Source organism: Gymnogyps californianus, chromosome 2 (genome assembly GCF_018139145.2).
Source record: "Gymnogyps californianus isolate 813 chromosome 2, ASM1813914v2, whole genome shotgun sequence".
NCBI classification, from domain to species: Eukaryota; Metazoa; Chordata; class Aves; order Accipitriformes; family Cathartidae; genus Gymnogyps; species Gymnogyps californianus.
In genome coordinates, this window is record NC_059472.1 from 120974229 (window position 1) to 121097690 (window position 123462).

At 42.5% G+C, this 123462-nt stretch overlaps 1 protein-coding gene across 1 annotated transcript; it reads left to right on the top strand.

The window, feature by feature from the left end:
* The first annotated feature begins 54169 nt into the window (after positions 1-54169).
* ZNRF2 (zinc and ring finger 2) lies at positions 54170-110690 on the top strand. Its single transcript, XM_050892337.1, has 5 exons — positions 54170-54741; positions 86932-87027; positions 107572-107677; positions 108430-108507; positions 109704-110690. The coding sequence occupies exons 1-4, from the start codon at positions 54267-54269 to the stop codon at positions 108485-108487; spliced, it is 735 nt and encodes a 244-aa protein (XP_050748294.1). The 5' UTR covers positions 54170-54266; the 3' UTR covers positions 108488-108507; positions 109704-110690.
* Positions 110691-123462: the final 12772 nt, after the last annotated feature.

A 123462-nucleotide genomic window follows, 5' to 3' on the forward strand; every position in this document is an offset into this window, starting at 1 on the left:
GCACAGATGTAGGCTAAAGGGTGCTGAGGAGATGACGAGTGGTGAGTCCTACTCTGCATGTGCTAGCAATCCAGGGGTCAGACCCTGAACCAAGACCCTAATTCCTGCTGCCAGCCCCTGGAAACGCTCAGCCTTGCAGCAAGCAGCCCCGGTGGGGAGACCCAAAACCAGCGCTGCATTTGCCTGCAGGACACTGTCAGCATGTGCATTACATTTCTCAGTAATGAGAAAATGAGTTACCTTGAGTGGATGTGAGCTTGCATTCGCCCTACATACTGGTCACCCTCTCCCCAGCTACAGCTGCAGGCTAAATAACTGGGAGTGCAGTTGGCAAAATATGCTTCTTTCTCCCCAGTTTTTCTCCTGGTCAGCGTGCCCAGGACTGTGGCTGCCCTTTTCCCTATTGTTTAGCTGGCCACCCTCCAAGCACGGCTCTCCATTTTCCTCTGCATCCTTAAAGACCATAAGCTCAGCTCCAGCAAAGGCATTTGATGAGAACTGAGACTTGCAGACTTCATTCAGGAGGACATGTACTGGAAATGCAGTGATTCACACAGAAAATCAGTGCCAGTTTTTAATCCCGTCACGCTAAGTTAGGAAATGTTCATATTGGCTCTTCTTGAAGTTTTTTTTTTATTATTCTATTACTTCTTGTTTGCTGTATTTCTTTTTGTTTCTGCAAAACCTTTATCAGGGAAGGCTTTGAACTGCCTGTGAGTCATGTAGCAGCAATGGGGAGTGGCAGTGCAGAGCTGTGGGAGCGGAGCATGTGAGTTTGTGCCCCACTTACGTCTCATGACAAAGGCTGCTGGTGGGTCACCCAGCTATCGATGGACTTCCTGGCTGCAGTGCCTAGAGTGGTCAACCACGATGCTGGTCACGTCTCTCCTCTATGTGCCGCTGGCTACAGAAAGTGTATGCCTTAACCTTGATAAATTCAGCTCTGGTTCTGAGCCTTCTTGAGCCTTCTGAAGTCAGTGTAGTGGACTGCAACAAAATTATTTATACAAAGCCTAAATTACAAAGCACAGAGCCATGGACCCTTTCTCAGCCCTGTGAAATGTCTAAGCCTGAGGGCAAGACAGTTTTATGGATGCAACAAGCCATGAGCTGAAGATGTAAAGAAGTGGGATAATTAATGAAATGCTTGCTGAGGCCTCTCAAACTGTGCGGCAGGACTTCCTTCCTCCTAGTCTCAGCGCATGACTGTGTGTTTTTCCAGCTCTGCGGGATAGCAGGAGGCACCTTTCTGGGAACCACCACAGCAAGGGTCTTGCTAAATTCCTTTAGGCTTTGTCAATGTGCAGTTTCTTTGTCACGTCATGCAAAAAAGGGAGGGAGGGCACTACCTGCAAAACCGGTAATGTGATTGCTAACCGGGCTTCATCAGTGCTCCCTCAACCCTCCCAAGCACACACGAGCAGTTAATTAGATAACTGGCCTCATGCAGCATCCCTTGTAAAAGACAGACTGCAGCGCAGCAGCAGATCAGCAAAGGTGCGTACCACCAGCCCCGAGAACCTGCTTTCATGCATCAGCACACAAAAGAGCTCAAGAGGGAAACTAGGGATAGACTTACCATCTCTGGGGTCTTCAGAAACACGTAAGAAGTGGTGGAGATGGATAGTATCTCAGAACTGGGGTGGGGGGTGTTTTTGGAGGGAAAAAAGCGCCATCTTTGTTACTGTGGAAACCAAGCAATGAACAGCAGCTTGTTACTTCTCTTGCTTCACAGGGGGGATGCTGGCACAGTCAGCCCCAGAGGAACAGCAGCATCGACCTCAGACCAGCAGGCTGCAGCTCAAGACAAAGGGAAAGAGCCAAGGAGGAGGCGTCTGGGAGGTCACAGACCCCACCTCAAGGTGGGCTGTGGTTCAGGAGTTGGTGGCATACCTGAGACAAGGAAAGGGAATGGTAAAGAGGAGATACAAGAGGACTGAGACCAGGAAGAGGGCATCATAGCAAGGGACTGGTGGAGAAGGGCATCAGTTTGATCTGCGACGGGACTGGAGAAGACCTTGTGACAGCTAAGTGCAGCCTGACTTGGCCAGAGCAGGCAACAGAAATGGATGTGGAGATGTAGCAGCATCTGATGGAAAAACATGCAGGCAAACATGGCTGTAGCAAGTGCCTCTGAGTGGCAATCACTGCACCTCTTCTTCCTCCTCACCATCCCCCAGCGAGGTGCTCTGTGCCTGGTCCTGAACCAGCCATCATGGGCTCCGGGAGCTGCAGCCCACCCCTGACCCCCTCCTCTGTTACTCAGCTTCTTCCACCTTTGCAAAAAGAGCATTGGCAGGACCCAAAATCCTTGTGACTAAGCGCCAGCCTGCTGTCACAGTGCTCCACAGCCAGCCAGCCAGCACACCGAACAGAAAGGTGCTGTTTGCTGCTGTGTGAGGCACTTCTGCAGCTCTGTGGATGAAGTCCCCCATACCCTTGGCACAGCTTGTCACCACATCCGTTTGCACGGTTCACAAACTTGTATGTGTTATCACACTGTTGGTGCTTTCACCACCAACTGTTCTTTCAGAACAATAAAAATCACGTTTTCCTTCCTAATAGAGTTTCTTTCCTCCCTCTGGCCCTGCGGCAGGGTTGTTTGTACAATATACGGCAAGCCTTGCCCATAGACAAGGGACCTGCCCAGGCCTGCAGGTCCCTGTGCTCACGGGGGCCTGAGAATTAATGGGACGACGATGCTGAGAGTTAATACAACCAAAGCAAAGTGACCAAATGCTGCCATGCAGTCACCTGCAGTGGCCTGACACGTGCTGTTGTATTGGACATTTAGACACGCAAGCAAATTACACAGAAGACATGAATAACATGTTTCTGACTACTACCACTGAAGCCAGCATGTCCAATGGGCAGCTCACAAGGTCTTGCAGGTCCCTGAACCTCTCTTCTCCTTTGCCTTTGTAGCTGCTACTCGGCAGAGTAAAACTTCCAGTCAGTGCCCGTCACCTACCCTCCATTTCTCAAAATGCATGCACCACTCTTATCTGACAGTGGTACTTAAATAGTGTCAATCTGCCATCCCAATATCCCATAAAATGATTCGTTAGCCATGATAACAGAGGAGAAGAACTTCCAAGGAGAAGGGGAAGACTGCTGATATCACCAACGTCCCTATTAGCTATGCTGGCAAACGAGCTTTTTACATTAAAGAAAACAGATGAGAATTCCTGAAAAATTTCAAGCAGCCTGAATGTCTCCAGATCGAGCTCATTTTGCCTTGTTAAACTTACACTAGAGTAGAATGAAAAAATTGCTGTTTCTATAGGTGACCACTGAGGGACAGTGTGGAGTGCAGCTAAGAGGAATGGGGATGCCCTGTGGTGCTCCCATGCAGTCCTAACCATCAGTAACCACTACTGCTGATGACCGGTGAGTCTTACAACACGTGGTAGCAGCAGAGTACACAACCATTACTCACCTATCCAGCAGCCAGCCTGCACAGATGAAGTTGGCCGGCGCTGGCCATTTGTAGCTGGACCTGTGGGTTTCATGGCAGTGGTGGCCACATGCTTCTGAATGGACAACCACGCTCTCAATTACGTGCTCTACTGTCACCTCCATTGTCAACCCCCAAGAACTGATCACAGTTCACAGCCTCCCTGACAAACAGCACAGCCCCTCCTAGCTAAGGTGGGCATTTGTCCATGAAGTGTCCTTTGAAAGGTCTTCCGTCCTCTGTCCTCTTCCCCTCTCTCAGCTGCAGTTGCTGCTACTGCTACAGCAAGCTGTAGCCAACACAGGCTGGCAGAGCAGGCATGTGGCTCACCAAGTGTCCTGGTTTCGGCTGGGACAGAGTTAACTTTCTTTTTAGTAGCTGGTACAGTGCTGTGTTTTGGATCTAGTGTGAGAATGATGTTGAGAACACTCTGATGTTTTAGTTGTTGCTAAGTAGCGCTTATCTTAAGCCAAGGACTTTTCAGTTTCCCATGCTCTGCCAGCAAGCAGGTGTGCAAGAAGCTGGGAGGGAGCAGAGCCGGGGCAGCTGACCCCAACTAGCCAAAGGGCTATTCCATACCATGGAACATCATGCCCAGTATATAAACAGGGGGGAGTTGGCCGGGAGGGGTGGATCGCGGCTCGGGAACTAACTGGGCATTGGTCAGCGGGTGGTGAGGAATTGCATTGTGCATCACTGGTTTTTTTCCTCCCCCCCCCCTTCCTTTTTTTGTTATATTCCTTTTCATTACTATTATTATTATTATATTTCATTATTACTATTGTTAGTATTATATTTTACTTTAGTTATTAAACTGTTCTTATCTCAGCCCACGAGTTTTACTTTTTTTTTCCCTTTCCTTCTCCTCACCCCACTGGGAGGGGGAGGGGGAAGCGGCTGCGTGGTGCTGAGTTGCTGACTGGGCTTAAACCACGACACCAAGCCACAGCCAGCCAGAAGAGCAGGTCAAACACATCAGCAGGACCCACTGCCTGCAACCAGCGAGCAGCAACGGTGCATGTGGAGCTGTCTTGGCCACAGCAATACATCAGGACTTTGCAAAGTCCCTGGCAGTCCTTGAGAAACAGGAGAACATGGGAAGCCAAACAGAGCCTGCAGAGTTTGACCTGCCAGATGTGCAATGTGGACGCTCCTGGCTATTTTCTCTTTCATATCCTATTGGTACCATATGAGAGACTCCATGTGAACTAGGCCTGACTCACCCGTGGAAGAAAACCCTACATGGGGAGGAAACAACTTGATCCAGTGACTGGTTCTATGTGGAAGCAGCAAAAACCTGGTTTAGTTTCCCTCCTCTGCTGTGACTGTTTGCATCCCTTCAAAGCCACGTGATGTATTCTTGCATTCGTGCCATGGGGGTTACCTCATAAATGCAAGTGACTTCTTTATTTCTTAAAGTAAAAAAATACATATTTGGTGGCAAGTGCAAGGAGTGGAAGTATCCCAGGTCCGCAGGTGGGCTGTTACTGGGGACATGCACTGGGTTTGCATCCCTGGGAATACGCTGGGCAGGACATGCTTAGTTCCTCTGCAGTGGCTCTGACCCCCTGGCAAGTTAGTACTCAGGGTATTAAGTAGTGACACTGGGTTTGTTTACTGATAGACTTGCTAAGATGTGAAATCTGTGTGAAAAGACAGCACATGGTTAAAGCTGATTTTACTGACATAGCTCAGCAGTTACAAGAGCCTCATAAAAGAGCAAAATCCCAGCCTCCTCTTCAGCTTGATGAGTAAATCTGAGAGTTGATTTTCATCCAGCTCCTGCTCTTTTTGTCCATCTAACCAACTGCTTTACAGCTGCATAAAGAACTCCTAAAGATGTTCTGACGAAGCCTTTTCCTTCTGTCTTCAGGATTTGCTGGGTCATGGAGTCCCCTGTCATGCTGCCCTGGCATGTGTACGTGACTGCCAGAGGTGCCTTGGAGGGCAGATGACAGGGATGCACCTTGAATGACCTGGCTCTGATCCAGGAGGACTAGACAGCCTGCCTCAGAGCCTGGGCAAAGGCTCGGCTGAGAAGCCACATGCTGACCAAACCCTGCTGGAGCCAGCAGCTGGGCAAGCCGCTGTGGAGGCAGAGCTCACCCACAGCTCTGTGAGCCGGTGTCACTGCGCGGAGGTGGCACAGACATGCACTGTGTGCCAAGGCAGACACCCCAGCATGACTCCATATCCTCTGGCTTGCCTGCTCCCTGCTATGCCACTGTAGGAATTTTTTGCCCCAGCCCTGCCCTAATCACTCATTCCTGGCCGCCGGCCATGGCTTGCTGCTCCCGGTGCCTCTGGTACAACTATCTGCAGAACTGCACTGTGACATGAGCTGGGTTAAAAACCAACGAGAGCAACCAGGTTTCTGGTTTCTTCTGAAGGGCTGTTTTAAACTTCAGTCATGTTAGCAGCTCATTTACAGTTGCTTCAACTTGGGGAGCAGGGGACACAACAGCACAAGGGGACAGGATGGGTGGGAATGTCTTCGGTTGGTTTTGCTGCCAAAGCTGGCAAAGCAACATCCCTACATCTCAGCCTTGCTAGAAGCTCTCTCTGCTCTTCCTGAGCTCCCATCACTTTGCTGGCAGATTCTACATTGCTTGAAGGAGTTGCATTTCCCTTTAGGGAGTAAATGGTTCACATAGTTTGGCATTTCTTCTGTCATGGCATATGTGGGACTACCATTAACATTAACAGGAATGACACATCCATCCAGCAGAGAATAATCTGCTTAATGGCTAAATAGGAAAGCTGTGTACGTTAAATTGCAGGCAGCTAGTCAGCTTCGTGATGTAGTTTTCCCTTTGATAAAATCAAGACTCATTTCAAAAGAGGAAATCAATTTTCCCTCTTTTTATTCAGTGGGTGCCATAAATACAAACCCGTCCCTTGACAACCCATAGAGGTCTCCGCTGTAAGTGATGTATTTATAGGAGCAGACGTGCCATAGATGCCTTAATGTAACACCTGCTTCTGGTTTTGTTGGACTGATGGCTTCTGAAGTGACAGATAGCCTGGGACAACACTTGTCTCAGCTCACACTCTGTGCCAACCCATGAACAGCTTTTACAGGCTGAACTTAAGCATTCGAAGTTTCTCTGCTGGAAAGCAGGAGAGCAAGGTGATTTGAAAGATGGGTGAAAAAATGCAGGTGGATGATAGATACTTGATTTGTAGACGTATAAGTTACCACCAAGTATTTGGCTATTCTCAAGAAGAGAGTAAAATCTGGGTGCATTTCATCAGAAAATTCAGATCAGTTGTACTTAAGCCCATGATATTCTTTCAATAATTAAAGTTCTGGCTACAAATTTGCATAAATAAGGGTAGAAGTTCTGTTATGCATTTTAATAAATGAAATGGAAATACAGCTAGAGAAAATGGGAACTAGGGAAAAGAGTCACTGGGGATCCAACAGCAGCGAGGCTTGGGACTATCATTTCAACTGCTGCCTTCTCTGTTACACGTTCAGCTCTTCAGTAGATGTATAGCAGTTGCTGTTTTTCAGTATTTAGAGTTGTTGTGGTTTAATGCCAGCCGGCAACTAAGCACCACACAGCCGCTCGCTCACTCCCCCCGGTGGGATGGGGGAGAGAATCGGAAGAGTAAAAGTGAGAAAACTCATGGGTTGAGATAAAGACAGTTTAATAGGTAAAGCAAAAGCCGCACACACAAGCAAAGCAAAAGAAGGAATTCATTCACGACTTCTCATCAGCAGGCAGGTGTTCAGCCATCTCCAGGAAAGCAGGGCTCCATCACACATAACGGTTACTTAGGAAGACAAACGCCATCACTCCCAGTGTCTCACCCTTCCTTCTTCTTCCCCAGCTTTTTATGCTGAGCATGACATCATATGGTCTGGAATATCCCTTTGGTCAGCTGGGGTCAGCTGTCCCAGCTGTGTCCCCTCCCAACTTCTTGTGCACCCCCAGCCTACTCGCTGGTGGGGTGGGGTGAGAAGCAGGAAAGGCCTTGACTCTGTGTAAGCACTGCTCAGCAATAACTAAAACATCCCTGTATTATCAACACCGTTTTCAGCACAAATCCAAAACATAGCCCCATACTAGCTACTGTGAAGAAAACGAACTCTGTCCCAGCCAAAACCAGCACAAGAGTGCATTGCACACTTGTGCACAACCAGCACAACCACTGCACTGCCAAAACAGATTTTAAAGAGTGTGTGCTGTCCTGGTTTTGGCTGGGACAGAGTTAATTTTCTTCCTAGTAGCTGGTATAGTGTTATGTTTTGGATTTAGTATGAGAATGATGTTGATAACACACTGATGTTTTTAGTTGTTGCTAAGTAGTGTTTATACTAAGTCAAGGATTTTTCAGCTTCTCATGCCCAGCCAGCAAGAAGGCTGGAGGGGCACAAGATGTCTGAGTTAGAATAACCCCCTCAGCTCCAGCAGCTCCTCTGGAGCCAGGGGACAAGTCTGAGGTGGAGGGGAGCAACCCACCCACAAACCTGGGGGGGGGCTCAGGCTTCTCCCCAAGAGGAGCAGCTCACCTCTGGTTAACTGGAAACGTACCAGGCTCATACTAAAGCGCGGGCAAACCTCAAGCCAAAGGAGTACCATCCCTGATACTTTGTTTAAACAACAGTTTCCCGTATAAGCCATGTATGCTACAGCTGTATATCCTACAGACCGATAATTAACAGCTTGTTGATTATGTCTGGGGTGGATAATAAATACATTGTGTCCTGTCTTCCCCTCTCCCCATCCCAAATAAGGAGGTACTGTGAGCACCTTTCAGGGCTGCCACTGGCTCCTAACATGCGCTCTTCCCAGCACAGATTACACCAAAAGGGCATAAAAAACCACCGCGAGCGAGTACCTTAGTCCTCTCTCTGGCCCCTTGCCTCCATCTGTCTTTGCAGCTTCTGACCTCCCATGGGGAAAGGAGCTGCAGCATAACTTCGTCCCTCTTTCCCCCCATGCTGGGCACTCCTGGGGGAGCGAGGAGGGAAGCCGGAGCCAGGGTGGTCCCATCAGGCCCCCCCTCAGCTGCCGCAGCTGCAGCCCTTCACCTTGCAGGGGCAAAGCTGCTGGAAGCCGCGGTGCAAACCCAGGGGAACAGAGAAATTGGTGCCTTGCAACAATGTGTATTAATACACAACCTGGTTTCTTCGGTGTTTTCCTGAAAACATAATCTCAAACGCTACCGCTTCTATCATCACTTTTGAAATCAAATATTTCTCCTGGAAAGCACTTTTCTGCCCAGCATCAGGACAAAAAAGCTCACCCACAAAGCAGAGGCTCTTTAGAGCTTCAAATTATGAGTAGTGGCTGTTCTTAACACAAGTAACAGGCAGCATTCATAAAAACCTTAGCATGGGAACAGGGTTGAGCTGAGGACATGAATATTCTGCTGCTTAAAGAGTACTAGCCTGGCACAGGCTCATCCTGGCTTCTGCAGCTGCCCAATACAATTTGAAGAGATGAAGAAGGAAGATCCAATGAAGAAGGAATGGGGTTTTGGCTGGTGGACGCACTGGATCCAGGAGAGCTTCACAGATACTGCTCCTTGTTCCCAGAGGAGAAGGAGCTCAGTGCTGCAGATGGCTTTGGGCAGTTTGCAATTGCAAGGGATCATATTTTATTTTTCACTTGTGGCCAAGTCAGCTGCTGTATTAAAAAATGACCACAGGCAAAATCAGTGCTGGACACAGCCACGATATGGGGAGGAGAAACCATGCAGTAGTACATCTGCTCCCCTGGCACACAGCCCAGTACTTTAACCAGCAGTGTTGGGGAAGAGGAGTGGAGGGGAGAAAGAGCTACAGCCTCCAGAGGCTTTCCCGTTCTGGTGGCGAGTCTTTCTTGGGCAAAAACTTCCCATGTCGGGTGGGACACACTAACTCAAGATGTATGATTAAATGGTTTCCTGAATAGGGGTGATCTCAAGCATATATTTATAGGCTTTTGTCCTGATCTCTTACCTGGGACCCATGAAAGAGCAGGGTATAAGATGCTCGAGGGACCGTGTGGGGGGACGCAGTTACCAGGCTTGCCAGCCGGTGCAGGCATACAGGGAGATAGCCAAGTGGGGCTGTGCGGTCAGTCTGGGAGCTTCCCCAGGGATGCCCTGGGGTTGGCAGCCAGCGCAGCAGGACCCTACTCTTCTTCTGAGTAACAACCTTTCTTTGCCATGGGGAAGCAGATCCCACTGTGCTGCCTCATCCCCCTCGCCCTACCAGCTGCTGGACACTGTAGCAAGGGGAATCCCAAAGGCAAGGACTTTGGATCAGAAACCTCCTGACCCCCACCAGCCCCTTGCTAGAGCTGTGCAAGCTCTCACACATGCTGGCAGTCCCCAGGGGACATTAATTGTAGGATGGATTGGGGTCTTGCAGTGTAAGTGCGCAGGGAACTATTTCTTTGTCTGGATTTCTCTGCTGCCGCCACAGAGGGGTACTGATCTCTGCCTGGGAGCTCTGTGTGCAGTCACTGTGTCAATATTTAATCATGGTAATTAGTAACAGGCTGGGTGGCTCAGGAATTTACAGCTCAGCATTTACCTCGTTCACCTCACCCATCTTTTGGGCACATAAGGGATATGTCTACAGCAGAGAGAAGTAAAGGCTCGTGTAAGAGTAGCTGCCCCATTTTTTTTGTAAACATTTTATTTATAGACTTTCACAAATGCATCTTCCTTTTGCTCTGGTGGCACATGACGCTGTAAACCTAGGAACAGAGGAACTGCATTCCAGGTCAAAACAAATTATTTTTGTACCTAACCCATGGGGCAGCTGCCCTTTGCTACCAGTGTTTTAAGGCTTTTAAATACCACGGACTGGTGGCAGTGCAGAAAGCAGCCTCTTTCCTCTGAAAACTGGAGTAAGGCAAGACCCTGCATGCCTCACGTAGCTCTATCCCCACACTACAGCAGAGCAGAAAATGCATCCAGTTATGTCAATCAATGCCCTGTACCTCTCCCAAAGGCATCAGCTACTAGGAGTGGGTCCTCTCTGTTTTAAGGCGTGAGGCTCAACCAGCAGACTGGGGCTAGCTGCTTCCGAAATCTTTAGGAATTTCTGTTCAGGAGAGTTATTAATTAATCCCTCCTTGGGGACATCTTAAATCAGATCCAAGGCTGCCTGCTTTGAAGCGGCTTTCCAACACGGCAGAAGGACTCTCACTTGTGGTGTACATGAGCTAGGGCTCCAGAGTATACCAATTCTTCAGCTCTGAAAGTTCAAGTTAATAGGTAGAGTAAAACGAAAGCCAAATGCAAAGAGTTGCAAGGGGAATGGGCAATACAATGGCAGATAAAACTTACTTAACATTGATAAATGTTTCTGGGACTCTTTTTCCTGCAAAAGAGAAAGTGCAGAGAGGGATACTAAAGGTCTGTAAAGTCACGAGTGATGTGAAAGTGGAGAATGGGAAAAAGGTTTTCACTTTCTCCTCCGATACAGAAGGTAAGGGCCATTAAATGACACTAGCAGGAGGCAGGTTCAAATAAGTGAAAGATGTTTCTTCACCCAAAATGTACTCAAGTGGTGGAATATGTTACTTAACACAGGAGGATGTGGATGCCCAAAGTTTAGCTCAACTAGGCAAATTTGTAGAAGAACAGATTTAGGGGGGGACCAGAAATGGCTGTAGTGCCCCCCCATTCTCTTCTTAGCCCATTCTCTTTTTAGTGGCAAAGGAGAAGCTTGCACGTAGCCATCAGAACAGGAGCTGCATCGAGTCCTGAACTGGAGAGACCTGTTATCCAGGGAAGCAAAATTCGCTGTTCACATAAAAAAACAGTGACGGATTCACAACATACCTCTCCATCACATACTGAAGCCTCTGTTGTCAGCAATTACTGCACAACAGAAGATAGTTACTGGGTCAATGTCCCTCCCTCATCCATCCTCACCCTGTCCCATATCTCCAGCAGGGCACTGATTGCACCACATCAGGTGTCTAGGATATATGAGTGTTTGATAGGAGATAAAGGTTTGAGTTGGACACACCACTCGCCAGTCTCAGCCTTCTCCAGAAATATGGATCAGTGTGCAAAGTACTAATAACAGTGCTCCGAGACACATGGTAAACCGGGCTCCTGCTTTTTTAGAGTGCAAATACTACAAAATACTGCAAATACAGAGCGATCAGCCTCTCTCCTGCCCCTGCCCGAAGGTGCTGGCCCGTGGGACCACAGACTGGAAGAAGGTCTATGGCACTGTGGTGTAGCAAAGGGGACAGCAAGGCAGGGACTATCCCCCAGGGCCCGGTGCGAAGGGAACCAGCTACTTGGCTCTCTCCCCTTGCACATCTGTACTGAGCTGTCTTCTCTGTGACACCTGGTGAGATCCACCTACCACCATAACACCGGCCTGCCTGGTGTCTCGCACCATGCAGAAGATACTCAAGATATCATTATCACCTTTCTCTAATGCCTGCGCGCACGTGCTAGAGCGTATGCGTTAACTACAGTCATGTAAATACCTATGTATGTATTTTTATATAGATATCAATAACTATTTTGGCTCTGCTATTTTCCAAGGAGATGAGGATTTGGAAAGGCCTTTTTTTTCCCAGAGGATGCAATTAGGTAGTCTACCTATTTTAATAAGGGCTGTACGCTGCTCTGCCAGCGATCAGTGAGAACGACTGCCACAACAGCTGAGCGGTGCAGCCGGCAAGCATTTGGCTTAATCATTTTTTGACAGGGCCTGGTCTCTGTGGAACATTCATAAATAATTAACCCTGCTGGGGGCGCGGGAGCCGGCTGGCTCATCGCTGCAGACCCGCAACAAAACAGACAACAAAACCCCAATCAAATCCCGAATCTTTTCTGATTAGTGGTGTGAAGCTTCCTACTAAACCGAGCTCAGAACAGAGCTTCTTGTTCATGCTGCAGAGGAGAGGGTACAGCATTAGCATCCCTGGGGGCTCATCAGTGACAAGGAGAGGGAGGGGGAAATATCTGGAGCCCCGATGAGCGCGGATGGCAGGAGGTGAGTGAATAGGGAGCTTCACTCAGAGTGTGACAGCTGCAAGGCTCCACGTCCGCTCCGCTCCCAACAGCAGTGCCTCCTGGAGCTTTTGTTTCTCTGCAGCCAAGATGACAGCCTTGTGCGTCTTTTCACCGGGGTAGGCCTTCCTTCCAGACGTGGATGCTGTGCACATGGGATCGAGCATTGTCAGAGCCTGCCAAACAATAGGGCAGTAAGGGAAAATAAAAGGTGGCTTCCTTCAAACCCAGACTTTCTCATTTTCAAGTGATCTGGCTTTCAATGAGAGCAGCTTACCTGACTGGACCACTCCTTACTGCGTGAAAGGAGAAGGAAATAGCCAGAAAATATGCCCTGTGTTGGCAACGATGAGGAAAAAAAGCTGCCTTCTCAATGCAAATGGAAATTGGTAACAAGGGAGCAATACGCTCAGGGCTTTCTGGGTCCTGCTTTCTCATCCCCATCCTGCCACCCTTGCGTGCGTCAGCATCCTTCCTGCGTGCTGACCCTGTGCTGGCACTGTCATCACATTTCTGTGACCTCTCCGAGTTCAGCGCTGTGCCTCCCGACCTAGCACTGTGTCAGTGAGAGATGGAGGGGGCTGTGCTCAGCCATGCATCTTGCGACAGCGCAGCGGAGACGTGCGAGTCAGGGCTGACATGCCCCTACTGTATAGCAGTGTTTGCTTTGCTGCCTGGTTTCACTTCTGAACCCCACTCCAGCATGGCAGAAAACCACCCATGGAGGACTCCAGGTGTGTATCTGAGTGAGCCAAGGTCCCTATTTAGTGTGACATTGTACAGCCTTCATCACCTCACGGACTTCTTAAGGCTGCAAATGCTAGAATAGCTGCTTTGGTTTTGTCTGGAGCAAACAGTGAAAGCTCCAGGTTGGGCTGGGATGCAGGAGGGTGGTTTGGGAACTGGCTGCAACTCTGACAATGAGAACTCCTACAGACAGCCTGCGGGCTTTCCTCTGAACCCCTGCCACTTGCATTCCCATGTCCTTTCCCTGCTTTTCACACAGTTCTCTAAAAGCAACCTCCTCTTGCCTGTTCCCACCCCTGCCTCTGATCCAGAGGGGGACTGCACACACCATTTTACTTCTGTAGCTCTTGGTCTTCCCACCCACCAGAAGCTCTGAAGAAAGACCTAAGGGTGACGGTTCCTGATCTAACCTGCATGGATGACACCATGCTGCCGTGAAAAAAGGGAGACATTTGATTCACACAGATAAGTGAGTGTCATACATTAGACACTGTGAGCACCACAGAGCTGCTGGAGTCCTGTATTTGGCATCTAACAAAAAATGGCACACCAAAAAAGAGCAGTTGATATATTTCAGTAGTTCAGGGGAAAGCAATGACACAGGAGGAGAGGGGTGTCTAGATAACACCACCGGTGAGAAAAGACTGTACAAATGGACAGTGCTCGGTGAAATGAGAAGGGAAAGTAGAAGATTGAGAAGAAAAAGGACTGCAGCCTTCAAACACGCTGCTGGTGATGTGCAGGGAATAGTCTTTCTACCACAGGCAGGACAATGAGAAGTGAACTGAAACTGCAGCAAGGGAGACTTAGACCAGAAAGTTAAGTTTCCTAACTCTAGGCATTGTGAGACATTGGAGGAGATGATTGCCTGGGGTGCTTATTGAATCTCTGTTGCTGAAGGTTTCTAAGAGCAGACTAGGAAAACACCTGTCAAAAATGGTTTACATCTAATTGATTCTGCCTTGGAGTAGAAGGATAGACTAGATGGCTACTAAAGGCCTGAGGCAGTCCTATTTCCTGAGGCGCTTTTAGATGTGCTAATGATCTAAACAATTCATAAGAGCTAGGTATTTGTTTTTAATACCTAGCATACCTGGCATGTTTGGCATGCTCTTAACCATGGTCTGGCTAGAAAGGGAAACTTCTCTTTCAGCCAGCTAGCAATGTCCCAAGTAAATCATCTGTATTAAAAATGCCATTCATGGCACATATTTTTAAGAGCAGCATATTCATCAGGTTGCCAGCCAGCCAGCTTCAGGACATGGAGCACACAAAATCCCTGGCTCACACATTTATGAAACCTGTGTCCCCATGACCTCCTTAAGTTAGCAAAGATCTGTGATTTATGACAATAAACAGCCTTGATTGGACTTGATCAGGGTTGGGAGCACCGACACGAGCAGTTAACGTGTCAGATCAGAGGGGTCGGGAACCCCCAGCACAGGCTGGAACAAGCACCAGGGACACTCCGCTCTGGGGATTTCCAGTTACTTTCCAGTACAGCGTGAGCTAGCCTGGTTTGGCCTACTGTACTCACCAGAAACACACAGGTCCAGATGAGGCAACATGCTAAAATCCACCGCTAACCTGATACCCATGGAAAAATGGAGAACAAAAAGATACCTGCTTTCTGAGGATGGAGCATACCACAAGCTGAGATGGCGTGCCCACCTGTGGGTGACAGGGGAGCCTCCACATAGAGTGGTTTTGCAGCAGCTGTCAACCAGTTCTTGATGCAATCTGCAAAAAAACCCAGGTTTCCATTAACCCCTGTGGTGCTGGACTTGGGGTCTCTGCAGAGGAAAACCTGCTAGGAAAACCTTGTCACTACATAGGTTCTTCCCCCACGCTCTCCTGTAACACACATCCTTCACAGATCTTAATAATACCCACTTCACTTTCCTTCCCCAGACTGCTTCAACTCCAGCACCATCTACAAGATGTGGAGAAGAAGGTAGGAAGGTGGGGCAACGCCACCCCAGGGTCACAGGGCAGGCCAAGGGGCAGAGCCAGCAGGCTGTGCATTGGTCACAGGTAAAACTCCCATTTTGTCCATCATTTTGTCTGCTCTGCTAAAAACCAGCTCTAAGCACAGTCCTGCCTAGCTCCTGACCGCTTGTGAACAGCCCGTGCTGTCCACGTGCCTCAGCGTATCAGGTACGCCAGGGACTCCCACCAGCTGAGGACAGCTAAGTCCATGCCCTTGCAGGGGAGTCAGGTCTGGAGGGTGGCCGTGAGGCAAGGTGGACCTGGCCACAAAGACCAGCGCTTCAGTCCATATTCCTTGTATGCTACTCTGCCTGCTCTGCCTGCTGCCAGCTGAAGGCTAAGGTGCTTATTCAAGTCACTCCTGTGGAGAAAAGCATAGGAGAAGGCCAAAAAGCAAGTGGTTTGCTGCAGATTACTGCTTCTTGTGAAAGGATTTCAAGGGTGGACCTGTAGGCTCAGTGTACCTAAGCCAGACGGGCTACTGAGATCCAAGGAAGAGATGGCCAGGCCTTCTCCTGAGCAGCAGTCACGGACATCCCTGTAGCAGGCTGAAGCACAGCACAGCTAGTCTATGATCCTCCTCTTCCCAGCCACAGCTCCTGGAGTCCCATCAGAGAGCTGCAAGAGAAATAAGTACATGTAGGGCGCTGCAAAGCCAGCCGTCTGCTTGCGAGGCCAGCTCGCTCTCCCCACGTGTGTGGACCCCGCAGGAATGTGAGGCAGAGAAGCACACACAACTGTAGGGGAAATTATCTCCCATGCTGGTGATGCAGAACGAAGAAAAGTGTATCTATCTCCAAACCTTTGCGGTGAGTCGGACGGTGCTAAGCTCTGCCCTAAGTCACTTTTTGTCAGGAGCGCCCTGCAGGATCAGGGATTCTGTGGCAAACCAATTTAAATATGAAAACATGCAGAGTAAGTATGAAAATTAATACACAATTCAGAGCCCTCCGTACTGGTCTGGGATTCGCTTCTGAAAAGTTTACACTAAGAAGCAATTAACTTTGAAAATGACCCTTTTGGACCAAGAAAGCAAGGCAAAATTTTCTGTCTGACAGCCATTTCAGGCAATTTAAGTTCTTTTACACTATTTCAACATATTCCATTTTTCATCTGCTATTATTGTGGTTTTCCTCAAAACAGTGCGCTACCTTGAAGTTCCCAGGACTTGGGGATTTTGGGAGGATATGGATGAACTCACCAGCAGGAGCAAAATGATCACTGAATGAAATAATTTCCACAGACATTTAAACAGCTACTTTTAGATTGCAGAGCTCTTCTTCCACTAAAAGGAGGAGAACAGTTTCCTTTTGAAGTTACTGCTTGAAACTGCCTTGCACTCTGGAAAACAACTTTCTGGCAATTTGCATTGAGTTTTCTTCACGCGATCATGTCTAGTTTGAAAACAACAGAGGTAAAACTTCACCAAATGCCTTCTTCCCACTTACTTACATGGGCTCCTGAGCTTCCGTCTTGCTGAAAGCTTCAGCTTCTTGGTCTCAGTTTCCACATCCCAGTTTTTCAGCAAGGTACGGAGACTTTGGCAGTTGCCAGCTGAGTGCAGAAATAAGGTAAGTGTAAGCCTTTGGTAAAGGAAAGGAGACAGATGCATTAATTACCTGCCAGAATGGAAAATTACTGAGGGTGTGTCTGTTTGACCCAGCTCAGCACCACGCTGTTTTGCACCACGGGGGTGCAATGTCTGCTCTGGCACTCAAGGCTGGCTCACCGGTTTATTGTGTAGAAGACGGAAATAATAGAAAAGGTGACAGCAATCTTACACCCCTTCTGCCTCTGGGAGCCCCGGCTGCTGCAGCACGGGATGAGCTCCTCTGCCTTGATCACAGCATGCTGGGATGAGCCCCTCTGAGCAGCTCTGAGTTCAATAGTGCTCTTACACAGTGGTGCTCATGATACAGATTCACCAGTCACTGATAGCAATTGGGTCCAGCAAGTGGACTTAGCTTTGAGGAGTCCCTTGGACAACACGCTCCAATGCCCTTATCCCATTAATAAAATTACAGCTCCTGAATAGGTGCATGTAATATTTCCAGTGGGTAAGACAATGCATGATACATATACTTATGCCCATTGAATGCACGTACATTGATTAACTATGCATTGATTATGTGTACATTGGTTATACTATTGATGAGATACACCATGATTAAGTAGCAAAGGCACACCATCCGTGATGTGGAGGCGTACACCTGGGTAGTCGTGGTACTGCATGTTGCTGGCTGGTAAGCGGTCACAGGTTGCTCAGCATGCATGGGAAGGCAGCAAACATGCAGATTGTTCCTTGTACAATAACTGTACTCCTCGTACAACCATTTCTGGGTCCCCCACGACACACATAGAAACAGCTAAGCAAGTGGTTGGTTCTCCATATGAAACTGAATGAAGTCAAAGAAAAATAAAAATATGGCAACAACACTCATAAAGCTCCACACACTCAGGGGCACTGGGATCAGGCAGCTCTGCTGAACTGAAGGGCCGTTCATGCCCCTTCATGTATATGTGTGAACTGCATCCCTGTGAATTGCTAACTTGTCCTTTAGGGGTGAGTTAGATGAATGAGATTCCAATATCAGAGCTAATGCCCCTTTGAAGTGTCGCTTTGCCTTTGTGCACTTCTGTCTCTGCATTATCAGAATGTCTTCCACGAAGCTTTATTATCACTGGTAATGATGAACTAAGAGGCAAAATTTTCTATTCAAGGATTGAGTAGTTAAAAAAAAAATATTTCCCTGGATACTGGAAAATCAAATAGAAGACTCCAGGGCAGAAGGGCTAATTAAAAAAAAAAAAAAAAAAAGCCTGCTTTACTATGAAAACCCTTGAGGGGAGATAAAAGCTGAAGGGAGGTGCATGCTTGAATAATAAGGCCTTAATAGGTTTGGGTCCATGTCTAATACAAAGCATTGATTTTGGCTGCTTGATGAAGTTAGTTATTTGATTAGAAAAATCTAATTTAAAGGGACACCGCCCACTAAGATCACTCTGTTGGAGAAGTCTGTATTGCTGTCATAAGTAACTACTAATTTTTTTGAAAAATAAAAGAGACTAGAGTGAAAAAAAATCCTTTGGGTAATCACTTTATTTCATACAGCTGGCAGAATTAGCGGTATGTCTTAGCTTCTCTCTTTGCTGTGTCCACTCCTTGCATGCTTTGTTTGGTCTCCCAGCAGCTCATCGGGAGCAGAAGGCAGCTGGAGAAGTATAATTTAAAAAATAATAGGAAGATGTGACTGTAAAACAGAAGCAACAGATAGAAGCTGGCTAGATAGAAGCTAGGGACAGGAGGCATTTCCATAAGTTATTTTAAACACTTTATTTGAAACTGGGCTATTTCCAGTTTGAGAGTGCCCACTTAAGTAGGCGGGAATTAGGCACATCATTCTCAGGGCAAATGTGTTGTTTTATTTAGAAATGACAGAGACTGGGCCACTGACACACCTCGAGGTATTAAGAATAGTGCTCGACTCATCTAACTTCAGACATTGCAATATAAATGTCTTGATCTTTGTAGTCATTGGGAAGAGCGTGAGTCATCTCACCCCAATGCAGACATCTAAAAGAGGGCAGATGACTCATGCCTTACAAGTACCTACTTCTCTTCACTGATGATAAAGGCCAGCTCAGATGGAGACATCTGATGTCAGGTGAGATGACTTCCACCTTGACTGGCCAGACTACTGTAAGATGCAAAATATGAAGTCAGACAAAGAACAACACATGCAGACTGCTTAGCACCTGTATGATATGTTACCCTAATTGGTGATTTGATGAGAAATCTTGTGTCTGATTGCTTTCTCACATCGATGTACACTAGCTGGAGAAGAAAGTCACCATTCATTCAGGACTGTCTTGGTATGCTCCCACCCCACAGGAATGACAGCCCGGATCAGCTTAGCAGAGGCAAGGTTGGGCATTAAACCCTGTGGCCCAGGTGTCCTGGTTTCAGCTGGGACAGAGTTAACTCTCTTCTTAGTAGCTGGTACAGTGCTGTGTTTTGGATTTAGTGTGAGAATACTGTTGATAACACTCTGATGTTTTAGTTGTTGCTAAGTAGCGCTTATCTTAAGTCAAGGACTTTTCAGTTTCCCATGCTCTGCCAGCAAGCAGGTGTGCAAGAAGCTGGGAGGGAGCTGACCCCAACTAGCCAAAGGGCTATTCCATACCATGGAACATCATGCCCAGTATATAAACAGGGGGAGTTGGCCAGGAGGGACAGATCATGGCTCTGGCATTGGTCAGCAGGTGGTGAGGAATTGCATTGTGCATCACTGGGTTTTGCCCCCCCCCCCTTTTTTTTTGTTATCTTTCTTTTCACTACTATTATTATTATATGTCATTATTATTATTGTTAGTATTATATTTTGCTTTAGTTATTAAACTGTCCTTATCTCAACCCATGAGTTCCGCCTTCTTTCCTGATTCTCCTCCCCATCCCACTGGGAGCGGGGGCAGGCAGGGACGGGGAGTGAGGGAGCGCTTGGCTGCTGACTGGGGTTAAACCACGACACCAGGTTATGCAGTCGTTCAGACTGGGTGGCTGTAGCAGTCAATTTTAGTCTGAGCATCTGTGAGAACCATGCCAACGAACACAGCAATACATGGTGTAGGAACATGAATGTCAGCAATGCAGCAGGTTTTCAGTGTTAGACAGAACCAGGCAGTCATCTTCTTTTTCAAACTCCCTGTTTTCAGTCATCTTGCCTTGTCCTTCTCAGACTGTGACAGTGACAGTAGCCACTGGTTCACCCATAGCTGGTGAGATGCAACTGCAAGGGTCACCAAAGAGATCATCCAGAAACTCCTGTTTGTTGGTGACCGTAGCACCGTTGCATGCTTAGGAGGCAACATTTGTAGCATCACCCAGGAGCTCAGCCTAACGACTAGTATCGAAAAAGCGGGTTTTCCCCAAGGCCAGTGTTACAATCTCCCTGAGAGGTCAGCTAAATAGCGGTTGGCAAGCTTATCGATCTTGGTACCATTCCTTCAAATCAGCAGTAACTGCTGCATTTCAAAAGCAAACCTGTCATTTAGTCATCTACAAAGTTGTCTTTGGAATGAATGAAGGATTCAGGGCTCAGCCAAAATCACTCTGTGTGTGACGCTTGTTATTTCTGCTCTCCTCCCTGGATGGTAATCTCTGGCACTGTAGAATTGCCTAACCCAGCTTCTGCAAACGCTGCCCATACGGGATTCTGGGTATGTGCTGCATGGACATGTCATCAACACCGAGACTCTGTCTTGCAACAGTTTCCTCAGTGTTACAACCTGATTATTAAGATCTCAACACCATTGGGACATGCATTCAGTGAGGATGGGCAACTCTGGGTTCCTAAGCAGTACTTTCACAGCTAGTTAGCTTGGGGCAAAGAACAGCTAGTGGCCAAGATGATAGTGCTTTCAGGATACTCTGAAATCATCCCGCAGAGCCAGTCAAAATTAGTAACTGGAAGGGAAAAACTTTGGACACAGGCATCTAGAGACAAATCTGTGACCACAGCTTTTGAGGCCAACCTGGAGGGCAGAAGAGAGGAAGAGGGTGCTTAAAGAGAATCAGTTAGCCACTTTTTCAGACATCTAAAATTCACGAGCCCAGCTTGTAGCTGTGCACGTTCCTCATAGACTGGTGTTTTCATGTGACTGTACAAAGAGTTGGTGCATTGGCTAAAATTAGCTATGACACATCTAGGAAACGGGCAGTATAACAATACCCACTAATCATAATAATACTTGTCATACTTCCCATAGTTTCTGAAAGAAAACCTGTTTAACCACTCAAACATCACAGGGAAATTCTGCTGTTAGGTCTCACCATCACTACAAAGCAGAACCTGGTGCTGAAGCTCACTGCAACTCTTGTCTCAGGTAAGCACATTGCTCTATGAGCAGCAGAACAAATGGATATTGAATTCCTACAGATTTGTGTCCTATTTGCCCTCATCCGCCTCCAGGTATGCCCTCCACAGCACTCCCAGCTTCCGTAGGTCATCTGATAAAGTAACAATGTCTACAATGCTGTTCCTTCTGAGTCCATGCCCTGAAGGAAACTAGGATTATGCACATCTGATCTCTAAATCACTGTTTATCCATATAGGTTGAAATTTCACCAGTTGTGGAAGAAGGGCAGGACAAAGGGAAGGGTCACAGCATGCGATTTTACAGTACTGCAGAATCCGATATGGTAAAGTATAACACTGCAGACACAAAGACTTTGCCTCAGAGATCAGAGGAGTTGTGTGTAAAATTGTCTTTTTTGATATCACTAACGAGTGAAATCCTCTCATTTAAAGCCACTTTGGCATATTTGTTTTCTCTCTCTCAGGCTTGTTGGTGATGTTCAGTTTTGAACCCAATTCTCAGTTTGCTCCATCCCTGGCAACTACTGAGTACCACCTGTGTGCCAGCACCCACACCTGCTATGGAAAAAAGGGTTAGAGATCAACTTGCAAAGTCCTACATTGCTTCAGTTCAGGGGCTATCAATTTTTATGAGCACTCACAGATTGTTTGGATTGGTTTTCTTGACTACACAACTTCCCAAACAGCGATATTATTATTTATACCCATCATGGCTCTCATTAATCCAAATCCTGCCCTCTAACAAAAAAACATACGATGCCTCGTAAGGGAGGAGGTTGCTTCTGAGTCACTGGCAGAACAGCTTGTTCTGTGGTCTCATGGGCTCCCCAGCATATCTGGCCTTTATTTTACCCTCTTTCTGGTTTTACAAGTCCTCTCTTGGATTACAATCATCTGCCAGAGTCCTGCAAAGTGGCAAGAAATGAACAGGAACATCTGGGCATTTCTCTTAGAGCTGCCAATCAGTATCAGTGTTGAGTAAATGACCTGGTGCTTGTTCACACTGCCAAGTAGCATTGAACATGAGTTTGGGGAATGTTTCAGCAAAGAAACCTAAAAATTAGGGATCTGTCCTTATTTTTGTAATTTGAAGGCTATTGGTCAGAATTGATTAAGCATTGAAGTGTGCCTGTCATAACACAGCACGATAACTTGGCTAGCCATTCAATGACCTAGCTAATGAGGAAAGATGATCTCAGTCTGTTTATGAGAAGCAAAATGCTTCCAGCAGTGTCCAGATGGCAAAACAAGTTGGTGTGTGGTAGCATCTCACTTCCACATGGCTGGGTGAAATCCTGTGTGAGAAACAACTATATTGGGCCTGAGTCCTGGAAATCCTCACACATGCGCTACACTATCAGCATATGGGCAGTGCTGTTTGAATCAAGAGTACAACTTTGGCCTCTCCTTCAAATGCAGTAGCCAGGCTTGTGATTGCCTACAAAGGCAAGTTACATTCAAAAGCTTCTTGCTGCTGGAATATGAGGACCATGGTGGGCCATTGCTGTTGTGGTGTAGGCAGAGAGGTGTGAAGACTTGCCATTCTCTTGTGACAGTGATGAGAGTCTCTAATGAGCATCAGAGTTGCTCCCCGCACAGATGAAGGCAAAGAGCATGCCTGACTAGAAGCATTAGCATCACTGCTTACTTTCTGGTGAGCAGGACATTAACTCGTCATGACACTGGGAACAGTGAGACTGGGTTTGTAGTTTTTGCTTGTTTGTTTTATTGTTTAAGTTGAGAGAACTGTAATGAGATAAAGTACCCTCTGGAAAAAGCTAATTGGATTTGAATACCTTAATTAATGGAGATAGTCACCTACATAAACCATATTTTTTTTCCCAAATAACGCGGATCTGCAGTCTACAAAGAGTCAAAATCAGCACATGCTTTATGATACAGTGCTCAGGTATTGGTTAACCATAACATTATTAATGGTTGATGAGGAACTGGGCATAGTTCTTCTGTTAAGGCTCTTATTGTTCAGGTAGGCTATATGTACATTCAAATGTCATGAGCCATACAGCAAAATGCTCACCGCTAAAAACAGGAGAACTTTCTAGTTTGGTTTTTTTCTTTTCAAAAAAATATAACCCAGTTATAACAGAGAATTAAAATATGACAAAATGATGAACAATCAACAGACATCAACTTTATGGTTGAAGTGCTGGCCTTCATCTGAGGTGAAAGCATTTCTTATTTAACCTGCGGAAATTATTCTTGCAATTACTGTTAATATTGATTAAGGTGATGAATTTACAGTTGTAGCATTCTTGGTCACAGTTTAACAACAGTGAAAGGAGAACATTTGTGCCACATTCCTGCTGTATGTTGGAGCAGGAAAAAATATAGTCTCATGGTAGTATAGGCATGGCTGTTCTTTAAACTGTCACCTCCTGTTGCCTCCAGGAATTACCTGAACCAGGTAATGCTTAGCTGATAGTAAATTTGATAAAAGTCTTTCTCAGAATACCCAGGGGATTCACAGACCAGTAGCAGAATTTGCCCTCCCTCAGACTCCACATGAAAGAGGTATCAGAAGAGAAAGACTGCTGCTTTAGGCTGGGGGGCGACCACTGGCTTGGGAGGGACTTGACAGCTGCAGAGAGAAAAATGTTAAGATACATGTTAATGGAAACTACAGGCTTTCCAGGATTTCCTTTCAGCCAGCCGCTTAGCCTAAAGTGTGCCCTGCCAGACTGGTACTGTGATGGACCAAGGGGCAGAGTTAAGGTTATAATGCTGACTTTTATAGTGCTCAGTCATGATACTCTCTACCGTTTTCTTAATGTTAGGTGGGACATTTCTATGAAACACAGCTCTTCTGTTAAGTTTCAATAGGGTCTTCCTTAAAAGGAGACCCATGCTCTTAATCTTAACAGCAGTTCAATGGACCCAGTAGTTCAGTACCTTCTGAAGTCCCTGCTGACATTAAGGGAGCTTCAAGCTGTTGAGTCAGCTGTAATGCTCTCACCTCCTGAGATATTTCTGACTATGTCTATGGTGAGGGATTGCTTAGCAGAGTTGAAACAGACTCTTGTTTTTGCACTTACATATTGCTAATTGTGGTGCTGACAGACCAGCTCTATCACAATGTTATGAAATTAGACATGATCTTAATTGTCTTGCAGGGTTTAGATTTTTTTAAGTGCTCAGTGATTATCCCCTCTGTGTTGGTCTCTTTGGAGATCAGGTTTACCCTGAAGATAAAGATCAGGTCTCTTGTTTCAAGTGCAAAGTGTAAAAACAAGCTACTGTGCAGTAGTGCAACAGGACATCTCCTCCCATTATTTTCCCTTTGACTAAGAGACAAAGGAACCCATGGCTGAATTTCTGCCACTTGCCAGATGTCTTTTTGGCTACCCTGCTAAACTGCACAGGACACTGTACTTTGATTTTCTTCCTCTTTTTTCCAGTCATAGTGGCCTAGTAGTGGGAGGAAATACTTGAATCTGGTTGTTCAGCAGATTTCTGGACATTGTAACAAATGCTTTGTGAAAAGTCACATTGACCTGCTGAGGCGTAATCAGGTTGTCTTAATGTCACTCTAATATTTCAGACTTCTGCAAGTCTGTTGAAATTTTATCTTCCTGCAAACAAGCTCAGAATCCCTTTAACCAATGTTAGAGCTTTTTAAGTCAACAGACACAGCTTCTAACATACATGCAACCTAACCTTGGCTCTTACTTGTCTTTTTTTTTTTTTCAAATCTCCTTATTCATTTTCACCACCACATTTAATGCATTGGTCCTGAATATCCTTAACAGAGTAAATATGTTAAATGTGTTGTGCTCTTGAAGCAACCTAACACAAAGAGGTTTTCCTTGGAATATAAATGACACCTTCAAATTTGTTGTCTTTTCATAAATAAATCTATTCTAATGAGGTCATTTGTGCCAAGAGCATTTTCTGTTCTCCAGTGTTAATCCCCTTGCAAGTCTCTTCAGGCCTTCAGAGTAATCAGTCGCATCATTGTTGGTAATCAGTCACAGCATTCCTGAACAAACATGGGCCGTGGTGGCACATGGTCCCGCAAACCAACGCCAGGCTAATGAGGCAGTATAAGCAGGGCTTTCTTATTTGATTGAACTTTGGGAATGTGAATTCCCTTCTCGCCATCCTTAAGCAATTTGGTTTTTGACAGATACGGCAGAGAACTTCTGGCCTAGAGATACAGCTCTCTTTAAAATACTACCTGTACTTTATCATGAACATTTGCCTACCAGAATGCCCAGGTTTTCTACTGTAATGTGTAAGCATAAAAACGGACAATCCATGCTGGGACAAGAAACCTGATTGTACTGTATACAGAAAGGCACTCAAGCACACTTTTAAGTATGGGTGAAGTTGCCAAAAGGTAAGACCATCCTAACTCATGTTCCAGATCGGAATAGATGTAAACTATCTGCAGCTTAGTGTGCTCTTCCTGTTAACATGTATTTTATAAAGGACAACTTTATTTTCTGTACCCTTTGGAAAACGAACAAAAGTTAGCACAAATAATAAATACTTCTGGCTACCTCATTCTGACCCAACCTATACAGTATAAAGAAAAGTTCCCGAGCTACTATGAGATGTGATTGATGGGATTACTTATGCCTAGTGTTGCTGTTGCTAGAAATGCTCAAAAGAAAATGAAGAGAAGTAGTAAACTGCACCTGTATGAATGATGCCGCTAGGCTGAATAATTAGGACTGTATTGCGCAGAAGTTTTTTGTTAATGGTGGATCAAAGAAGACAATTTCACTCAACTTCTTAAAACTTGCACAGGGCTAATTAACTACAACTCCACAGCACCAAAATGCAGAATCCAGTTTTTCTTTCCTTTTTTCATTAACGCAAAGTTCTCCTGCAATGAGTGGCTGAAAACTCTGTTATCATACCCGGCAATCACACCAGCAATGGGGGTAAAGGGATTTAAGACATCTGTGGAGCCTGAAGTGGCCAGCCAGCTGACCAGGAATTGTACAGAGCGTTCCCAGCAGATGTCCATTTCCCAGAGTTAAGAGAAACACTTGGAAAGCAGAAGATAACGTAGCACAGCCTTGAAGGTACTCTGTCTTGCCTTAGAGGGCTGGAAAAATAAAAAATAGAGCTTTTCCCACAACCTCGCTCCAGGTACCTGACTCAGTAGGAACAGGGCCCAGTTTTTACTTAGAACGGGGTCTTATATTATGTCTGATCAACAAATTTATGCAACTTATTTTGCAAATTTACAGTCACAGAGATTAACAAAACCCAGAGGTGACAGAAGTACGCAAATTAAACTCTTCCTTAGCAGGCATTAAAGCTACTGCTTTTCAAATGAAAAGCATAAAAGTATATACTTGACAATGTTTGAGTATGTACAAGAATAGGTGCTATGTCTGCAAAATGTGCATTTGCATAACAGCCAACTCCTTTTCTGAGAACTCTTATAACAGGAAACTATTAAAATAAAACACGAAGTAAATGAATAATTTAGAGATCTCATTTATACGAATCCACTTCATAAAATATGTGTATGTGTGAAGGGGAAGCCAACTGACCATAAGATAAAGTAAAAAGCCATGAGCTCACTGTGGAAGGAAAGCTATTTTTAGCCAAATTTAAAAGAAATGCTTTCTATTCAAGGCTTCATATCATGCTCTATTAAATTGTAAGAGTGAAAACAGGTTCTGATTTAAGAAGAGATGGCACAGCAAGATGCAATGTGTCAGAAATGTAATTGTACATTGTACGCTGATGCTCTACTTGTCTTCAGTTTGTTGGAGGCTGACCAAATGGGGAAGCTGATCATAGCCAGGAGAATCTTAACCCTCAAGAGTCCAATCCCGCAGCTCTTATATACAGCAGTAATATTTCCCCCTTGTGTAATCAATAGGGCAATTTATGTTAGTTAAGAATTCACAGGAAGTAAATCCCCCAAAGTATAGTTAGAGTCACTGGGGCTGGAGGTGAGAGCTGTCTTTGAAAATTAGGCCATAAAGATCAAATCCACAAATAATATAGGTTGATATAGTCTTTAAGATGGATGAAAATCATCTGTTGAGAGTCCTCCTCACTATGCAGGGTCCCTCTCAATGGCAAATGAAGTCTTGCAACTAAATATACCCTGCAAATCTGCCTCCAAGTGCTGGTAACACCCATTCCTGCCTTACCATGTGCCAGCAGAATTAGTGACCCTGATTCATCAAATCTCCTCATTACTTCCAAGGAGCTTGACTTGTCCCCAAGACACTCCTGACTTCTCCTGTGAGACAGCAGCTTCTTCCAGTCCCAGTCTCACCTTGGTCTTTTGCACCTTGGTTGCCAAAACCTGACATTCAGGCAGCTTGAGCAGAGGCAAAGAAATGTATGTATAAATAAGAAATGAAAGCTATTTTGCAGTTTAAATGCTATCTCGGACATAAAGTTTGACAGCCCTGATATTTGAAGGGAAGAATGGAAGGACAGGTTTTGACTGCTGTGATGCAGAATGGCCAACCTTTGGCTTCTCACAGTGTCAGCAGAGAAAGGCAGTGCCCAAGAAACAGAGGTTGCAATACCAAATGAGAGGTTACAGCGGCCAGGCTGGGTGTAGTCTGTGCTGATCATGCCTAAAGTACTAAAAAATCCTGTCATGTAGGAGGGCATTCATTTTACCCAAATTTAGCCTTCTAGATATCAAGCGTCTAAGCTAACCTTGATACAGAGCCTATCTCTATAGTCAGTGGAGATTGGCCACCGCTGGGGGCAATTATCACATCCTAAAAAAGGAGAGTAAGCTTGGTGGGCTGAACAGCTTTTGGAAGATACCTATCATTGACCACTGACTATAAACAGAGCCTAACTACCTCAGATAAGGTTAAGTGGAGGATGCCAACCTTTTCCTCCTTAGTCCCAGGACCGATCCTTATTCACAAGACTACTCTTCTGACTAAGATTTATAATTCCAGCCTGTACCACATGGATGAGTGCACATGTAGAGAAGATAGTACATTGCAAAAGAGGCCTCCTTGCCCAGAGCCTTTCAAAATCACCTGAACTACAAGAATTTCAGTTTCTGCTCAAACTTTCAAGTATTGATGAGGTCCCCAGGCATCTCTGGAGTGAGGAAGGAGAGCTGAGCAGCCTGTTAAACCCTATTCTCTACAGGCTCTGAAAATGGACTTCCACACTGACGAGAAAGTGGTTTCTTGAAACCCACTTGCCTTACATTCTGCTCCTGAGGTTACTGCTGGTGCAGCAGTCACAGGCAGGCGGCTGGCGGCTCAGGCTACAACTTGCAGCAGAGGCTCTTCTTCTGTATTCTCTCAGTGGTTAGATAATGGCTTGCACCCAGAAGCTGTACTGCTTTAGCCATTCCAGCATGAACACAAACTGGTATAGCCAACTTGGAGAGGACATCCAGGATATACATCTATGCTGCACTAAAGAGCACAGAAAAAAATACCTAAATTGGCTTTATAGGTTATTCCTGTGTCTCTTTTCACTGCCAAGTTAGAAAAATAACTCATTAGTGCCCTACTGACAGCAGCAAGTGACTTTTGATTGGGAAACAGATGCTCTGGTGAGCTCTGAGGGGGTTGCAGGAAAACGTTGGAAAACTAACAGGTCCTTAATATTGTGCTCTTATGGTTATAACCATAGTGAAGAGGACCTGAGAGAGATCCTCACCATGCCAAAAAACTCAGCAACTGTCCACATTGTTCAGAAATTAGGACATCTTGTATCTAGAGAGGAGTTGCATAATGGACTCATGAAGCTTCAATGTGTAATGCTTTGCTATGGAACTGCAGTCCTCAGGAATGGAACTGTTCAGGAAAAGTCACCCAGAAGAGCCAGTATGTGGTTCCAAAGTACTCCTATTTACCGAGACAAGAATTAGTAACTATTCTGGATAGGCAACAAATCCAAAGAAAACAGGAAAAAATGGGAAAAAAAAAGAAAAGAACTGAGCATTTAACTTGATAAACATCTCAGGAGGCTTGCCTGAAATTAGTTGATGAATACATGAGCTGGTTTGTGCTGTATTTATGTCAACCCCTACTTTTCTTCTAGGCTCTTCCTCTTAACCCATAGTATGACAGGGTCACGTTTATTTGGTGTTGTCCACAAGGCTAAAGGGCATTTGATGAGGGATAAAAAATAGAAAGAAAAACTCAAGAAATGCCATTTGCAATTTGAGGGAAGAAATAACAGAGTGAGTCACTTTGAGAACAGTGAACTTTCCGAGCCACTACAAGACTCTCTCTATCCATTTATCTGGAGGTCTGTTGTAGCTGGTCATTGCTACAAAACTTTGCCTATGGAGGATTCTGACTTGCAGAGGTCCAGGAAAATGAGTTGGAGGGAAAACCAAATCAGGTGGTGTACTCTTTTCTTGCATTCATGCTGCTAAAGGAAAATATGAGTGAAACGTGCAAAATCTCACAGGAGCCCTCTGGTTCCCTACAAATGGCTTTGTGCTTAGCACTGGTGTTGTTCTGAAAGTCATCTGTTGTATATGACTTGGTCATTTCATCACAAGCATGTATTCTACACGCTACAGAATACAATTTTTAGTTCACTCAGTCCCTCTTGTCGAAGGCTTTGCTTTTCCTTTAAAATTGCTCACAGGCTTTGCATGCACAGAGTGCCCTGTGTCTGACTTCACTACTGCATTAGACATAGTCAGGGCAGATCTAGGGATATAACGGGACAACAGGTTGGCCGGTATGTGCGCAGATTTGCTATTGCTCATTCCTGCCTCCTCTGGAAACAATGGAGGAGCGGAAGCAGCTGGTATGCAGAGGAGATGAAGCATAACATCTCTCTAGCAGTGCCAACTGCCCAAGCACCTCTGGTCCTGCCAGTCCTGGGCTGTATGCTGGTGAGACCAGGCAAGCTCAGATGGCTGTTTTCAAGCTGTAGTCTATTCCTGTCTGTATACCATTTGTTAGTACTGCCCAGCACGGGCACCTTGCTTCGGTCCACAGAGTGCTGTTTGCTGTGCATTGCAGCGCTTCTCCATGTGTTAGTTCTGAAAGTGGCAGCAATGATGCTGATAGGGTTGGGCATTATAAGCTGCTTGACAACCTTGTAAGCCAAATTTGGGCCTTAGTGTGTTATAAGGGGAAAACAAACAGCACGGAAAGCACCAAAGTGCAGCTTACACAAAAAGGCTGAATAAAGAAACATCTTTCTCCACGTCCTCAGCTGGACTTGCCGGCTTCATTGACTTTAATGGAGTTATTCCAGCCTACACCAGCTGAGAATACAGCCCACTAGACTATGCATTGCCCTGTAAAATTCCTGTGAGCAGTACGGTTTATTTTCTCATTTGTTGGTTCTGCCATCTGGCACAGCCTTCTTATATCCTTCTCCATTCACTATCCTCTGAAAACATCTTTTGTGTTGTCTATAGACATGTCACTTTTCCCTTGCCAAATATTAGTTTTATGACTGAACACTTCTTCTGATTCCTTTTGAAATCACTTCACAACGTTACCTTTTTCCCCCTGACAACACCCTCAGGTGTCTATTATGCAATGTTGTATTGTGTTTCCAGGTGCAGTATGGGTTAAAAGAATACAGCTCCTGTTTTGCAAACATTTGTGCAGCTTCACAGCTTTAATGGATCCCGGTGACTATAAATAATAAAGAGAAACTAAATAATACACTCCTTCCTGTGAATCACATGTAGGCTGGCTACATTTCTGAATTCACGTCCTGAGAGAAGAAGCTTTGCCTCCATTATAAGACAGACACATATCATCCTGTGATGGCACCGCAGGGTCAGACTGTAGCTGATGAAAAGTCATGGATGTCACATGCACCAGAATGAGACGTTTAAACTGAAAACTCTTGTGATTGATACAATACACAGTCTCCCACAGAGGCCTGTGCTAATCTATGGAGGGATGGGATTAGGAATTCTCCTGCAAAGACTCCCACATTTAACTTTCTTTGACTGGATAGCTCCAGCGGGTTGTTCCTGAAGATCTAGATGCAGAACTCCAGGAAATCTCCTGGGCTTGCTCTCCACCCTCAGTTCTCTCTGACTTCAGGGACACTTATGGTTGTCCACCCCTCTCAAGAGTCAGTGGCTTTGGACTTCGGACTTTCAGGCTGATAAATATGATAGATTATAGCCTTCCTTCCTCGGAGTGAATGGTAACCTGCTCCACCAGTGGCCCCACTGATGTCAGCCGGAGTACCTAAGAACTAATAGTCCCTTTGCAGTGCTCGAGGGCACCAGATTCTGATGAAAAATTACATCAGATTTAACTTTTTCCATTTTGAAGGGTAATAACTAGCTCCCTCCTTCTCATTGGGTCTCTGTGGACTAAGGAAAAAGAAAAAGCTTTTCTAACTACATATAAACACCATCTGTCGTGGTTTAACACCAGCCGGCAACTAAGCACCACACAGCCGCTCGCTCACTCCCCCCACCCAGTGGGGTGGGGGAGAGAATCGGAAGAGTAAAAGTGAGAGAACTCATGGGTTGAGATAAAGACAGTTTAATAGGTAAAGCAAAAGCCGCACACACAAACAAAGCAAAAGAAGGAATTCATTCATGACTTCTCATCGGCAGGCAGGTGTTCAGCCATCTCCAGGAAAGTAGGGCTCCATCTCACGTAACAGTTACTTGGGAAGACAAACACCATCACTCCGAATGTTCCCCCCCTTCTTTCTTCCCCCAGCTTTTTATGCTGAGCATGATGTCATATGGTATGGAATATCCCTTTGGTCAGCTGGGGTCAGCTGTCCCGGCTGTGTCCTCTCCCAACTTCTTTGGCACCTCCAGCCTACTCGCTGGTGGGGTGGGGTGAGAAGCAGAAAAGGCCTCGACTCTGTGTCAGCACTGCTCAGCAATAACGAAAACGTCCCTGTATTATCAACACTGTTTTCAGCACAAATCCAAAACATAGCCCCATATTAGCTACTGTGAAGAAAATTAACTCTGTCCCAGCCAAAACCAGCATACCATCTGAACCAGTTAAGTGTAGAGTACTCATCCCACTGAAACTACAACAGAACTTTTAACAGGACTGCACCTGTTGGCCTTCATGGCTTTGTTCTCATGGCTCCCAGGATCCTGCACACAAGTCTGGAAGGACAGTTAGGATGGAAGGAAAGACACAGCCAGGACCTGGTTCTGAAGCCTTCAAGCACTGAGGTTAGAGGGAGCTGTTCTTTCATCAGAGACAAAATATTTGCTTAGGAAGAACTTGTCAGCTAATGATTTCAAGAGTGAGAGAAAGGTGATCTACGACTAATCCCTGAAAACTGATCTCTTCTGCCAAAGACCATTTATTGTTCCTGGATCAGACATTATTTCCTGCCATCATGAAGGACTTGTGAACAAGGTAATTATCCCACCTGAAAGAAGACAATTTTTTTGGTGTGGCTACATCATGTCTACCTCAAGTATAGCAACTCTTCAGAAAGAGGTCATTTACTGGTAATTTCAGTCAGTACTGCATGTTGCTCCCTGTGTGATCTTGCCTGCTTTTTGGCTAACTTTTGACCCCTGCGAAGAGGAGGGCAACAACCACACCTCCCTCTCCAGACCCAGAGTGTCATGGTACGGAGCAGTGAATGAACAGGCAATTCTTAATGGGTCCCACATCACTTACAACCGCAGTAACAGATTTACTTTTTCCTATAGATACTGCTGAGTGGATAGAAAATATATCAAAAAGTTCTATGTATCAGCAAGTGCTGCTGAACTCTTCTCTCTTTGAGACATACCTGAAGAAATGCATTGCTCTGGTTGGTACCTATCAGCTGATGGTTAGCAAACAGGAAAGGTGTGAAGCAGATGCATCAGGGTGAAGCTTTTCAGTGCTGCTCTGACCAGAAGAGTTAAGGCACAGCACAGGGAGTTACTCTGAACCTTCATTTCTCATAGGAGTGGGAAATGTTCAGCAGCTCTTGGGTGGTCCTCAGCATGTTTCAAGACCAGGGCTTTTTTTAGGATAGTATGTATGGGTTGAACCACTTAGAGTGAATAAACAGTAACTCAAAAATAAATTGTGAATGTAATGTGCAGGGTAGGTGACCTCTAACAGCAAACAAAGCAGAACTTTTGATCTTAAGACAAGTTGTTTCTCCCCTGGACGGTGTCCTTTGATTCAGTCTGTGTTTGTAAAATGATTAGAGAAAATGCGATATATTGCGAAAGATCAGGAGCAGCAAGAACCAAACACAAGAGAAAACATTTAAACACAAAGGCAGGGGTGGCAGAGGGGCCATACAGAGAGAGAGCTCTTCTCCATTTCACTGATGCTTCTTTCCCACTTGTAAATACACTGCTGGGATATTAACTGAATGAAGTGAAAACAAGGGTGGGATGCAAGAGAGGACCTGTGACTGATTTCTATGACTCCCTAATAACTGACTGGCAAACTGGCGTAGTGGATCACTAAATGCCATGAATCATTTGCAGACCAAGATCAAAGAGTAAAGAGGACATAGTTCACCTAGCTGGGCATTCATGCAGGGCTTTGACTACCTGAAGCCTCCAGAAAACCACTGGTTTTTTTCTTCTCATCTCTAACCTCTTTTCACCTCTGTTTCCTTCTAGACTCAGCCATGTACTTGTTAGTCTACCTTATCTAGTTCTTACTTACTTCATCACATTAATCAAGGAGCAGAATTTCAGCTCATTTCACTTGTTTTTTACCAAGAGGAAATCAAGCCTAAGGATTTCTATTATTTTTTGTTCCCTTCCTTCCAAGTGCTGAACCTTGTATTGGGTGAAATAGAAAAAAATCTCCTTTTGGGAAAAATAAGGATTGACTAGTCCTGTGCCTGATCCTATTTCATATTTTGCCTCCATCTGAATATAGTGTCTTGTAATTGGAAGACCTATGGAACCGGCAATCAAATTATTCTAGTGTATATGCAGTTCAGATCCAAATAGCCAGATATGGGCATCCCATAAACATAAATCAAATAAACCTGTCCAGCAGGAGAAACTTGTCTTATCCAGATATCTAGAGCTGACAAAATATGTCTGAGACCTCTACTAAAATGAAAGTATGATGCATAGCAAACAGCTTGGAGAAAGAGTAGCAATCAATACATTGAAGACAAGAAATGGAAAACAGGGCTGTAAATTTAAGCATCCCTAATGCCACAATACTTCTGAAGCAAGTTTGACAGACCTCTGGTCCTTTTATGGATACAGCAAAGTCATGCCTGAGATATTCAAAATCCGCACTGAAGCTGCAGTTCTGTCAGAGTCTAAGCTGACCTAGGTTGCTGTTATATCTTTACTACCTGCCCCTCTGCCCCATGACACTGCTGGCTGGATTTTCCGGCTTTCCCTCACACTGGCAAAAACGTACCTAATCCTGCAGTGAGTTGGTTCAGAGAGCTAAATTGGAAGAAAATGCTTCTTCCCCCCCACCCCCTGAAATGAGTTGCTAGTTTCTCTCCCTTAACTGGCTTACTGTATGATCAGACAAATATCAGTGAAGAGAAGAATGGCGAGTACATTTAAGGAAAGGCGGAGGGCAACCCCACCTTAGATCATACTAAGCCGCTGAGGAATTGCAGCTTTAAGCACACAACCCCACTCCCAACCATGCATATGTGTGTACATTGGTGTTTCAAAAGACCTACACATTCACTTTACCACAGTTGCGTATGTTTACTTTGATATAAGATTCTTGAAACACTGCATCCACTTGCTTCATGAGTTAACCCCATGGAACCACCATACAGTTTGGCATTTAAACTTCCATTAAAGAACAAAAAATGCTCTTATCCATCACGGTTGTTCAGGACATCTTCCTAGCAGGACCCAACTGTGCAGTGTTTTCTTTCTTGAGTCTGAAATTGGTCTGAAACAATACTGATGAGAGAGGTAAATGCTGCCCAAACTGCTTGTTTCCATTCAGGCTTTGACTCAAAACCTTATTGACACCATTATAAATGTCAACATTTGATACATAATACATGAATACATTTTAGCAGATGGAGAGGAATGGAAATGAAGCCAAGATGCAGTTGAGGCTGAGTTTGGAATTGCTGGAAGGAAGAGGATGAAGAAAGGAGAGATGCCAAGAAGGAAGTAGAGCAGAAACAGAGAAAGGAAGATGGGAAGGAAGGGAAGAGAAATCACTCCTACTGAGTTCTGCTGAACCAAGCACTAACAGAGTGAAAGAATAATAAACAGTGCATTACCTTCTGCAGCAAAAGATGAGGCTTTGCCTTTCCTCATTCTATGAAGCTCCCTTTGAGACAAGCAGGAGTTGTGCTGTGGACAGAAGGCAATATGCTCACCTATATTCATACTGTAGCCTATCCTCCATACCCAGGCATGGAGTTTGTTCTCCTCCACAGGATGAACAGGATACCCCCTCGGTCAGAGACAGCTTAACTAAAACAGCCCATTAACCATCTATTTTAGATTAACAAAAGTAACTCACTGCCTAAAACCAATAGCTATATCAATGCTACAAATCGCACCAAACTTCTCAAAGGGTTTTGTCTTAACTAAAAATTATGATCATTCTAGATTAAATAGATACGGGCTGCTACCATTCATCATTCAGGCTGTAAAGAAACTTATACTTTTTTAAAAAGCTCATCGCTATGCAGCAGAAACACATGTAATATGGATGAACTGTCTGCAAAATAGTCCTTCCAATCTGCCAGTGATAACTGTATTTTTAGGGTCTAATAAAAAGATGCCAAAGGACAAGATAAGAAAAAATGTGCAAGCAAAAGGTAAAATTAAGATTTTGCACTCTGGGGAACAGGTTATCAAGAACTATTATCATTACCCGTGTATCAAACAGGCACAGAATGTGATTTTCAGAAATCCCTTCACATTTTCTAAAGAGCAGCTTCTATGAATCTTCTCCTTTCTTCCTCTTCCTATGTTATGTGCTGAATATTCACAATTCTTTTCTTAGAAACACAGTTGATTTGTCCCAAAGTCTCTGCGTTTAAAAGATAAATGTATTAATTCATGATATTCACTATTCTCATGCTTTTCTTTCTCAAAATATAAAAGAACAACTACGATTCAATACTCAAAGCAAATTTCCCTAGGAAAACAAGGGATCTTCTCTATTTCAGATCCTTGGTAGCTCCGTTTTCATAGAGCGGATCAGTTTGTCTGCTTTCGGTCTCAGAATTGCTTATCTAGCCTTCAGCAAGTGCTATGCACAAGCATAAGTCTGACAAACTTGATTTATGTTAAGAAATAATTTCTCTGTTGTCATAGAAACCACTGCAAGATGATCCAGGCATGAGTAAAAAGTAACAATGATAAGCAGACTGCTGGTTTCGCCAGTGAAATTCCCCTCGTTGTTGATGTTCCACCAGTAATTTCCTTGCTCCCTAGGGCGAAAAGGGCAAAAAGACGGTATCTGGAAGGATGGCTGAGAGGAAAAATTTGCCTAGAGGGTGGCTTCAGTGTCATAAGGCAGACACATTTCCCAGTCCAAAAGAGCCTATGCAGCCAGCACAACTTCTGCAAGGCTGCAGCATGGGGAGCAAAGTAAATGTTTCTTTCTAATAGGGAGCAAAACCAGACTAGAAATCCCCCAAGCCTGTTATAGAAACCTCCATGCCACGGTGGAGAGAGGCAGAATAATTTGCTTCTCTTATGCCAGGGGTTTGCTTCCATCAGCAGGAATGAATCATATCCACATTTTAATGTTTGCACAGCTCTTCCCACTGCGCTGTGCATAAACAATTTCTGCTTCAGTAAGAGGAAGCATCCACCTGGACAGTAACATATATAAGGGAGTAAAAGAATCAATGAACACTGATCATCACGACATGTTCATGTAGAAGTGTCTTCACCCACCCCATACTGCCTGCCCACAAGCACCATGCCACAGCTTAGGCAATTACACCCTGCCCAATATAAATGATCATTCATTCCCATTTTTATGCAATGAGAGCACAGGAATGTATACTGTGTACTATAACACTTACACTCTACTCAATCTCCACCATCAGTCATTGACATTTTAGGGATGTTTATCCCCAACATTTACAAGGGCAATGAACATTGCTAGTACTTGCCACTACAGCTGTCACACTGACTTGACATTCTTTCCCAAGGGAAATCTGTTTCTGCATCTGCTACTGTTGGTTCAGCTTACAACAGGCTTTCAGCTAAAGGGTTATTGCTGTGGATCCATGGTCTTGCAAAAAGGCAAAAGGACAAAAGTGTTACTGCAAAAAAATCAGGAAACCTGTAATGTTTTGTGCAGGCTTGGAGTTCCTCTAACCAATGAGTGGAAAAGCCAGAGGATTCTGGTCCAGAATGCTCTTCTGCTGCAATTAGTACTGGGAACAGTCCAAAAAGAGGAGGACATGGATAGATTGCAGCTTCTTTTTACCTCTAATGCTGATTAGTTGCAGTATGTCAATAATTAGAAGAGACTTTAGTGAACAAATATTGCTTCTTTTTCTACTGGTGCACTGTCCAGACAGTTTTATTTCTCCCCTGTTATTTATCATTTGAAAATATTTGCCAGACAATCTCTCCAAGTCCTTTCTGATCTGAAGCTTATTGATATTAATTTTGCAAGTGTAAGAAACAGAGGCAGGTCTGGCATTGCTTCTGATTCCTGATAAGGTGAAAGCAGCTTTTAGCACTGGGTATGCCATAGATTGTGAAAAGTGAATTCCGAACTGGTATTTTCCAATATTCTCCGTAAAATGCATTCTTGTAGGCTTTCCATGCAGCTTTCTCCTTGTTAATAGAGAAAAAAACGCGGAATACAAGGGGCAGGAAGACAGCTGAAGTAAACTTGCACGATGATTTAAGTGGATATCAGTGGACGTTTTTGACAGTGCTCACTGGAGTCTAGTTACAAGAATCTGAATAGAAAGCCTGGTTATTTGCTTCTTTTCTCCAGATACACAAAGGTGCACAGAGGATGGAAAATGAAAACAGAACTTAATTATTGTCGTGATTATCGTTGCTAGATTATAAGAAAGTGCCTATCTGCCACTTCTTCCCTATGCGCACATGTACACATCTCTTTTTATGTTCACTGCCTGTCCACAGCTTGTCTTATACATGCATCTCGTTATGTCTCATTATCACATTTCATTCCCATGCTCTTTATAGTGCAAAACAAGGTGTATATTTGGTTATGAAAATGCTGGAGGGGGTGAGGGCGTTTTTGCATGGGAGATGCTGTATTACCATGTCAATCATTGCTCCTTCTCTTTCTTAGTCTTTGCAGACTAATCCTGGATAAGCCTCAACTGGGATGCTTCTGGAACTGCGGAAGTTGAGATTTAGGTAGCAAATTCTCAGCCCAGGTCCACTGGCATGTGATTCACACACTGTTATCAAACTTGCACTGAGGGGCCTGAAGCTTTCTCCCACCATGCTGAAAATCTGGTTTAGAGCTAAGCATAACTTATGGGTTGCTGGGGGATGATTGTCTTTCCCAATTGAACTCTTTCACTCTGGGCCTACATATAATCCCCCTTTTTTTTTCCCAGAAGAAGGGCTGTTGTCTGTTAACCAGCCTAGCTACCGCAAAAGGAGTAGGGGAGGGAGACCGCAGGCTTATTCTCCAGAATTATAGTACCCAGTGATGCTGGCTGGGCACGCTGTTTCTACATGTCATCCAGGCTCCTGCTGCAGTTCGTCCTGTGTGAGTGTGAGTACTGAAGAACTTTCTGCTGTTGTAGCCTGCTGCTGAGATGCTTCTCACTTTCTCTTTTGAGGCCAGCTGTGAGTTTTGACCTATGTTCAGCAGGAGATACCACTAAACATTGGGACCTGAAGGCTGCCAGGGTCTCTTGGAGGAAGCTTTCTTTTCTTGGAGGCAGCGGGCTGTGCAGAGGGACTATAGTGGGAAAGACCTAGGCGCCTTCCTCACAAGAGAGGAGTAAGAATGGGTGGAAGCAGAAGAACTGCAAAAGCAGCATGGCAGCATGTCTGCTCAGAAACAGTAAAACAAAACCGATTCCACTGGAATAGCGATGGCTGCTGAGCAATGGTCGTTGCTGTGACCTGAGGTGTAGGCATCATGTGTTCAACTGCATAACCTACACTCCCAAAAAAGCAGTGATCCCTGAAAACAAGTGCTTACGTCACCTGCATGCTCAGATAGCACTGCCTGGACTGCTGCATCCTGGGGCAATTGCAGATCCAGCGCATTCATCAGCTGTTGGTAGAGGCTCTGTTACGGAGAGGTGGAACAGGAGAACAGTTGTATGCATGAGGAGAAGAGTCGCAGCAGCAGGCAGGTCTGTGGGAGAGAAGGGGTGTTGCATTTGCTGGGATATGAATATAAACCGTGCTGCTGCCAAATCAAACGGTTCCCCTTGTTTGTTTCCTTTTTTTACAAATAACCAGCGACTTAAAGACAGAAGAAGATAATGGTATGCCCTCCTTTATATTCTAGAGCGTCACCCTTCTCCCTGCTGTTTGGAATCTCGCCCATTTCCAGCAGGCACTTTCAGATGCAGATTTCTCCCTGAATAGGTATGGCGGGGCTCTTTGTCCTCATCTTCCCCTACCTTCATTAGAGGCTCTGCTGTTGGGGGCCTTGCTCAGATATCAGAGGGAACAGGGCCCAGTAAGAAGCAGAGCAGAAAAGGCCCCCTGAATACTGATTCATTACCATACAAATGGAGAAACACCCTAGTTCTGCAGAGGGCGGTATCTTTATAAAGCATGTGTAAATACCACACAAAACAGTGATTACACAGCGCTGACGCACCAGTTAAAATTCATCCTGGATAGGCCAGATAACACATATCCATATATGCTAAAATGGATTCGCTTAGGATCTGCAAATGGTTTATAGATGTCTCCTGAGATAGGGGCATTGCCTGGGGCGTGGTGGACATATCTGCACAGTAAGGTATCAGCAAGCCAGCAAGCCGTGGCAAGAAGACAGATGAAGACAGGCAACTCGAGATGATCCCCCATTTGTCTGTGTACGTGTGGCTCAGAAGGCCAGCCGTCCCTGAGGATTCACTCGGGGTCCTAGCTGGGTGCTATGCCCAAATCCCTGATGTGTCCACAAATACGGACTGGCTCATGTGAGCGTTTCCTTTGCACTGCACTAGGTTGGGTTCTAACTCTAAATCCTTGTGCTGTTGATAGTCACACTGGCAACCTGGGGAGGGACATTTTGCAGGAAAACCATTTCAAATGAGGCCTTTCTAGTTATGGCCCGTGGTTCATTGGAAATGAATGACAGAGCAGCTTGGGTTAGTATAATGCTGAGAGTTGTGGGATATACCCACAGCAGCTCCGACACCAAACACAAATGACAACCAAAGTGCTTGTACAGTTCTTCCACCTCTGTTTGCCTGTCCTCCTCTCTCCCAGGAAGGGGGACTAGGATGGAGATGGGTGATGACACTTGAATGCAGCCCTGCACTACGGCTGCGCGTGCTCTGACTGGGTCTGCTGCTCACTTGAGTTCAACCTACAGCGGAGACAGATCCTGAGGGCTAAACCTGAACAATTTGGCCTAGGAAAACTTGGTTCATCAATTCCAACTTATTTCTTGCCACCATGGAAACGTTTTCTGGAAGCATTATTATATAATGTCTACCTACACAAATAGCCACACAACATGCTGGATTTGCAACCATATAATTACACCTTCCAAAATAATACATTGTAGCCCTCTAAAGACCTGAACAGGTAGGTAACAAATACTTTGATGACAAGTACTGTGGAAGGACTTCAAAAGCACTGCCTGCTGTGGAGAAGAGGAACTAATCATCCTTTCTACAACCTCTTTGATTTGGGGGGGGGAAATCTCCATGTTTCTTTGCAAACCAGCATAAGGCAATACTGTCTATAGAAATCTGCTTTCTGTCCTTTCAGGTTCTCACTTTTCAGGCATATCCGTTTGCTGGTACGTAAAACACATGTAAGCCTCCCAGTAACAACTATGCTTTCAGACCTTTATTAACCAGTAGAACTGGGAAATTGGTATATCCCAGATCTGGAAGAGGAGGACAGGGAAAAGATCTCACGAGGTCTGCGAGAAGTAAAATTTGGAATGTAATTCAGGACTTCTTGCAAATGTTGACCAATTGACCTGCCCTTTGGACATGTGCCAGGCTGTAGCCTCATTAAGAGATTCCAGATTAATCATACGCCTCTTAGAAAGGTGTCTTAGCCAGCTTTTTCTGCAAAGACTTTTGACGTGGTTCCAGTTATGTTGGACTCTGGTAAATGTAATGGCAGGATTTTTAGCATGTGTGTTACAGAAAGAGGTGAAGAGGTATGTCTGGCTAGTTTAACCACAATCTCAGCACCAGTCTGGCTAAATCTGTTTCTAAATCAATCTAGTTCTGCTACCGCCATGACCAAACCATGCACAGAAAGGCCTTAAGAACTGAAATGATAAAACCCCAAGGAACAACAGTTTATAATGAAAACAACAGGGCTGATAATTAAACTTCTACCAATGGTCCAAGTTGGCAGTCAGCTCAGTTAGCAAACAGTAATAGAGAGAGACAGTCCAAATTCTTTACTGTCTGTCTGTGGGACTGAGCAGCCTTGACAATGTTTCACCCTACCTCTCTAAAACGGGGTGAAAGGCTCTATTCAGGCAACAGGCAAAACTGTTTCCATCTGGCATACTTCTCCTTTCTCATGAGTTTCCCCCTACTGATTATTAAGGAGCGCTTTTATATAAACCCCCCCAACCCATTTGCCTCTGGATTCCCAGCTCATTCCTGTCTCATTACTTGAGTTTTGATGCCCACAAGACATTTTAATAAGAATTAATTTCCTACCTGAGAAAGCCCTAATACGCACCGCACAGTGATGTTAATGAAAAACAATAGGTGCTGTAGCATCCAGTTCCTGGGATTTTGTGATTAATTGTGACAGCAGCATTAACAGTAAACACATTTATTTTATGTCAGCTCCTGATTGACAAAATATTAGTCTATTATATTCCAGTATAGGTCATATCTATAAATCCCTGGGGGAATTCAAAAGTGGCTTGTCTAGCAACTACAATCTCTACATGATAAAGTATTCCTGTGACTCATTTTTTAAGATATATCCTGCTGTATGTGAACTTACAGGGTAATTTTGCAGAAATATTTATTATATATTCTGTGCTTCGTGGATCTGCTTAGCAGCCTAGCATTAGTCGCAATTTTTTTTGTGACTGGCATTTGCATAACTTGGATACCATGACTTCTGTAAAATTTCTGTATTTCCAAAGCTCTTCTTATCATAGGGATCTAGTATAAAATGTATTGACCTGTGCTTATTAACGTCCTTTTACTTACTGTTTGAGCTTCTTGCAATTTGTAATGTGTTTTATTCTGACAAAATGATAAAGAGGTAGAGAGTAGTAAGGGAGGAACTGAATCAACAAGAGACAAAGTGACTTATAAGTTGCCCAAATAATCGAGCCAGGTGATAGCTGAAAAACAAGGACAAGTTTCCTTCTGACCTACGCTGCTGCTCTCCAAGCATTGCACCCTCTTTCCAGTTTCTTCCACTGGGAAAGAATTCTTCATGTAAATAATTTTGGATTTAACGACACGTTTTTAATAGTTTTTAGCATCCTTATTCAGTTTTACTTTTTCTCCTCCCTTTGCAAAACGCCCTTCATAAAAATGGAAGTGCATTAAGATCTCTCCTTCAGTCTCCACTGCAAATAGGGACCTGAATCAAAGACCTGGTTTGAGCGCTAGTAGTACAGGCACATCAGATCAGGTGAGTTACAGCTGATGAAAACTGCATTGTAATTTTGTCAGACAGAGCGAACTATCAGATCATCAAAAATGATTTTAAATGAAGTACGAAGTCTGAAAGGATTCTGGAAAGAACTATTTTCAGATAAAGGCAAGGAGAATTACTCAAAATATAAGGAGGGAGCTGCAAAAAAAAGCCTCTTCAGTTTCTTCAGTTCAAGGGATTTTATGTATTTGCGAATTTTCTAAAGCATTATTTTCCTCCACTGTCATTGTCTAAAACACTGCATTCCATAACTGTTGTCATGCATTTACATTTTTCTTTGTTGCTGAGGACAGCCAGCTTGAATTAAAGGTGTTCATAGCCAAATTCTGAAGTAACAGGATTTTAACTCGGATGTGGCAATGGATTAAAGCAGGGCTGCTCCACCCCTTCTCCTAGCCTCACAGGGGAGGGGGTTGAAGGGCCACGCAGCAGCTCCTGAACTGCCACTGTTCCCGACCGACATATTTTTTGCTTTACTCTAACACGTCAAGCTGTCCGTATCCCTCTGTCAGCTCCAGGCAAGGATGCCAGCCTCTAAGATAAGGGCAGCACGATCAGGCAAGGTTGGTAGTTGTGTCAGCCACCCCAGCTTAATCTGCTGCTGCATGAGTCTGTACACTGCCAAAACTCTGTCATTCCTGTCTCAAGGGCAGCAACTGTTTGTAAAACCAGTCTACTGCTTTACAAAAGTTACTCCTTCACCCCAGCTTGGGGATTTGTCAAAGTCCTGAGTCACCGAGTCACTAAAAGGCCACCATAGAGGCTCTCTGACCTGGGTTGTGGTCCCGCGACCCTTGCTGACAAGTAGCCCTGACTCATGCTGTTTGCATGAACAGGAGTGTTCCCTTCACTGAACTGCACTCCTAAACACAAGGCAAAGGATCAGGTGGGGAATTTAATATTAAGCACTGAACACTATATTATTACCATTCAACCTAACTCACTGCTCCCCAAAATACATTTGAAATGTCATTCAAATAGATCGTGTTCTGTACAAAGCAAGTCAGTGCTCTTAGTTAGGATTATATCCATTTTTGCCTACTACAGTACTGAAAAAACATTGATTTTAATACACTCTGCAATGTTGCTAAAGGCTTAGGAACTAATGTCAGCTGAATATATTCATACTGGATGTTCAATCACTGCACCAAATATGCTCTGCAAACTAGTCACCTTTAAAATGTTAGTGGCGCCTTCTTGAATAATTCGCTACCACCAGATTGCATGTCCTTTGGGTCCTCTTGAAAGTTGAAAAGGAAAGGATGGACGGGAACATGATATGATGACACCAATGTTGAAGTGATTTAATTCAAAGTTATTACCATACATTTGGAATTTTTTTCCCCATGTTTTTAAATTTCATCAGGGAATTTTCCTGAATTCCTGCATTCTTTTCTTGGCGTTTCTTTCAGGCTTTCATTTTCTTTCCCTTTTCCTTTCCTCTTTCCTTTGTCCCCATCCTCTCATTTTCCTCTTTCCTTTTCCCTTTCTTTTCCTTCTCCTTTTCCTTTTCCTTGTTTTTCTATTCTACTCTACTCTATTCTACATTTTTGGTTTTACTATTCTATTACTTTTTATTTCAAGAAAATTCTAGACATGTGATACAGTTTTGCATGCTTTTGCTCCTATTATGCTCAAATTTTGCACCCTATAAATTTGGGTGGATAAATTTGGTGTAATTCCAGGGATATTAATGGAACAAACTGACATCAGACTCTAACCCTACATTTTGATGATTGATTTGCACGGTCTCAGCTGTGAGACAATTTGTCTTAAGCCCCCATTAAATCAGAAAACGAGTGCTTCTGACTGAGTACGCCAATCATTCTAGCCTATCTAGTGAGAGATGCCACATGCTTTCTCCTGCTCTAGCCTTATTTTTTGACAGCTACTTATGCTACTTATTGTCTAATTGGGCCTGCCAATCCTCCCTGTACATCCCAATCTGTCCAGCCCAGACACAAGAGTCTGAAACGTTTTTAAAATCTGCATATGGTTGTTGATTATAAGAGATGGGGGAAAAAAAATACAGCCTAGATGTGACAACATGCTTACTTCTATATGATCGTTCTTCAGAAAAATAAAGAATTGCAAAAATTAAAAGAAGAAATTATATCTGGGTACTTGGGCTTTCTGACTATAAGGGGAGGAAGGGTACTATGGACAGGATGAAAGCCATATTTTCTTCTGAGGCTTTCACACTCGCACGGCAGTAAGGGCTAAGTCCTGCCCTTTGTTGCTTGCTGTGCCGTGAAAGAGGAGGAGGTAAGAGCTATTCCCAGGTAGTACTAAATGGTAGGAGATACAGCTTGTCGATGTGCCCCAATGCACAGCGCAGGGTTTCTGGAGGAAGAGGATGTCCTCACACGTAGCAACGGCTGGTAGGTTAGGACCTGCTTTGCCTCCATGCAGAGAAACAAGAAGTCCCCCATGCTGGGTCCTGCTGTGAAATCCTGCTCGCCAGCACCGGGATTCCCTCCATGGAGGATACATCTGCCAACCTCTGCTTAACCTTACGGTTGCGACTTGCCAAACAGCACGCCAGCATTTGGACTACAGTTTATCAGTGGGGCTGGCAGAGCTCTGACATCCGCCGGGACCTGATCCAAAGCTCCTGGGATTCAACGGGAAAAAAAAAGTCCATTGATCTCATTGGCTTTGGATCTGTCCTTTTGCTCGTCTCCTTTGATGATTTATACAACACTGACATACATATCTCACTTCTGAAGCACATAGAGCGCATGGTTTTAATCTCACCATTTCCCTGGTGACAGGGAAGAAGTGTGCTGGCAGCTAAGACACTGAAAAACACTCATTATTCTGTACATTATTATTACTTTTTACTTCCCCACAGAAGGTAGAAATTACAATGAAAAATCATAAATATTTTGTTTTACAGTCTTTGCCTGCCCTTAAAGGCACAGTAAAATATTACAAAGTGCAAATTTTTGTGTGCGTGGAAAAATGAGAATGTTTTGTGTTGAAATGGGAGGTAAGAGAACATTAACAACTAAAAGCCACTGCTAAACAAACAACCCCTTTCCCTAGGAAAAGCTTAGACAGGGAATCTTTCCAATGTACCAGGGAATTCTCTTCTCTGATTGGAAGGTGAGACCATTTCATCCTTGTGAAGTCTTCGTTTGTAAAATCAAGATTACCGGGCCATTGGCAGCAGTGCTCTACTAGTTATGCTGCTCTGGACCAAGTCCTACAGTAACGGTGGCTACAAAACAAACTTAAAATAAATCACAACTCAAGATTCCTCATGTCCTGAAGAGCAGTTTTCGGGGGCAGCCAGGGGTTGCTACGCTGCGTGTCTGGCTGTCAGACCTGGTACCCTGTGCAGTTCTCCAAGGGATACCCCCACAGCACCCAAGTTCATGGAGCCAGAGCACCTCCTGCCCACCAGTGAGATCCACAAATCGCCAGTCGCTTTCATAAAGGAGGAGGGATGCTTTGCTGTATTTTTAGATTTTTCATTCCAGTCCAACACCTTTTTCCTTCTTTGTTTCCTCACTGGCTAGTGCAATTTTTTCAGCACTAGATGTCAGTGTGGACTTGCGATACCAGATTGCTCTGTATTTTTCCTTTAACAAGAGAGGAAGAATTGCCATCCAGAATGAATCCAAGTCTCTCCAGCCTCATGATGTGCTTCCTACAAAACAGGTCTTTTCTTTACTGTTTGAACTCCACATGCAAAGTGTGGAACTGCATTCTGTCCTTGACTGGGATTAATATGGTTGTAAAAGGGCCCTATCCATTTTGTGATCGTATCACGTCTGAGTTAAAGAGGAGCTACCATGACTCTGGAGGAAAAGCTTTGTTTAGAAAATAATACAGAAAAAGAAATGGTTCTGAATTATCTTGGTAAACTGTGACCCTGCTAAGGTAGCGTTGCACAGGTGCTCCACAGGGATGGCTAATCCTGTAACTGACAGGACTCATCTCAACAAGAACCTGCTGACGAGACTGAGTCTTTGCATTTGTATCGTCTAGAAAGACATTGCATCATCTAGAAATGTTTTGCTACACCAGACTGTTACAAGGACTGTTCTAACTTGAACCTGATTTATTATTTGCCTGGCATTTTCTGAATACTGAACTGAAACCAGCTTGGGGCAGAGCAACCAGCCAGGAAGTGTATGCTGGCTTTCTGAAGTGGTGAAATGACCGGTATCTATCACTCTTTGGAAGACATTTTGTTTCTTTAAGAAATTTAAGTCCCTCAGTCTAAATCGTGAGTGGTCCCTGTGCTGTTATGGGAGGGCTGAGGAAGATGCATGAAGCACCCCGAATCCCCTCATTTTGCAAGCAGCAATCTAGAACAAGACACTTGCTCCTGGAGAAGTACAAACTGGGGAAGGGCAGAGCGGGGAGAGGAGGAAGCGGGTTCACATTTCTGATTTCTCATCTCTTACTTTCATGGGTTCTGGCTTCTGTCAAGTGGATCTGAGCCAGCACGACAGATGGAGCCTTTTACACCACCCTCGTGCTTGGTTTACACCAGGCGTGATGCACAGAAGCCGAGGCAGAAAACGCTTCTGGCAGAGAACGCGAAGTGGAGCTCTCTGACATTTCTTCCAACTCCGTATAGTTGCGGCTGCGATCTAGGCCTTCAGGAAAATCCAGTTACGTGCTTTTGTATTCTTCACTATGCATTACTTAATAAAGTATTACCCTGATACACTAGTATGCCTTGCTTCTATTATACTTTAAGGTTGTTACTGTCCCTCTGACTTCTGTTGCACGAAGTCACCGCAACACATGCTTGACTGCCCAAGCAGCTGTGCTTAAAAGCCCTATGAGTAACTACCCAGTATGTTTTTGTTTCTCATTATTAGGCTTATCAGTAGCAGACTGTAAGTAGGAGGCTATAGAATATTAAAAGAATAGTGCTTACAACGATCAATTGAAAATATTAGCAAATACCGTGCAAAAATAAGGACAAAGGTATTTTTTCTCCTGGATTCTGAGAAGTTAAGGTAATATTTGGCAGGTAACACAGAACTTGAGAGAATACAAATTGTACTTGGCAAATCTCACGTCACATGCCTCTACCACCTGCTGTCATTCCTACATATTTCACTTTGTTATTTTTTCTCTAATACTGTTTTCCATTTACTCACCTCTTTCTATAGATGTCTAGCATTCAAGCAATTAGTACTGCTATTGAAAGATGTATCCTGTAAAAGAGCTTGTGTGCAATCAGCTTCTGAAGACTGATTTACCTGTGTAATATTCACCGTGTCAAGATGTGAAGTGCCTTCTTTATTAACTATTATCAGTTGTTCAGATAAGGCTCTCTGTAAAGCCAGCTGCCTCTCTAGGTGCAGAAGGGTTTCGTGGTCTCGCACCCTACATCGCAAGGCAAAACAGCGTAATTCAGGAATATACCTTCAAGGACTACCACTATTTCCCTCTGCAGAAGTAAAAGGAGCTGAGGCAATCAACAGTCCTCCCCCAGCTCCTGAATCCACATTCAGCTGGCATTGCTGGGTGCTGATACACGAGATCTGAAAACAAGAGAGAGTAAACATACTTCCCATCTGCTAGTTTGTCCTCCTCCCCCTCTTAGAAATCACAGAAACAGAAAAATTAGCTGGATAGGACCTTTATATGCCAACTCATCTACCCTGGACTCCCATACCCACAGATCTGTGTATCACGCCTTGCCCAGATAAACACGTGTTGATGTCACTTCATTTACGAATTGGTGCAAATGCCTTTGGTGTAGATATGGGCATAGTCCAAGCAACTATTTGCCTGCTGTTATTCCTTGAGCATATAATAAAAATGGTCTGCACAGTAGCTTCTGAAGAAAGATAGTGTTGGGGGGGCTACAGCTGCATGAAAGGTCAGGAAGCTACACAATGGGATAATACTTGCAAAGCTGATAACAAAAAACCCACCAAGTAAAACTAACACAGTTTATTGGAGAACCAGTAACAACACTGGCCTGATTATGCACTAAAATGGCAAATTCATATGAATGGCATTTGGTATTGCATCTGGTTACCTACAAAGGTACTCAGTGGCTACAACAATACAACTGTGAATGCAGAACAGCTTAGAAATTATTATGGTGAATACTCTTTCCTATTAAAACTGTTAGACTAAAGTATATTTCTTATAGTACTACTTTATAGCATGTGGTAACAGAGTGCACAGCACAAACTGCCATTTCTTCAAGTAAGTTATTTCCAAGTATTTCTTCCTGTACAAAACGGTCAATCAATAAGTCCAGTCAAAATGTCAGTTTATTTTTAAGACTATGTTATCTTTTCTGTGAACATCTGTTTTCTCTGCGGGTAACTCCAGTGTACAAAATACAGCATACTGTTTACAGCGTGACAGAAACTTCAGAAAAGCATAAACTTCAAACAAAAGATAGATGGTTTTAAACAGAGTTTTTATAAAGCAAGGATAAACTTCCTTATCCTTGTAAGCATCACCACACATTTCCAGAATAATTTTAGGACCCAAATCTCGAGCTTTACAAGCTGCTTTTTTTTTTTTATTCCATGAAGACTGATGCAGGACTGATTTTCATATATCAGTGTAAGCATATGTGTAAATCTTCATAGGATTAAAGTCAATATGTACAAAGAATTATTGAATGCAAATAAAAATCTAAGATGCTGGATAATAGGGTCTCCTACATCTCTCGAAATACCATTTACCAGCTGGAGACACACTGATACCAAAATATATCTAAAAAGATGCCTACAACAGGTTTATGTATAATTTGTAGTCACACTGACAAGGATAATACGGGACCTATTTCCCTTTGCTTACAGATGCGAACATAAAACAGTCTCGTCTGCTGGATGGCTTACTCTAGCTGCAGATGTAAGGCATGTGTACTTTACACATCTTATTTTAAAATAAGTTCTGGTTTGCTTTCTCTATGAGCAACTGAACACTTCAGAAGTCTCTATTTTCAGTATCTGAGAAGAAGTGGTGTGCAGCGCTATTTATTTTAAACAGCTGAAATATACAGTAATGTAAAAACTGCACTGATCTCTTCCAACCACAACGTGCACCTCTAGTTTGGTATCTGCTCAGAAAATCTAGTTGCCCAAACCCTATTAGGAGCCCACACTAGCTATTATAAAATTAAGCTGTATGTTATGAGCGTGTGCCATTACTTTTTAAAGCTTTCTCCTTTAGAAAGGAGTGCCTGATCAGTTCTGAATGGAATGTAAACCCCTAGCTGGCTTTATTAGTTCAGGATCAGATGCTTTTGTCAGAAATGAAACCTTGCTTGAAACCTTGTTTCAGCGTCCCTGTAAAAGCCACCAAAGAAGGGGGCAGGAGGAAAGAGGGAGGATGATCTGTCTGCATAGCTCACTGTTGAGCAAAATTCAGATCCCTGTTCCATTTATCAGCACACATTTTCCAAAACGTGCAATATTATGAATTTACAGCTAATTTAGTATGCTTAGAGCACGCCTACCACCTGGTATTTTCAAGGAAACTGGTCAAGAAACAAGTTCATTATTTTCACTTGCTGATAGACAAGGTAGTGTAACCAGAACCGAAGTGGAGGTATGCAGCTTATAACAAAGAACAGCAAGTATATTTGCCTGTCTAAATCAGTTTTTTTCTACTATCCTGGACAAGGAACAAGGTTAGTTCCTATTTCGTGCTTATTGAAGTACGAATAAGATTTCCTAGATATGTTTCTACAGGAATAATAACAGCATTCACCCATATAGGCCTATAGAAGTCAATTTTTATATAACTATCTGCTTTCCACTGAGTCCTTGAGATCCGTGGAAATATGGTCAGCAGCAAGATGTTCTACTTTCTCTCTGCACTGTTTCCTCTTGTCACTGGTTATTTTCTATGCTGGGTAGGAAATTTAATTTTTTATGCAAACTACTTCTGGAGTGTACTAATGAACAAATGGGCGGAGGCTACAGTGCCAGGTACTTGCCTCTACAAGACTTAATGGCTAGTAGACAGTAATTTGTTAGAAGAAATGTTAGTTTGAAAACCTAACTGTACTGTTGGCTATATAAAGCAAATTTCCATATGTAGAAAAATTTCTATTCAACCATTTTTAAGAGGGACTGGGAAGGATGGAGGGGAGAAAGCTGGCTCAGAAGCACGTCACATTGCTTTTCTGAAGATGTAGGTGTTCTTTGAGGTATGTGTCCTGTTTAGACTCACACTTGATAGTGAGAGAGCTGCAAATATATGCCCTAGATGCAAAACAAAAACTGAAGCCCCTCAAAAAAAGAAAAAAGAAAATCACATCGCACTGGGAACAGCCATGCTCTCTGAGAAGGGAACACAGGCTGTCCTGTTGTTGTGACTTCTCTTCTGTGAAATATTCTATGCTGCCAAAAGTAATTTTCTGATTGTAAGACTGAGTAACTGTTTGGATGTCTTGAGGGCTTTTTTTTCCCCATAGACTTTCTCATTTAATCCTAAATTGAATAAAAGGTTATTCACAGTCAAATATAATCTGTATTTAATACCTGCTCAACTCTTACATCCACCGTAAAGAAATTACAGGAAGTACTGTGGTACTGTGTAGCAATGTACTATTTTCAAAATGCTGTTTATTCTAGCAGCTGACCAGCTCCACTAGTACTCAGTAGTGGAAATTTTAAAAACTCCATAAAACTCTGAGCATGCTGTCCTCTAAACCTGTTCCGATAGGGCTGAACATGCCACAGGCATTCTGTGAGCAGCAGAAATTATGAGTCATGTTTGCAACATCCTTTGCCCATGCGGATTCTTGGAAGCTAGCAAGACAGAAATTCCTACAGTAGCTTTCCCTTCTGTGGGAACATTAATAGGATCTCTATCTTCTACATAACCACTTATTTTCTCTACTGTTAGTGTCTCTGAAAGATTTGGCTGAAGCTGGCCAAGGGTTTCAAAAGTAACCGGTGGTAGAGCAGACAGCATATTCATGCTGATTTTCTTTCCGTAGGAAACTGAATTAGAAAGTGCTCATGCTTGATCTACCTTGGGGTATCTACCAGTGGTAGCAGAGACTGCAGCTTATAATTCACAAGTGGGGATGGCATAGCTTGGGACGGCAGATTATCAACCCCAGCTGTCTGCCCGGCACTCAGCACACAAAAGACCAAGCTGTTCATGAGACAGCTGTGGAATCACTGCCTCTTACTGAAACCGGCAACAGTTTACAGCAGCATCCTCTAAATGGGGTTCAGATTATCCACAGAGTGCCTCAAGCTATCCAGAAAAGCAGTGCTGGAATGAAGAGTTAGGGCTGGTAACCTCCTCTGCCTTCCCCAGCTGTGGTACTTCTTCTTGCAAATTGACCTGTAAGCCACACTGATGCCAGAAAGCAACCATTTGCAGTTGTAACAGAGATGGTGAAAAGAGGGGGGAAAGGGAGGCCTTTGCACCTATTCGCATCTGAGGATGAGTATCAAAGATACCATACATGTACATGTAATGTACATGTTATATTTGTACATTACATATACATAATACATATAATAATGTACATGTAACAATTACATGTACATGTAATATGTATAGTACAAATGTTACATAATACTTTGTATATTCATTAAGCTTTTGATCTGTTTTATTGCATTAATTGTAAAATAGCTTGGGTACTATGCCATTGTGACACAGGCACGAATGTAGCTGGAATCCCTACCTAGACGGTATGACGGAGAGTACCGAGATGGTGTATAGCACTGTTTCATGGTGACATTCCTTATTTTAGAGCAGACCATAATCCATAAAAACTAGCAGTTTACCTTGGAGGAACGATTATAGGAATCACGTTCATATAAATTCAATGTACATGACATTCAATATCACATACCTTTAAAGAACAAAATAATTTTATATCTCTGATCGTTTTGTCATGAGCAAACCAAGCCTGTTATCCACATCGGTATAATTCACAGGGACAAAATTTTCGGCTGTTAGTCAATCCTTGTGTAAAGCTCTCATCAATAATAACGGGAGTTTTTCTCTGAGTGAGAGACTGAGGTCTACAGTATTTTCCTATATCGCCTGTGAACCAAAGACATCAGAGATTTTCATCCTTCTTGTCCAGCGTCTCCCCCGCATACACCACGCAAACCGCCCGGGTTGGAAGTCCCCTACCCGGGAAAGATCCCGACGGGGGTAAGCGGCCCTTAACGCCAGCCACCCCGCCAAACCCAGGCTCGGGGAGCGGCGGGCTGGGCCCTTCGCCCCTCAGCCAGTGCGCGGCCCAGCCGAGCAGCTGGGAGCCGCGCTCGCCCGGCGGAGCCTGGGGCGCGGCGGCCGGGCGGCCGGGCATCCGGGCGCTTTGCCGAAGCTGCAACGGCAGAGCGAGAAGCGGCGCGGCAGGAGGGCACTCGCCGCCTTGGCAGGCACGCCGCCGGCGGGCAGCGCCCCGCGCTCGGTCACCCCGGTCCTGCCCGCTCCGCCGAGCCGCCTCCCGCTGCAGCCGCTCCTCTCCTTCACCTGGCGGGACTCGACACTGAGCGCGGCCCCGGGGGCCACCGCCGCCGCCGCCACCTCCCGCCCGGGGCCCGCGGGCACCACCAACGGCCGCCCTCAACGGTCGCCCTCAACGGCCGCCGCGCGCGCCCGGCCCGCCAACGCCACAGCTCGCCTTCTGCCGGCGGCAGTTTGGCTTTTAACTCCTTCCTCGTCAGGGCGGCCGCTCCGGCACCCCGCGGGCTTCTCCTTCAGGCAAGCAGGCAGCCGACTCCCCCCTCCCCGCCCCCCCCGGCAGGTTCTCGCCTCAGCCCCACGCTCCGAGCGGCCCCGTCTCGGGGACTCTCCCTTCCGAGGGGAGCGAGGCTGGCAGTCCCAGGGACGGCCTCGCCCAGCGCCCACCCACCTGGCGCTGCCCCGCACCTTGCGTGAGGAGAGGGCCAGTGAGGCGGAGCGTAGGCGGCGGGCCCGGCCCGTCGCGCCGCCGGGGGCCGGTCCCCCGCCGGGGGGGGGGGGGGAGGAGGGAGGGAGGAAAGGCGGCGGCCCCTGCCGCCGTAACCGCTCCCCATCCCGCCCGCTGGTGCCGCCCCCAGTATGGCGACACGGTAGAGGAGCGGCTGCGCCGGGGTGACCGCCCCCTCCCGCCTCCCTCGGCACAGGAACGGCGCGCCGCGGGCGAGCGAGCGGCCTCGGCGGCGCTGCTGCCGCCGTTGCCCCCCACAGGGCTGAGCAGCAGCGGCGGCGGCGGCGGAGGAGGATGGCGGCGGCGGGCACGGCGGCGGCGGGCACAGCAGCAGCAGCAGCGGTGGGGCCGAGCGGCCGCGCGGCGGGAGCCAGCACCGTCCCGAGCAGCTCATGGTGGCGCCCCAGACCCGCGAGCAGCGGCCGCGCCGGGGCCGCCAGCTGAGCCGGATCCCGGCGGGCGGCTCTCCCCTCTCGACACCGACCCACCGAGCGACCCGTTCCCGTCCCGCGGCGCGCCCTCTCCCCCTTCCCCGGCGCGACCCGCGCCTCGGATCGCCCCCGCCGGCGCCGGACTCCCACCACCCCCGGGCGCCGCGGGCAAGGCGGCGGCGAAGGGCACCGGGCAGCGCCAGGCGGCGGCGGGACCATGGGCGCGAAGCAGAGCAGCCCCACCGCCGCCAATGGCCGCACCCGGGCGTACTCGGGCGGGGATTTACCTTCCTCCAGCAGCAGCAGCAGCGGCGGCGCTAACGGGACCGGCGGGCGCTCGGCAGGCGCTGGCGGGCGGTACGCGCACCTGGCGGCGGCGCCTCATGCCGCTCCCGGCGGCGCGACGGCGGCAGGAGGAGCGACGGCGGCGGCGGCCGCGGCGGGGGGTGCCGCGGGGTCGGCACCCCGGAGCCGGTCCTTAGGGGGGGCTACCGCCTCTGGGGCCCGGGCCGCGCAGTCCGCCTTCAATATCCCCCACAGCAGCGGCCCCTACGGCTCGCAGGACTCGGTCAACAGCACCCCGGAGGAGGGCGGCCAGGAGCGGCCCGCGGGGGGCGGCGGCGGCTCCTCCGGCGGGCCCCGGCTAGTGATCGGCTCGCTGCCCGCTCACCTCTCGCCGCACCTGTTCGGAGGTAAGGGCCAGCCCGCAGAGCGGGCGCGGCGGGAGGGTTTAGCTACCTCTCCCGCTGCTGCGGGGCTGGGGGCTCGGGGGCCCGGGCGGGCGGGTGGGGGGGGTTCTTTCCCCGGCTCCCGGCCCCGAGGTGGGACGGGTAATGAATCATCACTTTGGGGAGAGCGGCGGCTCTTCCAGGCTTGCGTGTGCCAGAGGGGGGCACGGTTTGGAGACTGGGTTTTCAGGCCAGCGTCTCCTATTGTTTGTAACGAGAACTGTGAAAGGGGGAGGTTAAAAACGAACCCCGCGGCGGTGCGGTCGGGACGGCAAAGAGGAAGCAGAGCCTCTCCGGCTGGCGACTTTAGACTCTAATAGCTGTAATCAGTGCCTGTGTAAATACTCTTGCCTACTACTTACATAATTAGAATTTAATTGGATCATGTGTCTCCGCCGTTTATTCTAAAATCGGACCAAACCCCTCTTTAGGTACTGATTAATACGTGGCTGATGCTTGTTCCTCTTTCTGAGTTCTCGGGGTCTCGGTTCTGAAAGTCGATTAAGAAAAACAGAAGTTAAAGTAAGTTTCTTTGTTTATTTTATCTCTAAGAGATGAGTGGAGCCGGATAGCTGTCCGTGCCGCTGAAGTACAGGCTTGCAGCACTGGTACCGTATAGTCTTGAGAATGGCCACATGTGCTCTTGAGGCAGGAGAAACACTCTGGTAAACTCTGAATTAACCAAGAAGCTGAGGCCCTTTAAGAGGCATATTAAACGTGGAGCAAGTTGTCATAGTTTTTTGTCTCTCCTGTGATATTGAGATGAATAGGGCTGGCGTAGGACTTGCATTTTACTGCCTGTGTTCTTTACCTTAAAGTTAAAAATCTGCCTGTAAGTTGCGAACTGCTTTCAAAATTGCTGACTACTTTCAGTGCTGCTTATTCTAAAGGTTGTTCTTCATATAAGTCAAACGTTAAGGTGCAAGGTGACTTTTTAAATTCTAATTCAATTTTAATTCATTCTCTTGATAATTCTAATATATATATGTATGTATTATAACCTGTCTAAATACTAACCAACTTTCCCAAAAGCTTTCTTTTGGAAAAGAGGAGGCTAATGTAAAATTCCTACATTTCTGTATTCTAGTTAATCCGTTTGTGAATACTATTTGTAGCAGACTGTGTTTTCTTCTTTTCTGTAATGCAACCTGGTTTTAGCCAAAGCAGAGCTCTCTTCTGTCTGACCCTCATAGGGTGCACAGGGTTTCTGTCACGGGGCCTATATGTTGTTGGTGTGTTGACCTGAAGACAGCATAGCTGTTACTTCCTAGATCTAAAACTGCCTCCTCCCAGCGCAGTGGTTGAACATTAACAGAAAGCTGTCAAACCCTATTATAATAAGGGAGTATTTGCCCTTAAGAAAGAAAACATAACTGTTCTTGTAATACCAAGCTGCTCAATAGGAGTGCTTTGTTGCAAGGATGCTCATTATACCGTCACGGTAGCTTGTGGAGGAAGAAGGTGCATGCGTTTCTCTTGGTGATGAAAGGATGCCCTATCACGGAGTATTGTGCAGTTCGTGCTAAGCACAAGGGAATCATTAAAACGCGTAGCCAGTTGTTGCTCAAAGGTAAAACTTTTTTTTTTTTTCTTTCTCCTTGCTTAAACATTGTCTTGCAACCTACCTTGCTGCCAGGAGGGAGTGGATTAAATGTAAATGCAGTGATGAGGATCAATAACCTAGGAAACTGTTTATTCAGATGCAGGAAGATCTCTTTAGAATAACTCTGAATTTGATCGTACTTTCCTATGGCACGTAATAATCTATTAATTGCTGTACTACAGCATATTTTGTCTTTTGCAAATCTCTGAAATTGGCATATTAAAGAGGTTATAGGCTGAAATGATGTAAAGCTTGTTGCTTTTCCCGGTGCAGGAAAAGCGCCAGGAGGGGTACACTCTTCCATCTACTGACTAATAAATAAGGAATGCCGTATGTTAGGAGTTTGAGTAGCAAGTTTCAAAATACATTGTCCTTGTGTGGTTACAAGATGGTCATGAATCTATTTGCTGCTTCTGTTCTAAAAATCTTAGTATGTCTTATCGGGATAAATAACTGTTTAATCATAATACTGCAACACTTGTGAAGGCGGCCTCACTTGAAACGTTATTCTTTTTTTCAATTTAAATATTCTGTGAGATCAGTGATACACTACTCCACATCACATTGAATGTCGGCATCCTTATTTAGTTGCATGCTTTGTGTTTTCTTGATTCCTTGTAATAACTAGGTGTTTGGAATAAGTAGTCCCACTGGAAATCATACATTAGTAGCATCAGGATGGTGAAAAAGAACTTGAAGCATTGTTTTTGTCCTGATGGTAACTAGCTCAAGCTTGTCTAGGTGTGGTATCTGGCATTTACCTTGTGTATCATACGCATGCTTGAAGTCCCCTCCCTTGTTTTGTAACTTGCAAATTAGCCGAATTGTTTCTTTTTATCTTGAAAACTACTGAAATTAATTCTGAGGATTAGCATAGCAATTCTATGAAAATTAAAGTAAAAAAGAACAACAAGAATAACTTCCGTAAGTTGAACTGAATGTCCACCTATTTATATTTTTAGGCATACTGCTTGGCTTCATCAGTCAGTGACACGTGGGTGTTGCATTTGTTAAATTACTGTAATTAATTTGCCATTAGTGAATTACACTCTATTGTCACTTTTACTGAGCAGCTTTGCATGCTGAAGTAATGTTTAAATATTAACTCTCTAATGTAACATACTTACATCCATACTATGCTTGTTGATAGGCCATTTGAACGAGAATATAAAAAGTATTATGTTATTGTATGTTAATGTATTGGAAAGTATGATCAGTTATTTTCTATATGCCTTTAATAGGAACCGTAGTAACGACAGCCTTTCCTGACTGTGAGGGTCTGATGTTCCTGTCTGACCTCAGGCTAGTGCACCTTTATGATCAACGTATAACGGAGTAAATACTGCTGTGTAACCTTGTGTCTCATCTCAGGGAGAGTTCAATTCACTGAATAATTGTGGCCTTGGTCTCACCAAAAAAAAAAAAAAGCGTTTAACTTTGTGCTGCGAGCGTGCCTGGAGTAGGCTTAGAGCATTAAGCAGAGCGAGACCCAAATAAGACCTTACTACACTCCCAGATGCAGAGGCCAAACCTGCGTGTGACGTTCAAGCGCTTTCTTGCAACACAGCGCCGAGTTCCAGCTTCCTTTAAGGTGATAACACTGTTACTGGGAATTTTGACCAGTAGTTTCCCGCTCTGTTCCTCAATGAATGAGCCTTCCCTTCTCTCCCAGCCCCAAAGTAATATTCTTACCTTCTGTTAAGAACAGTGTGTAGAAGAGTTGGCCCTGAGATCCACAGTTAGTTTTTCCACAGTGTTTTTAGGCAGTAAGTATTCCTGTGTGGACTGTCAGCACTGCAGCAAAGCTACTGCTGTAGTTACAATATAGCTTGTTTTTGTCAGTGATGCTTGCAGCAATTGGTTCAGCTAAAAATGGACGGTCTCTCGGAATTATCTTTGCTTTGGGTAACTGCTGATGTGTTGCTTCTGTCACTTAAAACGTTGACAGCTCCTCAGAACCCACTTCATGTTTGTGATCCTCTTTCTGGGTGGTCACAACAGGGAGAATTCTTTGTGAAAACACCTAGTATAAGTATCCTTCTGGTGTTCAAATTTAAATCTCTTCTTGCAAATGTAGTTATAAGACAAAACTAAAGCCTTTAAATATTTTTTTGTCTTTAAAAGTCTCTTAGGGAAGAATATGTAAAAATTCAACTGAAGATGGCAGAAATGTTACATATTGAGTCTTTTAAATTTCCACATCAGTTCTTCAAGTTGATTGAGCAGAGACAGTACAAGTATTATACAAAATCTCAGATTGTGTTATATATGGTCATATACAATTTTTATATGATGTATTTATAGACAGGTTTTTAAATATGTAGTATTGTCAGATAAAACTGTTGACAGCTTTCAGGCCTATGTCAAGACTTGGAGTAATAATTTGGAGATTAAGTTGCATCTGTTCAACTTTATTAGGAGAAGGAAGTTTGTTACATTCTTCTCAAGTCAAATAATGATCAGGCATTTTTATGAAGTACTTTACAGTGCAGCATTTATTGCCAGCTACTGAATGTACGTAACACAGTATGGGTAGAACCTTATAGGTATGTTATAGTAGCATTTGTTTGTAATAATAGCTGGTAGAAGTAATGAATTAATTCTTCATTCTATAGAAGAAAGTTCACGAAAGCCTCAGGTTATAACCTGAATTACTTGTTGGCTTGTGGAAAGCAAATATCAGTAGAAGAATGATGTGAAGTCTCAGAAAATAAGTTTTTTAGACGTCTCTCAAACTGCCTAGAAAGCCACATCTTGTTTTGTTTTCCATCTGATCTGTTTAGTTATATGGTACATTTGAATATGTTCTTGAGGTTCTTTTCATCTTTCTCACACCTTTTTTTTGGGGGGGTATGACTATCTTTTGTTCACTTCCTTCCCCTTCTCTCCCAGTATCGCACAAGTATTATTGCTTTGAGAAATCGTGAAACTCTTAAACACTTGAGGCTTCAATGCTGCTCCTGTTTTGCCAGCCAAAGTTGTAGCTCTGAGGTCTTTGCCCCCTGACTTGAGAGAAGTGTTGGGAAGCGTGCTTTGCAGTGAGACTGTTGGGATATCCTGTGTGTGTGAATCACATTAGAAGCAGTGAAACTTGCTATTGCAGTTTCAGCCTGTATGCCTTGGTACCGCTTGACATACCTTCTCTTCCTGGCAGTTGGAAATTTTTTTTGATGTTTGAGGAAGGCCAGTGTATCTTTGGTACAATATATATTTCTCTAAATTACTTCCTAACCATTCAGAATGAGGAAAGAGTGTAAGGATTTAGTCTAATAAAAGCTATAACTTTTCCATACAAATTCTGCCTTTTTTTAGAGGTATGATAACACTGCTATTTGCTGTTGTGAACACAAAAAATCCCATGTGCATTTTCAGAGAGTTTTTCTGTTGTAGTTCATAAGTCTTACAAGGTGCAGAACAGTGAAAGCCAAGAGGCTGTCTCTGCTTTGGTGTTTTGATTTGTTTCTATTCGCTTGGCTGCACCAGTGAAACACAATCATATCCATGTTTGTCCACTTTGGAAAAATGAGAGCAATAATAATGAGAGGCTGGCTAAAGTCTCCTGATTGTAGAAGAAGGTTAAAATGGAGACCAGTCTGAAAGCTGAGAGAAATACAAACATGTCTGTATGCATACACATAACTTCACAACAACAGATTAGGGGGGAGATAGATGTGTGCCTCGTTTTCTCTTCAGTTATACCAATGAGTTGACTCCAAAGTGAGAGAGAAGAGTCACTTTTGCATTCTCTGAAGATATGGGAGGTTTTGGAAATGTACTAGCATGCCATTAACCAAAATACAGGTTGAAAAATGCAGTGTGCTAGGAAAGCAGTCGAAGGATAAGTCTATTGATAAGGAGTTTCAGAAGAACTGTTCTGACAGATGGGTTTGAGGAATCCGATCCCTTTTCAGAGTCTCACTGTTCCTGTGTTTAGTGGGCTCTTTTGTTGTTCCTGCATACGTACAGTGGGCAGCATACAGTTCCTGATTGGCAGCAGAGATGTAAACTCTCCTAAGGAGGGGACAGGAAGAAGTAGCAAAATGTCCAATGCCACCACCCACCTGCTCTAGCTCAGTCAGGAGAGCACTTTTAGTCTCAAACGTTAAGTGTTTGGACAAATGAGCCAGAAGAACTGTTTGGATCTTCTGGCAGTGCTTGTCAAGCCCCTGGGAGCTGTGTTTCATTTCCTTCAGTTGGAGACAGGTCTCTGTGATGATGAGAGGCTTGGGGCACTGGAGTAAAGACTGAGGTGAGTGACAGAGGATCTTTGAAGGGCTTCTTATCCTCCTGCCTGGTAAACAAAAGGCGTTAGGAGAAACCAAATAATAAAAATGGCAGCACTGCATTTAGGGGAGAAATGTAAATAGTTAACGGTCTGAAGAAAAGGAAACAGCCTAATTGTAATGGCATATATAAATATTTCTTTTGGCTATCAAGACAGCGATAATACCTGACTGAGCCTCTGCAGTGCCAGTTCAAACAAAGGCCTTCCTCTTTAATGTCTTCTGAATACCTATCCAACTCTGGTATCCTGACAGTGTGCCTCTCCTCATGTTCTCTCACATAATTGCAGACTAGTCTCCAACAACCTCCCAAGTCATTTCTTTGTCTTATAAAGAAAGCCTTTTGTCACTGCTAGAAACTCAAAACTATTTTTAAAACACATTGCCTACCCATCTGTTTGGGTAAGTTCTCCTCTCCTGTTCTTGCCAGCTGCTCATGGAAAACTTTGTCATGTAAATGTCAAATGTAAATGAAAAAGTTCTTGATTTGTTGTCTTAGCCTTGTATGAAACTTTTAAGTTTTGAATGATGTTATGAAAATTTTTGGGTAGGTTTTCCCTGCTATTTGCAGATGCGTGAACCAAATTTATATTATTTTCAAGATTTTTCTGCGGTGTGTCTACTGCTCATTAATGGTTTAGTTTCAGGAGAGATGTATGGTCATTTCTACAGGTTGTGTTCATTTACTGTGGTAATGGAACATGTTGTTCTTGCAGATGTTCAACCCATGAAAAGAAACAGTGAGAAACCTTTGAGTGCTCTGAGTTTCTATTTTGGAATATCTTTAAAGACATGCATCTTATCAATCAAAAGAAAACAATTTGTATAAAAACCACAATTACCTGAGTAAAACCAGAACAGCACTTCTTAAGCATCCAGGAAAGTGTTTTTGCTGTCTACTCTCTGGTTAGATATTTCCTAAACAAGTGCCTATGTTCCCAAGGCCACCTTTCCTTTGTAAATGATCATTGTGACTTTCATAAGGATGTCTCGGTGTGCATCCAGAGCTCTTTGGCGTCTGTTGTTTGGTAGGCTTAAAATTCCTGACACTTGCAAAAATGGGAGGGTAAGCCATAGAAAGAATGAGGCTGGTTCTCACTTTCACTCAGGACATGCTTCTGTTTTCTGCATGAAAATTGCATAGTATTGACCCAGAGAGATCAGGAAGCACGCAGGAAAATCTCACAGGGCTCGGGATGTCTGACTGCCTGCCAAATAGAATACAAAGTGTTGTGTGGGATTCGACTCCATTACTCTTAGTCGTCTTTAGGAACTGACCTACCTGGGTGTTTTATTCTTCCTTGTCTGCTCCATCTAAAAAATCAGACCACCACAGCCTGTTAATAGTTCCCAAAGGGTGGGTGTGCTGCATACCGTTGTGGATATTTTTAGTAGATTCTGTTTGCTGACTGACTTAGTGTGCTATAAATACAGAGTTCTCATCTGGCATGCACTTTGCGTGTCTTCTAATAACTTATAAATTCATCCAAGAATAATGGCAAGAAAAAATGAGCTGTTACAATTTATTTGGCTTTCCATACGAAGTGTCATTTATATAAAGCAATTATTTAGCAATATTTTAACTGTAAATGGCTTTTAAAACTAGTGGTGTTCCAAAACACTTCCTAGTCAGGCTACCATAATTAGTACTTATGTCAGATTGATTTATACTGCAGTTTCATTACAGTTTTAAAAATTGAAGGTGGAGTTTTTAGATATGAGAGATTAATTGAGCATCTGGAGTAGTATCAATACTAGTAAATTACATTCTTTATGTCAGTACTAGCATGTTGCCTGAACTTGCATAAAGGCTATTCTGTGGGGAAAAATGAAGCTTTAGTTATGATTCTCCTGGAAATTTTTTTCATAAAGTATAGGTGTATATACATTTGCTTGAGTTGAAATATAGTTAAGGCACTTACCACATTTTTTACATTATTAGGACTCAATGCAAAAAGGGGAGGGACCCATGTCTTATTAAGATACAGATGCATCTGTCTTTGAGTATTGAATTTGACACAAAATTGAAGGATGGGTTCTTGCTGAATTGCGCTGAGTGTAACCTAAATGCAGTTCTTCTGTACTGCTAAAATAAAAACTGTCATAGTGTACACTAGCAGATGTGGCCTTCATGAAAGACATTTAAAACTGGTGAAGTTTTCCATGTGCAGCAAAAGAAAGGTCTGCTTAGAAGTGCTTTCTGCAGATTGCCTGAACACAGAGACAGTATTTTGAGAATCTTTAAAAAATTTCTTTTATAATGAAATCTGGACCAATCTGGTGATAGTCTTTCAGAAAACTTACAAAATAAACTATCGCCCTGCCAAGAATCCTAGACAGTTCCCTGAAAATCATGTTGCTTTTGAATCGTGACTTCCTGCAGCTATCAGGAGTTTTACTTCTTGTGGACTGAAGAACATCACTCCTCCTTGATTCTTGAGCATGAATATGGATTGAAGTTCCTGTATGGGGAAAAATCTTGCCTGTCTTGAGAAAATGCTGTGGCCCTACCAAATAGAGCAGAGCATCATCAGGTAAGCAAATTTCAGAGATAATGGTGGACGATCTCCAGAATATAAAGAACAGTGACAATAGTAAAATGCAGCTGTCTATGGTCATTTAACTGCTTTCACCATGAGGCAGTCCTCTTTCTTCTCCTTGTCTTTGCTGCTTCAGCAAGGATGACTAGAGTAGCCTAAAGTAAAGATGGCTGAAGTAGCCTAAGATGCCAGACTGGAGGATTTGCTGTCCTTTGGGAAGAATGAGTTTAAAATCACACACCTGCGTTCTGAATATTGGAAGGCATATTATGCTTGTGCAGCAAGTGGCTCAGGGGTCCTATAGTCTCTTAAACTGGATAAGCATGATTCATCTTCAGAGGTGATTTTGATGAAGTGTCCTGAAAGGTAGTATTACTGAGTTCAGGTGTGAAGTGCCCAAATAAAGCGTTACCTATGCAACTTTCTTCTAGAGCTTTTTAATTTTTCAGTGTTGTGATTTTGCAACCTTAATGGACAATTAGGCTTGGTTTGAGTGTTTTGGTTTGGTTTTTTTTCCCCCTTATCCATGTGGGTATAGTTATTAGAGGTAGTCAGATCAGGGTGGATAGATACTTGTTTTATTTCTATATTGGGAGTAGTACTAAATATATGACAAGTAGATTGTTTGTCTGGGTTCAAAACAAAAAAGATGCCACTCTTTGTTAAAGCTCTATCAATCTATTAACGAATTACAATTGCAAAATAATAAAACATAATCGTAAAAATATGGAAGTAGTTTTACAATTAAGTGCTGTGTAAAGAAATAAAATACCTGCTCCACCTGTACAATAGAGCCATAAGGCTGTTGCTGGCTGAAGAGAAATGATCTACTAGAACAGCATGTGAATGAAAACAGCATGAAATTCACATATGTAAAAGAACTGCATGCTATCCAAGAAACACCCTTTGAATATCTAATTCACCTGTCCTAACATTTGGATACTAGATGACTAACATTTAGATACTAGATGACAAGTGTACAGGTATTGCCTCGCTTCTTAGGGACTGAATTATATTACTCTTCAGTTTGCTTTGATTGTATGTTTGCTACAGCTTAGCCTTGGATTAGTTTATATCCAAATGTCTCATATCCATGAATTTGTGTGTTTTATAAGTGATAACATTTTCAAAGACAGATGATACTGGGCTTCTTCATAACCATGGATGTGAAAAACCAAAGTGTATAAAATGCTTTTGAAGTAAAATACAATACTGGAATAGCTTCCAATTTGGAGGAAATACAGATTCCATTGCTAGCATAATAAACTGTGTGCTAAAATAAACTTTGGTTTTCATGCACTTGATAGGACCAAGATCTAGTGACAGCATACAACTAGGGAGTGGAGGAAATGTTCCTTGCAAATGTGGGACTAGTTCTGCTGCAAACAAAGAAATAAGAAGGCTAATGCAAATAATGTGTTTTATGTTGTGCAAGTGTGGGGGATGAGGTGTTCAGCCCAGATTATTCTCCTTTGTGTCTCCACTGTGCCTCTCCAATTGCAAAGCACACAGTTGTGTTCAGCTGATGAAGTCAAAAGGAAATGATGAACGCATTTGGAGCTGGAGGGCAAGAGTTCCTTCAAGTGGGCTGGGTGGGTATATACGACTTCCCTCTACAGGTGTGCAGGCAAGCAACCTTTTGAATGTATTTAATGGTACATTTTGCTTTAAAGCTTTATTTGGAAGAAATGTTCAAAAGAGTTTTAAGCTCAGATGATGTAATTTCTTGACGTTAAACAGTTTAATACGTTGGGGAAATCTGTTGATTTGTGAAAAGTGGGCTAGAATTAAGCTTTATGAAGACCACTTGGGCTGACAGCAGTGTTAAGATTGTTTGTTCCTATCCACACAGATAAGGCAAGTTTATGCTGTCATGGAACCTGAGGTCATGGAGTGGTTGTCAAAAGCATTCTAGTTTTTAAATTCTGGCCAGTATTGATTCTCTTTTAGGGATTGGCTAGCAGTAATCTTTGATCAAGGTAATTTTGACCACTGGCTAAATAATTTTTTAAAAAGCTTGTTAAATATTTGACTACTTTTTAAAATTATTATTATTATTATTAAGTGACACAGCAAAAAATTTCCAGGACCTCTGCTGCAGTTCTTGCTTTTAGTAGTGCTAGAAAAGTCAGTAGGAATTAATTTCTGTAATTCCTTTCAACTCCTGGAAAAAATCATAGTCTGAACAGTCTTCATCAATTGTAAGTATGACTTGCCTTATATTTGTTGTAACAGACATGGCAGTCTTTCTCTGCAAAATACTTGCTTGTGTATGGCTGTTGCCTGATTTTTTAATAGTGGATTAATGATATTGACCTCCATTTTAGCTGAATTTTAATTTACTGATGAAAATACTGGCATACGGATTTTGTATTTTATCCTGGTATTTTATTGATGAAAAACACATACTTAGCAGCAAAGCTAGAAGTAGCCAAAAGCATCCAAAAATGAAGTGGATCCCTGTTGAAGTGTACTGGAGAAGTGGTTCTTGTATTTTGCTGTCCACAGGTTGTTCCTTCCATCTCTACCATTCCACCAATTGTTCTTTAGTTAACTAATGAAAATGGCAGGTGTAGGGTGTAGTGTGGTACTGAATGAGGGTGTAGTATGGTATTGAATGTTGTTGGCTTTTTGAGTCTGAAAAGCTATACAGCCATGTTGTTGGTTTGGTGGTGCGCCTGGATTGCTAATTGTGCTGAGAAACAGGGTGCTGGGCTAACGTAGCTATACTGCCTTTTAATAATGGAAATTACTCTAGCTACAGCTCTGATACAATGAGCTGAGAATGGGAGACCTGAAGGTATTCTGGTCTAGATGAGATGATATCAATTTGGGGATTATTCTGATCTTCCCCTTGTTTTGCTCAACAGATATCTTAGCTTGCAGGTTAAGTATGCAAAAGTGATGCATAATTTGTCAACATGAGGAAGGCTCTTAAATGCTTGCAAGTAGTCAAACGTCTCTACTTCTATTTAGCTGAAATATTTGTAAAATGTTCTGCATTTTACAAAGTGCTGCAAAATAGTAATTATAAGATGCATCTCTAGGGACTCTTACTTTTCTTCCTTTTCCCATCATGGATTTGGACTATTTCTGGGCTGTTTAACAGCTGTGTCCTGTGGCAGCCTATTCTTACTTGTAAAACTTTGTTAGCAGTAGCATGCAGGCATTCTTTGAAATATGTTTAAAACATATGTTTGTATTCAACATGTGGCTAGCCTGATGCTATCCACAAAGATGCAGAATTAAAATGAGTCAAAAACATAAGCACCCCAGGAAGTGTTAAACCCAAAGGAAATCCTCTGAAAAGGATGCCAAATTTTTAAGAAGAGAGAGGAGGGGGAAAAGTCTGTATGGAATGGTGGTGTTTGTTACATTACTCTTACTTAGAGGGAATCAGGATGCACAGATACGTGTGCTGATACAGTTGTTTTCCAATCTCTTAAACTGTGATCCTGTGGCACACTAAAGCTGTGTGTGTATAGCTTACTGAGAGCCTCTCCTTTTTTCTTCTTTTTCTCTGCCCTCTTGCTGTTTTCTGCGTGGATGAGTCATCTTACTCGCAACACCTGTATTAGTAACTGAAGTGCTGTTGGAAACAAAAATAAATCTGTAGAAATACTGATTTAGCTGGATCTTAAAAATATTCCCATTTAAAAAAAAAATCAGTGTCTTAGTTTAGGATTTTTTTCTTTTTTTCCTAGAAAGACATAATTTGGGGTATTTAATTTGGGTTTTAACTTAGTTATCCTAGTTTTATCTAGCAATATTTATAGCTGTAGTGTTAATGGAGGAGTAACACTGAAGAGAAACATACTGAAATAGATAATTAGTTCTATATCAAAGAGAAGAGAGGCCATTTTGATGAAGTTCTTTATTTTAGAGTATCTATTTTTAGGTATTTTCTTGTCTCCAGTTTTTCTAACTCGCATTCCCCCAAACCTGAAAATTACAATGTAAATTTTTCTTTTCATTAACAGTATTTTGAAGCACACACAAGTTAAAACTGATTAAACTTGCTTCCTCAAAGATCTAACTGGGTAAATGTTCTGTACTTACAGCACAAGGCATTAAAGCCTGGAACTTAGACGTCAACATATTAGATTCTAATCCTATCAGTTTTCTGTTTATGCCTTACAGATTTGTAAATTTACAAAACTATGCAGTTGTAATTCAATTTCAGGCATGTGAAACTTCATATAGAAATAGGAAAGGAAGAAAAGCTTCAAGTCAGTACCTTGTTTTTCTAGCATTTTCCCTACTGTAGTTTCTCTCTGACATATTTAGCCTTGTGCTCCTTCAGGCAGTGATGATAAATGTACTAGGTACAATGTTTTTAAGCTACTGGTACAGCTAAAACACTAGGAGGACAGCTTTACTCAAGTCAGTGAGTTTTGCACGTGCAGAACTTTAAGTATACTCACAAATCTGCCTTGAAGAGCATAATCCCATTTGTCAGGAATTGTCATATATAACTGACAAGGATTCCTTCCTCTGCTGAAGGAAAGGAGCTCTTTCTATAATCTCAGTATTTCACATCTTTAAATTGTTAGATTTATAGCCCTCTGCAGAAACTCCTAAACTGCAAGCTAATTTTAATGGTGCTTTCCTAACCCTGAAAGTCAGTGAATGGTATGGCAATTGAACGCTGTAGCTGAGGATTAGGAATATCACCACAAGTACTTGTCCATAGAGAGGTAAGTATAGACGAAAGATACTTTGTCAGCTATTACAGTCATTGTTGTATGTAATACTTAAACGTTGCATTTTCCTTTCTCACACAGTGTGTTGGAAAACAACAGGCCTTCCTCTCGACATTATAAATGAATTTTCATGATTATTTTTAGGTTAGTAGGCATACAATGTCTTTTTCCCCAAAACTTTACACAAAAAGGGTTACAAGAACAGATTTAATTCTAATGAGTGATGTGTGAGTGAAAGTCTCTTTCTTTGTTGATGATCATAGCACTTGAAGGGACCTTGAGGTTAACAGTTCCTTCCCGGCACTGGAATGCGGGATCAGCTGGGTTTAGCCCATTCCGAGCAGATGATGTTTATCTATTCTTTCTTAATTTCTTAATGGAAAACCATATATTTCCTTGGGTATTTTATTTTGACAACTAATTTTACCATTGGAAAACTTCCTAATAAACAGATTACTCTTACTATTTCACAACTGATTCCCAATTTTGAATGCAGAAATCTGCAATTGATGCATTTTTATTAACGGGTAGTTCTTTCTTCATTACAAATGTGAAGGGCTCTTTTTTCCTTTTTAATTGTACTTGACTCTTTCTAGCTATTAGATACAATTTCAACAATGTATATAGCCTTGAAATGTAACTGAAAGGGCATTTATTGCACTGTCACTGTTTAGTATCTCTCAATTTTTATATCTGCTTACTTTGAATTAGGCTTGTAGAAAGCTCTAATTTGCTAGATGTGTCTGACAAAAAAGGACCAGGGTGGTAATGAAGCAGACAGCATTTAACAATAAAGTAACTGTCTTAAAAAGCTTAAGTTGCTGTTTCTGTCAGTGGCTGTCTGCCTAGCTAGATTCAGGAGGATAGGTTGATAAGATAATTCATTAAAATCAGACTTATGTAGAGAGTTATCTGGTATTACTATTTGTGTTAGCTAGTAAACTTGAAGCTGCTTCTTCCTGTATAAACAAGAAAGCCAGCTGCAATTATTCTTTAAAGCTCAAAGCATCTGATTGGGCTGTGAAAAATCTTTCCATAACACAGACAAAAGTGCAATTGTGAGTGTGTATACAAATTGGCACTAGTGCTGTATAAATAGAGGGGGATTTCAGGGTTGTTTTTACACTTACATATACCTCATCATCCTTTACACAAACTGAAATTAGTATCTTTGCGTCTTTAAGCCATGAATCTTGCCTAATGACCAAGAGTAAAAACCATTAAAAGGGCTTGATTCTGGCCTGGCTGCAGAAGATAAACCTCATGTATTAATATATCTATTTGTGTCATCGTTGTGGTATTTGGCTAACTGCACTTAACAACAGGATTAACAAAAGACTAATAATCAAGGATAAATTGTTTAGGGTTTAATACACACTCTGTAGAAGCCAAAAAGACGAAAACCCAAAACCCCAGGTGAGCCCCTCCCAGGCCAGAGACCTGTTCAGCACCCGCGCCCTGGACAGCTCAAGCGAAGCCTCTTCCAGGCGCCCGCTCCCCTCCAGGTGCTCCTGCTGCCCGATGAGATGCGCCGGATTCTTTAGCCGGGACATGAAACAAGGTGCCTTTCAAGAATAGGGCGTTTCATGCTGGCCCAAAGCTTTCTGGTTGGGCTACTGAATTATATTTAGAAGACCAAGAGTTTGTGACAGACTCTCATTTGCCCCAGTACCCTGTGGTACAGAATGCAGCTTTGACAGCCTTGAGAGCAGACCAGATAGAATTCCCCTGGAAGGCTTTTTGTAACTCCTTCTATGTCCGACTCATATACCTACAGTTCCCATGTGTTGGTTTTTTGTTTTGTTTTGGTTTTTTTTAATCTTATTTGGGTTTCAGATGTTCAGTCTTCATCTACTTGTTCACTTTTGTCCTAGAAAACAGATTTCTTGTCACAGCTTTCCCAAACATTTGTAAGCTAGCTTCCTTGTTCTTAGTTTCATCTCTGTTGTTTGTTTTTCACGTGATTTAAGGACTTTCTGGAGCTAGTTCTCATTTTCTGCTAGAAGTTTTGTTAGTCTTGTAGTTTCAACTGGACTTCCCTGCTTGGTTCCTTCCAGTAAGTGGAAGTAGAAAAAGAAAAAGCAGGTTATACAGATCCTTTCTGTTATCACACTGTTCAGTTTTCTTTGATGCTGTGTGACACCACTTTTTTAAAATGAGTTGATTAAAATATTTGACCTTAAATGTTTAAAAACCTGGAGAAACTTCTGATATGTTTTGAATTAGTATTAGAAAGATGCCTTGAGCAGTAGGAGGCTCACTGAAAGATTAACATTTTGAAATAACATTAGTTTTTCTTGACAAGAGGTTAAAATCTAGAAGGTGGTATCCTGAAATAATTACTTTCGAAAAGGGATAGTTTTGCATCCAGTAATGCTGAGGTAACAAGATAAGATCTATATTTTGTGTGGAGAAAAAAGAACAAAACATGTAAATATTTAATTTCACTTAATGGCTTTCAAAGCCAAGATGGAAAACACAGTAATACTTTGATTCATGTGTGAAAACAGGGTTTGTAAATACTTCAGTGACCTTTTCCCTTTCGTTTTATGACCCTGCTGCAGAGAGCTACGTGGTTTGAATATTTTTTCCCCTATTGTTAAGTGCAGTTTATTTAAGATAGTATGTGCTTTTTTTCCTACTTACTGTTATCTTTTTACAAATGTCTTGCAGGATTTTCCTTAGGGGTGGGAATCCTAAGTAAATATTATTTCCTTTTTATGCTGAAGAGCTTTCGGTATACTACCATACCATTATGCTAGCTTCTGTAAGAACATCAGCAGCTTTATTGAGTTTGCTACTAAACAAATAAAAAAAGGAAGCCATATGCATTGCTTACACTCCTTCCCGACTGGAAGAAATAAAGTGAATTTCAGGAGGAAAAGAGAAGAAACTGGTTTTCCTATTTCAATTGTTGGAGTACATGCATTTCAACTTCTAAATGAAAAATGGAAATACCATCATTAAAAAAAATTAGCATTAGAGTTTCCTCAGTGTCCTGGAAAAGCTGTGTTTCCAAATTAGTTGTCCCTAACTTATGGGTAACTTTGCTTTGTTTAGGTTGGACCTCTGCCCTATATCTGGGAACTGTGGCAAGCTGTTGGGTAATTTCCAGGGTTGCATTCCACTTTTCAATATTTTTTTTTTCCTCCCCTTAAACTTGCTTCATTGGAAAGATGATATATAACATGATTTTATTTATAAGTCAAAGGTTTTTTTTGAAGTCACATTCTACAAGTTATTTCCCTGGTATTCTGATTTCTTAGGAGGTTTGGTATAAGAACAGTTTGTTCCCTGAGTAGTTACAGAAACATATGGAGATTGGATAGTGAATGAAACACTATTCATATTTGCTTGGATGGGGGAGCGGGGAACGACACAGTTGGGGGTAGAACCCACCATGTACATTTACATTTAAGTAAATTTAAAACCTACTTTAACAGATTAGCCAGTGCAAGACAAAAGCTAGTAGTTTTATAAGAGGGTTTTTTTTCCTTGCCTCACTTGCAATTTCTTTCTGTAAAACTGTCCCTGAGGGAATAGGAATTGATAATAAAAGTTGTCATAACTGGTACTTTAGAAGATGTTCCTGTATCTTTTATAAATTGCTTGTGTACAAGCCGTTTGTCTATTTAAAAAAAAAAAAAAAAGCTTTGTAGCTGTCCGTATTAATACATTTGAGATCAGAATTTTTGTCTAAATCGGTTTTAAAGACTCAGATTTGTGTATACGTGTTCTTGCCAGAATATTAATAGATTAGAAGACTGTATTGTCCTTTTAGTACTTTGAATTTATTCCAGAAGGCTTGCTGTTTTATTTTGCTGGATGGTACTACCCTCAACTTTGTGAGATACCAGGCTAGGTCAAGAGCAACAGTAACATACTGCAAGATTTATAATCCCACCTATGTTGTAGGTCGAGTAACATGCTGAATTGACACAAATGCATCTGAAACATTTGATTTATGTTTTTTAAGAGCCTAAATGAACTTTTTTCCCCTTGAAGCTGTCACTGTATGGTTCTAGAGTAACTAGGTGACAGCGTAACAAGATTAGTCTGTCTCAAGATTTAGTGCAACTTGTCTGAATTTTGTTGCAGGTAGAAACTTGGTGAATGAGTTGAATTTTTAATTTTTCTTTAAGTCATTGTATAGATATTAAGTGCTGTGAACTCCCTTCCTTAACTAAGAGCTTAATTTTCAATGTTGTTTTGAATGTCTCTGATGTCAATAAAAATTGTCCTACTTACACAATAGTGAAGAAGGGCAATTTTCATGCTTATGTTGACTTCTACCCCAAAACATTCTCATGTGTAAAATACGTATATTCCCATGTGTATGACATAACCCTTCCAACTGCATCTGTTTTTTTTCCTTTTATGCCAGCTTCTGGATAGTTTTGGTACAGTTTTAGCTAAGGACTGGTTTTACACCAAGAGCAGAATTTCAGTCTGTCCTACCACGTTCTGTGGAAAGTACCAGCCAGACAGCATGTCAGGCTAAAGTCTTCTGTTCACAGAACAAGTTCAGCACTCACTCATTTTTCAACCTAGAGCTGGAGGATCTCCCTGAAAGATTAGACAGCTGTTAGTCTTCTGTAGCCTGCCTACTGCCCTGTGGAGACGTCTTCCAAACCAGAAACTGCTGTTGTAGATTACAGGATTAATAGAATGAATAGTACACTGTCTACACAGTTCTGGAAAGCAAAGACATAAATTTAGATGTTTAAATGGCATTCTCACTGCACAAAGCCAGGAATTGTATTGAATATTGCTTCTTCTCAAGGAAAACCCAATAGAAGTAGGTTTCTCTTATTGGCACATCTCCCAGTTTACTGATTTCTGATTTGATACAACTGCTGTAAAGGACAGGTATGGCAAGACCTCTGCTGGAGAGGAAGAGTGTGCTTTTGTGATGACTGACAAGAAAGTCAAGCTTCATTTGGGAGCTTGTATTAGGTGTTCCTGAAAATGGTAGTTAAAGGCAAATTTTTAAAAAAGTTACTTGATAAAACAACAAAGCCTGGAGGCAGAGGCTATCCTTTACATGCCTGTGGCTTACTTCTCAGTAGTCTTTAATACGGATAGAGTTTACTATGGAAGAACTGGAACAAGTCTGTCATTTCACCGGAGCTGATGACTTATGCCTGGCTTAATCTCACAAATTTGTTGGTGGCCATACTGTGAAATTTCTCACAGTTGCTGTTATTGCACTCACCTATGTGCAATGGACTTGCCTTCTGAGGGCTTCTCCTACAACGAAAGGAGTGGATTTAAGCTGGTGTTCATGTGGGAAACAGCTACTTTGACCTCTCCTAAAATTCAGAATAAGCCTTCTAGAAAACTGGTAACAAGGTTTAAGTGTGAGAGTTATCCTTCAAGAGCATCATGGAGATTTTTCTTTTGTAAGACATTAAAAGTACATTTTCTGTCTGCTGAAACAGAAGTCTTTTTGAGGGACTAATGCTCCTCTGGGATAAAGGAGGAGATCTAATACAAAACAGAAAAATGGCTATAAATGATGTTGCCTATAAATTCTTTGCAGTTCTTAAAACCTGGTCTGTGAAAAGTAACAATGTGACAATTCAGTACCCAAATACTTAGCAGTATAAAATCTATCTTTCTTGGAGAATGGTTTGTTTAACTGAAAGTGCCTGTCGAGAACTATTGTTTCTTTCACAGAAGATTTTGGGAAGTTGTGAATTTTTTTTCAACCTAGAATGAAAGGCTACAATGGGAAAATAGACATAAATCTGTGTCTCTAATCATTTTGGCATTGGGGTAGTAGTAGTAGTCCTGAGTAGTCCTACCTCAGGACTTTAGATGTGTAAAGTGATGGAAGGTTCATAACTTATTTTTTAATGAGTGCCTTACACTTCAAAAAAGTGGGAATTGGAAGAGAATTAAATCCTAGTTGTTTGAGAAGGGCTAGGTGTTGGGTTATTTAACGTGCATCATGGAATTTTTTTTTTCTTTAAATAAGTTGTTTGCTGCTGAAGTATATATATAGTACACATTTGGGGTGCATCCTTCATTAGCTTGTCTCTTGTTCTAGAAGTCCACAGTTTTTTGGTGTGGAGGTTTTTTTGTTTGTTTTGTTTATATCATGAAAGGGTTTACTAAAACGCACCTTACTGGTCTTTGCCCTCTAGCTGCTGTTTTGATCCTGTCAGTCTCTGAATTGTTTTATATGCTGCTGGCAGGCTAGCTAATACAGGAAGGTGCAGCAGGCTGCTCCAGTGTACCACTGGGAAAGCTCAGAGTCCTGTTTGCTTGGGCTGGTCCCCACCAACTGACACGCATACGCAGGGAGGGACAGCAAGAGCACAGGCGGGGGTAGTGCTGCCAGGAGACAGAAGGAAGGTGAAGGGATGAACACGTAAATGAGCTGAGAGGAGTGCAGGCTCAAACTCTGGCATTCTTTATGCTGCCCTCAAGAACTGTTCTAAAGAGCTTTTTTCTTCTTTCAAAACCAGATTCTTTTTTTCATTTGAGCATTTTATTATTTATATTTTAACTGCTCAGTCACTCATTTTAGGGATCTGTGGTAGAGCCTTGCTAACTCAGTAGGTAAGGCTCTGGTTAAGAAGGCAGTGCTACGTGGAAAGGCAGAGCAAATTTATGTCATGATTTACTTTTTCTGTGACCCTTGTCTCAATGTCATTGTGGGCAAATAGGCATTTTTATATAAGGTGACACATAGAGACTTATGAGAATTGTTTGACTTCCTGTGTAAGCTAGGGCAAGTTTCTTACTGCCTTTCTAAAGTATATAATGGAGACATTGCTCCCATTGTAACCATTGGTTTTTCTTGTCTATTTTAGAGTGTAAGCTCTTCGGAAGAGGGACTAATACATATATGCGAACAAACATATTTGCAGCACTTGGCACGCTATGATACTGATCTTATAAGGGCATTCCTGAAATGGGAATACTAACTATGATTGCTCTTTAGTCAGCTGTTTAAAAAACAAACAAAAAATCCCCACAAAACCCAAACAAAACCCAACACCCCTTTCTTATTAAAATATAATTTATTAGCATGTTGCAGTTTCATGCTAAAAAAAAAAATCACCCCTTTCTTATTAAAATATAACTTATTAGCATGTTGCATTTTCATGCTATCTCAGTATTGAAACAAACTCAAGACAATGTCTCCTTCTTTTATGTATAATGCTTATATATATCAAATGACAGATCACTATTTTGTTTGAACAGTGAAGAACAAAACATACTTCTTAAATAGTTGCAGGTTCTCTTACCTTCAGTAGCATTATGGATGAGTAAAGCAATGAAAGCATATACTTATTTACATAAAAGCCATAACTGGATAAGTAAAAGCATTTGAGTTACCATGTCATTTTTCAAACTGCTGAAGAGTCAAAATAACTTTTAAACTAATTTGTTCCAACTGCACATCCCTGTTAAAACTTACTTACAGTCTATGCTATGTGTGTGTGTATGCATGCATATGTGCATCTTATTCGCGTGATCTGGTTAATGTAAACAAGATGTTTCTGTTCTAAGCATAGATGTTTAAAATAGGTAACTAATCAAATTCTCAACAATTTGACTGATAGACCAATACAGCAGTTGTAAACAGCAAAACACAGAAAATGCTCAGTAGCATTCTCTATGAAGGTCATTTAAAATGTGAGTGATACACAAAATATTTCTTAACAGTTTGTTCAAACAGTGGCATCTTAACTATGAAAAAGCAAGAATTACATTGCTGACTTAGTTGCTGTGGTATGAATGATGTGGCACGTCATTTGAAAGTTTGGTTGGTTTGTGATTTGGATGTTCTGTAAGATTTTGCAGAATATGGTATGGGTGCTATGTTCTCTCTTAATAGAGGTAAAAGACTGTAAATATAGATGAATCTGTCATGATTGAGATGTTTAAAGCATGTAAGTCAATAGCTTGATTTTCTTCAGCTTTTACTGACAATAGTTAAGAAAACTTGGTTGAGGGGTTATTTCTTTATGGGTTCAGTTCTATCTTTTCCTGAACTAGTTACGCATCTTCGTTACCATTCTTCTTATTAGGCATTTTGCATGCTTTCTTCACTATGATACATCCCCAAATGTTATTGAAAGGTTCTGTCTTAGAAACAGGAACTTTTGCAAAACTAGTCATTATAATACATAAACGCATATCATTCAAACTTAAGAAACTGCTCTCAGATTTTATCAAAATTTTTACATAACTCATGTTAAACACTTAAATTCTGTTAATACTGAAGGATTTAATGATCTAATTCCAGTGTACACCTTTCTGAAATTATGCATTTTGTAATGTAAATGCAATGGGTCTTCTCCCCATTTTGTAAAATTCTCTTTAATTATTCTGTTAAAAGTCTGGCTTCTTATGAACCTGCATCCTAGTTTCTGCAATAGTCCATACACTAATGTAAATATTTTCCAAATTGGAAGAATAGAGGGGTCAATGCAGAGTGAACTTCTCTTAGTTGAATTTTCCATTTAAAAACAACAGGCTGCTTTATGATAAGCAGAGATGTCAGTACTTTTAAAAAGTTATTCCTTAAACAAAATTCCTTTGTGCTGAGGATGAATGATATTTTTCAGCCTGGATTTTTCTACTAAGCTCAGTCCTTATTCATAAGTCATACCTTTACACTGGGGGGGGGAACCCAAATAAATAAACAAACAAATGAACATACTTGCTCTACTCTCACCAGTTTCAAGTGAATGAAAGTAAATTAGTCCATAGGTTAGATGTTTCCCTGCAGAATTAAGAAATTGGTGCCCTCTGTGGAGGACTGCTATTTTGAGAGCTAAAGAGGGAAAATATAGAGTATAATAATGCAGGAAAGTCTAATGTTGTGCTTAGGTAATAAAAATTCTTGTATGTGTGATTAAAAAATGAGATGAAAAGCACAAGAAAACAAGTATGCTTTGAAACATTTGTCCTTGACTTTCTTGAAACTGTACTGTTAATAGGTATAATTTTTCTGTTATACTGAATGATAAATGTAATTATAACTACTTTTGATATATAATTTAAAGTTGCTGTTGAAAATGAAACGTTATTATATTTAGAATTAATATTTAAACTCCTGAGAACATTCCACATAATTTTTTATTAACATATATTCTTCCCAGTTGTAATCTTTAATATTTTGTACTCTGACTTTTTTGTCATTGATTGGTTTTCCCCTTTTTTTTTTTTGTCACTGCTACCTCTATTTCTGCAGGAACAAGTAGGTTATTGGTAAGTATTTCAACTAAATCAGACTTTACAAAGTTTTGCCTTAGTGAGAACTTCTTTTTTTTTACCCTCACTTACTTTGGTAAAAACTTTGTAGACAACAGACCAATTGTCTGTAAATGCTGTGCTTTCTCAGGTCTCCATTATCGCCTTGTTTGTGTAGTAGAGTAATAGTTTTCAGATTCTCCAAGAGACTTTGTCTTCTGCATGCTTTCAAGCAGCATTGTTATCTGTGCTGTCTTCTAAGATGCTGCCTTCTCCTGGGGCTTGCTCCTTTGTTCCTGTCTGCTGCGTTTCAAGTGCAGTGTTTACTTTGTCTCTGCCATTTCTTTTTTTCGTAAGACCTCGTATGCATTTTGGCCAGTTTGCTCAGAAGACTTCTCTGCGTCCGACAAGATGCTCTGTTTCACATGTTCAGTTTAGTCATCCTTGTCAACCATTATTCAGCCGTTTTCACATCATACCTCTTCCCTTTTAGCTATCATTAAATACACTCTCAGCATGGTATAGCCACCCTCTCCTCTCTTATTATCATGCTTCATGTAATTTTAATCAGATTTGTTGCACTGTACAGTACAAGTTTTCAAGATATTTATGTCTGTTCATTTTCAAAATGTAGGACTTCATTCTTTCTTCTGATCTTGGAGCAGCTCTTCCTATACTTCCTTTTAAATGATGTGATTTCTAATGAAAACTTTTTCTTTAACTCTAGTATATTTTTGAAAGTAGTGACTTTATTGACAGTGTGAAGAAGGGGAGGGGAGTGTAGACAAACTGGTTCCTTGTACTTAAAAATTTGTAGTTGTCTTGCCAAATTACTCAGTTACTCCAGAAGAGCCTACTTCTGGCAGTAGAAGACCGTTACCCTGTCTGTCTTCCCCAGCTTTCGTTGTGAAATGATGAGTGGAAAGACCTTTTTCAGGTGTTTGAGGAAAATATTGCTCCAGGCAATGAGAGAAAACTGAGGGAGTAGGAAAATAAAGGAAGAAAGAAAAAAATAAATTTATAGGTTCAGGAGAGACTAGGAATGAGAGAGAAGAATTCTTCCTCCTTGAACTGTGATAGGTGAGTTAAGAAGAAAAAGCAATGGGAATATGTAATATCTCTAAAATAAGAGTTTTAAGGCATTTCATTTGCATAAAGTTTTCAGACCTCCAAGCTGACTTGCGGTGAGTTATTTGTCATCATCTGGTAATGCAAGAACTAAGCTTGTTTGACAGGTTAATCTTGCCTGCCATGTGTAAATAAAATACATTTGTGCCCCAAACTGCTGACCATGCTTTCTGGCTACTTGCTTTCTGAATAAGGTAGTTGATTTGGCTCCAAAATGTGTCCAACCTGGCTTAACTGCGTATTCAGACAACTTTGTTGCCCTCCACACAGCTCCACAAGATTTCTCCAAAGTGGCAAGAGCCCCACTTGTGTACAGCAGCCTCTGAAATGGTGATAGGGCTAGTTTTCTTCTCATACTACTGATGTTACTCTGCCAGTGTGGCTAGAAGGGGACCTTGCGCTTATCTCTGCTTGCCAGAGATCTGACAATGAATAGACATGAGAGAGGGGAAAAGTTTATTTCCTTTGTTGCCCTTGATTCAGATTTTGGAAGGGAGTCGTCACACCTATATGAAAGAGAGAGTGTGCGTTCCCATGGGTTCTCTCCCCTGCCCCCCTCCTTTGGGAAAGATGCTGTGGAAATTAATCTTATTCTTCTGGGAAAAGTCTTGTTGATAAGTGGAGTTTTTGGTCGCTAGTTGAAAATATACTTCTGAAACGTAGTAAGCTAAAATCATCTGGATTTAGGGTGTGGGTGGAGCCTTTTTTACATGAAAACTGAGGCTTGCTCTTACCTTTAAATCTACCAAATGCAACTCCCAACGTAAGTTTATATTCACACTTGTCTGTCTTCAGCTGCTTCTGTTCCATTGAGAAGCTTGTGGTATGGATCTGTGCTGGAGGGGTGGCATGTCTGAAATGCAGTTAATAAAGTAGTAAGTTAAAGAGTGAATTAATAGCTTACAAGTCACTTTAAAAAACTGTTCTTGTTTGTGTGCTTGTCAGTTTGAAAGTGCAAAGACTCTAGGGGTTTGGATGAAGGAGACTTGAGCAGTCTCTCATCTGCCTTGACTACAGATCCCTATGGATGATGGGATGGGGAGGTAACACCCACCCACAAACACAGGTGGAGCTAAGATCTTTCCTCCTCCCTTTGTTGGGTGCTTGCATCAGTCTAAAATTTCACTTTTAAAAAGCTGTTCCTCTAATAACAGCTGTTCTTATTTTTGTATTCAGAAGTGAAATCGATCTTTCCACAGGTCTTTCCCACCTGTAATTTCATCTTCTGGTTTGCAAGATATTTTAGCATGGGGCTTTTTTCCTCTCTTTCAATGGTTGTATTTATTGTTCTTCAGTTTCTAAAAATGTGCAGGTGTCAATTATAATCATCATCACATTACTTTTACATTGGTATTAGACACCTGAAGTTGTGCAGTTGATAAAGGCTTTATTTATGAATAAGAAAATGTGTCTTGTTCAATTTCTCTTCATCATTCTGTACTGCGTTATTTTTCAGTGACTGCTACTGAAGATCTCACTTTCCCAATTACCAAGATGAAGGGAGCTAAAGAAGTTATGTAGTAAGATTCTGTCTTTCATAAGTTTTTGCTTAGGAGATGAAGTATTATCCAAACATACCTTCTCTAATTATTCCATGGGCTCCTTAACTAAAATAAGTTTCAGGTTTGTTTTTATTCCCCATTTTATATATCCTCCCTTTCCCACTGAGTGCTGTGGGAGCTTTAAATCGGAAAATACAAGAGAAAATCCCTTGTTTCCCTCAAGGAATTCACAAGTGTGTTTACTTCAGTTTTATGGCACAAAAGTGGGGAAGAAGATACCTCTAGATTATGAGCACAAAATCAGTAAGTGCTGAGAAGAAGAAATTATTTGTGCTTATCCTGGTTCAGTTTTCTAGAAAAGCCAGAGTTTGGAACATTTGTATTGTGTTCCTTATTTCTATTTGATTTCCTATTCTCTCCCAAATTGAGGGGAGTATTCTTTATTTCTTTTCATTTCCAGAAGTCTCTCCAGATGGTGCTGTGTTCTCCCGGCTTTAGGCCATTGACAGCATAAGGAAGGATGGAAACTAGAGAACTGGATGTATCTTTTCACCGAGACACCTTCTCCCTTGATAAAAAACTTCTGTACATAAAATGGCAAACTTTCTCTGGGTAGCCACTTGTATCGGGAGCTATAGCACCTAGAAATTCTCTTATAGAGGGTTCCCTGGGAATTGGTAATGCTCTTTTTTCTTTTACCTTCTAACTTAAAGACATTTTTAAAATGTCAGTTCTCTGTTCTTGAATTTAGTGTGAAATAATCTTCATATTCTCTTTGATGGTAAGGGTGAAGTTGCCAGGTAAGATGTTAGCTGTGTTAAAGCAATATGCTTTCATGTACAAAGCTTCATGGTTTTGAGCTTAAGGAATTACTCATTCTGTCTTTCCATTTCAGCTGTCTGAGGAGAAGAGAAGACGATTTCTGTGGCCACATAACTCTGATAGACCATGTAGTCTTTACTGGAGCTTTTTTTTTCCTTCTTTAAATTTTACAGATTAGTTTACAGAAGAAGAGAGTAACAGAAGTTTGACTTGACGAGGACTGTTGTTACTTCACCAGGAATCTGAATTATTTCCATCTATTTTTCTGCTGTTCTTACAATCTCACTTCATAGTCCTCTACACAGTTGAATATAAAAAGAAGAAGTGGAAGAAGTAGAGGCATTATACTTTGACTTTAATAAAATGTTTATGCTATTCTGCTTTATATTCTCATTAGTAAACTTAGAGAATATGGTCTAGGTGAAAAAGTAGGTGGATTCTGAAATAGTTGGAGAAAAAAATCCTGTGGCTGCCCTGGGAGAGCAATTCAAATCGAGTATCACAGTGGTCTACTTTGGGTCTGTTTTCATCATCTTTTTTGGAGGGTGGGCACTTTAATAAAACAGGAAATATAATGTCAAACTTGTAAGATCTGAAAGCACTATGAAGGGCAGAATTGGAGTTCATAATTGTTTTTAACCTGTTAGAAAAGTGCTTGTAATTGATTAAAAAAGACAAATGAGAATTAGTAAATGTGAGGAGAAATAAAACATGCCACTAAAAAATGGGACCTGGCTAGTAACAGTTCCACTGAAGATATAGGGATTGTTATGGGTCATGAGAGGAATGAGCCAATAATCTGTTGGTTTGTTTAAAATGTACTTGTACATACCTATATACACACACATAAAGGAGATATCTCTATGTATAGATAGACCTATATATAGATTTCAACACCTCATGTAACAGAATGATGTGATAGGTAACTATTAATTTCTGCTTAGGACCTGTGAAGTCTTAGCCTGAAAACTCTGCCCAGTTCTTGGCAATGCAATATGTTAAGGTTGGAGAGAGTCCAGAGGACAGCAATAGGAATAAAAGGTTTAGGCATCAGGGCCTGTGAGAGAGATTAGAGTAACTCGGTTTTTTTCAGGCTAGGGGAAAAAGATGAAGGGCACACATTTTCCAGTGTGAACATGTTTTTTATACTGAGTACAGTTACTGACTGTTTTCCATGTCTACTGAACACATAAGAAGTAATCAACCTTTTTTGTAAGTGAAGGCTGCCAGATTAGAGATAAGGGAAGATTTTTCTAACTCCCTAGGAATAGCTGATCAGCATTGTGGGTTGTATAGGATGTCTGTAAAATCTTTCACTAGTTGATTTTTTTTTTTAAGGGCAGATTAAATCCTCTATGTTTAACCCAGTTCCCCAGTATGGGATAGACTTGGTGACTGCTTGAGGTCCTTTCTACCATGTTTCTCTGATTATGTGAGGTCTTTTCTGTTTATTGGGGGGAGGGGATTATTTGTGTTGTTTTGTTTTAGCATCATTACACAGGCTTTATTTGTGTGACAGTAATCTTGCATGCCACCCTCATACCATCGTATTTACTGGATGCTGTGCTTCCAGATTGTCTGTACTTATTTTTCTAAGTGCTGAAGAACAAGTGCAAGTACGTAAGTAACATTTGTTAGGCTTCTTATGGTCAAGTACATTTTAGAAAAGTATGTGTATGCAAGGATTTCTCTTTTCTTATGACTTCTTTAAATGTAAACCAAGATGGATTTATCCATCTTATTTGAAAACACAAGGATACAAAAACTTAAAATACTAGTATGTTGCATACTTACTTTAAAAGAACAGCTGGCCTCATACTTTTAGTTTGGTTTTGGCAGTGTTCCAGTTGAGATGTTTTCTGCTGAAAGGTTACTCTGATCAGGCTGATGCAGTCTTTTGCATTGGTGCAGTTTTTATTCGTGGTTATTTCTTGCTACAACTGTTTAATATTGACCAAAAGGATCATCCATTCTTCTGCGCAAGTCTAATACCGCTTTAACGTGTTTCCTTTATGTGCAATTCTGTGATGCTCTGCACTGTATTGTCTGGAAGCTCTTAGCTCTTTTTTTTCCCACCACAAAGTAGATATTCCAGAACGAGTGCCAACATGATTTTGCAAAAGTTATAGAGGTCCAGGAGTTTGTTATTTGTTGGATGGTTTTTGTTTGCTTCGCTATGCACTGAACTGCAAGTTAAACAGTCTGATGTTTGCAAAGCAAGGCAAATACAGTGAGATACCAATAAGAGGTTGAAATTGGTATGGATAGAGTGAGTGGCCACCCATCAACCTGTCCCCATGGATAGTTTCCAAGCCTGCTGGAGATGAAAGTTGTGAGTTCGGTAGATGGGTGTAAGAGAAGATGGGATTTCTTGGCTAACTGGAGGTTCATTTGCAAAAGACGGCAGAGTCTGAAGAAAGCAATACATTCAAGAGAGAATGAGAGAGAGAATTCACCTTGTAATATTTAAGTCCTGCTACTTACACAGATTTAGTAATTTCAGACTTTCTGTGCCACCTTGGGATTTTCTAGTAGCTGTACTGCAACTTTCTGTTCTGTCTCTCTTTTCTTGTAAGTGTACTTTTTTCCAGGATTATGGTTTTAAGTAATGTGTTACTTTCAGTATTGTAGTCAGGGTTGTGAAACTAGATGATGGGAGCTTGTAAGAATTTGTCTCCCTGCCTCATAAGCATGCAGTTGTAAAAGTCAGCTAGAGGCATGTGCTTGCTCAGTTTTGGTGCTCAGTTCTTTCCTGCTGTACAGAAAGAGAATGGGGTGAGAGGTGGTTCTTCCCCTGACTTAAGTTGTATCGCAGGCAATGTCCTCTCTACTATGGAAGAAGGAAGGACAGCTTTGCAGTGATAGGCTGACAGTGACAACCCTAATACAAAAGTGATAGTTCCTCATCTTGGATGAGGATAAGGGACGCTGTGAAACCAATACCTCCATAAGAGCTGGATTTTTAGCTAGAAATATACATTATCTCTTGCGCTCTCCTTGAAAAGAGAGTGAGAAAGTAGTTAATTGAGTTTCATAGTTTTTAGAGGACACTTCACGTGATGCCACCTCATCTGATGACTACTTCCACTTTGTTGTCCAAATGTCTGTGAATGCATTGTTTATCTGCAAAACTCAATAAAACAAGTCATGTAGAGAGCAAGTTATTTTTGCTGTTATTTTACCTGTTGCTGATTGTTAAAGTCATGTGAAACTTTCTTCAAGTTATCGGAATTGTTCCTTGAGACTGGTGGTAAAAACAAACATAGGCTATAAATGTTGTTAGCCTGCTGGGCAGTGGTACAATAGAGTCTTTGTTCTTACAGAGTACTTAATTGTAAACTGGGTCATGAAACTATTGCCTTCTGATTTGATGAAAGGTGGGAAAACACCAGCTTTTTTTAAGGACCTCTAACTGGCTTGTGGACAGTGTTGATTGCTCACTTACTTACATTTTTCAAATACAGTTAAAAATAAAGTAAATATTGTGTCTACAGTCAAAATAATTTGTTCTTTGGGGTTACTAAAGGAGTTGGAAATGGTAATTTCCTTCACACAGGACATACACTGTGCATCTCTTGGGGAAGATGGCTAAATCCAGGAGCTGGTTATTGCAGCAGAACATTGTGAAGGAATGAAAAGTCGGATTTCACTTGTATTTGAAAAATATTTCAGCAAGTGTTGTGAGCTCAAGGCTCTTTTTCTGCTGTTATGCTAGTCTCTGGCATGCAGCTAATGCTGGTCACTGGAAAAACATCTTTTCCACAAAGATACCTTTACCACTGGCAGCTAACTTGGGTTCTTCAGTGTGCTGTTCTGCATGCTGCATAGAGCGACAGTAGTCAGATATCCCAGACTTGCTGTGTCAGGAGGATATTTGTAGTTGTTTAACTATTACCTTCAGATCCCCCTTGACACTGGACAAGCCACAAGATACTGTATTGTTAAAATACTATATTGCTAGAATGCAGACTGTTTACTAGATTTAGGGTCAGGTACGTGGTAGTATAAACACATTCAGCTGAATACTCTAGGTGGATAATCAGAAAGATTTTTCACAGCTGTCTATCTTTAAGCATGGTTTTAAGTAAAAGCATTATTATTATTATCATCATCATCATCATCATTATTATTTACCCAAACTCTCCCTACTGTTTTATTTGCATTTAAGTATTCCCTCTAAGCATTCCTGGGATATGTACCTTCTTAATAACACTGTTAACTTTAGCAGTGGTTCTAAAGACCTATTGATGGTTTTCCCTGCCCCCTGTCACTCCCAGTCAGACATGCTGATGACCCTAGGGAATAAGCTAGAAGGGTTCTGTCCAGAAAGCAGAGGGAACCTGTTATTGACTGTCCCAGTGCTTAACTAGCCATGAACATAAATGTTAACTTGCTGTAATGCAAACACTCCCTTCTGGCACAGCAGGACTCAGTCTGCAGTGTATAAGGAAGTTATGTGCTTTTCACATCAAAATATGTTGTCAATTATGCCTTATAGAAGCATATAAATGAGAATAGTGCATGGGTCTTAGTAGGTTTTGACTAGACTTAGGGGTAATCAGCTGCATTAGGCTGATAAAGGTTGAGAGAAAATTTATCTTGGGTCAGTTTTTGAAGAAAACTGTAACAAAACAGTTATGGGTGGTTTTGGGTGTTTGGAGGACTGAGATACTAATTTCGATTTTAGTCATGTTGAGATGCAGCCTGGGGGAAGGAGGCTACACAGTGGCTGAAGGGTCACTGACAAAGCTTTCTACAAGTAAATTAATCCTTTCAACTTGTTTTTTTCCAAAAGATGTGTATGGCTGTTGTATGCTTATTAACCTGTGGTTGTAACTGTTGTTTGTAAAGATGTGGTTGGGGGAGGAGGACTAAAAATAAGGAGAGAAGAGCAATATTTAAACTGAAGTGTAAGATTGACAGAAGAAGAAATAGATATGAACTGCTTATGACTAAAATGGGAAGAATCAGAACTGTACTTTATCTCAGGAAGTGGTTTCTAGTACATGTTCAGCTGCTGCTCAGTTCCTCATGGGTGTTACCAGTTGTCTACTTTGACTTGCTTCCTATTAGCTGCACTACAGAAACAAAAATCATTGTCTTGATAAGTGAAGTGCATTACTTCTATCAAGTGCTAATGCTTCAGGTTAGTTGCTTGATCTACATCTGTATAATAATTAACAGTAAAGATCAAAATTCTCAAGCATCAGTAACTTGAAAGTGCAGCATCAAGTCACTTGTCATCCTTGAATGACTCAGTTCATTGTGGACTCCCAAGGTTAGAAGTACAAAAGTAAGGGGCAACAAACTAAAACATGTGGGAGCAGGCCCAGATGTGGACGTTGGTGGAAGGTGCAGCGGCCTTTTATACATGCCTGCATCGTTACTTTTCAACAGCATCAAAGAAAAAGTTGCTCCTTTGCACTGAGCATGGATTTAGATATTTTTGCCGTATGTTGTCCTCTAGGTATACTCCTTAACAGCTGTTATGCGTCAAGATCCCTGTTGGTGGCTTTTTGTCTCTCACTTGTGCGTTAATTATTCAGCAGATCAAAATCAGTCAGACTTTTTTCAGACTTTTCTGTGGACCATAAAACTTGTTGAACCAATCTTGTCCTTTAACTGGAAGACTGCTGTCTTGGATAATGACACAAATTAAAGTATTAAGCAGTTTTGTCATGGACTATTATGCAGTTGCATCACAATCCAGACTGTCTTAATTATGCTTTACCCCATATTGCCTCAGGCTGTGACCTCACAAGCTAAACAAGGTCATGCTTGGCTAGAATGAGAGAAGTCAAACAAATTCAGCGCTACAGGAAATATTAGTGATTCAGTAGGTGAGACGACACTGCTGAGTTAATGTTTTCCCTGTGCCCCAGACTGGTAAAAGATGCTGCAGCTTGCGTGATGAGATGTAAAACCGAGATCCTTTGTTAAAGTTTCAGTGCTATTCCTGGTAAAAGTGCAGATGTTAATTCAGGGCTCCTGCCCAAGTTCAGATTTTAATGGCTATGTTCTCTATAAATTTCTAATTTCTGTTTTAGTAGAGTCACATTATCCTCTTGCACTCGTCTTAAACTCTTCTTAGAGTTGTTGGGAAACTTTGCGTTCCAGAGGTGGTGACATGCTTACAATTGGCAACAGATCAATTTGCAGAAACAATGGTCCATTTTGAGACCTTTTGAAATCAAGGGAATTTTATTCATGTAAGAAATGTCAGGTCAAAACTGAAAAGCTGCCAGATTTTTTTTTTTTCTTTCTTTCTTTTAATGTGTGCAGAATAGTTTTTTGGCTTGAATATACTTACTTGCAACATGGTCGAATGTACTCGTGCTTACATATTTTTATTTTCCATAGGATTCAAGTGCCCTGTATGTTCAAAATTTGTATCTTCTGATGAAATGGATTTACATCTTGTGATGTGTTTGACAAAACCAAGGATAACCTACAATGGTAAGAAAGAAGTAAGCTGATAATTATTTATTCATTTTAAACATTAGAGTGATAATAATTCTTTGTTTAATAAGATACTCTGGTAACTAATTCAGTGGGCTCAGAAATGGTGTGTGGGTTTTGCTTGTTTATTTTTTCAAAATAATTCCTAAGAACCTGGTCAGTTTTTATACTGCCTGCCAATATAATTTACACTCTTGACTTGTTCTACAAATATTGAGTGTGTGTATTCCATTTTTTTGGCCACAAGATCAGATATTGGTCAGTGTCGTTTAGTGCCCACTTGAGATATGTGTAGTTTAAGTGTCCTCTCATCTGTTGACATCAAGTAGTGAGGTAGGTCTATCAAGTCTCCTTCTGGGGACATTATTAAGGACTCTTACTTGACGCACTGTGCATTTGGACCTTATTCAAGAAAATTACCCTTTCTTGAAGGAGCTAAAGAACTTTCTCCTTCTTCAGGTGATTGCATATGTGATATTTCATAAGGACTGGTAGATATGTATGACTCACTTTCATTTTTTGTGGGTTTAGTGAGACTTTTGCCAATGTTAAATGAATCGCCTGTTGTACCTCTATTTTTTCCCCATACCACTAGGCTCTCCTAGGCAACCTTTGATGCAAGGCAAACAGGACTTTTGCCACTGTTGGGATCAAACCTTTCTATTGCCATGGCTTAGACTGACATTCAGTTCTATGGCAAGCACACAAAAAGGTTTCAGAGAACAAGGAATTAGAAAATCTTACTGAAATCTTAGTGCCTACTTTGGCAGAACTGCCCTACCATCAGGACATCTTACAGTGCCTCCTGAATGAACTTATTGCTCACCAGTCATCAGATGTGGAATATGTGAGAACAGAATGCGACTAGAAAGAAATTGTAGAGGAGAGGAAGTTGGATTCTTTTTGGAGGTGCAGAGCAAAAAGCTGAGTGTCAGTGGTCACAAGTTGCATCAGGGAAAAATCTGATTCAATGTAAGGTAGAAATGCCGCATAATGAGGGTGGTCAAACACAGTAGCAGGCACCTGAAGAGCTTGTGCAACCTCCGTCCTTGGAGATGATCAGAAATTGACTGAACAAGGCCCTGAGCAACTTAGTTTAACTTGGTCCTGCTTTGAGTTTGGGGCTGGACCAGAAGACCTCTAGAGGTCCCTTCCAACATAAGCTAGTTATTGTACAAATAACCTGCAGTATTATGGGCTCTTTGACCGACCTGGCACCCTTGCTGTTATGGTGACCTACACTGGATTTTTCTTTTTTTTTTTTTTTTTTTTTTTTTTTTTTTTTTAATTGGAACAAGTCTTGAAGAGTGGTTGGGCCCACCTTATTCTTTGGACAGCAATAATGCTTGGCCTTAATTGCAAAAATAATTTGAAATCATATACTTACAGTTGTGAAATCCATTTCAAAGCACAGCACTCAGGAAAAGTAAATTTTTTTTTTTCCTCCTGGTGTTGCTACACATATATTTGAGAAGGTTGACTTCATCTAACAGAGGGGGCTTTGTTTCTCTTTGTTTTGCCTTTTGTAAATTAGGACTAAGCATTTTCCAAGATAAGTGGTTAGAAACCTCTGTACTGCGGGATGTTGAACGTCAGGGAGGAATAATGCACTTGGGATCAGTTAAGGTAGAACAGGAGGAGGCAAGCTGGCAGAGAGCAAGCTCTGGCGGTCATCCAGCTGATGGGATGTCCACAAGTTAGGAGTTGACTGACTGAAATCCTTTGCCCTTGCTGCTCCCTACATGTACATACGAGCGCACTCAGCTGACTAACTTTTTTCAAAGAAACAGCGATTACATAATGTAACCTTTCAGTATTGTTTCTGATGTTCATTTGTATCACAAAGGTGCCATATTCAACCTCTCTCTCTTCCCCCCCCCCGCACTGTTTCTCTCAGCTGGCACATTGCTGGTTGGAGCTCCTTTGGGCCATCTTGTTACCTTTGTACAGTCCATTAAGTCAACAAACTTCAATATAAATGAGCAGAAGTAAAACCTGTGAGTGGCACCTGAAGACACTCTCTGGATAATCTGCAACACAACAAAAGCAGTTGTGGGCAATGCAGTATGAGTTATTACCAGCAACATGTCATTTCTCAATTTAGGAGTGTGTCTGCTGTATAGAGAGCCTCAGAAACTCATTCTAGGAAATGCTTATATAAGCTTGAAAGGAGAAAACTACTAAATTACATAGACTGGTTTGAGAGAGACACTTAGAAGTATGGTCTCATTCTCATAAACACTTACTAGAAGTGTGCATTGATCCTTGTAACTCCAGTTGTTAGCTCCTGGAGTCGTGGACTAAATCTTAAATTATAGCCTATAGCTGGTTATTTAAATTACTGCAGCGCAAAGAAATAGAGGGTATGGCTTCAGAGTTGTGCAGCGCTCAGTTGTTACTTTGTGGTATGATTGTAATCCCTTTAATGAGGCTAATGAAAGAGAATTAACTAGCAGATTGGTAACTTAATGCTGCCATGATTACAGGCCCAGAATTGCATATGAGTGTCTATATGCATCCTTTTTTTTTTCTTGTATATTTTGCTGTTTGCCGTGATGAGGAGATCAGTGATGGATCTGCCTTTTTGTCATAAGCCATAAGAAGGGCATCTCAAGTTTTGCTTGAGAGAAGAAAAGATGCTGCTATCAACTTTTGATACCTTCTTCCAAAATGGAAGGCATCTCTTTATGCTTTACTTTCTCATTGTTATCTTGGCCTTATGCCGTACATACTCAAATAGAGCCAACTAGCCATCATTTGATTGTGTTGGTCACTGGTGATTTCCCAGTCCTATTACCACTAGCAGAAAAAAATACCTTTTTTTCCTTTTTTTTCCCCCTCATCATCTTTTCTCTCTGAATTTTGTGTTGCAAGTAGTTGAAGGGAGCCTTAGACTTTGCAGGTGGTGAGATGTTTAAAAATTGAGCAGTTGGATTGAACTGTGCTTATGTCTAGTTCTGTTCTAGATGTGTTTGCTCATGATACTGTAAATGTATTAGTTGTTCTTTCTAAGAAACAGCAGGGAGCAAATTGTATGTGTTTTGTCATTCTGAGAAGACAAACCTTCCTTCTTTTTAAATGTGAGTCTGAGGCATACAGTCTTCCCCAGAAAAATGTTATAAGACTGTTTAGCTGTGATTTGAAGTTTTAAAAAATCAATGAGTCCTCCCAGCCAATCTCTAATTGCTTTCTGAGCTACCTTTGTGCATTGCATTTGGCAGTAGGAAGGGTCAGTGAACTGCAGACTCTGGCAGCTGTCTGATTTACACGTGTTTTCTGAAAGAGAGTGGTCACAAATTTGTCCCAGTTCTATGCTGGAAGTTGTGCTGATTTTCATATAAATAAATCAGTACATTTTATTAGCCTTATTCTTTCAAAATCATGTGACTTGCCTGCAACAGAGATCTCATTGCTGACTCAATTTGGCGTGTAAAAAGAGCTCTTTCTTTTTTCTGTGGAACTTTGTTCCAAGTATCTCTTAAACTACTTGTGGTGCTCACACGTGAATGAATATCTAGGCATTTTGATGCAAAAGCTGGTTAAATGCATGGAATTGTGCAAAAACATTGTGGTGTTTGGTGTTACTGTCTTAAATAGCCTTGCTCTTTTTAGCAATTAAAAATTCTCTTCATACTGCTAGTTGCTGAGTTGCTGAGAAGCCAGAATAGGTCCCATGCACTGGTTAGCCACAGGTTGCTAAAAGCCAGTTTTATGAAGAAAATGGGTTACTTGCTAGTTGACAGATTTTTTTGAAAACCGCTGCTAAATATAAAATATTATATAGCCATACCTATTCCTTTGAGCTTCTCCAAAGTGTTAAATGAGGCCCGTTGCACCATCTCATTCAAGTTTGCCACAGTGAGTTATGCAGGGAGCCCACTTAGGGACTACTCTGCGAAAGATGTTGCTTACAAGGTAGCCCTGTGTTTTGGTCAGGCAGGGGCATTTACTGGAATAACAGTGCTTTGGAAGCAACTTGCCTTTAACTCCCTGCTGATGATTAGACCTATCTGGTGAAGTTTAGGTTTTGAATATAATTATTGTTCATTTTCTGTTGTTGTAGCATTGATGCTTTTTTTTCATTGGAAGGTGTTTTATAAAAATTGAGAAGACACAGGAGAGACTTGTGTCTTTAGGGGCACTAGTTTTAAATGCTTTGCAACAAATCCAGCCAATTCCTCTTGAAGAAACCTTGCAGTTGGTTCTGAAGTAATTCTGTTTTTAATTTTAAAATTCCTTTGTTTGTTTCTCAGATCACTTTGTAAGACATTATTATTATTAAAGGGCCCCTCTGAGAGCATGGACTAGCAGCCTGGCGCCTGGCCAGATGGGGAAGCCAGTGACCCCGGAGAGCTGGGGAGAGCCAGTCAGCTCACTAGACTGGTTGGCTGGCTCGGCGAGCCGGCCTGTCCTCTTTCAAAAGTTTTGATTGAATTAGCACATTCCTGTGGAATATTTTGGGTTTCATCAAGTCAGCACTTTATGTTGGAACGCTGTTCTACTGGAAACTTTCTAAGAGGGTCTCCTGAAAGCCATTTGCTCAGGGGTGGTGCTGCTTTGACGTCAGTGCTGCTTTCACTCAGACCACTCTGCATTTAATTCAGATACAGCAGTGGGTCTGATTATTGGCCAACATATTTACTGAGGTTCATTTTAAGGCAAAAAGCTTTTGCTAGTGTAATTTCAGAGAGGGAGGATGTTGAGACATCCAGTGCGTGAGCTGCTGGAGGTTTTTTCCTTACTCAAGGTAACAACTTTGCAATTATTCTTTTTAAATTACAATAAGTGAATTTTTTAGCCCTATCACACCAAAAAAGAGCAGGGGATCAAACATCACAAATAGTAGGGACATACATGATTTCATATTTAAAGTTTATCCAGCTCTGTTTTGAATGGAGGATTAGTATGTGGAAAGACTGTTACAGACAGAATATTGAAAATTAAGGTAGGTGTACTGGAAGGAAAACATGAGTGAAACTTGATGTGCCCTTCCTGTCCGGCAATGTACTTTGTCTTCTGGGGCGTTCAAATCTAACACCATGCACAGCTCGCCAAATATTCCCGTGCCATCTAATCATATTCAAAGTGACTTGGGCCACAACAGTGCAACTGATTTAGATTAGCAAGGATGCAAAGCAGGGTTTTGTCATGAGGATTTAAATACACTGTTTATTCTAAATCAGTTTGAGGTATCGGGTTAAGTTTTGAATTGTGAGGAAAGAGAAATGCTGGTACTGCCACATGCTGAGGCCTGCATGTGAGTGAATGTCAGAATCCTGAGCTGGAATCTGTATGAGCAATAATCCTGCTAGAGGAGTTGTCGACATCTAAATGACAGCCATAACATGCATTTTGATCAAAAGTAGAGACTTGAAGATGGGCATGAGCCACCTAAAGGACTAAATAAAAACATTTTTGAAACATCCTTTGTGAATGAGACTGACCTAATTTTTTCGAACACAAGTTATAAGCTTTGTTGATTGGTGGCTGTTTCAACATCTTTGGGGCAAGCTACTTGTGCTAGAACTTACGCAGTTTATATTGCTCAGTAGAAGGGAAATAAAATAGCGCACCTTAACCTAATGTTTGGACCACCGAAATACACGATTCTGGTAGTTCTGCCCGCTGCAGTGACTTGATTTCCTTGGTCACTTCTGTGCACAAAAAAAGGGAGAGTATTTTACTCAGCAGGGCTGATGCTGTCAACTGTTTTGACTGATGCACTCAAAACTTCAGTCTGGAATGAAAAGAATTGCTAACTTCAAGTTCAGTTCTCTGCCAGGGTTCCTGACATCATACGCTAAGAGACCTTGCAAAAGGGCATCTTGCCAGTCTGCCTGGAAAAGCTTAAGCCTTCCTCCTTGTCCTCATCCTTTAATAGGACTAGACTTTCAGCAAAGCAGTACAAAATAATACTAAGGCAAATCAGTTCTTTCATTCCACTTTATCTGAGGTATAAAATTCTCCATAGAATTTCTCAGTTCTTCCATTTTTGGAGTTTAACAAGATTATTGGTGAAAAATTTCTAGCTTCTTGCTCTGCCCTAGATGGTTCTGTGCTCTGTCCTCAGGGGTGCTGGGGAGGGAGAAGAGCATACTTTATAAGGTAGTTTAACAGGACACGTAAACAGACACTTATTCTGTTCTTGCAGTTAAAATAGTGACACTTACTCTTGTTTTGATCTTGTGTACTCATGAACATCCTCCAGAGTATGTAGGAGGTTCATTCAGTTTCCCTGATGCTTTAAAACTGTTTTCTTCAGTAGTTCTTGAAAATAATTAGAACTGTTGAACATCTGTTGAACTTTGAGATTTTGTTTAACATGGTGACAGTAGAACATTACTATAGTAAATAAAATTTTAATCTCAGACATTTGCACAGCTGTTATTCTGTGAATTGGTATATCATCAGCTCAGACTTTTCATAGCTTGTCTTGCAAATAGTTTCTACAATTTTAAGGAGGGAAATTGTGTTTGAAGAACTTGATTAAAATATATTGATTAGTTTGTACTTCCTCCCTTTGGGAATTGTTGGTAACGTTTGAACAAGGAGGAAACTTTCACTGGTGTTCACCAGTGTAGGCCGTGGATAGCTACTTGTCCAAACCAGACTGCCAAGAGGGACAGTGACAAACCCTAGCTCTTCTTCCCTTTTGTTCAGTAAAGCTGTATTTCGTTCCAACCATCTCAAATCTCTTCTTCAACAGTTTTTGGTACCTCACGGAAGAGCATCACTGCGAAAGCAGCCTGTTACAGTTTGGGTTTGTTGGGAGGGAGGTTGTTCATTTTAAAGAGTAATGCTGACAAATGTCACTAAATAAAACCACACTCAAGTTCAATGTGTACCTCCCTCCTAAAGGGGGTAGGACCTGCTTCGGTGACCACATTTCAGCCTCAGTCAGTGGATGAATTCGGTCAGTCTGTGATGGCATGGAGTTGCAGCACTTTTAGAGGCTGCTGTCTCTTATCTTTCCTCCACACCCACAAACTGTCAACCCTTTACTACACAGTCAAAAAAGCAAGCTGTGTATTTCTAATGGTGTGGCTGCGAAGAAAGCCCTTGAAATGGGAACATAGTGTAACTGAGAGGGAAGTGCTTCGAATGTCTGGAACAGCAGTTCCCAGAACTGCAGACTGCCCCATTTATCTTGGTGAGATATAATCTTGGAGGTTTAGTGGTGGTGGTTGAGGTATCAATATTGCTTATTATTTTACTTTTCATGTAAGACAAAGGGAGGCATAGATTTGTAAAGAAGTTATGACAGCTCACTTTCATGGTTCAGGTTGGGGATGCTCGATAGATTATGCTGAATTTTCTTACTGTAATCGAGTAAAGTTGACATGCTTGGATCCTGCTGAGGAGGACACACTGCAGAGATCACATCCATTCATATCTTAAACTTTTCTCTGATTTGTTGTGAATGCGACTTAGTCTTTTAATGAACCTTTGGGGAGAAGGATATTTGGTGGGTGATTCTCTGCATACTTTCCCTTGAGCCAGGCCTAAATCTGCTAGACTGAACTTCCTGTGATGGAGCCATCGCAAATCACTCCTGGCCAAAATAGCTGCAATGTCACCTCATACTTAATTCAGTTCTTGAGAGTGGGACAACAATTTTTTTCTCAGTGCATTGGGATCGCCTTTATATAAATGCATACATGTGCCACGGGAATATTTTATATGCAGCACTTGATAAAGACAGTAAAGCTTTTGACAACCATAGAACAAGCCTGCTTGTTTCTGAAAGAAGTAGAGAAAATAGGATCATTCATGTGCTGAATAGCTCAAGTTGTTTCTTTTCCTTGTAAGCTACTCCTAACCTCAGATACTACCGTTGTCTTGCTTTGGTACTGACAGTGCTGTGAAAGTCAAATGACAATTCTTGTCCTAGAAAATTACAGATACACCTGTGAAGCAGTGCTGCAAAGAACATCTGTGGGTGACACGAGGAGTGATTCAGATCAGGTTAGAAGAGGACACGATATATTGCGCTGTATGTCATTGTGTTTCTCTTATATAATGGCAGTGCAGTGCTGCATGCAGTAGAAAGCTAAGGGACAGTTTTCTTTGCTCGGTAGCAAACTCACTGTGCTGTGACTCTGCGTCATGTGATGCGGGCAGACAGGAGCTACCTTCCATGTCTTACACTTAATCAGTCTTTAGCTTTGAGAGGTCATTCGGAGGATGTCATAAATCGTGTCTGCAACTGCTGCAGTCTTGTGACTGCTGGGAATTTAGCTTCAGGGGAAATAATGTTCCTAGTTTTGTATGGTAATTCTGCAGTCTTTAAAGCTGATACCACTAAAACCTTGAGACTTTACTTGTTTGTTAGCAGCAAACTGACTTATTTTTTGTAGTTGCTCTGTGGAAACAAAACCCTTGAAAATACACAGCTTTTCCTAATCTTAGATAATAGGTTTCATTGGCTGGATTTTTAAATAAAACTACTTGAAATCTTTAAGTTTTTAAAAATAAATGCCAAACTACGTCTCACTGAGATTGAGTGATCTGTATAGTAATTTCATGGTATTTCCTTCCCTAAATTCCTCACTGTTTTGTGGGAACTAGAACAGATTATTCGCAGATTAGGATTTTTTTCTAAAGAAACATAAAAGAATAAGAGGCACTCCTTGCTCAGAAACTGCCCCAAGGGCAGATCAATTGAAAGTATTGCCTGAAATGTCATTTGTAATTTATTTTTTTTTTCTTCAGATTTCTTCTTGCTTTAAAACGTGCTACCCTTTGATTACTTAAATAGTCTTGTGCTTCTGAGTTGCAGACTCAGCCCTTCAATGACAAAAGAAGTCAGTCCAACTTTTGCAGGGGGTTTCAGTGGTAGAACAAGCCTAACTCTTCAGAAACAAGCTGGGTGAAAACACTGTTAATGTAATAGAGTACTCTCACTTCTAAACTGGGGATTATTATCACTGCTTACACAGGAGAAAAGATTACCAGTTTTTAGTATTTTTAACGAAATCCAGTGATTCTAGAACAGGCTGTAAATTGCCTATTGACAGGAATTACATTGATTATATACTGACATAGGTACAAAATACTAGACTTGCCTATTGTATCTTCCCTGGAGGAACCTCCTTGCTCCCCGAAGTTTACATAACTTTGTCTCACGTGGCTACAGATTTGTTCAGCTGCAGAAGTAACCCCAAGTTCTAACACACAGCTGAAACGAAAAACTTCACTGTTCCTAGATTTAGTGCTGAACTACGTGAACACTTATGAAACCTTGTTAAAGTTTCCTCATAAAAACTTCAGATAACTTCCATTTTAACCCTGCACTAATTGCTGTCTGTAATGTAAAGCCATATCAAATTTTCTTCATTTTGAATATGTTCCTCATCCCCTCCTTTCTTGTGCGAAGTTTCATTAGATAGTCTTCACGTATAACATTAGGTATTGGATAGCCTTCATGTAGCTAAGCAATAATGTAGTATTCATTGATAATTTTTAGCCCATAAATAATGTTTATTTGTTTAGAATGAAGAGATGGGGGAGGAATTGTTTGGTTAACACTTCTGTCTTTTTTTTCTCCCCAGTTCCAAGGAAGTCTGTTTCAATCTATGGCTTTATTAGCTGAAATGCCTTATTGTCATAATGGTGTCTGATAGTTTTGCTAGCCTGTAGATTTAAAAAATGAGGAGAAAAATTAAAACTTTAATATGGTTGTAGAAATATACTGCCAGATTATGTGCATAAAACTTTGAACAAATACTGGAGAACTGTCCTTGGGGACTTTTGGGTTTTTTTTTAAACACATCTCCCATGTTAATATTTTTGTATTGTTATTTGTGAATGATCATGATTGCTGAATACTATTGAAATTATGTGGGTGTCTTTTATTTGACTTAATTGCAAGGATCTAGAAATTGATGCTATTTGCTTTAAAATATAAAGGGAGGTTTATGGGTGGGGTCGTGTCCCGTCGCGCCCCCGCCCTTCAAATTAAAGACCCATATACTCAGTATCTTACTAGGGTAGTAAAAACCTGTATGTACCTGTTAGCACTAGAAATACTGTATCTCTATGCTTGCTGGAATAGATTATCATACTGGATTATGGGTTAGTGTAGAGCAGAAAAATTGAGATAACTTTGAAAACTCCAACTCAATATTTGATGTTATCAGAACTTTTTGCATTCAGACATATTTTGCATTCCATCTGTATCGCAAGGATAATTGCATTTAAAATAGGAATAGCTTGTAAAAAGCAGTCTGTCTGCTGTGAACAGAAAAGACAGACAAATAAAAATTACGCAGTGATTTATATCCCTGTCCTGTGTATGCACGTAGACACCAGACATTCAGTTTTAACTTGGAGAAGGCTGATCTCGAGCCTGCTGGGAAAAGCACCCTGTAGGCCTAGCACCTGGCACTGGGGTTAATAAGCCAGACTTTAAGCACACTGAGTTTTCGCACCAGTGTTTTCATTGTGTGTTGCTCAGTAATGCATCGTATCTTCCCTAAGAATAGCGTCTTAGTCAGACACACCTGTTTTTCTCCCCTCCTCCTGTTTCGAGCTTAGGCTCATAGTTTCATCTTTCATGCCATCTTTCTTAGTGCTCCCTATGCATTCATTTTGCATCAGATCAAACCAAACTCCTCTGCAAGCTTGCAAAGAAATGAGTCAGTTATTTGGCCAATGTTAAAAGACTGGAAAAAAGACTTGGCAAAACTCATTGTGCTCAGGGCTCCTGTAGGAAGCCTGGAATAGGAACTTGAAAAAGGACAAAGTGAACAAAACACTGAATCAAATCCTACATCCAACTTCAAAGCAAGTCACCATTAAAGTAACCCATGTTGCCCAGAGTAATAGGATAGCTAACTGCATCTGAGCTGCTTCTCTTCATTCCCTCTCTGCTTCTGCTCTTCAGGGACACTATTGCCCTACCCTTTCCTTCCATGAAGGTTTCTAATGCACCCGCTTCACCTACCTTGTGTTAGATGAGAGTTCTCGTAGATTTCATTAGGCCAGCATGTCCCCATCACACTCTCAATTCATTGCAGACCATTACTAGAATGAAACTTAATTGAAAATCATTACAAGGCAATTTCTCTGGCTTCTGACCATAGTTTCAGTGATGGTGAATAGTTGAGCCTTGCCATTTGGAAAAACTGTGTTCTGCAGTCTTTTTGGTCTCCTTTCATGTTGGGGATAAAATAAGCTTAGTCACTTTAAAAAGCTGCCAAAGCAAGAGGGATTTCATAACCTCCGTGGGGATCCTTTTGTACAGTCACATCAACATCTTGCACTTGCCATATCTTTTCCAATTTAGATCTTTCCTTCAGCTTGAGCAAAGCCACATCCACACTCTGCTTTACTTTCCCAGTCTTTGTGAACACTGTTGGTGATAGCATCCACTCTTGATTTGGAAAAGTTGCTCATTTTAACAGACTTACAGCATCGTAGTTAAGTCTTCCTTCTGACCATAAAGCTAGTTGAAGAGAACTGTCTCTGCACAGTATATGAAAGGAATTCTTCATCCTCCTCCTGACCACAGTGGTATCTTTTCCTCATTAAATCATTAACTCAGATTCCCAAGTGATTTACTACCGGAAGAAGCTTCTGCAGATAAATTCTCTTGGGGTTTTATGCCTGGTTGATTATGGTGAGGTGGTTTTTTTGGTTTGGTTTTGGTTTGGTTTTTTTGTTTTGTTTTTTTACCTTTGGTAAAGAAGTCACCTGCTACGCAAGGCAAGCTGGACTTCAGGCCTCTCTCATTTTTCTTGTGTGCCCCCCTTGGTGACAAGACTTAATTTCTGCCTGTTGCTCAGGGGGAAACTGTATCATTCAGCCACCTTTGGACTGGATGTCTGGATTGCAATCCCAAGTTCTCAACAGGCCTAAATTGATTTTTCATCTATCATAGCAGTTTCTTAGTGCTGGTACAGATTGGCAGGTACATATAAGTAGCCCTTAAATATTTTGCTTTGTTTTATTCCTCAAAGGTAAGAAGCATTGTTTAGCAAAGAATAAAAATGATAGATGATCTGCATGCATGGATCCCGCACTGGTATTCTTCTTTCTTGCCTGCTTCTGTAAGTTTCCTTCATCCCAGCTATCTCCAGCTCCCTTTAAGAAACAATCCTCTCTAACTGCAGCAGACATGCTTTGTCAGCAATACATGCTGGTTGCTCCTGGCCATTTACGCAACCACTCCTTCTTTTGTAGCATATTTGTGGTGTAAGATCCTCTTTGATGGTAAACTCAGCCTTGAGAAGTGTAAATCATTCCTACCCAATGGAGCCAAGGAGGAGGTATTCCCCAAGTGATAGTTCCTTACACTGTTTCCTAAGGAGTCTTATTTTGCTGCTGTTTTGTTTCTTGTGGGTTTGCCCCTTTACATGCTACTTTTGATTTAACTCCTGACATTCAAGATTAATACCCGATAATCTGAGAGGTCATGTAATATTGATTAAAAACCAGGAAAACGGCCTAAAGGCAGCCTTCTTGTTCCACGTGCTGCAATAAACAGCTTTTGTTTCAGGCTGTATGTGCTGGGGTACACAATTCACGATGGGGTTTCACGGTGGGGCACTAGTTTGGTGCTGCTGCATTCAAGGCTTTCTCACCCAGTTGCCTCCTGATGAGACAATATTTAGAAGTATTTTCATCTCCCAGGAATAGTGTTTCCAAAGGGAGGCGGGGAAGCCTTGGGACAAACAGAGCATGCCAAGGAAGACTACTGAAGAGCAAGTTACCCCTTGGGTCATTCAAAACACAAGTATACATCAGTTCAGTTAGAATGGGGACTTAGTACAGGATGGGTAAGGCTGGCACAGAGTCTCTTTACATCATGTTCTGGAGGACAAGACTGCTTATTTGTGGTTCATTTGCAAACAGGTGCAGCTCTTTGGCCCATGTCTAGATTAAAATTTGACAGTTTAAGGACATGGTACTTACAAATGTGGTGAATGGAACTTTAGAAGTCAGTGCAACAGGAGAAGTTGTTTAGCTATCTTGAGATGATTTAACGTTCAAGGGCATCTCAAACTGCAAGCATACTGATTAAACAGAAGTTGGAAAGACTGTAGCTTAAGCAGAAGTTTCAGAGTCAATCAGATAATTGTTTCTGTATTGAGAGCAAATCTTGAATCACTGTGGAAACACATAGTCACTCTGGCAATAAATCTCAAGACAGGAGCACAATATGTTTCATGTCCAATTGGGTTGATGAATTTTATCTTGTATGAGTACCTGTTTCACCCCAACGCTTTCTACCAGAAGTATAAATACGGACTGAGAAAGTTGGTACACTGATCACAATAGCATAGGAGAGGCTGTGCACGTTTGTGCTCAGAAGTGAGGAGCTTCATTTCTCAGACTATTTGGCCTTTTTTCAAAGCCTAGCTCTTCACTGGGAACCCTGGGATGCAAAGTTGACTTTGTCTATGAGCAAGGTATCTTAATTGGACATTGTATGAAAGCTGTGTTACTTAAACTTGGGATTTAACATTTTTTTGCAGAACTGTAGCTTGTATTGACACCATGTGTCTTAAAGTTGCAGATAGATTTCCATTGTGGCCACTGAAGCAAACCTCTTTACAAAAGAACAGTTTCCCTCAGTGTACAAATCCCTCTCCCCTCTGTATTATTTAGTTTACCTAATCAGAATTGTATCCAGGTAGCTAGGACTATACAGGCTTTTATACTCATCCTGCTCCCTAAAATGTATTTCTATTGCTATTATTTCAGTTTTTATCTTTATTCAACAAAAAGTGAGTATTTTTTCTCTACCATACACCTGATCATTATCTGTCTGAACAGGAAGCATCTAGCTATTTCTCAGAATTAGCTTCTGAAAGCTGAGAATGTCCCACAAAGATCAAAATCCCGTTCTTCAAATGTTGGGTTAGCTGAGAAACAATGAAACTTCTGCAGCCACCTCGCTCTAGCTCAGCGTGGTGTTGCGATACGAGCATTGCCACTTAGGCCTTATTCTGCAAATATTTTTCTTGTGCGACTTTCACTTTGTTTTGTGTGCTCCCTCCCCTTTACCTTTGTGTTTTAAGAGGAGGGAGCTCCAAAGACTGTAGGCAATGTTTGTGCAGGAAGTCTTTCATGATGGGTATCTGTATATAGATATCTCAGTCTTGGGCCAACACTGAGCAAGGTGAGAGGGAAGGGGAAAACAAGGATAACGCTTGGACTTTGAATAGGAAATTGTAACAGGCTGCCATGTTGCAAGAGGTGAAGAGTGAGATGCCAAACACCCCCACCCCCCCAATTAATCAAATGATTTGTCAGTGTTTGAGGAAATGTCACATTTGTTGTAGCTGGTTAGTTTGCTTTAGAGAGGTTATGTTTTTGTGTATTGTGGTGGGGAAGGTGTTTTTAGATTGCTTAAGTTCTAGGTATTACCACGCAGGCCATGCAGTGGTGTTTGGGGTTATTGTGCCTGTTGGAAGCGCACAAAAAGTTGCAACATGTGCCTGTTTGATTAGCATATGAGTATTAGTTTTTTCAGCAGTATAAAAGGGAATTTGGATTGAAGTTAGTCAGGAGAGCTGAATTCTGAATTTCCACATGCTCAACTTTCCAGTATTGTGAATCCTGAAAACCACTTAGCTGTGGTTCAAGTAAAAACACTAGATGTTAAAAATCTTCCCTTTTGCATCTGATCTAGAGGATATTGCTTGTATTAGAGCAGTAAGAAATGTTTCTGGTCAGGAACCCACTGCTTCTTCAGAAGGTATGTTCCTCGCTGAGGGCAGTGCAAGTTTAGCTTCTGGCTGTGAAGGTGCAGTCTTCATAGGTGAACCAAGCTAATGGCTTTACACCTGCCTTGCTCAGTCTGCTGACGGACTCTGTAGCTTGGAAAGCTCTGAGTGGCAAAATAAGCATCTTCTGCAGTGACAACTGAATGATCTTTCTCCTGCTATTGAGGGCTCTGAGCACTAACGAATCCGCTCTCCTTCAGAGTGTCTTTCTGCCTCAATTTTTGAGCAGCAGCGGAGGGCTGACCTGGTCATCCAAGAATGATCCCTAGCTGGAGCATGCTGAATCAAGGATGTTCCTCTTGTGGCAGCCAGAATACTGAAAAACAGGTAGAATGCCAAAGAAACTGCTTGCTCTCCTAGTGCTTAGGATGGACTAGGAGAGAAAGCTTTTGCTTGCAGCCAATACCACGTTGCAGAGAGATTTACTGAGCTACATTGGAGAAGCACACTTTGCATAATGGTCCCTTTTCCTTCCATTCCAGTGTCTACTTCTCCCAAGGATATTAACCCCAAATAAGAAGGCTGTCCATATTATTCGTATCAGATAGTGGCTAATAATGTTAATCTCTTCCTCCTCTCCCCAATGCCTGCATTGCAACAGTAAATGAAATGAGGTGATTGGGGGGGGGGGGGGGGCGGGGAGTAGGAGGACTGGTAGAAAAAGCAGCTCTAGAGAGAATGGTATATTGGCGAAAATGGGTGTGAAGAGGAGGAAAGCATAGTAGGAAATAGCTGGAAAGGAATGGAGAGGGAGAAAAACAGATGCAGCAGAACCTGGAAAGCTTTAGTAAATCAAGTCAGTAACGTTTAATAAGAGTATGTTAATCACATACACACATACTTGTTGGCTACCGAAGTTACCTGTGGAATGTGCAGGTCCTTCTTGTCTACTTGTTTTTGTAACAGTGTAAGGAAAAACTTTGGATCGTCCCAGAAGGTGATATCAGTAAAAGTGTAGAATAAATTCTGCAATGGGGATGAATTCATGCTATACGTGTGAGGAAATATGTTGGCTTCTAGATGTCTAGAGCTTGATGTACTCCGTTTAAAAACAAGCAAAGACAGTCTCTAGTACTTAACTGAGAGAGGTTTTAGTAATCAGCAACAAAAATTAATGAATATGTAACATATATGGTAATATGTACTATTTTATGAAGTTTCATCAGTATTTTTTAACCTCTTATGGCTATTGTTTTACCAGTTGTAGTGCTGATAAGATACTGTTCAGAAGGTATGTTCCGATTAAGTTTCAGTCATATTCCTGAAAGGGTGCACTTTTGTGGTGTCCTTCACTGTTAAGCTAGCTGCGGTGGCACCTTCCACAAACATTTAAGCTTTTCAGTTTTAGAAAAAATACAGTTATTTTGAAAAATTGTCATACTGGATTAGATCAAAGGTCTTTCTAACTTGGTGTTCTGTTTCCAGTGAATGCCTAGAGAGAAATAAAATACTGCAGCTATAAGGCGATATCTCCCCAAATACTATCGCCGTCTCCATGATTTGTGACTTGGGGTTTCCTGAGCCTAGGGCCATATCTGTCTGTGTTTTAAAAAGAAAAACAAAAAGCAGTAGCACAGATTTTAATGACTTAATCCATAAAGTATGTATTGCATGTGGTTTTGCAGTCCTCAGTTTAAAGACATAGACTATTTCATCACAGGCATTGCCTATAATTTTAACCATGGCTGAGTTGGTGGCTTTGATAGTTGTTGGATATGTTTTTTTCAAAAGCTCTAGAAAAAGTTTTTAATTGGTAAAGTATGTGCAAAATTGCCAGGATGATTGTATTTTAATTCAGTACTACCTATTTTGCTATAAATGCAGGAGTGGAGTAGAATTTATTTTTCAGTAAGAAAATTTATTTTTCAGTAAAGATAAAAGCAGAATTTTAGCAGGAAAAATTACTGACAACCAGAAGTTAAAACAGTAGTAGTATTAACCAGGGATAGAGGAGAGGAGGAAGAAGTACTTGAGCAGGCACAGGAGGGAAATACTACGCTCTTTTGCCAGATTTCATCTTTGACACCAGTCTTTGGCTAGTGAGTACTTGTTCAAATAGCTGGGAAGGTGGAGGAGTGTTTACCTCCTATTTGGTGCAAGGCAGATGGATGTGGGAGTCTGGTGAGTGTTTGTGTATGTACCCATGTGTGGGCGAAATGGAAAAATGTGGCCTCTGCTTATTTCCTCTTCCCACTTCCATTTAGGTAATACACTCATATAAATGTTTTAATCATAACATTGATGAAATCTCAAACTGTTCTGTTTTGTTTTGGTTTTTTTAAGAGAAAAAGAATAGTATGTATCTGCTGAATAACTCTGCTGGTGGAAAATACAAAAACAAAAAAATTGTTCAGACTGCAGTGGTTCTGTGCAAAATGATCTACACATTTTTCCGTAACATACACATTTAAAAGTCAGTGTTAAATGGCCCTTAAACTGACTTCCATCTGGTATAAGCCAGTGTTGGTACAGGAGAGCACTGTATGAAACAAGTACAGAATAAATTCTGACCAGATCCAGGTCTAACAGGTTTTTTCACTCCTTTTTCTTTATCTGGGATTGATGATCCGAATCACATAAAACGGTCAAAAGGGAGTGAGACCCAAAGTGTCGTAGGTCCGTGAAGGATTTGGTTTTGCTGTCGTCACTCTACATGTGTAATCAATTATGAGCATAATTTCACAGGTTTGGAGTCTGTTAATGTGAAGTGCCAAGTTGCACGTGGGCATTTATAGCAGTTGGGTATTTTGTACTAATTCCTTCAGTATTTATGCTTTTCTCTTGCACAAGAGCCTGGTAGGATTCGTAAGGTTAACACAAGAAGTAGGGAATGCCGACTTCTTGTTATTTCAGAGGCAGAAGAGCATTGAAACCTGTTAACAAAATCTTCTGCAGGGGTGGCAGAACTCCACCGCGTTTCTAAGGCCCCGTCCATGCCAGCCGTTGTCAGTGTTCACACCAGCTCCCTCTGGCACGACTAGGCAACGCCTGGTGTGTGCCCGGCGACTCATCCCAGCGGGAAGGCCTGGGGTGAAGCCAGGGAGGGCAGCAAGCTGTTTGCCTGGGACTTGTGCAGTAGGGCCGGTATTGGCAAAAGGGAGCCTAATGGCAGCTGGGGAGAGTACAGGAGTACTGGAGAGAAGAAAAGGAGTCTCAGACACTTAGGCCAGGGCTGGTGGGAGATACAGATGTTTAAATTGGCATCTTGCCCTAACGTTAGCCAAAAGGTGCAGAACCTTGTTAAATTGCTCAGCGGGAGTTCAGACCCAAGCATTGTTCAGTCTGGGGAGCGCAGGATAAGCCAGACATGTACAATAGAGAATGATGGGAAAGCAGTTCACAGGAATATTTTCTTTTATAAACTGTATTTTTATTGGACAGCTTTTTAATTTTTGTCATCAAAGCTTGACTAAATGCTTCCCTCTTGAGAGTGCTGAGGGAGGGAGGCTGGGGTTTAATTCACTGGAGGTATCTTAGTGCCATTTTGTTTTGGGTACCAGCTGCTGATCTGATAAAGTGACTCTATGGAAAAAATGACTTGTATTAAGTACGCTCTGTGTATATGATACATGCTTGAATTATTAATGGTGCTTCTTCCTGCAACCTAACTGTGGGAAGAGAGTAGATCTGCTCATAGGACTTCTGGCAAAGTACTTGTGCAAAGAGGCAGTCTAGGAGAGTAGTGTCTGAGAGCCTCAGGCAAAGATTAATATCTCTGTAGCAGGACAATGCTGTCTGGAGAGTCTTTGCCTCCTGGTGTCAGATGTTAAAGTATCGTTTTATTTAAAAAAAAAAAAAAAAAAAAAAACAAACAAAAAAACACCACAAAAAAAGCCCACCACACCAAAAAACCCCCAACCCTCAAGGAAGTATTTATCCTTAGCACCCTCTTCTGGGCAAGTTCTTAGTGTCAGGATTTTGTAAGGACAGACAAGAGTTCTTAAGATCTTCTGTATTGTTTTAAATTGCTTTGTCTCTTAGGTACCTCTAATGTTCTCAGAAGCTTACAGCTTCTGATAGAACAATAGAAGCAATTTCTTAATACAATGCCTACCAATAATGTTACCATGTGTAAAATACATGTTTTTATTTTCTTCATTGTGGTGGATATATATTGTTTTGTTTTGAATATTTTTCTTTATAACAGTTCACCTCATGTTCGATATTGTTCACATATCCTCATGAAGATGCCACACACATGGCATTATACAGTATTTTTAGCATAACCAATGAATATAGCAGAGACTGAAATAAGCACTGTTTTAGAAACCCAAGCACCTGCAGGATAGCTTGCTGTCATTCTAAGGGAAACAAGGTAGACCTAATTTCATGTCACTTTTTGCTGCCATGATAGCTTTTTAGTTGTCTGCTTGTCATTTTCTGTGTGTTTGGAATGCCATAGTGATAAGTATTGGAGCCACTGGAGAGAATAACGTAGAGCTGGTGGTTTCTCAGTCGTACCTGGGAACCGGACTCTCCATAAACAGTCCCTTTAGGCTCCTTTTGGTTAAGAAGGGGAAGCTTTTCCCATGAAACTGTGGAAATTTGAACATGTGGGCTTTACTTTGCCAAGTGTGCACCTTTCTGATCTGCCAGAGATTGCCAGCTTGGTTGCTATGTGGTCCCTTGTTGGGAATGCTCTGTACACTGTGTGAGGTCGCATCTAACTGGGACTTTTAATCCGCTTCTGGCAAACGAGGCCTTACGTGATCTCCTGTTTTGCTTTGTGCTACGACTGCATTCTGCATCCCACGTTCTGGCTAAGAGAAGTGTCCAAGAGAGAGGGTTTTTATTAAAAATAATATTTTTTCCCAGAAGCTTCTGTGTGAAAGCCAGCTCTTGTGCATTCCTAGTAACTTACTTTCTCCTCCTTTGTTATGGGACTTGGTAATGCTGCAAAAAATTCAGTATCTCCAGGAATTTAGGGTCATTGGAGCTATATAGCACTGATCTTTCCCTGATAGAAATCTCCCACTCCTATTGCTAACAGTTGCATACTTTACATTGAGGAAAAGGTGGATGGGATGTGGTAGAACATGCTGACATGGTAAGAAGAGGAGGTTGAAGTTGTGAAATATGAGTACCGGCAAGGCTGGTAAAAGAAAGCCAGGTGTATAGAGGGGAAATGAGTAGGAGAGTAGAAAAAGCAAATGATAAGCTAAGTGTTTAGAAGTTAAGAAGATCTTTACCTAGTTAATTACCTGCAGTGTCCTGTCTGGAGAAATGTTATGTTCAGGCTTGAACCTAACCTCCATAGTAAAAACTGAGCATGGGGAAGAAGGTACAGCGAGGAAAAACCCACCCAGCATGAATCCTCAAAGCCCTGGAGGCATTACATACCATCTGTATGAAGAACACAACTTCTCCAATGCTTAGCTCTTGGGGTCGGCAGCTCAGCGTGTCTGCTGTGGCTGCATGGTTCAGAGCGCAGGTTTCCGAGGTCAGATCAGAGCAGCCTATGTGGTGGGGTATGGATCTGCTGGGAGAGTATGAACTCCAAATGGATACTGGCTATTGATTATGGCTGCTACTCTTCTCCATATGAGTGTCTTCATACAGGACTCAACTTTGAGCTACGGCTGTGTTGTTCAGGCAAGAAACTGAATCATAACCATATCTTAATTTGAGCTGGTAAGAGGTCTCCCATCAGGAATCTTCAGTCAGCTGGTGTGTGACTGATCCTCACCTTCACAGGGCTTTCTGCAGGACAAGAAGTATCTTCTGTAGCTGTCCTTGATGTTCTGAATAAAGAAGATTTTGCTTGTAGTAGTCTGCTTTTTAACCATTTAACTTTGTGCTCTTTCTTCAGAGGATGTGCTGAGTAAAGACGCTGGGGAGTGTGCAATATGCCTGGAAGAGCTGCAGCAAGGAGATACTATAGCACGGCTGCCTTGCCTCTGCATATATCATAAAGGGCAAGTATTCCTCAGGATGCATATAAAATTCCAGAAGGTTGCATTTATTGGGTAACTCCTCTAAGGGGTGCTTAAAGGAGCACTAAAACTTAGTTGCTTTTTACATTTAAAAAACAAACAACAAAGAAACAACAGCAACCCTAAAGATGTTTTTAAAATGACATCTTTCTGCATCTCCACCAATGTATTTGAAGTCAGTTTTCCCTTCTCTAGTCTTCTCATGCTTGCCTGAAAATCCCACAGGAAAAATAAGGCAAAATCACCTGTATGGGGAAGGAGTGCACATCATGGCTGGGGAGCTTAGGTTGTGTGTACTTAAGTTTTGTCAAATGCTAATAGACTTGGGGGGTAGAGGGGGGGACACTTTTTAAACCTGTTTCATATTTGTTTTCACAAGTGTCTGTAACTACAGGAAGTAAAATGTCAATGAATGACATAAGCAAGATGATAGTGTTAGTAGTGAAGTAACCTGTGTATAAAAGCTGGATAGTAACTGGTAAAATGCTTCCTTAGAAAATTTTAACACTTAGGAGATCTAGTTTTTCAACAGTGTTTAATATCCAAATATTACTGTGGTTTGGGGTTATTAAATTTTCCAGTGATGTGTGTGTATATACATATGCTTCTTTGTATAATATAAAATCCTACTAGTCATTGAAATTATGAGAAACCAATTTATATTCATATCTTACTGCTAAATGTTACTGAGATATTCATGTCAATTGTTTTCATTTTTGTCTTGCATCCAACAGCTGCATAGATGAATGGTTTGAAGTAAATAGATCTTGCCCTGAGCATCCATCAGATTAAGACAAGATTCATGTTTTTAGGTAATATTTATTTTTAGATGCATACATTTCAACAATAAGTATCTTGATTATCTGAAATAAATCTTTGTGCTATTTTTTTTTTATTTGTGAATTTGCTACTGTGTCTCAGAACTGCAATATTAATCAGTAAGTATTGACGTATATTGCAATATGTAAAAGGTTTCTGCATCCTTATATGGCATGGTCTGAAATGATGTATTCCAGTTTTAGTACTGGAAAGTGGCAAGTCAGTGCCAGTAAAGCTTTAGCATTAACTTTTAAAGAGTATTTTTTCCATGGAAATTAAACAAAATTAAAATCATACAATTGTGTAATTTTGGGTTGTTCCATGAGTACTGGCATTTATTTCTGACGGAAAGCTTTTGGAATCATATGAAAAAGTTGAAACTAGGTATTTTCAAAACCACTTTCATGTTAATGCATTCCAGAATGTTTTAAATATATAAATAAATAAAAAACGTTAACATGTTTCTATCCATGCTTCTATCCCATCTCACAGAGGTTCACATTTTTCCAGCTTATGTTTTGTGTTAATGATTGCAGATCTGCAATCAGTGTCAAAGGTTTAAAGGATAGGTTTATTCTTTTAGTTGACTAGTTCAAAAACTTTATCTTGCATTAAACTACTGCCCCTAAGCATTGCAAAACACACCAACCATCATCATAATTCCTAGAGAAATGGAGATATCTGAAATTCTGGCTGGTAGCTGAGGGTTTGGTTTTGTTGTTCTGATGGAAATAAAAAAAAAATCTGAAGACTTCATCATTGGCATTTATTTGTTCATTTGTTTCATCTTGCTTCATGAGTCTGTGTTGCAGGTCACATTGCAGTGCTATGGATGTTGCAGGGGTAGCAGAGAAAACCTGAAGGAAGGTATCCTGCTACAGGGATAATTGTTTTAACCTCAGGGCAATGTTAGCCAAAATTAATAAACAAACATGTTTCCTATATTGCCCCCAACAACTGAATTGTGGAAGAAGCCTGCATGCTGTTTGTGAACACATTTGTCTCTGTACATGCTCATGGGTGTCTAACCTCATGTTAAATTCTGTTTGCTTTTTTTCACAGTAGAGATGGTGATAACTGGGGGCTTAGGGAAAAGGGGAAGGAAAACACGGTGGTTGTGCTCGTGCTGTTTGTGTTGTATACTGCAATAGCTGAGATGATGGTACTTTGTCTTCTGCTTTTTCAACAGCTGCTTCCACTGATCAGACAACATAGGAGATGTGAGGTTCCCTTGCTGAACACAGCGTGCCTGGCTTGAGACTTACAGTTCTTTGTGGCTGAAAAAGGCAGAGATGGACAATGACATGGAAAAAGCATTGGAGACACCAGTTACTTGCCAGTAGTGCTCAGTATACCAAACACTCATGCAAAGGACACACAGGGATTTTGAAAATGCTGCACATTCTGTAACAATCGACTCCCCACAGACATTACTGACACTATTTTGTATCGAAGGCCAAAGTTCCTAATTTCAGCCTAACTTCTGGTTCTGTGAAGAAGCGGGTTATTGGATGTTTCCTACTGCCTCACGTGGAAGCGGAGACGTTTGATAGATGCTATCTGAGACCCTTGCAGGAGGATGGCCCCGGTTTTGAGTGGGAACGTTTTCGCCTTCTCGTTGGCTGAAGAAGAGTAAATGGCAAACTAAATATAATCTAACAGTGTGACCTTAATTTACTGAATTCACACCCTGTTTTACGTTCTTCACTTTTTTCAAGAACAGAAAACATAAACTTCTCTGCATAGGAATACTGTATTTCAAAATTTTGTAACTAAACCTTTGTCACAATGCAGTCCAAAGAGTAAAACCAAGGCAGGTAACTAATTTATCAAGCTATAGGGATTGTTGAAATCTGCACACTGTATTCCTATTTAAGTAACTAAAACTTCTCTTTTACTGCTTGTGAGTAAAAACAACAAAAAAAAATGCAGCAAAGCAAAATCTTACAGCTATGCAACTTTTTTTTAAATAGGGAAAAAAAAAAAAGAAGAATTACCAATTTTAAGTGCTGCCGGTTAAGGTAATTTGTTTAACGGGTATTTTTTTAAAAATGTTTCAGGTAATTATTTTATTGTACTACTCTCATCTCCAGGCTGCCTCCTGAGGTATAAACGAATAACTGCAAATGTGGGCACAGCAAGAGGTTTTTATAGGCATGGGTGAGATAACATCGAGGTGGGATTTGTGTTTAATTTTTAAAACACACAAGTTTTGCTTCCTTGTTTGAATGTTTTTTTGATGGCAGGATCTGTAGTACTTTGCATCTAAATCCTTGGTCTCTTCATGTGGAGACCAGCATTTGACAGTATGGTTTGGGGGTTTTTTGGTTTGTTTTTGTTTTTTTTTTTCTCAAATGCACCTGCATTTGTTTAATTTATTATTATTTTACTGTATTATATTGGTATAACCAGGGCTCCACAAAACACAAGATGTCTCTGACGGGGTACACCAAGTAAAACTGTGGATAAGTATTAGTTCCTATAAAGTATCACAGTTCAAAAAAAAAAAAAAAAAAGACAATAAACTGGAACAGATATCAGGGCTTAGAAGCATACCTTTTATATCAAGAATTAATCATAGTAGTTTCTGAATTTCACAGCACTGGGAAGAGTTTATGAATATTTATTAGCGACAGCATTTTTAGTGGGTTTCAACAGTTAAAATAAATTGCACAACACTTCGAACATTTTTCTCGTACATGCATAATTCTGCTTTTCTTTTTTTGTTTAAGTACATATTTCTCTCTGTTGCTACTGTGATTCATATCAAAAAGGGCAAAGAACAGGAGCAACTGCTGCTATCTGGAGAACAAGTGCAGTGCATGTTACTAAACTCTCCTATCTTGCTTGCAGAGCAGTTCTTGCCTGGATAACATTTTCTCTTGAATGTTGCTTTGTAAAATGCCTTTGTTATGCTGCAAATCTAAAGGAGTCCAAACTAGGTAATTGTCGTAATCGCTGGTGCAGTTTCTACATTTTTGGGCTTGCATCACTGGTTTCAGCTGAACCTGTAACTATGGGGCCCTGTTGTATTCTCTTTTTCAGTGGGAGCAGAATCATTTGTCACACTTTCAATTCTGTAGTCACACCAAATGTACAGTCGTTCCCTGTACAGATTCCTTTTTAGCCAAGAATATTTGTGTTGCCTTGTATTATCATGGGAGGGAGGGAGGGGATGAGGAATTACAGCACCTGTAATACTCAAATAGTGGTGTTGCCTGCAGGCCCACTTTTCCAATGTTTTAAATTCCTGCTATCTTCTGAAAGTAAAGCTTTTGCATTTGCATTGATTTAATAGTTACTGTTGGCTTCATGCCTACAGAAACTCACCTGTAATAATGTAAAGAGGGTAGGTAAGTGCTGTGGTGTCCTGTGCTCCGAGGTCATAGATAGCCTTTGGCTTGGGGATTAAGTAGGTAAATATTATAAATCTGTTTACAACTTAAGCTCAGTTTTGGTAGTTCATGTTTCTCGTTCATTTACTGTTTTTTCAAAAACCTTAATTTTCTGTATTCAGATGCAAGTAGCTGGTTTAAAGGCCCAGCAGTTATTACTGCTGTCCTACGTTTAGGACCAGTGTTTGAAAAGCATGCCACTAGCAATCGCACTGATGCGTGGTTTTGCAGGCAAGAGTCTGTTGCTGCTTCCATCAGAACGGTAGAGCAGCAGTACCTTGGATTATTTGAGGAACTGATACAAGGTCAGCCTTAGATCCTAGTTTGGCGTTCTTGTTATCCATAAATCTCTTCTGAAAGCCTATGGGAGGTTTTCTTGTATCAAAACCTGTAATATAGGCCAAGCCTAGAATGACCCTGGAAGCATGAGAGTAATGCTTGGGTTTGAAAAAGCCTGTGGAAATTCACCTATGTAAGCTTTCTGTCACCAGCTGTGTTGGTCAGTTGGCGATGACCATGCTGTAGATGTAGCTCTAGTCATAGGCAACACCTTTGTTTTAAAAACATCCTCACAGTGGTCCTGAATCATTGTGCTTCAGAAGGGGAAAATAAACACCAAACAAGTCCTTTGTCTTGATCAAGGAATACCACACTTGTCCACAAGAAGCAATAACTTAAATTACGGTGCGATACGCTTCTTTGCCTGTAAATATATTGAGATTGCCAATTCTGTGCTGTTTCAGAGTATTTTCTGTCATCTGGCCTATATCTTCCCCAAGTATGTAAGGGTGTGAAATAATTCCCATACTCAGGTCTGCCATAAACATGCTGCTTGCCAGAAGGGGAAGAGTAGACTCAACACTGTCTTGAAATGTGAGATTTTTCTGAACTTGTGACATACCCATGTATCTTGAGTAGCAACTTGTGTTTTGAAGTTCATAGTGGAGGTGGCTATGAGTTGGATTGTATATAACCATATCCCATACAATACCAAGAGAACCATGCTACTGTCAGCACGGGGCACCCATTGTCCTGTCTCGTATAAATCAGTATATCTATAGTAACACTTCCCTTTTGAAGGAGGTAGCTAATTTTCTTTCAACGTGCACATTCAATGATGAGTTCAGTGGGACGTAAAGGCAAAAATACGAAGCGCACTGGAAATACGTGGTATTTTATTTTGGGGAAGAATAAAGCCTAAAATAGATGGTCTTATTTGTAATCAATTTAACTTTCATATTCAAGGGTAAGTGTACTGCAGTATTTTGAAATGGAAAACGTGTAGGTGATGTACAAAGACGTGGGTGGATTCTTGTGACCTTTTTTTCCCCTGCTCCCCCCCTTTGTGATGTAAAGGGGGTTTTATGACCGAATCTCAAGATTATACATTTATCCTAGTTCTTAATGTTAGGAGCATTGGCTTTTTAATTAAGTCTTTGCTGAAAGGCTGGAGAGCTGGTAAAACTGACTCCCAGAAGACTAAAATCTCAGCAAATGTGGGAAAGATAATTTTTTTATTCAGAAATGTAGATCTTTGGTGGTTCTGGATGGATAATGTCTAATACATAAGGTGTACTGATGGATGCTTTTAGTATGCTGCCTTTTCCATGTGAGGGCTTCGGAAACTTGCTCCATTTCTTCTGTGTTCCACCAAAAGCAGGGAAGTTGGCACTTGAATGTTACTGCTATCTCTGCATAAACAGCAACAAAGCATATGTTGGTTTTGATATAGGCCATGATCTCTCTGAGTTTCTGTGAATTTTAGCTGCTTTTCCATATTGAAAGAGAATATTTGTGTGCAAATTTGGTATTGCTGTTTTGTACCTACTAATTTTGCTGTACAGTTGGGAGTTTCCTGCCGAGAGACTACTGTATACCCGGGAGTGCCGGAGTGCTACTATGGATCTTCCACCTCACCTTTGCCAGTGGAGGGTTATCTCATTTTTTGATGAGTGCTGTATTTTATGATTCACTTTCCACCCTTCCAAGCTTAAAAGTCATTTTAGTATCAATTTCTTCTCCTCTTCCTAGCTGAAGACATGATACGTTTTAGGCCATATTCCCTCAGTCTTTGGAGAGGCTTTCCACTGGCATCAGCAAAAGTAACTTAACAGTTTGTAGCTGGAAGAGGAGGGCTTGTTATGGGTTTGCTACAACCCAGCCAAACGTGTTTTTTCCTGCAGCAGTGTCATCAGCTCGAACCTCTTAACTTCTTGTCGTTCACAATGCTCTGCGTGAGAAATTAATGACAGAACTATGTCCAGGATTTGTTTCCTGAATGTAAAACTTATGATGTTTCTCGATATAAATTAACCTGCTTCTAAAATCAGGTTGAAGATGTTTTCGCCTGTTGGGGGGGTGGGGTGGAAAATCCCCAGTCCTTACTCTCAAGTTGCATTTGGTTATCTTACTACACAATTCAGCTGGCTTCCCAAGCTGCTGCTTCGTGTTCTGTAAAGTCATTTGTCAATTAAGTACGTCAGAGCTGATGATGGGATAAACTAAAATGACCTCAGTGTGGGGCATTACTAGTTGCTGAAGACTTGCTCAGGTACACCACCGTAGGAATATCCTGCACCTGAAAAAGGTTGGACTTGGTTCTGTCTTTGATCTAGTAAGTTGCCAGTGTACAAGAAGTAGAAGGCAGCAAGCCCGCTAGCTGATCTTTCTGGCAGCTTTTAATCTATGTATGTTTGTTTGAGAGACTCCTGCCCTTGGGTGTGCTTTGGCAAAGATTTTGCAATGATAAGTAGGATTTGCTTGATTCTGGCAGAGTTTCAAGTGTAAGTAACCCAACATTGCAAGAACATAATCTGTTGCTGAATACCGTTCCTCTTGTTTTCCTTCAAATCTGTCCCTTTTATTGCTAATTTGTTATATTTAATAGTAAACACTTCTCGGCATGGCTGGTCACAAGCTCTCAAGGTGTGAAATGCTAACAGGACGAGACATCAAAGCGTGATTCTGTGCTCTTCCTGTATATATTAAGATGAAGCTGAAGTATTCGTTATCGTATGCTCAAGAATTCTCTCCTAGCTCATATTGCCAAAGCAGCATAACTTTCAAGGAAGAAGGGAGGTGGCTTAGCTGTCGAGGGGATGTTTTAATGAACTACTTAATTTTAAAAGCTGCAGCATCACACTGAACGAGTGGTGATCCAGCATTAACCTTATCACTTGATTGCAAATCTCGTTCTGGCTCTTCCTACCCTTTGGCAGGTACCTGCTGGTAGGGAGCAGAGTGTATATTCCCCTTTTTTTATATGCCTCTTCCCACAGAGCTAACCCTGCCCACAACGAGTTAGAGGGAACTCTGTGCTAGCTTCTGAAATGCCACCTGTACATGCAGTGGTAATGGACAAGATGTTTTCCTTCATTACCCGGAGCAGAAATCGGAATGTAATTTGCAATGTCTAATGTAAAACATGTTGGGTTTTGGTTTGGTTTTTTGGTTTGGTTTTGTTTGTTTGTTTGTTTGTTTTTTTAATTGAGCAGTATGATTGCAAATTGACTTAAGTTGTTCTAAGGTACTCTTTTCAGTGGTTTGCCAGTACATAATTATGAATGAAAATAATTTTTTATTGATTTTTAGGTTGTATGTTTAACATTCCATTCATGTAAAATATGTACAAATATATGTAATAAATCTTTTGAAGCACAGTTGTCTTCACACTTCCAGGTGATTTTTTTTTTTTATTTTTTTCAAGTATTAGTGAAAGAGGCATCGCTGTGAGGCAGAGCTTCTGTGTGCCTGTGCTGCAGACCAAGCTGAAGCAGAGGAAGGAAAAGCAATGCACGGTGTATAGTCACAGCTAGAAAAACAACTTGGTATCTCGCCTGTCTGCAGTTGTGCAGGTGGGAGCGCAGACCCTCTGGGCCAGCCTCTGGCCCCTCTCAGAGCCCCTTTCGCCCTTCTCAGATCCTGCGAAGCGGCTATGTGACGGGCTTTTATCCAGCTGGCCAAGGACAGTCTTGGCAAAGCAGAGCTGATGGAGCTGCTGTGTTGCCAGGGTGGCTGGTGGCTGGAGGTGAGGTGTCTCTGGTGATCTTCAGCAGACATGATGGCCTTCAAGGTTAGCATAAATTAGAGCTTCCGGGTCTGGAGGTGGGAAACTCATGTGGGTGGTTTCAAAAGAAAAAAGGGGGGAAAGGGGGTGGCAAACAGCCCTTTCTCATCACCTAGGGACTGGGAAGCTCCATCAAAGCATCAAGCTACCTTAATACGCTGCTCGTTCCTTCAATTTCCTCTACCCAAATACCACTCCAGCTTCTGCCCAGAACACTTCATAGTTTCCTCTTTAAAACTGACTCCCTGCCAGCGTACCCATGGCTGGGCGGTGTGTGGATTTCCTTGTCCCCAGTGGTCACCAACACTCTCCTGTCTGTCCCTAAACAGCTGGGAGGAGGCTACTACACCGGGCTCCTGCAGAGATGTGTTGCTGGAGGAGGGAATTTGCCCAGAGCCACGGAGGGTGTTAGATCGTTCTCCAGTTGAGCTCCCTGGCAAGGGCCAGGACTGTCAACTGCCTGGAAACCTCCTCCTGGGGCAGCAGCTGCAGCTAAAGAATGCTTCAGGTCGCCTCCAGTGCTGCCTGCAGCAGGTAGCTGTGGGTGCGAGAGACCCGGCTGGCTGCGTTAGTACTCCGCTTCTTCCCGCCTGTCCCAGCAGCAGCTAAGGAGCTGCAGCCCTTGTGCTAGAAGTGACTGAGATGAGGACGGGGGCACAGATGAGCCACGTGCTACCGAGGACACACAGGTTTTGGATGGTGTACGGTGTACGTCTGCTGGGGGGAGAGGGTGATTTTACACCCCTTCCCCTACGCTAGTTGGGAGCGGAGCTGCGGGTGCTCTGAGCAAAACCAAAGTGCGTTTCACCAAGGTTACGTGGAGCGCAGGTGGGGAAAATGAAAGGAGTTCACTCTCCAGGCAGGAAACTCCTCTTCTTACGTTGGTGTGTTGCATCTCAGCCCAACAGGGTGCTGCTCCCAGCCGGGGGGGCTGTCAGCAAGCTGGTAATAGCTGCTGATGGAATGCAATGCAAGGATTTATGGCACAGGTTCCTCCGAGGCTGGGTGTCCGTCCTTGCGTGCTCCACTTCTGAAAGAAGCTTTCTGGTGTAGCCAGCGGTAGCTGAACCCGTTGCTAAAGCACGGCGACAGTTACGACCCTTGCCGTTCTCTCTGTGGGAGATGATAGTTTTAATGCATGAATTATTCAAGTCTGCACCAAGAGACAGTTGGATGTAATTACTAAGGAACGTGTTCATATGTCTTGCTAGTGTAAGATCGCCTTCTGGGAAGCCTGAACTCCTTCACTGCCAGTAATTCCTGTGTTTTTCTCCTCGGTCTCGAGACGTATTATGGAAGCAATTGATAACTAGTTAGAGCTGTGTTTGGCTTTGCATTAGGAAAATCTGCTGGAAATCATTCCAGTTCAGTAGGTACAGGATTTCATGTGTGGAATTTAAATTAGTGGCATCTGTTGGTATCATGTCCTGCCTTCCTGTCTACGGCTGGGACATGGGACATGCCGCCTCTGCCCCAAGTTGCTTGCCGTAGGGGGGTGAACTGGGCAGCAGTGCCGGCCCGGGCTCTTCCCGGGGGCTGTCAGCACGAGATGGTGATGCTGCGCGTGTGTGCGTGCGTCTGGCCCCGTTACTGCACATTGTTGCTTGGTACAGCCAGCAGTCCATGTCTGCTTCTGGATGCTGGGTTGCTGTTAGCAGGAAGGGGAGCAAAACACGCAGCCTGCGGCAAAGAGAGCAAGGAGGGAGGGGAGAGTCCCCTGGAGCAGCTGGAGCTAAACGGGGGTGTTTTCTCCCCTGGCTTTTGAGTGCCCTGTGCTGGAAGGTCTCGTTCTCCTTCCGAGGCTACAAGAGCTGAGCAATGTCTGTGCCTGGGGGAGTGCAGGCTGGAGCCTGCTGGTCTCTATGAACATCCCCGGTGCATTTGTTTAGCTGAGGAGGTTCCCAGCTCCATCCCACCCTGCAGGGAGAGGGCTGCCCGTGTCCAAAAAGCCAAACAAGGCCATAGAGGACACTGCTTGTGAGGTGCTGCGCAGCTCATGCCCGCTGTCTCCTCACCAGCCGGCCACTGGACAACAAGGAGCCTCAGCAAAAGCCAAGTGAGATGGAGTTTTCCAGCCTTCATTTAATAAAGCATCCGTTTTCTGAGGGGGATGAGATCAGGCATGCATGGGGGCAGGGAGGAGGGTTTGATATAAATAAATAATTGCATAAAGCCCATCCTCAGTTGACGCAAGATGACTCACTCCTCGTAAAGGCAAGAGCGTAGAGGAGGCAGATATTAAAAGCACGGGGATGGGTCCTCAGCTGCGCTCGGTGGAAACTGCAAGTGCTTGGTGCCTCTCCAAATCTGGCCCATTATCTTTTGAGTCATGTTTTGTGTCGAGCTCCTGCCCTGCTTTTTGTTTTCACCCTGGTTACAGACTTCTTTGAACACACGTTTAAATTTTAAGAAAGCCTTCCCCACCCTCCCTTCCCCTCCTAGTTGCTTCTTTAAGCTGGCTTCGAACAGAAGGAAAAGAAAAACACCAAGCCTCTGTCTGAGCCTGGTCAGGCTTTGTCACTGAGGAGAATAAGCATCATGGGGCTGTCCCCCCATGTGATGGTGGGGTCTCCTCACCCGCTCCCTGCCTCAGCGGACCCAGGTGACTTCCAAAGGAAGCAGCTTTCTTCTTCACGAATCACCCAGGCCAGGATTAACATCTGCTAAACTCAGGATTAAAGAGTCTGGCAGGTAACAGGAGCATGAAAACTTGACAGCTTCATTTGCTCCAGTCCATGAGGTCTAAGTCTCCTGGCTCGTGAGGCTTTAGCAGCTAATTAAGTTGCTGCCTTCAGTGTATAGGATGAATCCCCAGACATGAGTGGTTGGGCATAATTTAGTTATTTGCAAAGGGTTTGCTAGAGCCGGAGCTCTGGCTCTCTTCCCTGCAGGAGCAAAGGGGACGCTTCTGCACTGGGGCCAGTTTGCTCTCGGGCGCAGCCGCTCACTGCAGCAGTGGAAGTGGCCCATCGGCTGCACCACCAGCAGCCATCTTGTGGGCCGGCTGCCCACGTTGGGGGCCGGGACAGGGGAAGCGCAGCACCTTTCTCAGTGAAGGTGCTCAAATCCGGGCTCGCCTGCGCTGTACAACATGGTCACTGGCCGAGGGCGCTAAGCTTGGGGAAAGTGTCTGTCTGTTCCTCTTTGGTCCCGCTGGGCTCCCAAGAAGGGCTATGTGTGAGCAGGGTGTGATGATTTAGTTGTGTCCCCATTAAGCATGTGCCACCCCGTCTTGCTGACACATCCAAAGTGGCGCTGCTCCAGGGGAGCAGCAGCGGCTGCCAGCGCATGGGGCTGCCGCCCTCCGAGCGGGGTTGCGGTGGCCGGGGCTGTGCAAGCCGGCAGCTCTGGGGCAAGGGAATGAGAGGAGCCACCAAAGCAGGAAAATTGCATCTGGTGAAGTGACAGAGCTGCTCCCCTGTGAACGACCCTGAACTGTTGTATGCGTGGGACTGGGGCGGGGACCAGGCCAGAGGGAGGGCTGGGATTTGGATCCCTGGCCCTGCCTTAGCAGCTCTGCTGGGCAGAGAAGACGTCGTGGCACTTACCAGCAGGACGGCCAGAGCAAGGGAAATGTCCGATTCCTCCTCTCCTGTACCCAGCGCCCATCTCTGCATCTTCCATTTCTACATTTCTCCGGAAGGTCCCGGCCTCCCGGGGCTGTTGGGAAGCCCCCCTGTTCAGCAGCCCTGGTGCCAGCAGTGGCTGCAGGCCCCGTGCATGACAAGGATTTATGTATGACCACCTTAATAGGTTGCTTGACCCCCGAAGGTGCTGAGCTCAGGTGGGTGAGGCGGTATCAGCCCTGCCAGAAATCTGCTGCTTTCCGGTGCAGTCACCAGGGACTCACCGTGAGCGAGGATGTACGAGGGTGCGGGACATCCCCCACTTTCCCAGTATAAAGTGATGGCTGTAGTTTTTGCCCTGGCTGACTAGCCAGACCGGTTTTTATTCCCTAACCCGCCTGCCGTGACCTCTCAGGCCTTGATGCTCCTGAAGCTGAAGCTGCTGTTTTCTCTGAAACATCAGCCCTCCTTTCAAGTCGTGCTGCGCACCTCCAGCAAATTATTTCAAAACTTTGCAGCTCATGCCCTCACCTCTCGTTTACCTCTGGGAGTGGAGAATGAACACCAGCTAACGTTGGCCCTGTTGAGATTCATGGGGGATTCGAACGTGAATTCCCCAGGATAAAAGAGGGAACCCCCTAGCACCTGTGGTGCTCCTGGCAGCCTCTCACCATTTGTCTCCACCCAGGGAAGCGAGGAAGGACTTGCCGCTGTCGCTGCGTCATGTTTTTGAGAAGCCTCACCCATTCCACAAGGCAACTGAGAACCCCCAGGAAGTGAACAGAAGCCATCTCCTGTGAGTGAATTTGGAGTCCCCGAGTGCAGCAGGCAGCTCCCGACCTGGCCTCTGTTTTCATCTAGCGTGATCCTGCTATTTTGTTTCTACCTTCTAAAGCAACAGTCATGTTCTTTGTGCACAGCTGCATCTTTTTGCTGCTAGGATTATTTGTTCCATCAGTTGAAAACGAGCGGCCTCTGCAGTGAGCGCTCCTTCCTCATGGCGCACCCGTCCCTCACTGCCTTTGGCCTGGCTCTGACACCTTTGCTCCCGACTGCAGCCATTTATACAGTTTTGAAATAAGCTTGTTTTCCTCTGCCAAACTGAGGTAAGGGAACGGAGTGAAGCTACAGGGAAGCAGGCGTGGGTCTCTCACTGCCCTTTGGCATCAGTGCTGCTCCTACGGCATGGGACAGAGGGACTGGGATCCTGCGCTGGCTGTGGTTGAAGAGCAAAGGCGTGTGGCCTTGCACCACCCTGCGGGTCTTAAACTGGGGTCTGACAGCTGCAGATGCAGGTCTGACACCCAGTTAGCGGCACTAAACCAGGCTCAGAAAAGCATCCTTTCCTGAAGACCTGGCGGTGTGTGACTAGAGTGGGACAGCACTGTGTTGCAGCAGGGTTCTCTCGAGGGCCACTGTATTATCTGGCACCAGTAAGCGCACACAGCTCACACCAGCCAAATGCAAGTGTTGCACCTCAAGCCAGCACGACTTCGCCCCCAGCAGTGGGTGGAAACGCAGAGAGCTCCTGCAGTCAGCGTGGTAGGACTACAGGGGCACAGCATGGCAGCAGTGTGTGTGTCCCTGAGCCACCGTCGTGGTTTCCCTCGCTGCCCCTAACTGGATTGGCACCCGCGGCTGGAAAGGTCCCTCGTGGACAGTGGCAGCTGTGAGCACCCTTCTTCAGCTGTGGCAGCTCCTCTCCCTCGTCTGCAGCCAGAATTAGTTAGGCTGTGACGGTCCCGTCTCGATCTAGCCAAGTGTCTGCTTGACAGGGCTTCCACAAAGCCAAAGCACTTGCAGGCAGCCGGTTCAAGTTCTTTAAAAAGATGTTTACTATCACAGTGGACAAGTGAAAAAAACGTAACGCCGTGTACAGAGAATGTCTTAGCAAATTACAAATAAGTCTTAAAAGTTACAGTTGTCTCTGAATTCGAGTAAACAAGGCTCTTGCTGCAAGCTGCAAATGCGTTGCTCCGCTACGCTCTACAAATAGTCTAGTAAAACTACGAAGAAAGAACTGCAGCCTGAAATGCTGTGCCAATAAACAAGGAAACCCCAGCTGCTCCCAGAGCAGCAACTAGTTTCCCCAGCATGATTCCCGAAGCTGTGACATGCCCCCTGAAGCAGACCCTCTGCCCTGAGTGAGTTGGGAGCAGGACACTGTGAAACCCCTCCGTTTTGTCAAAGCCAGACTGAGCTGTGCTCAGGCCTTCAGCCCAGCCCAAATGAGTGCTCGCAGCCCGACATCACCTCTGAAATGAGTGGCTATGACTGGCACGGTCACTGGCACTGTAATCGGTGCCAAACTCTGTCCTGCGTGGAGCTGGGCTTAATCCTGCCACCACTTTGAGGCTGTGTTTAGCTGCTGCAGCCCCATAGACGCTGCAGCCCCATAGATGCTCCTGACCCTGAAAACACTGCCCTGGATGCCTGGCTTGTAACAGCCGGGCACATAACAGGATTTGCAACAGGGCTGAGGTTGTCATGCTACAAATAGCACCAAAGGCTACTCTAAACCGAAAAAGGGGCAGAAGTGTCTGCATTGGAAAGCTTGGAGGGAGCTGTCAGGGACACTTTCTGCTGCTTTAGCCTATCAGTGAAATGAGGACAGGAGCTGGAGTTTTTAACTATATTTTCTACCTGGTAAATGAGCAAATAATTCAGTGATTAGAGCAAACTGGGAGTACACTTCCCTCCAACACAGGCAAATGACACCTCTGGTGAAGGCCCTTCCTGCACCCGTGTCTCTTCCCCCTCCATAAGGGCAGGCTAGCTAAACAGGAACATTTTGACAAGGTGCACGGGTGTCCGATTTGTTAACGTCGCTGAGAAGTCTTTAAAGGCCTTGCTTTGACAGATGTTTTTGCAATTGAAATCCAGCTCATCTGTAACTGTGTGCCCTTTTGCTTCAGTAAACAAATGGCTCAGGTGCAGAAATCATTCAAGTTAGCTGACTTTCCTCTGGCACAGTCTAAAAGCCTCATCTGTCTCCCTGTTGTGTTCTGTGCTGATAGCACGGACAGGGAGGAAAAGCCAGTGAAAAATAATGAACACGAAGTTATTTTTCTCCCCCCCCCTTTTTTTTTAACTGCCGGTTTTGTGAAAAGCTTCATGAGTATTTTAAAATGTGTTAGGGAGCTGAAGGGAGTAGACAGAATTGGGGACTGGGAAAGGTCTGCTACCACGTAGGAAACAGAGAAACTCTGACCTACAAAGCAAGCCTTTTTTCATGTTTTGCTTTATGGGGCAGATTTAGGGGATGGGAAGGTGAGGGTTCATTGGTTTGGCATTTCAACTGGGGATTCTTCATCCAGCCTACCAAGGTTTTGTGGGTTAGTCAGCAACTGAAGGATTGTTTCTCAAAGTTGGGGGGGGGGCGGGGGAGGTAACACAGGAGAAGGAAGGAAAACGGATTATGCTTTTCAATTTTAGGTTCCTTGTACACACTGTGGGGTAGAATTTGAATTTACCTTTATAAAGCATGCCTGATTTGCACACACATACAAAAAAATCAAATATCCCACTTCTTTGCAAACGGGTTTCTTTTAAGGGCATCTAAAGTTACACTCCCTAAACACTAATTATTTTGGGGGGGATAATGTTTCCTTGCTGGTCCTTATCATTGCTACCTGCCCCTTGCCTTGCACTTTCCACTAATTCAAGCATAGACTAAAAGCCTTCCAAGCAAATCCCAATCCTTCTCTGTGCTTACATGTTGCTGGGAGAAGGGATTTCTACTTGACGCAACTGATTTTCAATCGTCCTTTCTCCCCACTGAAGCTAGGCAACTTAATATTGGTGTATTGCCACCAGCACAGTGTCTAAGCCAAGAGCCAAGGCAATGAACAGCCTGCTAATTAATTTTTCACATTTCTCTCCAGACCCCCTCCCCAGAACAAACACTGTAAAAACAGGAGG

Excerpts from the sequence above, each read along its gene's own strand:
- ZNRF2 (XM_050892337.1), top strand. The coding sequence starts at position 54,267 with ATGGGCGCGAAGCAGAGCAGCCCCACCGCCGCCAATGGCCGCACCCGG. Across the intron at positions 54,742-86,931 it reads CTCGCCGCACCTGTTCGGAG|GATTCAAGTGCCCTGTATGT; the intron begins GTAAGGGCCAGC and ends TATTTTCCATAG. Across the intron at positions 87,028-107,571 it reads ACCAAGGATAACCTACAATG|AGGATGTGCTGAGTAAAGAC; the intron begins GTAAGAAAGAAG and ends CTCTTTCTTCAG.